Consider the following 144,179-nt stretch of genomic DNA (forward strand, 5'->3'; position numbering starts at 1 on the left):
AAAGTATACTGTACACTGTATTTTATGGGTTGTTTATGTGAGTCTATAAAGTGGATTTTATCATATTTTTTATATTATATGTTTTATGTAATTTAGTTTCATGGGTGACATCCTTAAGACATTCAGTCTTATTAGTTAGTTTGATGGGCCACTTCAGAAATTCAGCAGTTAATGATTAAGTGCTAACGATGACAATGTTTTGACGTGTACTGTATCTTCTTCAGAGTCAAACAAGAATAAAGATTTGAAAAAAGTTACATAACAGGTAGAGAAAAGTCTCTCATTGGTTACCAGGGGTGGGAGGTACTTAATCTGTGGGCCAGACAGAAGGTACTGAAGGCTGAAGCAGCAGGAGAGTCATTTCACCTGGGTACATTAAGTGTTTCATCTGACTGAAGATGACGTTTCATAAGGTACATTTGAACTTGATGTGAATCTGATGAGATCAGTTATTGGAAAATAGAAAAAAAAAATTATTATGGACAATAATGCCAACACTAGTGTGCCAAGTTTGGAAATTGAATCTTAGACACAAAACGGCCATAAAGAGACACATTACAATCAAAAAGACGTAAGGGACATTTTACTTGGACTTGTGAAGATTTGTACGGAATTTGTGAGAGGAATCAGCCTGCACACCTCAAAGTTATGAGCCAAAACATAAACTGCTTCATAAATGACCACATGCTGGTGCTTTTGGGTCCAGATCCTCAACACAAAGTCAAAAAGTATTGCAAACAAAAACAAACAATCTGGCAAAATGATGTCTGATTGTCAAATACACATCACGTGGCCACAGCTGCATCCACTTAAACATTTCCTTTTACTTTATTCAGTCGACTGTATGTGATCCAGTTTCATATATATCAACTTCAGCTAATATTACAAGCTTTCTCCTCATATATGTGATATTTACCAAATGTGGACATGTATGCAATTAGCTACTAAGATTATTTTAACACTAAGATATAAAGTGTACCTCCAATTAGCGACTTTGTACCGTGTATCCAGGAGCCTGCTGCGGTCAGGTAGCCGGTGTAGGTGGCCGTGCATAGCAAAGATCCTTTCTACAGTTGTTCTTGTTATTACAGCCTGTTGCTGCACAAAGCTCGGGCATTTTAACACTAACTGATGGATTGCTTGTCCTTGTCGGAGCAGAGAGGAGGAGCCTCCGACTCCAGGGCTTCTCCTATTGGTGCAGCAATGACCCTGTCAGCCCTCACCACAGCTGTTGCTGTTTAAGCATCAGAGGAAGAGAGTTTAAGAGCCCGGCCAGCACATCATTAGTGGCGGCTGACATGATAGGCAGCTCGCCTCTGTACTATCTTTGTGAACATTTGTGTGTAATTTGTGATTTGGTTTGAGATGCTGGTAGTGATTGTTGGGGACTGGGCTAGGTTTAAAATTCTGCTTGTGCATCACACCCTTAGAAAAAGACTGTTGGACACATTAGGAACAGGGGTGCTGCTTCTTGTGTTTTTGGGTTTGTTAGAATCGCATAGTTAGGCTCTTTGTTGGCTCCTGTTCCCCTACTTCAGTTGTCCTCTTGCCTTGTTTGTATTTTTGTTTTACTTATTTACCCTCCTGGTTACGCAATAAATTAAATCAGTAAATTTGATTTAACAATAACACCTGGTTTTATGTTGCTTCCCTTTTCCCATAGCTGGGTCGTAACATAAAGACATTCGGTGACTGGAAAGACAGCCCCATGGCCGCGATATTCTGAGAAACCAACATGGCTGAAGTGAACTGAAACCTGGCTCTGTGAGCAGTCCAGTCAGTAAGTGAAATACTTTGAGTAAAATTTCCCAGGCTGCTATCTTCTTTGCTTGCAGAAATCAACTGCCTGGTACTGGATGTGAGTCCCACAGCGTCAGAGGTTTTACTTTCTCAGCAAAGTGGTTCCACAAAGGGTTTATATCTTGATGCTTCATGTCAACAGTGCAACATCTACTGGCCTGAATGCAAAATGGGCAAATACAAACGTTTGTACGTCACAAACTGAATGTAAGTATAAGGGAAAGCATGATTGTATCTTATAATCCAAGCATAGATTTATGTACTGTCAAAGCAAATAAAAATGTTTTGTATGCATCAAATGTGTCAATATCAGTCAAGTTAAGCTCAATGTCTTTGTTTTAATCTAAGTGTCAAAACTGCAAGTTAATTTGCAATGTGGGCAAAGAACATGTAGCTTTACTTTTAAATGTCAGCTTTGGAGGTTTGGCTGAAAAGGTGCAATATAAGATGTGGCCAGAACTTTAGTTTAAAATGTTAAAAAATAATAATGAATTAACACTATCAACGGTGTGTGAAGCAGCCACAGTGATGTCATGATTAAGACCTCCATCTGTTGTATTTCAGAGTTATCTACTGAAATGCGCATGCGCACCAGCCAGCCCCGACCTGTCCCCGTGTTGTAATACCACTTTGTGACGCTAGACGCTGTGTGAGTCAGTGGCGCGTCAAGTCTGCGCTCAGTCCCACGAAGAAGAACAACTTCTGGCAGCGCTTGAAGTTAGCATCACAGCCGCCAGGCGCCGATTTCGCCGATAGCTTTTTTTTTTTTTTTTTTTTATTGGTGAAACAGGGACAAACAGAACACGGGGGGGGGGGGTAGCTTACTAGCATTAGTGGCTAGCTTGTTTTTTTTTTTCATTGTATGTATTTAACGATTTAAACGAGGTATATGAAAAATGCCATTCAATTCTCATTAGCAGGCTGTGCCCTTTGCAAAAAGGATACTTACTTGATTTCATTAAATTTTGACAGCCAGGTTTATTCCTCTGCAGACATAATGCCATTTTCATTTAGAAGTAGAAGAGTAACAGCAGAGCCACAGGACAGAGAAAGGAAGCAGTGACATTTCTGATTTCTTCTTTAATCTCTGCATTCTGCCCCTTGAGAACCTGTCACTTTTTCCTCAGTGTGATATTTGAAAACAAACCACAGTGAAATTTTGGTTTACCCACTGCCAGGTTTAGGACTTTCATTGACCCAGAAGCTTAAAGTAACAAACCTGCCTCTCATGTCTTATTAATTCTGGACACAGTGGGTGTTTTCCTCTGCAGGGAGAAATCAGCACTGGCGCCCCACTGCACTGGATTTTCCCTTTGAGTCTTATCAGCTCTCCAGTGTTAGGCTTGTGTGGGTTTTAATGTTGTATAAGCTTTTTTTTACTCCACTGAATGGAGTGGAAACACCTCTGCTCTCTGACATCATTCTTTCGCTCCATTCTCCTCAGCCACAAAAGACATATATTACATAATCTGTCCTTTCAGCAGAGGAAGCCCGTGGCTGTTTTTTTTTTCTTCTTACGCCTCCTCTCAGAAGTGAATCAGGAAAATGGGATTGATAATGATTTTCAGAATAAATACTGACTAGAAGGAACGTAGGGAGCCGCTTGTATCAACAGCTTTTGCAGCGCTCTTTATTTTCAGTGACTGGCTAAAGGCAAAGACCGTCAGGGTTTCATTCCCTGTGAGTGATGATCTGCAACGGTTTCATATCAACAAATGTCTGTTACATATAGTAGGCTAGTTGTTGTACTTGCATTTAACTGCTATACATTTTATATTTGTATGGCAGTCTGAGTCTCATGCTCATCTGGTTCAGCTTTAGTGAGCATGCTCTGTTGGCCCAAAAGCACGTGAGCAGCTTTCATGACAATGAATGGGGCAGCATCAACTCACCAGGAACTCCAGTTCTTTCTTATATTTCCTTCCAGCCTTTCTCCTTTTGCCTCTCTCATCTTTGCAGGTCTATATAGTAACCCTGGGATGTAAGCGCATACTTCATCCGTGTCTTTCCATTTTTCTTTGTATGCAATCACACAGCCTCTAAAATACACATTGGATTCAATCTGAACACATCTTAGAGGTCAACGGTTGGTTGTAGGTTGATAACTTCACCTAAAGTGGCAGCTGAAGGTGGGGGCTGAAAAATGGGTCCATCTTTATTTATAGTTTGTGCTTCACCTGTGTTCACCAAAGCCTGACATGAAATCTCCATGAGGGTTTACTTGGCTGATGTGAGCAAATGCTTTGATTGTGATATTGTGATTGCAATTCAGATACAATGATTCAAAATGATTAAATTTAAATAAAAATTCATTATAGTGCAGTCCCCAAAGCTATTTTCTAATGTTGCAAAAACCAATCAAGGGTGGATTGGTTAAAGAACTAGTGTGAATTGGACAATAAAAGAAAAAAAAAAACATCCACTTAATAACTTTGTGAATCAAAACAATAATTTAAACTTTTTAGATATTTTTCGAAGCTTCAGGCCATGTCTGTCTCTCAATCAGCAATTAACATTCAGGCTTTTGAAACAAACAGAGCACAGTCTCTTCCAACCGATCAGTTAGCCGGGAGCCAAATGTTTATGCATCAGAAACTTTTTGAAATGACACTCATGCTTCTCATGACTTGGCCCCTAATTCACCTCTCACAGATCACACAGCACAAAGTGAACGCTCCATCCACCTGAGTTACAGTATTTGCTCTTGGGGGGGGGGGTTAAATAAATAAAAAGCAGATAAAGAAAACTATAATGCAGATAGCAAAATCTCTACAACTAAATCTTCTACAAACCAGAGTCAAAAATCTCTCCTTCGAGTCTGCCAGGAAGACAGCTGTTAGATTTACAGTAATGTGATGCTATAGTGTGAGATCACATCGAACCGATCAATGTCTGCAGCCTCCCTGACTGCATCAGACAGCTGTGGAAGATAACACCACATGATGCAGCAGCCGGCGTGTTGTCTTTCTCGTCACGTCCTGCTGATCGGGGACCCCTTTGAAGCTCAGCGATGGGCTGTGGAGAGAGACTGACGGGTGCTCGCTCTCTGCTTCGTCTGCTGCACACCCCAGTCTACCTGAGTTTGTGTGTATGTGCACGCATGCTGTGGAAACACTTGCATCCGTCTGAGTGTTTCTGTTCACAGGTGTATTCTCTGCATCGCTGAGCATTCATCCTCATACAGAAAACAGTGTCCTTCAGTCTGCAGCTCACTTTTGCATTTGTGTTTTTGACCAAAATGAAGTCATCTGCTGAGAATGAAGGGAAATTTGAAAATGGACATGAGACAACCTTCATGCACGTCCATCAATGATCAGCTGAGTGCACAAAATCATCAGGCTGACAGGCAGTCATGGTCTGATGGAGCGTGAATAGACACTGCATTTGATAGTTACTCTCATTAAACTACTGGTGGTATGATAAAATGTGGATGAAACAGGTATTTGGATTTTAATGTTATTTAATGCAATGCCATTTGGTGTAATCAGTGGGGTCGGGACCCCTGTAATAGGTCACAAGATAAACCTGAGGTGTCATGAGATGATTAAAGGAAAAGATTTTTCCCAACTTCTCTCGAACATTTGTTTTAGTTTTACCTCAATCAAGAAAATTTGTCTCACAAGCAGATACTGGTTCATTTTGACAAGACAAAATGTAACATGTTATTAGTGAGGTTATAGAGGCGCTGGTAGATGGATGTTTTACCATAGGGCAGTGTCAGGCTAGCTGTTTCCCCTACTTCTGGAGTCTTTATGCTAAGCTAAGCTAACTGGCTGTTGGCTATAGCTTTACATATTTAATGGACCGATATGACAGTGGTATTAATCTCAACTAATTCTCTGCAGGAAAGTGAATGATATAATGTCAAATTATTCCTTTAAGAAGGCCATATAAGGAGACAAGCTTAACTTTCTATGTCTAAGTTATGTGAATTGCATGTGCATACAGAATACATCCAGCATCACAGTAAATCCATGATAAATCATATATGTTACGAAGCAGGGATATTATTAATCCAGGCAGGTTTTGCCTGACCTTTTCATTGTGCACTGAAATGTAAATGAGCTAACACAGGGAACAAGAAGTGGATCACAAAAGTCAAATTTGTAGTCACGTATTATGAGCAATATCAATGTTTTTTGGTCACAAGGTGTATTCTGGGTAATAACACTCGGTTATATGGACAAAAAAATGTGTGTGGTCTTAGTGTAGTTCTTCAGTGCTAAAAAATAAGACTGCAAGTCATTTCACCTTGACGGACAGCAATTATATCTTTTCATTATCATGCAGCATGAATTTAAAATGCAGATATGACAAAATGCCATATCTGGCTGTGACCTTTGCAGCTTGGTTATTCCCTTACGTTCATTCAGTTGTGACAATCAGGTCCATCCCTATGGAGACAAATGCCACCGAAAAAGTAACATAACACAGGGTGGTGCTACGGGACAGATGGGGAGAGGCAATGACATTTCAGTTTTCTTGTTCCATTTCTGCAGTCGCCCCCCTGAAGAGCCCACTAGTGATTTCCAGCCCGATCCGATGTTGGAAAAGGAACCTTGCACACCAGTCCTGTCTCTATAGATGACAACTGCCATCGGCCACACTGACAGTCCACGGCCCATTATTTCAGCTTGAGACCAGCTGCATGCTGGGATGTGCTACTGTGGAACAGTGAAAAATAGCCTCAATCAGCAAAGAATGAAATGTCAAGGACTTCCTTTCAAAACCTTCAAAAGCTTTGAAGGCCAAGTGGAAAGTTGACATGTATGCTAATATGCTACATAAAAGCCCGGTATACTTCAGAAAGGAGGCAAGGGATATGAAAAATAAGGCTAAATTTCTACTGGAACACATTAAATACATCAACATGTCTGTATTCTGCTCATTTTCAAGGTTTGCCTATGTTTAAGAGGGACGAAACTATCTCCCTTGTACATTACTTTGGGTGAATCTGTCTTATGAAGTGCACTTACGTCTTTGTTTGAGTGTTTATATCCCATCAACTAGCTTTGTTCCACACCAGCGGCACACGTTAATTAAACCACCACGGATGAATTTATTCTATTATTGGATTCTCTGTGCCGGTGAATATCCCAAATGTGTCTGAGTCCCCCTGCGCTTCATGCGTTGGTGCGGCTCAGTTTGGCGTGTTAGGACTTTACAGGAGAAAACAATGTGACGGTAATCCTTAACAAAAGACGATGTAAGAAAATTGGACCTGAATATGTTGCCCTCTTCCCCCTTAGGACTGCATTCCCTTCAGCAGGGGCTGACAGAAGATGGATTTACTTATTATCGTGCCTGTGCATGCCAATGAGCGAGACACAGGGAATCAATAACTCCCTGGGAAGGGTGTGAGGGGCATACAAATGCACGGTCAAGCCAGGTTACAGACGAGGCAGTGACTCCTGTAAAAGTAAACAGAGAGAGTTCCGCATCCCTTCTGCTATAAAAATTATTATTTACTAAGAAAATGATCACGTTAATTAACTACAAATCACAAAGCCTCCCTTTGTCTTCTGTGTTTTGCATGATAACCTCATTTCAACCTGCGGGATCTGCCTCCTGTGAGCTGTGTTGAACGGGTTTCTGAACACAGTTTTATTGTGAGTCTTTTTGTGGTTCTGCACCTTGACGGGTTTTACAGTATCATAAGAGGAATGAGCTTCTCTAAATGTAAAGAAGGTCGTCAAGTTAATTCTTGAAACTGGAGTATTTGAGCAAAGAAAGACAAACATGTCGACCAGCGGAGCTTTTTACTGAGTGCTCACTATGTTTTCATGAGCAGTAAGGAAACCTCTTACCTGTCAAACATTTTGCACATATTTTGTGTGAGGTAGAGCATAAAATGAAGACTTACTGTAAAACGAGCCGTCAGGACTTCTGTAACTTTGTGATGTCACAACAAAGCTGTCCCCAACCCACCTGGACCCACCGTCCAACCTTGCAGAATTTTTTTTCTCTGTGTGTTTAATCTGTTATTTTTATTCTATCACTCAGAAAACAGTCAGCTTATCAGAAGAGAGACTCAGATCCCCTCTTCTGATTGGCTCGCCGACCTGTTGTTGAGAGAGGAGATGTAAAACTGCATGTTTTTTGGTTCTTAAAATCACAATTATATCTTCTTATGAATAATAACACTTATGGGACCTTAAAGCTCTCAATTTCATCCCTCCCTTTTTTCACTTTTTGTGTACGATTGAGCACAACACAATAAATGCCTTCAAGCAGAGACTGTCCTAACATTTGTGCCGTCTTTCCATTTGTACAGTTCAGCTCACTGAGAAAACATGGACACAGGGTTGTTGTTATCACAGCCAGAGGAGCCTAATGGCAGGTTTGGAACAGGTTTAAAGACCTTTTGCCTTCAGACATATTCAAATAACATGTCATATGGCCTAGTTCGTTTGAAGTATACTGAGGCCTTCAAAATTTCATCAAAGTAATGGTAGGATTTTTTTTTACAGCTTCCAATAGCACAGCCTCAAAAGGAGTCAGAACCCCTTTGAAACTATTTCTGTTTCTCTAGCTTTAAGTCCCTATACTAGTTTTTCCTTCTGACTCATAATACCTTCAACTGCAGACTGTCATGCAAGCTTTTATTGCTTAGTCTTCAACCTCAAAGCTCATCATGGCCATTGCGGCCCTCCGAAAAGCCTCAGAAAGCATGCCTTTCATCCCTGCTGCAGCTGAAAAGATGCTGGTATGTTGCCTGAATGTCCATAAAGCCCTCCAGCGAATTCTGACAAAAAAGACGACTCAAGTTGTAGATGCCAGACTTACATGAGTGCAGGCGCTGGAACAAGCTGAGATAGACCAGTAAGTGAAAAGAGAGAGCTTACCCCACTCGAAACCATTCACTTGTGTCAGCACTTTGTGGGTGTTTTTTTTTTTCTTTTTTTTCTGTAAATACAACCCTGCCTGAGGAGAGGCAGGAGCATTCACCCGGGAAGTGGATATCTTCTATTTGCATTGTCACAGGTGGAAACGTGCCCCGCTGCGAATCTCTCTTATCCAGACTGCTTAGAGACCAACATATATCCGTGTGCATGTGTGCCGCCTGGTATGCCGTCTTATGGGGACAATCCCATTTCCAGCTCAGCGCTTTATCACCTCTATGACCCGTAATTCATCGAGCCCCAATGCGAGCTGCTGCGGCGTGACAGAACCCGATTCTGCGTCTTTGTATGGGGTTTGTGTGCCTCCTCTTCAGCAAACCGAGTTCCTCAGATACAGTGTTGCTCCTTATTCCTGTTTTTTGTGTCAAGAAGATTGAGGATATCAATAAGGGTTTCTCAATGAGTCCCTTTTGGCCTTCTAATGCATCCATTGAGAATAATGGACGTGCCAATTGGACTGACGCTCAGACCCGAGCAGCAAACAGCCTTCAGGGGCAGATCCATCAAGATTTACCGCCTAGACGATAGCCTCCGCCTTACTACCACCACCAGCAGCCCCCATCACCAATACCTCTCACATACACACACACCTTCCGCCCACTGCCCACTCGTTACTCGAGGGCTGATTGACTGTTGGAGAAATCAGCCATTAGCAAGGGGCTGTGTGTAGCTTCTCTGCAGTAAATTAATGGCCCCTTGTTCATTGTTTTTCAGCCGCCAGATACACTGCAGGGCAAAGCTCTTACAGAGACATAAACAAAACCAAACAAAGCAATGAGGCTTTTTCATTTCATTAAGCTGTTTTTATTTAGAGTTTTAGTTTGTGATGTAATCTGCATCAGCTGGTGACTTGAGCAGTGTGTGAAAATGCAAATAACCATTTTTCCTTTCATGCTCTGTGTGAGTTCAGGTGGTGCAGTGGATGGGTGAGTTTGTTTGACTTCAAGTCCAACAAATCAGACTTCCGTTTTTAGCTCATGCTCACACTACATTGGTGAGACCAGAAAAACAAAGTGGCAAAGGCAGAAGTAGCATCATCACAAAAAGTGTTATAGGTCCCATATTTTACTTTTTTGAAGTGTTGATCCATCTGAAGGTATATTTGTAGTTTTAAGAACCAAAAAACATCTCAATGTAGTTTTAGATCTCCGTTCACAGGCTTCTCTCTGGAGCTGTAGCAACAACAGGTCGATGAGCTGATGGGTTTTTGAGTGATCAGATAAAAAATAAAGCAGATTTTCAGGAAAACACTCAGAGAAACTAAATCCTGGATGGTGGGTCCGGGTGGGCGGGGCCATATTGACTTTTTGAATACAGGCTGTGTGCATTTCTCGGTGGACTGAGCGCTTTAATAGTTCATATGAATAATTTTTTGCATATGTAGTTGCTTTGTGAAATCTATTTTGTCATTTAAGTGTGAGAATTTGTTGCTAGAAAGACCACCTCAATGGATAGTTCAGCTACTTGCATTTTAGAGAAGGGTTGCAGAGCTTTTAGTCCAGAATCAAGGTCAGTTTATAACCTGATTTAAAGTATGTGCTAAAATTTGGTACTAAGTTTTCTATTGACTTGGTTTTGTTTTGTTTGCAAGGTCACTTTACATTACTAAATCATGAACAAATCTGATCTGAAAGTTTTTTTTTAAGTGTTTAACAGATGAAAATTTCACATAATCCCACTACCATAGTGGAAGTATGGAAACATAAGACAATGTGTGCACAGGTTAGTAAAAACAGGCTGCATATTTGAAGCTCTGAAGAATGCAACTGATAAATTCCCTCCTGTCTTTGATGCGTGAACGGGGCACATAACCCTCCGCTCACTGTTCACATCGCAGGGCACAGTTCACACTGCATGTGAACAGAGAAATGCCACATCAATTAGTAGCTTCCTTTTCTAATTTGTATCATGAGTCTGTGGTACAACATCTTATCCCGAGTAAAAGCCCTGAAATATGCTTTTTGTCTTTCTGGATCTGCATCTCCCTGTTTATGAATGTGCAGAGCTTAGCTGAAAAACTGTATGCATTCGAAACATCTTTGCTGTTCCAATCTCAGAAAAGCCAGTATATCCGACAGCACATCTGTAATCCCCTCTTTAGCTGACAAGACATCGCAAAGATTCACTATTATGTGTAATACATTCTTATCAGGATGTATCCTTATTAAAAAGTAATGGCACTGAATCTCAGCTATGATATACAGCAGGTATTTATCACATCCCATGTGACTTTGAAAGTTGGCCTTCTGTCTGATGCCAGAGCAAAAACCGTAACAGATGCAGCCTTGGACGGATCCCCAAGTTGCTCATCCTCCTCTTCCTCCTTACCCTATTCTCATCTATTGATTCATTCATCCATTCATCTCCTAACCAACTCTCGCTTGGCCCTGTCCTTTGATTTGTTATTATTGTCAGAGCTGTGAGTGCTCGGTGTGGCCAAATGGTCATTTCAGCTCAGCATTTTAAATGGTTTCCATGAGAACACAAGAGATTGGTGTTGTGATGATTGTGCCAGGAATGCAGAATTGTCTGTTGTGCTTTCCAAAAATGTGATTTTGAGGCAGTGAATAGCCGATTCATTTTTTTTTTTTTTTTTTTTTTTTTTGACAGTTCAGTTCGTGAATGTCACTTTTTGAAAAAATTGTCGGAATCACAAATGAGAAGGGATGTGATTCCATGTGAATCCTAGTTTTCCATCACTGAGCAGGTGTGTGTCTGTTTCCTCAAAGAAATGCTGAATTTCTTTGCTGTGGTAATATGTTCTAATTATAATGGAAGGGGTAATTTTACTGCACATCATGACTGGCACCTCACATAAATTTAGAACTTTCTTTGTTTTTCTCAGAAAGGATGAAGTGATTACATTACAGCCTTTTGTGACGCTGTCATTCTTCCAGCGCAGCGGTGTCTCCCTCATTGGTAACCAAGGAGCCTCTGCTTTGTCATGCCAGAGGACAGCGAAATTATATTGACATCTTTCTTCTGCTATGTTAATATATTCAGAATGACTGCGGTGTTATGGTATTGTGTGAAAACACCACTCCTCCCTTCCCCGTCCTCTCAGCTTCTCCTCATTGCTTCCCATTATATTTCCTCATCTGCAAAGGCAAATGAAACCAAACGATGTCTGCTGTGTTCTTGGTGCCAAATTCATTTCCAATGTGGATGGGGCTCACAGTGGGATTATGTCATGATTGCCCAAAACAATCAAACCCAGGCCCTGGGAATGCAGACTGAAGTGGTGCTGCACTGAGCATCATTATCATCATAACCTTGAAAGACCTTCACTGGCAGAGAGAAGAGAGTCAAGAGGGCCTCTGAGCCACAGCTGTGCAGATAGCACCCCCTGTTGATTGGCTTGGGGAAAACAAGGAATAACAGCAAAGCAAATGTGGATGGCTGTGCACTTACAAATGCTTATGAAGATGAAAGCAATTACATTATAGATCCGCTACTCCCAGGGGGCACAAACATGTCTGTGCTTTGACTTCCTAAAAGGAGGCGGAAAAGAAAAACCTATATTGGCAAAGTGGTGCTGATGTATTTCCTTGGCGGACTAAATAATTCTGCTGGTTTCCATTAGAGTCTCCTCCTGATCTTCCCTAGACTCAGTTTTAAGAATAACGGATGTCCATGTGAGTGACCATAAGATAACCACCACAAAGGCTCATCATTGTTAATGGAAAAAATGAATGGAATGGATGAGCTCCATTTACTTTTTTGACCATGCAAACAAAACATTTAAAAATGGCAAAATGAAACAACATGCACATATTACAAGCTAGTGCACTTTACTTAATCTCATTGTATAGGTGTTGCCTCTATGAAATCTATTCTGTGTAGGCCTAAATAATAGGCTACTTTTGTATATATAGTAATATTGCCTCTAATTTCTTGAGGCATTTTCAGAGCTAAGATCTGCTGCAAGATATGTTCAGATTTAATTATTTAAAATATGGTAATTCAGATGGTTCAGAGGTCTGAACTTGAACCTAAACCACGCCAAAAATAATATCCCATCTCCACAAAGTGATCGTCAACTGAGACTTTTATTTTGAAGACCCCCGCGTCCTCCCATTACTTCCGTGTTTGCGTCTGTCCTGCGCGTTGCTTTTGCTGCAGACTCAAGAGTGTCTTCTGCCTGCTATTTTAAGATAAATAGTCATGTCTCTGGAGGTGGAATCCGCAGAGTAAGTAGTCCAGTTAAGTACTCGTAATGTAGAGTACATTTTATAATCAACTGCCTTCATATAACTCCGCTTTTGATCACATTTTCTGTCAATGAGGCCTGCCTCATCCTCTGCTGGCGTTAGCGTCCCAAGCTAGGCTAAGCTAAGATAAGCTAACTTACACTTATCCCCGTGTAGATGTTGTTTGCTCCTTTTTTGTAGCGAAGTGAAAGTAATTCAGTTCGAAGTGTCGCTGTGTTATTTAAAGTATTAATTTATCCGTATTTTGCGTTTTCAGTACTACACTGTGGACTAAACAGAACTGAAAGATAGAAAAGTTAGAATAAGTTAGCATTAGCTAAGGCTGCACTGCCAGTTGCTACAGAGACTGCTCTGACCGGGGAAGTACATTAATCAAACGAGCAAATTATTAGTCACATAATTTGTTGTCATACTAAATGTGTCTCATGTAAAGTCAGTATCCCATTTTTTTCCCTGCACATAACTAGAGCTTAACGTACAACATACATAGGTTATTTCAATAGGCCAGATTTCTCAACTGAAATGTTCCAGTTTTTAAATGTTTGTTGGCATATATTCTCTCTGATGTGCCCTTGAGCAAGACACTTGATTAACCCTAAAGCTCGACTGAAGATGTTTGAAGTTGATATCAATATTTAAGAGTTCAAAACTACATTCTTAAACTTTTATATAAGTGTGTACTACACCTTTTTCATAAGAGTCCCTTAAATTATGAAATAAGAATTGTGTCGTGACATTCTACATTTGAAAAATAAACTTTTTATGTACATAGTTATGACACTGTTTGTAAATCACAAACTTTTTATGTACATAGTAATGACGCTGTTTGTTAATCACAAACTTTTTATGTAGCATTTCTGTACTGTCTGCAGTTTCTTGTTACTGAGATTGACATGCAGCACTGTGCAAAAGTTTTAGGCACTAAAATTAAAGTGAAGATGGTTTATAAAATCAGCATTTGAGGTCACCACGTTTTGCCTTTAAAACAGCACCAGACCTGTCTCTGTCTACTCTCTCTTCATATGATCCCGGACTGACTCCATGATATTGAGATCAGAGCTCTGTGGGGGCTAGACCCACTATTGCAGGACCCCTTGTTCTTATTGTCTCTGAAGATATTTCCTTATAACTATGGCTATATGTTTTGAGTCGCTGTCATGTTGCAGAATTAAAATGTTCATAATCACTTTCTTCAGTTCAGAGGTGGCAATAGGAAAACAGATTTCCCAAAAATATATTGGTTGTTGTTTTGTTACTATTGATAAATGGTCTACTTACTTCTATGACTCATTAGTTAAATCAGCTGAGGTATCCTGCTGTCCTGCAATATTAGCTAATCCAAATGATTTACATGAGTTTTGTTTTCCACAGCGTGATCCGTCTGATTATGCAGTACTTAAAAGAAAACAATCTGCACCGGACTCTAGCCACCCTGCAGGAGGAGACCACAGTGTCTCTGAATACTGTGGACAGTATAGAGAGCTTTGTGGCTGACATAAACAGTGGCCACTGGGATACTGTCCTGCAAGCCATCCAGTCCCTCAAGCTGCCAGATAAGACCCTGATAGACCTCTATGAACAGGTGAGCTTTGGATAAATTGTGGTCTACAGCAAATCTTCTTTTCAATATGCTTATTATGCCCATGCTGGATTTTGGTATGCTCCTATATTACCAATGCATTCATTAGTTGTTTGAGGAAACATCTTTTATTTTCTACATAGTCCATCATTTCTTGCACCTCATAAACTGAATTCACCAGGTGTTTGATATGTTAATATTTCAGTATTCTTTGGTCATTGCACTCACTAGTTTTGTCTTTGTGTCATATTGTTAGTTGACACATGATTGTTGTCTCATTTCATTCTGTACAGAAATCTGTAATCTTTGTTCTGAAGTCTTACAATTTTTATTCATGTTGGTTTCCACTCAAGGAAGCATTTTTTTTAATTTACTGTTCTTGCTAATCCTTTCTCAGTGCAAGTGTTTTAGTTTAGTGTTATCATCCCAGTATTTGTTCCTCTGTTGTCAACAGTGATCTGTCAGCAGATCTTCCAATTAAAACAACTTGGTAGATTGTGACTGATGTCTCATTTCCTCAGAATCAAAAATGTCTGTGTTGTTTCCTGACCAGGTTGTGTTGGAGTTGATTGAGCTGAGAGAGCTGGGTGCAGCTCGTTCACTTCTCAGACAGACCGACCCCATGATCATGCTTAAACAAACTCAACCCGAGAGATACATCCACCTGGAGAACCTGCTGGCTCGCTCCTACTTTGATCCCAGAGAGGTGAGTCCAAACAAACCACGCAACAAGATGCACTCTTTGTTCATCCATGTTGGATCATTTTAGGATTAGTAGGTCGAACCAGTCATTTTACTGTTGGCTCCTAAACACCAAACACCCTGCACATTGGTTCAATTACTATTGTTCTATAAAGAGAACATTTGAAAAATTGCATTTGTCTGGAGTGGAGTTTTTGATGTTTGTGTTTCTTGTTATCCAGGCGTACCCAGACGGCAGCAGTAAGGAGAAGCGGCGAGTGGCCATCGCCCAGGCCCTGGCAGGGGAGGTCAGTGTGGTGCCACCCTCTCGTCTCATGGCTCTGCTGGGACAGGTAAGCGCTCTAGAAACCTGCAGGTGTGATGAGTGTCATTCCTCAAGAAGAGCCTCACCATGAAATAACTATTCCGCATCTTAAGTCTGACATATTCACAAGATATTTGTGTAGTCGTGCCTCTTGATTAATATTCCCCATACATACCAGTTATGCCACAATCAAAGTAAAGTGCTAATGATAATTTATCCACTTCTACTTTCTTCTCCTTCAGTCACTGAAGTGGCAGCAGCATCAGGGACTCCTGCCTCCTGGTATGACCATTGACTTATTCAGGGGTAAAGCTGCCGTCAAAGATGTGGAGGAGGAGCGCTTCCCCACCCAGCTCAGCAGACACATCAAGGTACCAACACTGTCCCAAAGTATGGATGGTAGAGAGTAACATTAATGGGTTGCTTCACCGATTCAAACTATGCATTCAGCCAAGCATGTTGTCATTTTAATTTCACAATTCAGTGAGTTATGTTCAGTTTCATGCCTCAAACATGTTGTGATGTGTTTTTCTCCCCTCCACAGTTTGGACAGAAATCTCACGTGGAGTGTTCCCGATTCTCCCCTGATGGTCAGTACCTGGTCACCGGCTCCGTGGACGGCTTCATTGAGGTCTGGAACTTCACCACCGGCAAAATCAGAAAGGTAGGTGACGCACAAGAGAGACACATAAAACAGATTTACTGTCTGGTTGAATACGATGCTACATGTACACATTTCTGCGTCACTGAAATAACAGTATGTACCGTGGCCTACAGGATCTGAAGTACCAGGCTCAGGATAACTTCATGATGATGGACGATGCAGTGTTGTGTATGTGCTTCAGTCGGGACACAGAGATGTTGGCCACTGGAGCACAAGACGGAAAGATCAAGGTAGGAGAGAAACTTTAGTTTTCTTATTGCTCTTAGGTGCTTTATTTTCTTACAACCTGAAATTATCTTGATGAAAACCCTAAAAAAGTATTTTGCTAATTTGTGTTGCACCTAATTTCAGTGTATTATTTGGTTTTCTATTCTACAAAAACATCAATTTTATTTCAGTATTGAACATTAAAACAAGGAAGTAGAATTTCAGACTGCTGAGAGGATTCACCTACTTGGTGCATGCTAATATCAGCAAGAAAAAATAAGTTAAAACGCCATTTGAACATTATTTTTGTCTGTGTGTATGTGTTTAGGTGTGGAAGATCCAGAGTGGTCAGTGTCTGAGGAGATTTGAACGTGCTCACAGTAAAGGAGTAACATGTGTCAGCTTCTGTAAAGACAGCAGCCAGCTCCTCAGCGCCTCCTTCGACCAGACAATTAGGTAAGTACCTTCAACCTTCTTGGTTCCTCCAAACTTTATATAAGTCAGCTGTGGAAGTAACTATTATGTCGTCTAGTTGATGGGGCTGTTGTGCCCTTAACTGAGCAACTTTTATGGGTAATGCTTGTGATGTTAATCCTTTGTGTATTGCGTAAGAATCCACGGACTGAAGTCAGGTAAAACTCTGAAGGAGTTCCGCGGTCACTCCTCATTCGTCAACGAGGCCACTTTCACTCCAGATGGACACCACATCATCAGCGCTTCCTCCGACGGTACAGTGAAGGTAAGAGAAGCAGCTTCTGAATGAAATTTCCATGTTCTAACAGCATCGTGTGTGTGCTTCATAATGACCCATGTCTTTTCTGCTTCAGGTGTGGAACATGAAGACCACCGAGTGCACAAACACCTTCAAACCTCTGGGCACGTCGGCAGGCACAGACATCACTGTCAACAACGTCGCCCTGCTGCCCAAGAACCCAGAGCACTTTGTAGTGTGTAACCGCTCCAACACGGTGGTCATCATGAACATGCAGGGACAGGTCAGTTCAAATCACCACCACAATAAACATCACAACACTTCATTCATGCAACTACATACATTATTTAAACAAGAGTTTAAATTGTTATGTGGAGAGGAAGTTTTTTTTCTGTGTTTTCTACCTTTTTTTTCATGTCATGAACTTTTGGTTGTATGTGTAATTTAGCTGTCTATTCGATACATTTGTTTTGATAGTATAATGCAGTATTTATTGAAGTCACAGACTTCCCTTTTTAAGTATGTGAATTATGATTGTTTGCTTGAAACACCTTCGCTTGTGCCATATAGAAATTAAAAGCTGTTTTGAGCTTATAAATCGAATATTCTCCTTGAAATCCTGTACAGTAAACACCAAGCTGTTGTAATTACCAAAAGTGTTTTCATCACGTAACCGGGGTAATAAAACTGCCCTCTCACATTTCTGCTTTCTGTGTGTGTAAATGTGTCTCCCTGTGCAGATTGTGAGGAGTTTCAGCTCTGGTAAGAGGGAAGGTGGTGACTTTGTGTGCTGCACACTGTCGCCACGCGGCGAGTGGATCTACTGCGTGGGTGAAGACTTTGTGCTCTACTGCTTCAGTACAGTCACAGGCAAACTGGAGAGAACGCTGACGGTACGTTACTGCGCCCAGAAGCTTAGATCAAAGTGTGCAGGAGGGTGGCAGCTCATTCGCTCCCCTGCTACAGAAAGTTCTGCCTGTGAAGTTTAGATCCAAGTGTTGAAGGTGGAATGTAGAGCTGCTTTATAACTTATTAATCAACAAAGAGAGAAACGACAAGCTTTTCATAATAATATTGATAACAGACGAGAAAAAGCTGCACATGTTTTTAATGTATAGAATGTAATATAACAATTTTTTCCTGTATTTTGACCTAATTGTCTCTCAACTTCTATAAATACTTAATAACAGTTACCAACAGTGTTAAAGTCTATGTTTTTGCACTATATTTGGAAAAAAAGTTAACATGTTAATATATTGTTAATTCACATTTTATCAGGATATGTGATTTGTGTGTATTAAAACCTGCGTATTAAAACTTGTTTATTTGAACAATTAGAATAGCTAGACATGCAGTGTTTTGAGTAAATGTAGTTTATACAAGAATTTAATATTAACATATAAATTGTTTTGTTTTCATGCAGGAGTAATTTCAGCACAGTTTAATTTTTATTGCACTGATTTGGTTTAATCCTCACAAGTCTTGTGGTTTACTGGTTACAGCTTGTGCTAGAACACATTACAGCTGGTAACTTCATTCACTGTTAAATACAATACTTTAGAGCTCAGATCCGCCTTTTACTAACTTACCAACAGCTGTATAACAAGCTTTTTCTTATATTGAGCTTAACCTACACACCATCCCTCATTTTAAACCACAGTATCGTGCTCACATCTCACTCCTGCCCCCTTCCAGGTCCACGAGAAGGACGTGATCGGCATCGCCCACCACCCCCACCAGAACCTCATCGGCACCTACAGTGAGGACGGCCTGCTGAAGCTCTGGAAGCCTTGAGTTTTAGCCCAAACTGAGACTGAACGTTCTCACTCAGCAGCTGCTCTCCTCACTCTGGACACTGCTCTGCCCTTTGTGTTTTGTTTGTGTCATTTTGCAGACTCAAAGGTTTGGATGTACATGTTGACGATCTCTGTTGCAGTGTCAGTTTTACACATTAAGCTGCATGTTTCCATTTGAAATTGGTAGTGTGTGTAATTAATAAAAAAGCAGACTGTACAGGTGTTTTAGGATGTTTTTTGTATTATTGAAAACATGCAGCTGAATGTTGACACTTTATGGTGTTAAGAGTTTTCACAGCAGAGCCTTATTTACCTCAACCCATGAGAGTAAAAGTTCATTTTTAGATTAATGGTCACTTCTTAAAATATAATACGAAAGTTTTTTTTGTTTGTTTTTTTTTATCGGAAAAGTGTCGTTCAATTTCTAAAATATTTCATTTTCAGTCCTTCAGTGCTTAACTTTTACACAGCTTATGAATTTGTAAGAGTGGGTATCATGTTATTCAAGTAGGGGATGTGAAGCAGAAACACTTGATCATTGCAAATACTATTTAACTACTCAAGAAAGGTGCCTATATATTTGTCCAAATAGTGAAAAAAAGGTCAATTGCAGTGATTATTACACATTTTCAGTTGCTTTTCAGATAGATATGGTTCTGCTGTTCAACAACCCACTGACATTTTTCAGAGCCCTCCTACATCAGACAGGGCAGTTGTCAGATGTTTGGGGTGAGGAGTGTAGATACTAGACTTATTTCTTGTTTTTGAAAATTCCATTTTTTGTAAATATATTTTTTAATAGCATTTTTTTTTTTTTTTTTTCAAAAAGACCTGGTTAAATAGTGTGTAGTTGTGTGTTGGTGTGTCTTTGTTTAAGTGAAGGTTCTCACTGCAAAAAATATATTGTTTCCCTGAGTTATTCCGTTCAAACATGGATGATCTTATTGTCATAAACATCTGTTTTTCCAGCAGAGATCTCAATGTGAATTCCAGAATACAAAATAATGCATTTCAGTTTTATAAGTCGTCCTGTTGTCCATGTGGAATACATGTCAGAGACTTTATTTATAAATCTTTTTTTTTTTTTCATCCCCAAGACATCTTTTGTTTTCTTGTTCCTGAAGCTAATTTTGGAAACTTCTCAAATCTTAAGTGCATGAATTACCAATAATTCGTACAAATCAAAGGATCTATAAACTTTTTGGATCAACAAATATCCCATGTAACACCTTTTGTCTGTGCCATTAAAGCTGTTTGACCAGATAAGCATCTTAAAGTCTTGTTGGTGGAGAAGCAGAATATTGGTAAAAATTTAAATTAATCTGATCATGTAAGAAATTCTGAACTTTTTAATGTTTAAAGAAATAAGGACACCAGATGTCACTGTGCAACCATCACTGAATGTCTTTGTAAGAGTTTCAAGAAGATCTATGTATCTGTCCAGATCTTCCAGCCTTGCATGCTGCCTTTGTGTAACAGAGAGGTTTGCAAACTCTGCTCCTCGATGAAGAGGAGGTTTGACTGAGTTTGATCCCTGGGTAAACCCTGTTCAGGGTCTGTTGGTGCAGTAACTGTGCAGAGAGGAGAGTCAAGTCAGCCAGAGAGAGAAATCCCAGGGCTTTCATTACTCCTTCAAAATAAAAGCATGCATTTGTCACTTTCACCTGGGATGTTTTCGAGTTTGAAAGTATTAGTTACTCAATTTATATCTCTGCATTGGTTGTCACCAAGATTTTCAAACCCAGTCTTTTTAAGTAGACAGGACATCTAATTAGAGGCAAAGATAGGCTATTTTAAGGTTAATATTTTCAATTTTAAACATGAATCTGCCTGGATGGTTAACCTCAGGTATTTCCCTGAGGGCTGGTCTTTGTGACTAACATTGCGAGCGCTAAGTTTTGAAATTGAAAGTTGTCACTAAGGTTCTTTGATGGCTGGCCTTACATATGGATTTTTATATTGTTCTTTGTGGGTGAAAACCAATTTTTTACTTTTTACTTGATTTGCAACCGTTTATTTTCATCATTGAATAATCTGATTATTATCTTGAGCATTTGTTTTGTCTGTAAAATATCAGAAAGTAGTAATAAATGCCCATTATAATTCCCCAGTTTAGAAGGTGACATTTTCAGATTCCTTGATTTTGTCCAATCATCTCTCTAAAACCTTAATATAATCAGTTTTTATCAAATGTGACAAAGAAAAGCAACAAATGTTCACATTTGAGAAGAAGCTGTAACCAGAGAAGTTTTAATGACTCAAGTGATTAATCTCTTATCAGAACATTTGCTGATTAATAATCAATTTTTCCGTTTGTATTTTCAGCTGCTGCTGCTCACAGACAAGCCTGTCAACCCAGCTTTTATTTTTGTAGACCTGTGACGGGAAGTTGTTTTTGCATGGCGGGCGCCTTGACAGCGCAGGTCAGTGAGGTTGAATGAGTGTTTAGTGTTAGTGGTGTTTCTGCAGGGAAGAGTTACTATGGCAGGAGTTCTGCACCTCACTCTGCTTTTGTTTCTGCATTATGGATCATTTGCGGTCGTTTCAAGCCGACCTGCTGATGACGACACGACTGCAGTGGCGTCCACTGATGCAGCTTTTACTACTTTTACTACAACTGTGAGCCTTTCTTCTGCAGGAAAAACTGCAAACACCACTGATGTTCCCACCACAGGATTCACAACCAGTTGTAATGAGAAAACAACTAAACCTCCCACAACCAGCACAACTACTGAAGGCACCGGTAAAACAGCAGAGAGAGCAGCTCCAAGAAAAGAAGCTGAAGAAGAAGGAGAAGAAGAAGGTCCTCTGGAGTTAGGTGAATGGATATCAAAGTTATATTTTTATTATTTATCATTTGTATTCTACATTTTTTATTTGATTCAACTAATTGAAAAAAAACCTTTGTGGGCAGTTAATGACAGTTAATGATCAGTTAAACATTTAACATTCCCTTAAGGGTTTATAGTTTTCAATGTGGAATTTGCTGCATTACTCCTCATGGAAACATTTTCAGTGGTGCAGTTGTGCTAATCTGCATCAATACTATTTGTTTTTACAACTTAACTAATTGTTTGTTGGTTTCATGGGTCTCTTTGATTTTCCCATAAAGAAAAAAACAAAACATTCATTTGAAGAGAAAATGTGTTGTTTCATTTTTAAGTTAGATGTAACAAACTATCTACAAACTCAGGGGTGGTTGGGTTCTGCGAAGAAATAGTCCTCCTGAGGCTGTCAATGACCCCTCAAAAATTGCCATCATGGTCTATGTCCTGTTGATGAATTAACCACTGATGAAGCCTCTGGGTTTCTAGACAAACTACCCCTCAGGGTTCCTCAAAGCCTCCTAGATTCTAGTGTTAAAAGAGCTCTGTTGGTCTTTGCATATCTGCGGTCAGAGAGTCAGTGTCCGAGGGTTGGGGGAGGATGTTCTACATTTCAGCCATGTGTTTTCTACTGATGAAAACCAGATGCTGAAAACCAGTGTGATGCCTTAGACCAAAAAAAAAAAAAAGACCCCTCGCGCTCTTTAAAAGCAGTTGTCCATGCAGCCATTAATTCAACTGTATACTCACTGTGGCTGCAGCCAAAGGACTTAAATGTAAATAGATGCAAACACATACAGCCAAAAAAACTCCAGCACAGCAGTATTTACATGAATGCAGACTCAGATTTTAAAGTTGGTTTGTGCTGTTTGCTGTAGCTCTAAACTGAATCCTCTGGTGGTTTTAGATGGAGCAACAACTTTCCAACCAACGCTAAAGAATAGTTTCCTCCAAAAAAAAAGACACTTATCTGAAGTCAACTTGTACATGCATGTTTCCTACTGCATAAAATGGTTTGCCTTTTTATAGCAAGGAGGTCCACCAGGAGCGTTAACGTAGGGAAGAAGCCCAAAACGGTCGTGGCGAAACCCAAAGTCATCAGCAAGGAGCCAAAGGTTGTTAAGAAAACCAAAGCACAGGTCAAAAAAAGCAAAAGCCAATCAGTGGCTGGCACGGAAACAGTCCCACGTATGTATTGGGATTAGCCCTAAAGTATACAGTATGTGAATCAGACGGGGGTCAGATATTAGTAGCAAATAGTTTTTAGTGCTTTCACCACTTTGGAATAAAAGTGGGGTTTACTGCAACGGGACAATTCAAGTGTCCTCAGGGAATGTGAAGCTCGCTGAGACACTGGATTACCGGTTGAGTGCAAACTGACTCAGGAAAGCAACAGACACATTATAAAACTATTTGCTAATCTAAGTTCAGACCCGGATCTGATTCATGCTGCACCCATGCTGAGGCAGCACATACTGTATATCTAAACTTGTAGAAGACATTAATCCAATCTGAAGCGCTTCCCTCCAGCCAGTCCATCTCTCTCTCTCTCTCTCTCTCTCTCTGTCTCTTTCTAAAGCTCACTCTCCCACTCACACACACAAACTTGAACCACTAAAGTTTTTCAGTTTGGTTCGCATGTCTCAGTTTCAGCCTTCACAGAGCTGCAGTTGGTCTACCAGCTGTTTTGTCTATAAGTTCTTGCAGATGTATGTGTGTATATCTTTGTGTTTTCACGCTCTTGTGTATTCATGTATATCTGTGTGTGTGCTGCACAGGAAAACTGAGCCCGCTGTGGAAGTGTGTGTGTGTGCGTGTGTGTGTGTACATAGAGCGTCTGTATATACAGTATAATGTGTGCATGTAGAGGGAAAGGTCGAGGCAGAGATTAGCTCGTGGAGGTCGGCTGGAAATAAATGCTTCGTAAGCAACTTGTCATGTCATGTGAAATCAGAGCTGATCCTCATTAAAAATCCATTCAGGCCTGTCAGACAGAGCCGGAGTGAGATTAGCTGTCAGTGATGAGGCCAGAAAAGATGGAAAAGTAACCGCAAGTGTGAAAGTACCAACTGCTAATAACACATCTTCTACTTGGCTTCGTGAAGAGAATCAATTATTGGTGGTCATGGCTCTGTCCACGACATGGAGTGTGAAGTGTTGCAAGCAATTCACATGACGATGAGCTTTAATCAGACAAATTGGTTCAGCTCTTGATATCAAGTAGTAACCTGAAGAGGTTTGAACTGCCAACAAATTAAAGAGATCGTCGTCTCAGCTGCAGCTTCCCTCCATGTTTTTTTTTTTTTTTTTTTAAATAATCATGACTTCTGCTTCAGTCTCATTTGTGAAACTGTCTCAACAACTTGTCAACAGTTTTTACTAATTTTGGTGGACAGTGGTTTGAGCCAATAGCAGGTGATCATTTTTTGTTATAAATTTATAAAACACTTTCTGTTCTTAATCTATTAGTGCAGCCCCCAGTTTTGTCAGTGTGTTTGGATGAGCCCAAACTAATGAAGAAAAAACAAAACAACTTGCGACACTAACTTTCTTTATTTCACAAACGCACTTAATCAACTGCTGAAAGCCGAAACACATTCATGAAATACAGAAGATTCTTCCAGCTAATCAAAAAGGAAATGGAGAGCGGTTCTGGGAAACACATTAAATAGCAGAGTTAGATAGTGAGCATAGGTTGGAGTGTGAGTCATGGTGCTTGTTCATTTAAACTTCATAGGAAAAGACACGGTTTTCAGACTAAGTCAAAGAACAATAGTGAGATGAAATAATGCTCCACTCCCCACAAAACAACATTTCTGTTTGCATTTCAGCACCACCGAGTACTTACAGGTTTTACACTCAAACCAACCGACAACCTGGATTCAGTTTTTCACCCAGTGGAGTTTATTTACCCACATAATCAGCTGGGCTGTTGGGCTGCTTTAATGTATTTATCTCCTGGGCATCATTGTCAGCTCCCCAAGTCTCTGTGGCTCAGACAGAAATTTGTGGTTTGGCAGGAGTCCAGTGGCCGACGGCAACAAAGAGACATCACTTTTTAAAGCTGAGCAACATCTTGAGTCACAAGCAGCTCAACACAGATCCAGAAGGACTACAAGGAAAAAGGGGGGAAAGGGTGTTTAAAAGAAATGCCACCTACGTTTAAGCAGCTTCTATACCTCGGCCTGACACTTTTTCAGCAGCCAGTGAAGCTTCCTGGCAGGAAGAGGCCGTTTGAACCGAGCTGAACCCTCTGGACAATGAGAGTCTGTCTGAGGCTCTAATACAGCAGCAGAGGCTGTGGATAGGTTTAAAGAAACGTCACCAGCTACAAGAGAGCGCCGCTTTTCTCTGTTTCCTGCCCTCCTCTTCACTTCTTTTCACTTCTCTTGGCTTGATTTATAAATATATCAGAAATCTGAAAGCAAAAAACAAACAGTTTTTGATGATGGCGGTGGTGGAGAGCGCTATCAGCTGATATCAGCTGATTTTCATAATCATTAAACCATTCAGTGACTCTTTGTGACCTCTATAGAGAGATCTGCATTTATTACGTTTCCACACTCAGTTTGTTTCACTTCAGTCCGTCTGTAATTTGTCACATTGATAAAATGTGATAAATCCCTTTGATGTTATATATTCCATATGCAATATATAACATTCAACTCTTAAAGACACAAACTGACAAACCATTTCCCCCTTTTCTCTTACATACTTTTGAGAATTGATCTTGTGATGTCTTAACTCTCAGCTACTCACTCATAATGTCAAGTGTGTGTACATACTGTCTGTACAGTATTATATATGTACATATAAGTGTGTGTGTTTGTATAGTTACAGTACATGTGGTATGCAAACCTGCTCAGAGTTCACTGCAGTACAGAGCAGCAAAGTCTGTGGAAATGAAACTGGTCCCATTAACAATACACAGAGAGACACAGCTCTTCCAGGTTAATGTTGGTTCTAATTAGTTTAACTTGCTCTCTTAATTTTCCCCTCATCGGTTTTGTATGTCGAATGGCACCAAACACTTTCAGTGGCTCTTGCAGCCAGAGGAGCAACAAAAGCTGTAATCGGCAACAAAGCGCTGAACCAAAGTTGAGAAATTCATCCAGGATTGGGCAAAAATTAAAAAGTGAAAACAAGAAGCATTCAACCAAGTCTACAGAGCTTAAAGTTTTAATTCACACCACCATTGAAATGCCACAGTGCTCTCTGGAAGATGTTTTACAAAGTCTTACAACGTTCTTGTTACTAAAAACATTGTGCCGAGGATTGAATCGATTCAATCTAAAAGCTGATGCTCAGCCAATTATCGACCGTCGATCAGACTTCAGCTCCCACTTACTTTGCTCCTCTATTGTCATTGAACAATAATATTGAAATGGTGACTAAATGTCTGTCGATGGTGTCAGAATGTCCTCCACTGGGTCTGGAGTCGCTGAAGGTCAAAGACAATCAGCTGAAAGCGTCGTCCTACAAACGCAGAGGCCTCGGCCCTCACCGCGGACGCCTCAACATCCAGGTAACCACAGAGACCAACAGCAGTCCAAAACTTCATCTAGTACAGCACATGCTATCTACAGAGCAGCACTGTCACTGTGTGTTTCGTGTGTGTGTGTGTGTGTGTGTGTGTGTGTGTGTTACAGTCTGGGATAGAGGACGGAGACATCTACGACGGAGCCTGGTGTGCTCAGTACAGAGACCAGAACCAGTGGCTGGAGGTCGACGCTCGGCAACAGACTCGCTTCACCGGGGTCATCCTGCAGGGTCGCAGCTCCATCTGGAGGTCAGTGCTGAGGGTCAAAGGTTTTACAGCACCAGGGAGATTGATGGGAAATGTAGTTTTGTACAGCAAAATGAATCTATGTTTTCCTCCCATTTTAAATCTTAAACACTCAAAGTGAAGGCTTCTGTTGCTGCCCTGCTCATGTGATGCAGATGTAAACGCTCCTCTACAAGCTGCTCCTGTGTATCACATGTAATATAATATTCACTATAGAACTACATGTGTCTTGCTCACACACAGTTGGAACGTGGTTCACACCTACAAGGTGCAGTTCAGTAACGACTCCCTGGTCTGGAAGCCATGTATGAACGGGACTGAAGAGGCTGTGAGTAAACATATTGTTCTTTTCCATCTTTCAAACTGAATTCTTATCTCTCTCTTCCTTTGTACATTTCACTGTTCAAGCTGCTCTGGTTTTCAAACCAGCGACCTTGACGAGGGTTTTGTTATAATGGTGGTAACAGCCAGTGGGAGAATTACAGTGTAATGATTTTCCTTCTCTCAATATCTTAGCTACTTAACTTATGCATGAAGGGATTTCTTTCAGTCAGAACGTGTTACATTTTATTTTGGTCTGGCTGGTAAATTGTTCACTTGGTTCCAGAGGCAGCTGTTGCCAGGTGTTTTCAAGCCGAATTAAAACAAGTGGCATCACTGAAGCAAAAATGTGCAGATACCAGCTTCTCAAGTGTGAACATTTACTAGTTTTCCAGTTTTTGAATCTCGGCCGTTGGTCAGACAAAAAAAAAAAAAAAAGAACAATAAATTGATTATTAAAGAAATTGATCATCAGACCTGTTGATAATATTAGTGATTGCTAAGTGCAGCCTCAATATAAACTAAAACAGTAAGGTGTTAAAACCAGATTTTGACACAGGGATCCTCTACAACACCTGGGCCACATGGACTCTGGGAACTCATGCTTTCCATTTGGACTATTTTCTGACGAGGTAAAAGTTGTCTGTTGTCTTCCTTACAGAGTAGTGAACTATGATGAACTAACTATAGGTTAACATTTAAACATTCTATATTTTCCTCTAAATGTATTAAGAAACAACAAACCTCTTTCTAGGAAATATACTAAGGACCAGCATCTACATATCGGCAAGTTACTGGGAAAATTTCCAGGAAAGTAGAATTAGACGAAGCATTAGTGAGAGATGGTATAAACTCTGGACCGTGACTGAACGAGTTGCTGAGTTGGTACTTGGAGCAATGTTTTTATTGAGTTTTCATTATACAGGCATTGTTGAAACTCGTGCAGCAGATGCTAAATGTCAGTTTATGGAAGAAAGTAAGAAAGGGAAAGTCATCACAGTGTAATTCTCCCACAAGCTGTTACCAGCTTTCCAACAGAGGCCTTTAAAGGAAAGTTTGGTAAACGAGGGACGTGCTGCAGTGTTGAGGGACTCCTTTAGTTTAATAATGCAACATTCATTATCTTCCACAGTGACAGGATTGTACGATACACGTGGTTGTTCAGGATGATAAAACAGGTTTGGAAGTGGTTCGGCTTTGGTTGGGTTTGTTTATTTCACCGGCCTTTCTGGCATGTGTGCCACAGCTTTTTTCAATTTAATTTTTCTGTTCCATTTTTCCGCCTGTCCCATCACCACACTGTAACTCTTGTGGTGTCACTTTTTATAGAAGCAAATGAGTACAAGAAAAAAAGCTTTTGTTCTGTTTTGTCAAGTATAATTCAGGTTGTCAAAAGAACAGAAAAGAAGTAATAAAATTCTCCATCTCAGACAGAAACGTTAACGAGAGAATAAAAGCTGACGAGCATGCACAAGTGGAAGTTAACATTCACGATCTGCAGTGACACACTAGTAAGCATGGAGTCCTGTTTTTGAGACTCTTAATCAAATGTATTTTCTCAGGAAGGTTGCACATGGGTAGATAGTGTACTTGGAATTTTGAAAATAAAGTTAATGCAATTTTGTTTTCGTTACATGATCCACGGTGGAAATAAAAAGAGGGATAGCTTTGTAACAAAGGTCCATAGCTATAGATTCAAACTTTATGGTCTCTTGTCTTTATTTTAAACCACTTGTCCATTAGATTAGCTCATATTTCACCACGTCTCCCTGCGTTAAAGGTATTTGAAGGGAACCAGGATACAGAGACGCCTGTCCTCGCCCTTTTCAACACTTCCACAGTGGCCCGTTACATCCGGATCAACCCGCAGACCTGGTACGAGAATGGGACGCTGGGGGACATCTGCCTGAGAGCCGAGGTGTTGGGCTGCACGGTCCCAGGTACGGGCTGCCAACCGCTGGAAACAGCTGTTATGTATTAGTATTTACACCACGTTTGGCCACTGTAACACACATCTTTCTCCTTTTTAAAGATCCAAATAATATCTACCCATGGCAGACAGAGCTGGCAGAGTCCAGAGACAAACTGGACTTCAGACACCACAACTACAAGGAGATGAGAAAGGTAGGACAGAGTATGACAATGATTTTTTATGATGGTCAGTCATGATGATCACAACATCTTAATGGTATTAAAGAAGAAGATAATGTTCTTTTCAACTAAAATTTAACACAACCAAAAAGAAGAGGTTATATTTTTGTTTATTTTAAAGAAGCTGTGTTGTCAGATATAAATAAAACTCCAGCACCATGTTGACAAAAGTACCAGGTTTTAGTTTCTACAGTGACTCTAGAAAGCTCCCACAGTGTGTGTGTGTCTGTGTGTGTGGTCCGGTCTCAGTTTTACCAAAAAGCAAATATTATGGGAGGTTTCACTCCATCATGGCAGGGTCCTCACTGTGCTGCCACTACCTGCGGTCTGTGTGAAGACACCGTCGTGGATCTGATGGTCAGAAAACAGCCCACAGAAACAAACACACCAATCCACAGTCCACATGTGGAAAGACATTCAGCATTTTGACACAGACTAGACAGATCAGTGAGTGTGATTTTACACATCACACTCAACAAACATATAAATCAATCAACTGAACTCTATAAAGTGTCCATGACAATCTCAACCTCTCCTCAGATGTATTATACAGACAGACAGACAGACAGACAGACAGACAGACAGACAGACAGACAGACAGACAGACAGACAGACAGACAGACAGACAGGGAGACTGTGGTTCACACATCTCTTTTCTCCAGCTTTTCTCTGCAGCTCTAGCAAAAACAGGACATTTTGTGTTGGTCTCTGAGCCTCTCTTCTGATTGGCTGACTGTTTCTTTTAATGACACAAGGCAAGGCTTGGTAAAACTCACCGGTAAATGCAAATGATGATGGTCAATCAGTGCTGAAACGAGCTGGACAAACGGTCAAATTCAGACTAAAATGCTCCAGTATTACAGAAAAAACAGACTTTAGCCACTGGTCTCTAATGTTATTTAGCATTAAACGCGTTATTGAGCATTTTGATACTTGACAGTATCTGTATAGCACCTAGACCTGCTTTATAATCAAAAATTTACTTTTTTTTCCTCCCAGCTGATGAAGTCGGTGAATGAGGCGTGTCCTGACATCACCCGCATCTACAGCATCGGAAAGAGCTACACGGGTCTGAAGCTCTACGTCATGGAGATCTCTGACAACCCTGGAAAACACGAGCTGGGTGAGACTGATGTGAAAGTAAACACTCAAAATATACCACATCTGGTTTAAAAAGAAAACTCTTTTTTCTCTGTCTCATCATGGATTATCTCTAAGAAAAGATGTTAAAGATCTAACTGATAAAGTTTCACAATTTAAAACAAAGTTAAAAAAAAAAGTTAAAAATTGTCGCTGACCTTTCACTGGTGCCATTCACTCTGTTCATAGGTCAAAGTTTATGAATTAGAAAAGCTGGTGAGATTATTTCTGCCTTTAGAGCAGCTCAACCTTAAAGAAGTTCTTCCTTCACTACAATTGCAGTCGTCCACATGCTGCACTGCTGCCACGCTGCTTCTCCTCCACTGAGAGAAATCATTTCACCTGACGAGGGCCAGATCCTGCTTTGCATTCACAGAGTGATCAGAGGGGTCAGGGGGTCAGGGGGGCAGGTGGGGGGGGGGCATCTACAGTGGCTGCCCCTGTATCCCAAAAACTAAACCAGACAGTCCAGCACTGTGTGAAACGTAAACGGCTCTGAGGTGTACAAATGTTTTCTTTGGCCTCCTCAGCTCAGCCCACATGGCAGCAGAGGGGAGAGGTTTTCCCGCCAAAATATATGGCAGTGAAGGCAGCACGGGGGAGCAGAAGAGTGGGAGATCATGCCTGTCCATTCAATCTTTAAAATTTGGGTAGGTAGGTTGGTTGGTGGGTGGGTTGAAAGGTAGGTGGTAGATATGGACCTTGACCTCGACCTTTGACCACCCAATTCTAATCAGTTCATCCTTGAGTCCAGATGTGATGAAATACAAAAATCACCATAGCCGGCTTTGTTAGGACTTCCTGTCGTATATCAACAAATAACTGGCAGCTTTTACAAAGGAGGGTTCAGTTTTTCCCTCCGCTCGGTTCAGTCTATGACCTGATTCTTTGTCTTTCTTTCCAAAGAAAAGTGTGGGTTCGGTCTGGTCGATCTCATGTTCCACTGACTGAGCTCTGAGTCTTCTCATGTTATCTTCCATCTCAGTGGTTACAGTAGGAACACGCAAACTGGATTCTCCCTCCGCCCCTTCATCTTCCACACATTATGTAACAACTGTCTATGTAGCTTCTTGTAGAAAGTTTGTCTCCAAGTTTGTTCTTATGCTGCTGTCTCAGCTGGGCCACTGGAGAGGTTCAGGCTTATTTGACTTTCTGATTGGTTAAATAAAGAAAATTCCACTTTTTGTTTCTTGGGATAATTTCCTTATAATCTTCCATCAACAAACAGCATCAGTTCGATCACATCCCTCATAATCTTACGAGATCGAGATTCATTTTAATGAACTGACCCAGTCCCAGTGTTAGTCTGCGATGACTCCAGACTGTGTTTCCATCATTCATTTCTGGCCACTGCAAAACCACTAAACATGCTCTTACCGAAGCCCACAAGTATTTAAAGGTTACAGTTTTCCCACAAAATCTAAAAGACAGACCATAAACAACTGACCAAAACTAAAGCACATTCTTTCATTTAGTTTTGATACACGATGACAAAGGATCAGAACCCTGATGAAGAGTTTCCAGCTCCAGTTATTGAAGTAAAGCTTATCTATATTAGGATCCCATCCTGATAATCAGACTAAATTAACATTTTGTTTCCACTTCATTTATTTGAATTGCTCAAACATGGGCAGTGATTCCAGGCCCTGGAGCCAGGCTTAGAAGCTCCTTTAATATTGGAAAGGCCTTCAAACCATTTTCCAAACTCAAAACTTCAAAATAAACATGAATCGCTCACACCTCATGAATTCAGGCATGCTGATTGTTGTATACAAACCCGGATCGGCCACCTCTCAGAGCCACAGTGTCAGAAACTCATCTGTGCTCAGTGTGAGTTGAAACTCCTGCTCATAAACAGTTTTGTGGAGGACGTGTGAGATTTCAGAGCCACTTGTAAGTGTAATGTATGTGGCGGAAACAGGAAACGGATCCTTTCATGGCGCTCAGTGAAAGAGGTTGATCTGTGCAAACACAGATACTGTAGGTAAATTAAGTTTCGAGGAAGGGCTCCTCATCCTTGCGGCATATGATGATATCTGGACAGTTTAAGACACAGAACATGAGCAACAACAAAAGTAAAAGCATTCAAATGTCAGATCATACAGCATTTTAGAACCTGCCCCTTTGTTGTGGCTCCCCCTGCAGGAGAACCAGAGTTCAGATACGTCGCAGGGATGCATGGGAACGAGGTGCTGGGCCGGGAGCTTCTGCTCAACCTGATGGAGTACATGTGCCAAGAATACAAACGGGGCGACCAGCGCATCGTCCGTCTGATCAAAGAGACTCGCATCCACCTTCTGCCCTCCATGAACCCTGATGGCTACGAGATGGCCTTTAAAAAGGTGCACGGAGATACCTTTAGTCAAAGATTGTGTTTGGTAGATGATGATTAGACACCTCTTTACATTTTTAATCCACAGGGCTCAGAGCTGGCGGGTTGGGCCCTGGGTCGTTACAGCTACGAGGGCATAGACATGAACCACAACTTTGCTGACCTTAACTCAGGGATGTGGACGGCCATCGAGCTGGAGACGGACCAATCCAAACTCATCAACCACTACTTCCCCATCCCCGAGCAGTACACCTCTGAAGACGCCTTTGTAAGTTTAAAGACGCACATGACACTTTGAAAAGAAGTAAAATATTAAGATATTAATGTTTGTTACTCTTTTAGTTTGACATTACATCTTACTGCAACATGGAGCAACAGGCATGCTCAAGAAATTGGTCTTAAATGATTGATTTCAGTACTTGTGCTGTAGAAATGAATGCATCAATCATCTCATTATCAATAAAATCCTACAGTAAATAAAAAATGAACATGTGATTCATGATAAAAACAAAACAAAATAGCAAAAAATACCATTCAGTGTAGTTTATACTGAAAGGAATTAATTCTCAACTCTTTAATACAGCTCATTAGTTTGGAGCACATTTCTTACTGTGTTGTCTCTGAATGACCATTGGAAAAAAAATCGTTTTATCTTTCTTGAATTGAAACTGTAAAGTTCAATAGCAGATACTCATTTATCTAACAACATGGATATAAAACCCTCAAACATGTTTTAGATTTTCAGAAACACCAGTTAAAGACACCTTCTATGGCAAAATCCCTTGTCTGGCTAATTTAAAATAAGTAGGACTTTGGATCTTAGTTGCTATGGTGTTAGTGAAATGTCTGTATAAAAATCTGTTTAAACCCAGTTTATCCTCTGTGACTAAATCTCCACCTCCAACATCAGGTGGCATCAGAGACCCGAGCTGTCATCAACTGGATGCAGAACATCCCATTTGTTCTCAGTGCCAACCTCCACGGTGGAGAGCTGGTGGTCACCTACCCATACGACATGACCCGGGACTGGGCACCTCGCGAGCACACGCCAACCGCTGATGAAAGTTTCTTCCGTTGGTTGGCCACAGTTTACGCCAGCACCAATCAGGTTACTCCTCCTCCTCCTCCTCCTCCTCCTGGCACGTATCGCTCTCAGTTTGAAAAAACATCTCCTTTACCAAGTTGTTGTTTCTCACATTAACAGGTGATGTCCAACCCAGACCGGCGGCCCTGCCACAACAAGGACTTCCTCAGATATAACAACATCATCAATGGAGCTGACTGGCACAACGTACCAGGAAGTAAGAATGTGTGTGTTTCCTAAAGTTAGTTTAATCCAGTGTGATTCAGCTGAACTCCATAAAGCTTTTAGAGTATTACATCATTTTTATATTTGTGTGTATTGTCAAGTTTATTTTGCTGTGTGACAGAGCCCTCTAACCTCATCTCTTTATTAACCTCATCAAGAACAGATGTGGTAAGAATGAAACCCTCCGACTGCAGCAGATTTAATTTAATTTCTCATGTATTTTGTCTACCTTGCAAGGTATGAATGACTTCAGCTACCTCCACACCAACTGCTTCGAGGTGACGGTGGAGTTGTCCTGTGATAAATTTCCTCATGTCAGCGAACTTCCCATCGAGTGGAACAATAACAGAGAGTCTCTGCTGGTTTACATGGAGCAGGTCCGGCTCCTTTTTTATCATCTTTCTTCACTTAATCTTTTTTTTTTTTTCTGTGAGCAAAACAGCTGAAGTTTAAATCTCTCTCATTTATTGCTTCTTACCGTGTGTTGCTGTTTCATATCGACAGCCCCAATAAAAATGATCTCATTTTCCTTTCTTTGATTTTTTTTTTTTTTTAGGTTCACCGTGGAATTAAAGGTGTGGTTCGGGACAAAGACACAGAGGCTGGTATAGCTGATGCCATAATAAAAGTCGATGTCATTGATCATCATATCAGATCAGGTAAAGTTTTACATCTCACATCAGATATTAATTAAGTTTCCTGCTTTCCATGCTCTGTACATAACTAGTGCTTTATTTTGCTCATCTTAAATAAACTCATAATAGAAGCACTTTACTTTTTATTTGGTCACTCTCCAGCCATTCTGTCATTACTATTTTTTTAAGTGTATCGTTGTAATAATTGGAATTGAGAGCTTCTGCAGTAAGGCCTCTGGATTTTTGGGATGATAAACTTTGCACTGAAGGGCAGAAATTTACTGTAATATTCCACCATGACAGTATTTTATTAAATGCATTTATCCACATATCCTGAGTGTTACTCCATCTCCTGCTGTGTCTTACTCTGCAGTTGCTGACGGCGACTACTGGCGGCTGCTGAACCCCGGTGAGTACAAAGTGACGGCCAGCGCACAGGGATACTTCCCTTCCACCCGCACCTGCCAGGTCATGTATGACCACTACCCCACGATCTGCGACTTCCGCCTCACCAAGATGCCCAAACAGAGGCTAAAGGAGATTTTAGCGAAGGGCGGGAAACTCCCCAAGGACCTGCAGCTCAGGCTGCGCCAGCTACGTCTACGTAAGCTCCGCGTCACCACCAAGGCTATCAACCAGAGGCGTGCTGCTGCCGCCGCCAAACGGGTTAGGAGGATGTAAAGATGAGGATGACGGGAACAAAGCAGGCCTTGTTCATTTTCACTATGACACAATGTCTTCACTGGAGTCATGTCACTATTCCTTTGTTTGAATGCTGTTATTTATCCACAACAACTGTACAAATACACACCTGATATATAAAGAATTTAATCCTCTGCTGTGGAGCAGCAGAACAATTCACTACTTAAAGACTTGTTTATGGCTGCTGTTGATGCTGTTAAAAGTCACAGCAAACTCCAGAACTGCTGAAATGTTTGGTTTGGACTTCAAAGTATAAATATGTTTTGATTGCGTGGCAAGAAAACATCAGGGACTACGTTGGGACAAGACCTTTCCTCACGAGAAGGTGAGGCAGATAAGCTGCCAGTAAACACAAGGAGAGACTGTACTGTACAGAAAGTCAGGCGTTCAGTCCTCACAAAAAAACAAAAATCTTAACCCTACCTTGACTTCAGACTCTCTACCCGGAGGAGGACGCACAGTTGCAGATGAGCAAGAGCGATGGAGGCGCCGAGGACATCGGCTCCATTCAAACATTCTGTCTTTTCACTTGTTATATTTTCTTTTAGTTTCCGTCATTTTCTGAGTTTTTGTCAAACTGTAACTTTGTATCCACCTCCTCGTCTTTAACAGGTGGTTGAACTGATAGAAGTTCAAGATGAAACGGCACGACTCCTTCAAAATAAAAGCGTCATGTTCACAAATCTAATAAGATTATAAGATCTTTACGAAAACAGCACTGAAACTGGAAAGAAATGAGCATAAGTACATGATTAAGTGCGAGTTTGAGGCGTGAAAGAAAGACACTAACTTTCTACTTTCCATTGTTACATTTGTCTTCATGTTGTCATGTTTCTAAACTGAATGAACAAATTCGGTTAGAGGGGACAACTGAATCTTTATTTATTACATAATTAACATTTGACTTTACAGGTAAAAACATTAAAAATAAAACTAATTTACTTCAGGATAGTGAGCTTCCACTTGACACCGTTTCTCATCTTTGGTGGCACCAGGACCTCAGCATCTACAAAGAAAAAAATATGTTGTTATACCTGTTACAACCGACTTATTTCAACCTAGTGTTTGTTCACATATGGCACGGATCAGATACGCATTAAAAAGTTGTGCAAACAATGACCTGCAAGTGTTTTTGTGAGATAATCTATAGAAATGCTGCTGACCTTGTGAAGCTGCAGGTTTCTGCTGCTGCTGCTGGAAAGACGCCATGATGCTGTTTGCAGTCGAGTTTGGACCAGTGAGCTGAAGAGCAGGAACGAGGTGAGAGATTATAAGACAATGTTTAAATCCTAATAATGCACAAACGCAATGCTGCGTTCTTGTGTCTCATACATTCACAGTATGTTTGGTTGCATCTTAACTCTTATTCTTTGGGATATCTTGGGTTTTTAGTGTCATTTCATTTTCATGTACAGGATATTATTCCCTGTTAGTTCATAGAAACAGAAAACAGTTGAATTCCTGATACAAGAAGATAATACATTTTTATCTCATCTTTTAAGTCACCTGTTACAGTTTGTCCAATCACAAAGTGAAAAGTTCATAAAAACAAGTGTGAAGAAAGCTCATTACTGATTTTAATGATGTCTGTTATCAAAGTTACCGGAGCTTGGTTGTTTTGGAGGCTTTCCAGCCACACTTCAGGCACTGCTGTCTCCATCATCTGCAGAGCCTCCTCGTAGGCCAGCTGCAGCTTCTCTGCCTGTTTGTCGAACTGGAACAGCACCAGGGCTTTCAGCAGGCTGTGCACTTCCTCTGCAAGAGGGGAGGGGCGAATGAGCCGTCAGTCAAACTGGTTGAACTATACATACCACTCAAACTATATAAACTTCTCTACGAAGTACAACTGAATAGTTTAGAATTTATGAGGGCAGGTATTTAAATGCAGACTGAATGCTTCTCCAGTATTAACGCATTTCCCATCATCCTTCGCTGCATCATCCTTTTACTGCTACCGCTGTGTTGTTCACTTTAGAATTGCAGACACATTTCAACAAGCAGATACAACTTAATCTTAGTTTCTGCAGCAGGAAATGAATCAAATCAAACACAGATTGTCTCCACATTATTTGAGTTATTGAAAATATAAAGCAAAGGAAATAGAAACAAGTAGGAGCCTTTGGGTGTTCAGGTCTGTACCTCTCATCTTGTCCACAGTGGTGATGATCTCACCCAGGGCGTACATCAGCGCCCGGTCCTCCATCGGGCTTCCTTCCTTCAGACTGAGCTTCTTCCGCTCGGCCTTCCTCCGGTTCTTTGATGATCTCCTGTAGGCCAGGAAAATAATCAAGTAATCACTTATCACCCGGGTGACACATTTAAAGTGTAAAAAAATTTGATCAGGAAGTTTTGTCTTACGAGGAGATGCGGGAGTTGCTGTGGGAGTATTTGGAGCCAGTCATCACACTGCTGGCCTCAGAGTAAAGCTCAGCATCAGGACAGTCTGGACCGTCCTCATCTGATAAGAGACGACGCAGGGTTAACGAAAATTATATATTATAATTTCTTTTTTTTCTTCCTTCTTGTCCTGTACGCTTTAATTCATACTCTTTAGTCTATTTAGCCATATCATGGTGATTGAAACATCCTGAGCATAGAGATGGAGATTATACTGCAAGACTTCTACTGGGTGTTTTGAGATTAAGCTTTTTACAACTTTTTAGGCCTGAAAAAGGGGTGAACATATGTTATACTCTAAATAAGAATGTTTGGGTTAAGTTTGACTTTAAGATACGGATCTGACATAAAATCATGACACTTGTTCTCACCCAGCATGTCCTGTCTGGCCTTCTCTTTCTGTTCTCGGACCAGAGCCAGCCGGGTCCTGTGGCGCGTGAACGTCGCCACCTGAGCCTCCAGGAAAACAGTCTGGGTGCCGGCAGCTGACACAAGACAACATGACAACATCAAAACAACACAAGACCACAAGACAAAAGTTCTTTGTTTAGCTTCCTCTTACTTTTGTCCGTCAAAATCTTTTAAACCCGTTTGGCTTCTCTCCTCCATTTTCATGAAATTTGAACACACTTGGAGCAGCGTGCTCACACTGCTCATGTGTCTGAACTGTTCTTACCTTCTAATAGAGCAGGTTTCAGGTTGGTTTCAGTGATGTCTTGTCTGTTGTGAATGTAAATCTGAAGCAGACAAAGAAATATTGTGGGTCATTATAAGAATTTTCTCAACATAGCCAGGCTTTTTAAATTTAAGTAAAGGTTTTTCCATTTTACAAAAAGGTAATGACAAATAAAAAAAAGTGAAAAGAAGAATTTTGCACACTGACCAATCGCAGCGACTCCTCCCAGACTGCACCGTTGATCAGAGCCAAGATGGCTTCCTCACAGTCCTGTAGGGAACAAGAGTACAGACCGTCAGAGCTCAGCTAGTTTGCAGCAGAATTTAAATATAAAAATCAACTTCAGAGAGTCTGTTTTTTACATTTATCTGTTTGGTTTTGCTCAGTCAAAATAGCTGCTTCATTAGAAGCCATTTTGTCCAGCTGTTCAGAGGATCTTACTTTGGCGTACTGGTCCAACAGCAAAGCAGCTTCTGAGAACCGCCGCTGTTCGGTCAGCTTCTCTGTGAGGGGAGGAGGCGGAAACTATTTTAGGCTTTACATATAAAGAACTGTACCATGTCTCAGCAGCTAACCAGCTACCTGTTTGACTGACAACCTGTTGTCATGGTTACCTGCCAGGTCCCTGGCCAGTAGAGCCAACTGGTCGGGCGGTAGTGGGATCTGCTGCGCCACACAGATGGCGTTTCTCCAACTGGAGCTGCTGGCGAACGCCTGCAGGGCGCCGACCGACTCTCCACATCGCCACAGCAACAGGCCGGCCTGCTCGGCCTGCTGCTGCTCCACTAGGTGCTCAGCATAGGCGCAGCTCAGAGCCTGGAGGTCAAAGGTGAAAGTCAGTTTGATCTTCTGTAATGACTTTTCAACGAGCAGTACCAACTTTGACTGTTGGTCATGTGTTTTGTTGTAACTTAATCTAATTGTTTCATGCTACAAACTCAAAGCGTGACTAAATGATGAATGGAAAACAGCTGTGAGGGACGTTTGTTTTCTGTACCTTGTAGTGAGCGCTGTTTGCTGTGAACAGCCTCAGAGCTTCACTGTAGAGTTTCTGCTCCTTGACCAGCTGCAGAGCTTCAGGGAAATGTTCCTCTCCTGAACACAGAACACAACAACATCATGTCATGATCACTTTGGATTTTAGAGAAAAAAAATCTGCAAAACACCAACACACTTTTACTTCTCCCTTCTGTTTTGAAATTTGTGTGTTTTTTTTTACATGTTGATGATATATGGCAAGCTTTGTGCATACATCACTGAAGCTGTGAGTCCTGTAACTGGAAAACCTTCATATTCAACAGGTGGCTTCCAGAGAAAAACAGACAGAAGTAAAAGGGGCCGAGACGACAGATACAGTGTCACTGACCACACTTGCTGAGGTGAAGCAGGGCTTTCCTGTAGCGTTTCAGGTGTTTGTCGATGGTGTAGCGTTGGTAGTTTGGCTCCAGACTCTTCAGCATGTTCAGGAAGGGAAGGTACTCTTTGGGGTCCTGGAGAGACAGAAATGAAGGAACATTAGCAGACGACATGATGCCAAACTCATCCACCAGTTACACATTAGTCATATAGTAGAGTGTAACAAACTCCAAACTCCCTTCAGAGCTGATTATCTAATTAGATTTTGATGCACCTCGCAGTGTAAGTTAACATATGTTGCAGCTTAAATGCCTCTTGTTTCATTTTTACTCCCCTCTGGTGCAAAATCCGCATGAAATAAAAAGAAGTTTCATCTTCTTACTGTGATAAGGAGGTCAAATGTAATGAAGTAAAACATGCAGTCAGGCGTTTCCTCCTCCGGCATCTCCTACCTTCTGGGATTTCTCGGCCACCATGAGCACGAGGTCGAAGTCGTACGTTCCCAGAGAGTGTTCGTACAGGTCGTTGACATTGACGAGGAAGAGGAGGTACTTCAGCGCCTCTTCAGCTTTCACAGCGCCCGGAGAGTTTGGAGGGTTCTCTGGACAGATACACGCACAGCACTTCATGACATGATGACTGAGCATTAAGGAAGAGAAATGAAACATCCTCTCCTCATATCCATCCATATCTGTGTCTGTGTGTGTGTGTGTCTGTGTGTGTGTGTGCGTGTGTGTGTGTGTGTGTGTGTGTGTGAGGGAGAGAGTGTGTAGAGGCGTTCAGCTGCTGTATACTGCTTCTCGTGTGTCTGAAGTGTGCTCACCTCGAAGCTCGTGGACTTTCTGCAGAGCGGTTTCCAGCTCCGGAACCGTCTTCTTCACATGAGTTGTCAATATCGAAAGACAGAACCTGGATGGAGAACATGATCATTAATGTCTTGCCACTGAGAAATTCACAGCACATCTCTGACCTAATCACCATCTCTCCTGGTTACATCCCCCACAAAAACTAGAGATGTGGATAAATTCTGTTGGATGCACAACCTTTGTTTACTCAGACAATTGAAATAAAGTGACCCTGACTTTACATTGTGTTATTATGTGTAAAAAAAAAGTCCGTCTGTGACCTTAAATAAAAATATCACTGACTTGTTTTGATCCATTGATTCCATGGTGCTCCGTAAAGCATCACAAACCACATCCACCTTCTTCTGGCCGGAGGCAGGCTGGGGCTGGACTGGGCTGCTCTCAGGGCGGGGGTACATGCTGCTGGTTGTGTCCTCCTCCCTGGGAACCAAAGAAAAAAAAATGCATGTAATAAAAGATTTATTTATTTATTTTAATGTGAAAATCAACTCTTTCAGCTCCGACTAAGTCTTACTTGAGCTCAGTAAGGAAGAGGTTGATGTGGTTGATGGAGTTGAGTTGTGTAATGAAGGTTTCTATGTTCTCCAGGAAAACCTGCAGGAGGAAAATAAAACCCTTATTTTTTTTTATTAATGAACTAATGCTTTGTCATAACTTAGTGTTCAATAAAAAAGTCTGTTCAACAGCCTGAGAGAAAAATCAAGTCTGACAAAATGATTACGCTGTTATCACTCAAAGCATTTTAAATCATTTAAATTTACTGCTGTCAGTTCCTTTGTTTGTGTCTTGTTTGTAAATCACCTTGTATTATACAGGCCTTCATTCTTCAAACGCATCTTTTAGAACATATCAGAACCGTCCCAAGCGTTTATGGGGCCCTAAGCAGAATTTGATTTGGCCAAGGGCGTAGGTTTGGTGTCAACATTGGTAGGGAAACAACAACCCGCCACCCCTCCAAAACAAAGACATTGACTTTTTAATGCCGTCAACCAAACGGTTTATTAACATATAAGATCTGAATTTATATGGAAATGTGTTGAATTTCCATATATGACATACATGTACATATGAAGTTAAAATATATATGTATATACAGTATCACCAATATGTGTAAAAATAACATGTGAAACCTGTCAAACTGTCATAGTATGGTAAGGCATAATGTCATCGTATTGTCACGAATGTTAAAACCCAGTACAAACCTTTGGGTTGTGGTCGTAAATGAGGTTCAGGTTGATCCTCAGCTTCCTCATACACTCAAAGGCTTCTCTGAACCTCAGACTGAGAAAAGAAAGAACAGCAAACAACATGTAGGACTGAGCTTAACACTCCAGATACAGTTTGGCAAAATGTTCACTTTTGTTCACCTTCTGCTTCCAGTATTTGTGCTCAGCTCGGCTAAGATAGGAATTTGGGTAAAATGCAGTACATGTACTAAAAATACTGGACAGTTCATTTGAGTATCAGGCTAAAAAACAGAATTTTTTTTTTCTAACCCCTAACCCAGTGTCGACCTGGAAGAACTGTTTCTCACTATAATTTTGGCAACATTCAATAGTGAACATCTCATTTAGAAATCAAGCATGTGATATGATGGAAGGATTTCAAACTCACCTGTTCAACCACTTCCTGAGCTGAGCCAACACCAGCGCTCTGTGATGTACGGTCTCCAGGTTCCCACGAGGCATCTGGACACAAACCCGAAAGAATCAGATAGTTTGTCATTTTAAAAACTGAAAATGTTTGTTAAAGGTTTCTTAATGTGTGTGTGTGTGTGTGTTACTGACCTGTAGAATCACTCTGGTGTCTTGAGGCACCACAGTGACGATCCTGGATCCTCTCTCCACCCGACGCAGCGTCTCGTCGTTCTGACCTCCATCTGAGGCCAAGGCCGCCTGCAGCCCTGCAGGATCAAAGGTCATTTGATTCTGTTGTACCGTAAAATACATGAGCCAAAACCAGCCATTTCAGAGGGAAAGAGGAACACAACACGGATGTTAACATTACCTATCGGAGCAGCTGGAGACTGAGCTAACAACACGACAAACTAGCTCCTTACTGAAAACCTCCAGGTCCAAATGAAGCAATAACTGAAGCAATAAAGTGTTTTTTTTTACATCAATATGGACTCAGGGGGCATCTAAATTCTTCTGACTCCGGACGCTTCACCTTACCTTTGACACTCAGAGTGCTCAGCTGGAGGCAGCGGCAGGTGTGGGAGTGTGTGGTGATGAGGAGGAAGTCATTGCAAATTGCAAAAGAAGAAACGTTGGAGGCGAGCTGAGAAAGAAACAGACATAAATGAACATGTTTTTTTTTTTTTCATCTTCAGATGAACTTACTGCGAGAGCTGGAAAAACAAAGTTCATACCTCTGTGTCTCCAGAGTACAGGTGGGATCTGTCTGTCAGGCCCAGGAGATGTTCCTAAAGACATAAAGGCAAAGCAAACAACAAACATATGCATTTTGGCCTGTATACAAGAACTCACTTATGATTAATCATGTAAGTATAAGTCAGTATGTTTGTACCTCTCCACTGATGCTGCAGAGCGCCGTCTGAACACAGGGAACAGGGAAGTTGATTTTACATCCACTGGAGACACGCCAATCCTCCACTGATGGCTCAGGACAATCTTCACAGGAGTTTTAAAAATTCAGTTTTGATTTTCCATTTTCCAATCAAATATCTCTTAGCATTAAAAAAAAAAGCAGAAGAAAAGTGTTGGTTTCTGACCCCAGAGCAATTTCCTGATCTGTCCATCCTCCAGCTGTAGGGCCACAGTGCCAGACTGAGAAGACTGAACCATACTGACCACAACACCATCCACTTCAATCTCCGACCTGAGGCATAAAAAAAGCTGGGGTATAATTCACTTAAATGACCATAAATTATTTCAGTGTCACTGTTTTCATTTACAGGCCTTGCAGGACAAAGACGTGGCCACAGGAGATGCTCAGTTTGCTGACCTGACGGTGAGGGTTTCCTTAGTGTCCTGAGCAGGACGGAGCATCTTCAGGGTGGAGGAGGTTGGCAGCAGACCAGAGGTGACACCCACAAACAGCTCATTCTCCAGCCACAGCAGCTGCCGCAGAGCTAGAGGCTCGTCCTGGAGAGCTGCTACACTGCAGGAAGACGAGGAAGGAGAATGATTTGGGTAAATGTAGTAAGAACACGGGTAAACCATGAAAAAGGAGCAAACAGTATCCTGCACCGGCATTGACGGTCATTGTGTCACCTGAAGGTTTTCTGGAGGATTAGGGGACGAGACATAATCCTGAACCCCTCAGCTGTTTTGTCAACCTGTTCTCCTGAATCTGGATCAACAAGAAAACATGCAAGCGGGTAAAATAAAAAGAACACAAAGTTAACAATAACATACAAACAGCCTGTTTATGTGACTTTAAAAACACAAAGAAAAAGGCTAAATGTGAGAATCAGCCCAGACACTATTTCTCCTGCTCAAGTACCATGTCTGTCTTCTTCAACCTCTGATCTCTCAGGTACTGAGGGTGTTTTCTGCAGTTACTTTGGATTATGTTCACACTCTAAAATCAGACTTCAGCTGACGGCTAAAAAAAAAAGTTTCAGGCGTTAGAAAAATAGACACGAGACAGGAGAATTACAATATTCTTCGTTTTTCTTCGATTATTCGTTTAATACCAAATTTAATTTTACTCACATTCCTTCTGATTATTGACACTTTATGGAAAACAGTGCATAACCCACCTTGGCTGTAGACTGAGATCTGACCATCAGCGGTGAACGCTGCCAGCTGATTGCTCCTTTGAGGTTGGCAGAGAAAGGTGACCTGGTTGACTGGTGATTTCAGCTGGAGCTCGAAAGAGCACATGGGTGGAGGGACCACACACTTCCTGAACGTTGTCACCAGGATTTTATCTGAGGGGTTTTAGACAAATATTAACATCATACTGATTCATCCTGCAGCTCCACCTCCTCTCATCTCATCGGTCCTCACCTCCATCGATCACGGCCACATTGGCGTCGTCAGTGGCGTCCAGCCCGGGGCTCCGCTCTGTCGTCCAGCCCCAGTCGTAAGTGATGCTGGCCCAGCTGCGTGTCACCAGGTGGAGCTTCAGGGGACGCTCGGGGTCCCAGCAGACATCGACCGGAGCCTTCTGAGGGTCTCTGCCAAAGTCCAGGCTCTGCTTCAGATACCAGTGGTAGTTTCCTACCGTCCACAGCTGGACTGCAGGGGAAGCATCGACAGCTTTAACGTTGATTCACCATGGACTGATGAAAGAAAATCTGACTGTGATAAACATTTTGTTTATTTCTTTATTCATTCAATAATTAATTTGTGCATTTATCAAAGGCAATTAGGGAAACTGTCCCTCATAATAATGTTTTATGACTAAGCCTGAAATTTTCAGCATAATAATTTTTTTTTTTTTCTTGATGTTTGCATCTCTCGTTCACTATATTTACATGAAATACAATGTTCTGACAGTAACCCGATAAGACTTTAGTGACTGAAGTGGCAGTATTAAAAAAGATACTGTGGCAGACAGCAAGTTCAACTTTGGCTGAACTTACTGTAAGTTTTGACCCGTCCATCCTCTCCGGCGGTCATGTCCTCCAACCAGACAGCTAAAACAGTGGAGTCACTGTTCCACAGCAGCTCCTTCACCTACCCCACACACACACACGCACACACACACACCAGTCTAATAATCTGCTAACACTGTCCTCTGGATCAGAAACTTAACCACTGATCCTGGTCATGCTGATCATTTTATATCAGTTCAATCAATACGTCAGAAGTTTTATGTAAGGTCAGATTTAACTGAACAAACCCTGGCCTGGTCCTTGTTGAAGGGCAGGGTGAAGTCTCCGTGCATCAGTCCGTTCTTCTCCATGAACACCACGCTGTGTTTGTTGGGGTGACGCTGGGTGCTAGCTATCAGGCTGCCGGAGGGTCTGAAACCCAAGGAGAACGTTTTAAATGTAAATTAGTATTTATTCGTGAAAGGTTCTTCTCACATTTATGCAGTTCTCCACAAGGAAAATATCTCAAACAAAAGTTTACAATACTTTTTTAATAAGCCAGAAGAAAATTGTCTTAGCAGGTCTCTTACTTCCAGCACAGCGCCTGCTCCAGACCACTGACGGGCTCACTGGTGGCCTGCAGGACGCCCTCTCTGTTCCACACCCGCACCTTCCTGGCGCCGGTCTGAGGACAGACGGCGCTGACGGCAAACAGTTGACCGTCACCGCGCCACGTGACCCGCGGCCTGCGGTCGTCCCACACAGCAGCTGGCTGCACCTCCTTTGTTGCATCATTGACAATATTTTCATATTTATATTTAATATTTTTTTCATTCATTTCAGCAATTTAATTCAAACTCTGCTGTTTCTGTGGTTGAATACTGACCTGGTTCTTCCTCTGTGCTGCCTGTTTCCCCTCTGAGCCGTGGAACTGAGTCTCCTTCTTCCCCCAACCCACTGTGATGAACTTTCCTGCAAAACCGTTATAATTCAGTCATATTACAAATATTTATACTTCCCATGAATCATCTTGTGACCCTTAAGGCAGCAACCTCTGATCTGGAGCCACTGTACCTTCGCCGAAGTCGTCCTGGTGGATCCCGACCTCGGTGATCGGCTCAAAGTCTTTGGTCATCATGATGATTGTTTCCTGACCTGTGAACACAAAATATAATTGATTTAATCAATCTTAATATGTTTTGTTGGAATTAAGACTTGACTTACTAAGCGCTGACGTCTTACTAAGGTAAGGACACTGTATGCATGTCTTGGAAAGCAGAACAGTGTAACAGTAGTCTTCTGCAGGAAACTCAAATGTTTATTCATGCGTTCAATGTCATTTTTGTTCTGTGTGTTTTGTTTGTGTTCAGTGTTGTAAAGTTACTCTGATAACATAAGCTTATCAGGCGATATAAGCTGGAAGCTTCTGATTTAAAACAATGCATTAACAATTTTATAAATGACATTTTTTTATTTATTTATTTTTTTTATAAAAGACTGACCAGTAGTAAGAATGACGAGCTCTTCATCAGGACTCCAACTCATCGACGTCAGACCGCTGTCCACACTGCCAACACACTCCAACTGTGGAACATGATAAGAGACATTTAATGAGAACCCTCATTCACATAATGTATGTGGCCTGTCACCCTGTAACTGTAACTCAGAGCAAACTTTCATTTTAAAGCTAAGGCCGACTCTAAACCCTCAAACAGCAGCTGACCTGGCACGTGTTGAAGTTGAAGAGAACGACATCGCCACCAGCTGTGGCCAAACACGCCGACTCCAGTTCAGCCAGGTCCTGCAGTCCGATCACCACGCCACTGCCGTCCTCTGGGAGGAAACCATCAGCCGTCAATGAGGCTTCACTGACCACCTGCAGCAGAGAATGGTGGGAAGTTAAAGACGAGTGAACCAACTTTCACCTCCACTCGTAGTTTATATTAAAGATTCCCAATTAAAAAATTCAGGTCCTTTACCTTTTTAGTTGACACAAAATACCAGTGTAGACACATCTCAACACATTACTATCCTCCATGAGATAAAGCTAAAATAAATGAGTGAACAGAGCTATGGTGCTTTTAAGTGTAATAAAAGCCTGCAAAGTCTTGAGCATCAACAACTAAACACATTTTTCCCTGTCACCAGTGAGAGCTGTAAACTCCCATCTCTTCCAGAGACAAAGCAACAAGTACAGTGTAGCTCACCTGGCCAGTTCGGGGGTCATACTCCGTGATGGAGTACTGAGAGGCAACCAGCAGCGAGCCGGTGTCGGCCCGCACTGAGAAAAACTGCGGAGAGCCTGGTCCCTGCAGCTCCGAGCTGCACAGGCTCTTTAGCAGCTTCAGGTTCCTCATTTCACCTCAGGACAGAAGGAGAACGCACTGAACCTGAGTCCTGGATCCAAAGGCTGCAAAAGACCTGAAACAACAACAATTAAACACGTTCAGTGCTGAAACTGAACAGACATATCTAGGCAATCTATCAATGTAAGATTAGTAAGGTCAGCAGGGATATTATTTTGCATTAAGTAATGAGCTGGCTTCAGTGTTGTACTATCTAACATTACATTACACATACAATTACAGTTTAGTGTGACTATTGTTACTGAACAGAGAATGCCAATATTGACCATCATGCCAACACAACAGCAGATTGCTTTTCAGTTTTCCATGTATAAAATGTCTTCTAAAAGCACGGACAGCCATGCCTGTTATATCATCAGCAATATAGACACATTCAGTCAAATATATTTGGATATAGGAAACATTTGCAGATATGGATGATTTGGGATGGATTGGCTGTTTTCCCAATAAATTAAGTAAATTATTAGTTCAGTAATTGATCAAGTAAACAAACAGTCCTGTGAGTGTCAGACTTAATAGCTGGAAGATGTCTGTGTGCTCTTGTGAGGTGTTAACACAACTGCTACATTAGATTAATCCATCATCTGACACACCCTCTACCTGACCACTTATTTACCCTCTTTCAATCAAAGTCTAGATGACAATGCCTCTATGCAACGAGTCAACGAAATTTATCAACATGTGTTGAATTACACAGCTAATTTAATAGTTCTTTAAGACGTCACATTACGTTGTTATCCACTTTCCTTAACCTTGTTTCACTGCGTCATTCAAGGCATCAGTAACAAGAATCAATCGCCCATAATCATAACGGTGTAATGTTAGTTTAAAGGTCCTTTCACGATGTAAAACACAGGTTATTTTCGACTTACTGTCTAAGCTGGTGGAGGTCTATAGTAAAAGTGTGCAGGCTGTCCGAAAATGGAACTGTAAGTACTAGCTTACCATTAAACTATAAGAAGCAACATGTTTTTGGCGACGATAATACAACAGCTAAACAAAAAAATGACAACTATGAAACGTATTAATATTTTAAGATAACAATGAAACCCACCGAGAACAAACTGCTTGAAGAAATAAACCCTTTTAAACGTCCAGCATCAACAACACAACAACACGCATGTGGCACTGTCAGACTCATAACCTTTCACCTCTAACGCAGTTACGTGATGTCTCGGCGGTATCGCCCCCTGGCGCCGTGGAGCAAATATACATCACAATACATGGACTTTATCATGGAAAGTTGGTTGATGATTATTAAATGTTTTTTTTTAACAAAACAATGATAACAAATGTTATTTAATTAAACTGCTTTTGGATAGACATATACACAAGTCCAAATGGGTCAGAAAGAAAATCCAACTTTACCTTCTTTCTCTTGTTTCATATTTTAGATTCTTCAAAGTGGACACCATTTACCTTGATGACAGATTTGTGGAATTGCTTGCTTTCTTAATCAGTTTGAGGCCATCAGTTGTGTTGCGTCATTGTGCCATTGGTACACAGTAAATAGCCCTATTGGACAACTGTACCAAGCCATATCATGTCAAGCACTGCTCAACTAAGTAAAGACAAACGACAGTCTAGCATTACTTTAAGACATTAAGTTCAGTCAATCCGGAAAAAGTATCTTCAAGTGCGGTTGTAAAAACGACAAAGAAACCACTACTGAGGGATCCGTGCATGAATATAATTCTCCTGCAGTTGTTCACGTTGTATATGAAAAATGCCAGCTTGGGGGGTACTGCCAAATTTGATTGTCCTACCTATGCTAAGTGCAAATGTATGTTGACGTTTGTGAGCTCTTTCTTCATTAGCCGATGCTGCCTAAACGCTGTAAACGCGTTGCGTGTATTTTTGTCCCACTGGATGAAGACGTGCAATTCAATTCAGCGCATCAATGCGTCAGTTTGTTCCATTATCCAACTTGTACAATAAACTTGGTGCTCAAAGTTCCCACACAGTGTGTGACACTGAAGTTACAAGTAGAATTCTGGCCCCTTTTTTACACCTGAATCTAACTGGACAATGACAGTCCAGTCAGAGGGCAGGTGGTTCTGTTGCCTTCATATCGATGGCATATCCTAAAAAGTGAAGTAGATTTTGAAGCCTACGCCGTCGTCCATCTTGAAAATCTCGTTGCCACATGCACAAACTTAAATTTGTCATGCAGATTTGTTTTACAGGTTTACAAAGGTTGGTTTACAACTACAAACATTGGAATTATTTGTAAACATTACTTTACAAGCTCAAAATCATTTTGATCTTAATTTGAGCCTATATAGGCGCCGGGGGCTAAATCGTTCCGGCATGGCCCACTGAAGGGCAAGCTAGCCGCCTCCGCGCCAGCTAGCTTGCTGGCTGGGCGCACGGCCCACTGAGGGGCATAAGCATTAGCATTAGCTAGCAGCATGCTCGCATTATATATTGATGAATAGATTAAACGATATCAGCAAAATAATAAAATGTATCTGAATGGACTGTATGTCTATATGATTGATCTGGATGTGGTAGCCATTATTGAATTGACAAGCATCATCATCATCTGTCTCTAGCCTTTTACTTTGAAAATGTGGATATTCCGCTTCCGTGTGGCTTTTATTTTGTGAAGTACTGAGCGGACGCTGTGTTCGTTTGTGCTCGTCGTGACTTTGACGAGTTTCTGGTTGACAACAGGTGAACGGGAGTTTAAATGTCAGAAACACGGAGAGCTGAGGACGTCACAGCGGGTGTAAATACGCGATGAGCGGACGATAACTGAAAGGTAAGCTTTTTATCACATTTTTCTGTCATTCTGTCCTGTGTTTATCCAAACACAAAGCAGCAGACAGACTGCATCATCATCTAACCTTAAACCAAACGAAGGGTTTGCCTTTTTATCAGCCCGCTCTGCGGCAGTTTGCTAACGACAATCAGTTGGTTTATAAACCTCCAGCACACATGTCTGCCGAGTGATAAAGCAGAACGAGTGAATGTCAACATGTTTGAAAAAGCATAAAAATAAATCAAAATATCGACTTAAATGGGTTCAGCCCACATCTCCTCTCACTCACAATGAAATTAAAACAGGGAGATTTTGTCTGTCTGATGTTATTACCCTAAAAGATAACGACATGATAATATGTCGGATTTAAAACGGGCAGTATAATGTTATAACTAATTCGCTGTTTACATAAAAAGACATTTGGGAAGGACACCCTTCACTTTTATGGTTTGAGGGAAATAAATGCATTGTAATATGTGGAAGACTGTTAAAAGAGGAATATGTGTGTGTCTCAAATTTATACCTGTAAATGACATCATTTCTGAAACAGAGTTAAATACAAATGTGTGCAGTCAACCACAAACATGTATTTCCAGTTTCCAAAATCTATTTTAATGTACATATTGCCATATTCATGCCTAGTTACCTGAGAAATCTGTGTCATGAGAAGCTACTCAATGAATGTACATTGTTTCACTGAGTCAGATGTTCTTGTCTGATTTAAAGTAAATGGGGCAGACAGGCAGGTCAGCTGTATGCCAACTGCATGAAAGATATCTAGTTGTTCATTCCAGACTCAGACAGACAGAGAGATAAACACACTAATGATGTAAAACAATGTTTAGTCTATCTGAATATGTTTATTTCAGTTCCTCTGTGATAAGGAATCCAAGGTTACCAGGATGTTTCCTTTTCCGTCCGCCTCTTCTGGAGTCCTAAGTGGAACTACACTGGAAGACAAAACCTAAGACGTGGGTAATACAACTTTTGAGCACAATTCTGGGCACCATCCTAGTTGATTTAGCTATACTTTCTTTATTATCTGCCGTTCACAGGTTGCATGGATGGGGACTCTAATTTGAAAAAAAACCCCTCAAAAATCATTCTTTTTGTCCTTCTGCACTTTATTTTTGTTAGGATAAGATGCCTGTAAGTACTTTTTTAAGTACTTATTCTCCAGCACACAGTAGAATAAACTCACTATAATCAGGTTGCTACATTTTACATATTTCCTCAGCACTCCCCATTGTCAATATTTGTTCCAGAGTGTGATATCATTTCACCCAAATCCGATAACCAAGCACCTTGTGGGTCAATGGCATACAATGTGAAACCTAAACAAACCAAATAAGATGATGTAAAGGTGTGATCAAATCCATAATCTGCTGTCACACACGGTCAACGTAAAATAATTATTCTCTCATTGTCAGTGATCCCGTGGCAACATGAAGATGTGAGGTGGAGGGTATTTAATGCTGATTAAGCAGACAGGATGCAATCATCACTGCTTTCATTTTCAGCTTTGTTATGTTCCCTCAACTGTGTGTGTCTGTTAGCCTGCAGCAGGAAGACCTTAATATGGGTTGTTGACAGACATGGTAACCTGCAGTTCAGCAAATGACAGCACTGTAATGATGCAGGAGCAAAGTATTGCCCAAGAGGAGCTTGTTACAGAAGTAATGTGAGTCAATCTGTGGCAGGTCATATTCATCTTGACCATTTTGCATCCCGCATTTCTCAAGGTGTGTCATTTCAAACACTGTCATTTAATAGTCTATTTTTAGCATACTGTACCTCCAAGTTTGAGCCATGTCTTAACGTCCCATGTGCCATAGACAGGAACTAGTCCAACTCTGCAATTATAGTAAACATGCTTCTGCATTTAGACTTCTTACCGAGTCATCAACTCTTTTTTCCAAGAAGTGGAAAGCGTGTCTTAAGCAAGATTTGTACAACTACACTCATTTATGGAGAAGTGCACCCATCTTGTCAGACTAAATGACAAATTATGTTATCATGTGTTCCACCCAGAGGAAGGTGTGAATCAAAATCGGTGAGATCCTTGTTTTTTAAGGATTTCTGCAGTCAGACTGCAGCCTAAGGACATAAACAAAATCTAAGTCTAAACAAAAAGCAGGCAAGGTTGAGTTGCTCTCAACATTTCTTTATCATTTTCTCAATCGAGGACATTTTTTGCTTTTATTGATAGTTGACAGTGTAAAGACGACAGGAAATGAGGTGAGAGAGAGATACGGGAACAACATCCAGCAAAGGTCCTTGGATGGACTCCAACATGCTGAGTATGTTGTGGATGAACTATGTAAGGATGACACTGTTTCTGAAGTATCACAAATCTACTTTCACAGTTCTGTACTACAATTTATTTTTACCTGTCAGCCAGCATATACTCTAATACCAATATATCTGCAATAAGATAATATGGGCTTGTTAATTGGCCTGAGTGATTTATCAGTCTGTCATCAAAAACAAAAAGTGTAACAGCTTCAGAAGTTTGAGTTCTGCTTTCGCTTTTGGAAAGGCAGGGGTTAGCTCTGAGGAAAATGTTTGCTCTGTCCTTCATACAAGTCAAGTCAAGTTTGTAAACCCTTATTCTGCTGCAAGACACCTTATGTTGTCATGAAAAGAACATAAGTCAGCTGATAAAAGAATCCAGTCCTGCAGCATTCCTCCCTGGCATACCGATCTGATGAACTAGATTAGCCGCTGCCTCCCTGCCTCCCTGCCTCCCTCATTCCAGAATCTGACCACAATGAATTCCTTCATTATCTTAGGCTGGGTTCATGCTAACATCATATTCTAATTATTCTCATAGGCACATACTAGGATGGCCATTTGAGTCTGTATGTTTGGTTCACTATTGTTTTTGAGAAAGTCATATTATCATCTGAAGGTTAAGTAAAAATTGTATAGGAAAATAATAAAATACCAGTGGTGGTACAAATGATACACTTTCATAAAACAGAGTATTCATTCATCACTTATTTTGTAGTGTTAATTGTATAGGGCCAAGAATATACATGAACCAATGCCACATACCATAACATTAGTAGCCAAAGCTTATTTGCATTTCCTGTCCCTAGATGGGCCTTTAAAATGCAGAAAACTCAACAATAAAATACATACAGACCAGAACAAAGCAGAAAACTCAACAGTGTTATCCTACATACATGCTAGGAAAGTACCAAAGGCCAGCGTTGATGTCTATAATAAAACATATAAAGTACAGTGAAAGAACAAAAGTACAAAAATGAAAGAAGTTGTGGTTGCATCATCCCTGGTCTGTTGGTATTAAATCTCCATCCTGTTATTTTTTTGGATTTACATTAACATCAACTGTTTGTACTATATGAAACAACAGATTTTCTGTGTTGAGGGAATCTTTACTTAAAGACTGTGAGAGATGACAACTTGATCTTTTGGTGTTGAGCCAAAATATGAAGGAAAAAAAAAAAACCCTGACGTCCTCTTAGCACACCTTGAAAGTAAAACTGGCTTGAGAGATGGCAGTTTCAGTCTGTTGGTCCTTCGCATTCGTCAACTGAAATTTTCTCAACAACTATTGGATGCCATGAAATTTTTTTTTTTTACAGACATTCATAGTCCCCTGAGGTTGAAGTCTACTGACTGTAGTGATCCCCTGGCTTTTCCTCTAGTGGCACCAGCAGGTTGACATTTGACAGAGAATGAACCCTATAGACTTTACTGATGTCTAATTGACAAGTTGATAAAAAAAAAAAAAAAAATTAAAAAAACACATTAGGTGCAGATATTCTGACTGAGTGCTACTATGAGTTTGACATTTTTCTTTTTCAGTGAATTATCCCAACAGCTGATGGATGGATTTCCAACAAATTTGCTCAGGATGAGTTGTAATAACTTTGACGATCCCTCAGGTTTCCATGTAGCACCATAATCACATAAACACTTCATTTAGGTGTTTGTTTAATCTTTTAAAATAAACTTTGGACGCAACTTGCATGAACCTTTTTATTTCCAGATAAAAAATATCCAAAGGACTGAGCCATGAATCTCTTTTTGTTACCTTCTACCAGAAAATCCAGACAATCCCTTTTTCAATTGGAAGAGGATGGTACGTCCTGCTGGGCTTTTGTTTCCTGTGAGAGGAAAACTTCAATCACTTCAACTCTCTGTCTTCATTGGTCCTTTTACCGTTTCATGAGGTCTCTCAAGGTGTCAACTGATTGGTCCTTCTTTCCACTTGGAAGACTTGTCAGCCAATCAGCCTCTGCCTGGGTGAGTGCCGCTTCCTTTTCCCACCAGCTGCTGCAGTCAATCAGCTTATTCAGCAGCATGAGTGTGTGTGTGTGTGTGTGTGTGTGTGTGTGTGTGTGTGTGTGTATGTGTGTGTGTGTGTGTGGCCACCCTTTTCTCCCCCCTCCCCTGTTTTTCCTCTACAAAACAGCCAGCCCTCCCTCCTTTCCACTCCCATCCCCCCTTTTCCTCACACACTCATACACTGTGTTTTCGTCTCTCACACACACACTTGTGAATACACACTGGAACACTCCTGCCACATGAGGCCCGGCAGCAGCCTGCTGTGTGTGAGTCACTGGAGAAAGTTACACCAGCGTGTGTGTGTGTGTCTGTGTTTTCTATGCAGCAGTGTCTCCTCTGCAGCAGATTTCTGCTTCAGTCGGGACAGAGCACAACAAGACAGCGAGAGAGGGGAGAGATCGAGCTGCACTGCAGCTGAATCAGGGATTCTGCACAAGGTAATAACAGCCGGATCTCATGCAAATGTTTTTCAATGATGCTTTTCAGTGTCATTCTCACAAACATTGTTATTGTTTGGATGGTTTGCTGCGGTTTTGGTTTGGCTTGTTGGCAGCAGATGTCATTACCTGGAGCGGTGACAAACTTGTTTTGCGACGTAAAGAAACTTTTTGTGTCTCTTCCATCATCCTGTGTCTTGCGGTGTGTTTGTGTGCCATAACTGATGTAATGTAGTGGATAAGAAAGAGCTTATAGGTAGCCCTGATTTGATACCGTACCAAAAAAACTCTTATGAATACTTTACATTTAGAGTTCTAAATGTTTTTCTGCAGGCTACTTTTTCTATGCAAAAATAAGCTTTCAGATGCTGAATTCTGTCTAAATGCACACAGCTTATCAAGACCTTTGCATAAACAAAGCAGTTTAGAACAGGCAAAATATTTTTTATTTAACTAAGGAACTATCGGATCAAGCAGGTATTTGATGCCAGCTTATTGTACTGTTTTTGATTGTTAAATCTCAGTTATCCTCAAGTCTGGGTCACCATATGCTGTTAACTCCCTAAACCTTGAGTTGGAGGGAAAAGATAAATCTGTGAGGTAGGATTAGATCAAAATGAATGACAACAGTCACAGTAGCCTACTTTGACTGTAGTGTACGTACAGGTTGTTGTACACCTGTAAAAATACAATGCAATCCAGTGTAGCAATGTAGATGATAATAAGAAGAAGAATGAAGAAGACATTAAAACATTTTAAAAGGTTTCATATATATATATATATATATATATATTCTCATTTGCCAGTTCATTAGACAGTCTAGCACAATAGTCTACCCTCTGCCCTTGTGTACCCTCACTGATATAAATCTGGTGGAAAATATTAGAAACACCTCTCAGTATAAACTGATACAATTTAACAGAACTGCAAACCTTCAATAAAGTTGAATCAGCTCCTGTCTAAAATGAAAACTGAACATTTAAACCTTAATGACAATAGGGAATAATGCAGGACTGTTGTGTTAGTTTTTGCTTGGTGTCCCTAAAAAACTGGCAACTGAGTGTAAATTTAATGAAACTGAATAAAATCAAATCAAATGTAAAAACATGATAAGAATTCAATAGGAATACAAATATTTGGAAAACTAATCGACACAGTCGTTCCTCTGAGACACAGTCTGAACAAAAATCCAAATCTGCTCATTTATCAGCTACAGTTAGGGTTAGGTAAAGGAATTTGTTTGTGTGACTCTGTTGCAGGAAGGTATCAGTTCATCATGTGTAGTGACATAATGACTCAGTGACACAGTTTAGGAAGAGCAGGAGCTTCCATTCAATTCAAACAGACAGTGAAAGACATAAAACACATGTGAAACTAAACTGTTCTATAAGTTGGTGCAACATATTATCAGATAGTTACAGGATCAGACCGTTAGGGCCGGACTATGGTGCATGGAGCTCTGCCTTGTTGTTGACGTTAACAGTGCTCCTGCACAGCTCCTCACACAGAGTTTATAATTTAATCAGAGTCAAAAATAAAACTGTCATTAGAGTCTGCCCTTTAAAGCCACAGACGGCTGCTCAGCTGAACCATGTAATGGTTAATTTTCACAGCGGTGGCAGCATTAGTGGCTCTATAAGCAGCTTGCCAACCTCCTGGTGGGTCGACCGTGTGGTGTTCCAGCTCAGAGGGTCCATGACAATGCATCTCCCCTCGCTGCATGTTTGCGTGCAGTAAACAATGTAAACAAAGCCATTGCCTCTGCAGCTGGTCGATGCAGTCATAAAGGCCAAATTTATACGGGTAACATCAGTGGTAATGTTTGCTTTCTTGTTTTTTCCGTTTCCTGTTTTTTGTTGTTGTTTTGAATTTTTCAGTGGAAGATTTATCCAACACCAGATGTTTAGAAAAACTCTTTTCTCAATTTTGTTAAAGGATAGATGATGAAAATAGAATGACAATAAGTCTCTTCATACATAAATGCTGTAAATCGTCCCTTAAACAGAATTGTGAAAAGGTACTTTATGTAATACTGGATGTTTCCAACAGCACAGCAATTGTCATGAACTACTTTAACATGTATCACGCTCCTACTCTCTGTATATTTGTTTCAGGGCCGTGCAGAACACGTATACAGATGTAGCAGATGTAGCACATACATGTTAAATGTGCTACGTTTGACATGTTTCTGTTGCTGCTTGGACAACACAGCTGTGCTAATACAGGATACATACAAGCAGAGGAAAAAGTTTATCTCTGCTGCAGTTCAGCTCTGCTAACTGTTGCAGGTCGTCTTCTCGTGTTGTTTTCTACTGTATTTAAGTTTACAGTTTAACACATTGTGAAAACTGTAGCTGAAAAAAATAAAAGTTTGATTATGAAAATCACATATGTCGTCCCTCTGATCCTGTTATATTATCGGTTCACTGCGGTCAATCTGGTCCAGATTCAAATAAGAAAATGTGACTCCAGGCATCTGTTGTCTTTCACACTGATACAGTCAACCACTAACGGAGGAATTGAAGACTTAAGGGCTTAGTGGATATACTACAGCTGCTTTAACTATAAAGAAGACAGATCCTGTTTCTTATGATGAGATATTTGTACTAGTATAAAATGTAAACATATCAACACAGTGTCAAAACAATGTTTCTCTTCGACAGTGATCTCTCATCATGGAGGTGCCGAGGAGGCCTCAGCCCTCCTCCTTCACACTGGCTCTCCCTAAACCAGCCTCGCCTGCGCTGTCTCCGCTTGGAGCTGTAAAGAAAGTCGCCAAGAAAGATCCGATGAAAGAGAATCTCCAGGAGAAGGATGGAACCACAGAGAGAAATCAATTTGGAGAGGAGACATGCAGTACAGAGGAGTCAGACGTGTCCGTGTTTGTTGAAGAAGCAGCAGCCGAGACCTCTGAACTTGTAGATTCAAATGCTTCCGCTGTAAACTCGAGACTTTCCTCGCAGGATAGTTTCTCAGAGGAAAGCTCAATATCAGAGGAGAGGTTAGCACAGGAGGCTGAAGAGGCCAAAAAGAAGTCGGAAGAGGATGAAGCGGCAGCTAAAGAGAGAGAGGCCCAGAGACAGCTGCTGTCCATAGAGGAGCTGGTTCAGTCTGAGAGGAATTATCTCCGACTGCTGCAAGTTAGCACTGTGACCATCCGGAGCAACCTGCAGAAACTACAGGTGTGAATTCACTGTTAGCAGCATTCTCAGGGCAAAATTTGTAGTAGTCCTGGTTTGTTTCAGGCTGCTGGAAATTATAACGGCATTTTATAGACAAAACAATTAATCAATTTCATCAAGAAAATAATTGACAGATTAATCGATTATGAAAATAATGATTAGTTATCAGCCTACTCAGACTCGCATCACCCCTTAGCAACCACCATCACATTGCCTTGAACAAGGGGTGTTACTGCAGATTGCTGCAGTTGACGCCAGTGACAACAGCAGTGTGGTTGTACAGACTGTCCAGCTCCAAGGTGCTAATACATGGAACTGTACTGCAAAAAATGTTTACAGTATAGTTTTGCTAAGAAAGAGGCTGCAGGTCAAGTTTAGCTGACACAAGAACAAGCTCCCTCTCATGTAGCCTTAAGTTTAAAACCCTCAAATAACATTGATAACTGTGTTAGTCCCTGTGTCATGTGTATTTCTTTGTTATGCTTGTTTATGATGGGACAACCTGTGTAATAGTGCCTTTAAACAAAAAGTCACCACATGTTGAATTGGCACTGCAGCATCCAGAAAAGGCTGTTATGCAGAGGCCGCTTGATGGTTTATTATTGTTAGCTTTTCATTACATCGGAGGTATTGCTTATTACTGCTAAAAATCATTTATTATCGCTGTGGTGATGAAATGAGGCCTCGTAAAACATAATGGAATCAGGCTTTATGGGCTGCAAGGACTGAGCTGTGGATGAGCATGCAAATGGTGACACACGGAGGGAATGGTAGATGAGGGAAAAGAAGATGAAATAAAAATAGAAAGGAGGAATAGACAGGCTAAATTATAGGGCGATGAAGGAGAGAAACTGGTGGGTTAAATAGATGTTGAGAAAGAGATCTGTCTGTGTTTTTCCGATTTTCAAAATCAAAAGATAAAGTGCAAATGTGGGGAAACAAAATGAGAGATAAAGGTGAAGAGGGCACCAAAAATATGGGTAAAGGAATATGATAGATGGGGGATGGACAGAAGCAGCAGAGTGGAGGAGGGCTGGACAGAGACATAGAATACATTTGGATAAATGAAGCCATTGTGAGACAGGAAAGTGTCTGGTTTGTTTTCTGTTGCAATGTGCAGATTGTTCAGTCTCTCTGTCTCTCTGCAGTTAGTGTTCCCACTGTTCGCTCATTAGAATAGAATGGAGCAAAACAAAATGGATCTTTATCAGCTGTGCATTAGCATTTTTCTTGCACAAAAAGGGAGCAGACACACACATATGTACTGTGGGTATGTGCTACATATAATTTAAAGCAATACATTTCTGTTGTATTTTTGAAATCGTTTTTTTCTATGGTTTGTAATTTGACTTGTCTTTTTGTCTGCTTGTCCACCTTAGCCTCCTCTAGCCAACCTGGACAGCATGTTTCTCTACATCGAGGAGGTGATCGACGTGTCCGGTCGACTCCTCAGCTTGTTGGACCAGAAGCAGGTTCGGCCTGGAGACCCTCTCTTCCTGGAGACACTCTGTAAGGGCTATAACTTAAAATCACTTAAGCATCTCCTGTAAGTGCAATCATCCCCAAAATTCTAACATTTATGACAGGGGTTGTCTTTGTTGGCTTCCAACAGGAAGTGGTGAGGATGTGGCTGGTTTCTAGATCAATTGCTCTGATCACACTTGCTGACAGGAAATAAATAAAGTCTTGACACATCTTGTTGCCCCATGTGGTTTTCACATGCATATGAGATTGTAAATGAGTACACTCGGGGTGTTTATGGTCTCAGCAAGGTTTCTGGAGTTGCTACAAGAGTTTATTCTTGAGGCCTTATACCTAGAAATGCCTGCTATATATTTTACTGTATTTATGTGCTAAAAGTGTGAGAGGTGACAGTTCTTGAGAAGCTCTCTGACCTCCTTACAAAAAAGAAAACTGAATCACACGTTACCCCTGTGTTTCACTCTGAGCATGATTTCTACATGAAAATAAGTAAATATATGTTTTTAATTCCTTACAGGTGATTCCTTCCTCAGCCTGTCCTCAGAGATTGAAGCAGCCTATAAGGAATACTTGGCCAACTACAACCACATTACAGTGGTGGAGAACAGCTACAAACAGAAGGAGGGGCTCTGGAACGAGATTGTCAGCGTCATCAAGGCCTCAGCGTAGGTTTATATTGTTTTCTCTTCTTTCACACTGGGACCAAACTTATTTAAAAATTCCTGACAAACAGAAAATGTAAAAAATAACAGCTGGATACACAACAGAACGAACATGTAACAGTTCTGATGTTATCTGAGTGCTGACTGTGTCCTGTTCATCTTTCCAGGCCTGAAGTAAATGCCACCTCTCTGAGTTTCTTCCTGGTGATGCCAGTGCAGCGTATCGCCCGTTACCCCCTCCTCCTGCAGACCATACAGAAACACACCGACCGAGCTCACCCAGCTTATGCACTCCTGGAGCAGACTGCTCACACCTCTATTGCCTTAAACTGTCGGATCAATGAGTACAAACGCTTCAGAGAAGTTGGTAAGATGGGGTTCTGCCACGACTGTCTGCTACTAACACATGAACAGATAAAAGCAATATCACACTGCATATGTTTTTTTTCAGTCTTGTTTCCTGTGATAAAATCAGCTGTGCTCGTTCAAAAATTAGGCCCAATTAAGTCGCCATCTGTGTTTCTAGCCTGTCTCTAGAGTAATTGTTGTGTGTTATAGCTGACAAATACAAGAAGACAGAAACCCTAACCATCAAGGACAAGATCAACCGCCTCAACTCCCACAGCATTGCCAAGAAGACAGCGAGGCTCAGCCAACAGATCAAACACGAGACTGGAATAGCACCTAAGGTAGGATGGAAGTTTAAATAACACACTCTCTGTTGAAGTGCCCTTGCACAACACAGGATCCCTGCCAACTTCAGGACGCCGATCTGTGACTGACTCTCACTAATCACCAGCCCATGTTAGGAGTCAGGCATCAGAGAGACAAGCCTAACCCATAAGAATAAATGAAGCAACACATTACAGTCATACTTCAGGATCTTTACAGTAACCCACTGAGCCACAAATAATCTTCCAGTGAACACCTTCCCTGTGGCCGCAATGCAGCAGTTAATTATTAACCTGCAGAGAAAACATACACCTGTTATTAATCCTGCTGGTAACTCTGGTCTGCTTCAATATGGCTACACTTGTCAGTCGCATAAGGTTTTTATGGTCTGATCAAAGAGTTCATCCATGAGCGTCCTCACACGTCACCTGCAGCTTCATTTTGAGTGTTGATTTTCCCACTTCATCCTTTGATCTTTTTTTTTTACATTTCTTACATTTAGGTTGCAGCCTGATAATGTATATGCAGGGATCTGACTTTTAAGTGCTGGAAAGTTTTTCATTCACCTGACATTTAAAGCCATCAGTTCTCACCCAGGGTTCAGGTTGCAGTGCAAAACAAACCACTGCTATGGTATTTGATACAATGCTCAAGAGCCACCTTCACCATGTGTGTATTACAAATAATGAATCATGATTGTTGTGTTGAAAAGCAGTGAAGCTTGAAGGAGAATGGGGAAAGAACCCGGTATCTAAAAATATGTTGAGAAACGCACTGTAATGCTGAGTGTGTACAGGGAGTCTGAGGTCTGGTACAGGTAACTGTGAACAATAACAACAATTTTAAATCATAGGTTCCTAAACAATGTATGACATTATCCCACAGGTGCTGATCCAGCTGACCTAACAACTACTGAACATAAAGAAAGCTGTTATCATTGCAGCTCAAGCAAATGAAACCAGTATTTTCTTTGTACGGCAGTATGTTTTAAGTAAGACACTACCTTTTATCAGCATATTACATCAGGATATGTCTCCCTGTGCTTTCTGTTTGCAGCTGGTTGATGAAGAGTTTGACGCCCTGGAGGGCTTCTTTTACGTTCTGGAGCATGGGATCCTGGAGCTCCTTGAGAATGTGGAGACATACCTGCACCACCTACAGGTAAGCTTCAAATACCCTCGGTTCTGTTAACTCATGGGTAATGTGTTTAATTTAACATTATGATGTTTATTGTTAAATCCTAATAACTGTATTCCTATGTCTATGGTTTAAATTACATTAAAATATTCGATTGGCCTCTGAATGAAGAGAATACTCTACAGGCTAAAAGGTTAAAAGAGGAGCCAGGTTGTTAATGAATCATATGATGAACTTTGTGTTGTTGGTAAGAACAAGGCTGTATCACAATGAAATCTTATGGTTAGAATACAAGGTTATGTGCGCAATTGCTGTTTTGAGTCCAAAATAAATATCCTCTTATCTGTCAGGTGCCCTTGAGCAAAGCACTAAACAGCAGATTGCCACGAGGAAACTGTGAATGCAAACATGTCTTTCTTTGCTCACATTCACACTACAGACGAACACACTGTCTGTAAAGTGTTTCTCACTTCCCATATATTCTTGGGAGTGACCTGTATGTGACAGTATGATCTCACAAAGTCACAACTGAAGACATCGTCGTGTCTTTGTGCTCGTGCTTCTCCCGTTTGTTTCTGACACATCTTAGTTACAGTTTGTAAATTAGATTTTTGATTAATTGAGGCTTCTCGTCAGATACTGAACACACCATCTGCTTTTGTTGTCTTGATTTTCATGCTGACACGTTTTAGGCAAACAGTGCAGTCATTTTGAGACCTGTCTCATGTATAAAAAGAAATAGCAAAAAACTGACATGTGCATCACATTTATTGGGATTTTGCTGTCAGTGATGTTTTACAAAATGTATTTTGCAAATGAGAAAAATCTGTATCACATTCAAGGGGAGCATCTTATCCTGGATGCTTAAGAATTCATTTTACATGTACACTCTATTTCTCACATTCACTGTGATAACAACAAACAACGTGTTTTGATGTTTAGTGTCTTCTTTTTGATTATCTGCTGATATCTAGAATAAAGAGTGAAGGGTTAAATTTCAGAAGCCGTTTCAGAGACTTTAAGTTGTGACCTGGTCTCTTGTGGCAAATGGAGAACTGAAACATAACTGAATTGACAATTTCACATTGTGTTTATGAGTCACACTGTGTAAAGTCAACCTTCTTCAAGTCCCTGAGGTCAAACACATGATTTTCTGTGTACCTTTCCACTCTAAAATTATCCTCTGTGGAAACAGTTTTTTTCTCCTATTTACTCCAAGAGCAGGAATCAGCACTGTATCCCTCTTCTTCTTCTTCTTCACATTTTCTTACTAATAGACAGCCAGTTATTTTTGCCAGGCCCACCCAGTTATCCACTTCGTGGGAAAACTGACAGTCGGTTTTCTTGTATATTCACAAAGCAGCATGTTTAAAAGACCTATAATTATGACGAGGCAACTAGTTTGTCCCTTTGAAAACTACAATAATGAAACAGTGGTGAAATCAGCAATCCCGTCATCTTTTCATGAATGAAAATTAGCCTCACAGAAGTCAAACACCACAGGTTTGACAGCTGCTTTCTTCTTTGTTGGTCTGCAGGGGTTCCTGGCCTGCAAAACAGAGGAGTTTGACTTTGATATGGATGGAGAGAAGGCTCCTATTAGTTACAAGGAGATCACTACAGCGCTCAGACAGTGGATTCTTCCTACATTTGTGAGTCTGACATCTTTATCCAGAGACCAGCGATGCCAGTAGCAGTCAAATACTTCATTTAAAAATGTAATATTACCTTTAATCACTAAACCTAAATTATGAAGCAAGAACTGTACTTTTAGTCCAACCTTCCTGTCCAGGTATTGCACGACACACACACTTGTCACTTAAGCAGCATCTAGCCTCAGGCTGATGTGACAAGGATCTTTAAAACCACCACTGGCAGTTTCTTGAAATGTTAATTTTGCTGTCCTTTATTTTCTTACCGCTTTCCTCCAGTGTTGTTTTGACTGTCATACTGTCAGGCCCAAATGTCCAAGGATCTTCAGGGCAAACAAGTGTTAGACATGAATACAAAGCTTCTAGTCAACAGTTGAGAATATATATTTAGTCATCTTGATTGTAATGTGTAAAATTGTGTAAATCCTGACTTCAATGATAGCAACACAGCATTTTTCTAATGTTGTTCTAATACGTCCAGGAGAAGAGGATGAGGACGTTGATGCACAAGCCGCTGTGTGCACTCCGTGACCTCCTGGTGGGCCCGAGGAACCTGATCAGGAAGAGGCTGGACAAGCTGCTCGACTATGAAATGATAGAAGCCAAATCTAATCTGAGCTACGAGGAGCAGGCTGTGGCCAACACCTACAGGTAGCGAGAGACAGATTGTTTTAAATTACAGGCTGAACTCTGAGCTCTGAACTCTGAACTCTGAAGCCTGTCACATTATTGAGGGTCACAGGGTCAATCCACAGAGGGAGTGAGTACATCTGTCCATGTTGGAGTCTTGACCCAGAACCCGAACTTCACTTAGTGATCTCCTGACCCTGAACACTCATCAGGGTGCTCCAAAGAAAAGGTTATTTCAAGTTCTACAGGGATGTAAGAAACGTGACAAAAGTAGAAAGGACTAAACTTTGTTCCATGTGTACATACGCTACAGTAAATGTAATGAACTGTGTAACAGAAGTACTTTCTAGTATAACAAACTGCTTCTTTTCTGGATGTGAGCTTAACAAATTCAAAGTGTCTGAAATAACTGTGGTAATTATCCAGAGCCAGTTTATTAGTACTGATGAGTCAGGTGCCGTTCAGAGCCACTAGTTTTGTCACAATACCATACTTTACATAACATTGTGATATTGGTGTTTTTGTTCATTTGTCTCATTTGTCAGTGGCAGTTGTTTTAGTTTGAACTTTTCACCAGTTTATTGTACCAGTTTAATTAGAGTGGGATAATGACGTGTTTAATGCTGTTGAATATTTTCAGCATTTTATTTCCACTTGAATAAAAAAAAAAAAGTTTATTTCAATTCTAGTCTTTAGGGTTATAACTAAATAAAAGCAGCCACAAAATTAGGAGTAAATATCAAAAACGGGTAGTAATTCATAAATTTGTTATAGCAGCTTATAAACATGAAGTTGTTGGCTGAAGCCAGAACTTACTGCACCTTCCCGTCTCACAACACAACATTTACACAATTATTAACAAGCCACACACTCTAAACCACACTCCTCCACGAAGTCCAGCCAGTCGTAGTCAGTGTAAAACCACACTCTATTTTTACAGCCTCCTCCTATGAATCATCACCGTCTACACAATTACACCCTTTGGACATGATGTTAAAATTGAATTTGAACTTGCAGAGCACATCTAATGAAAGGGTGCAGTGCTTTCGCTGTGATGGTAAAGTTGTTTCACATTTTTGTTTTTCACTGGCTTCAGTAAACCTCTCCTCTCCTCTCTCTTCTTCTCTTCTCCTCTCCTCTCAGGACAATCAATACTTTGCTCCTTAACGAGCTTCCTCGGTTCAACGGTTTAGCTCTGCAGATGATCTGGAGCATGTTGGGGACGTTCAGCTGTCTGCATAAAGACCTGGCCTCAGACATGGAACAGCTTTTCCAGAGCTTTGCACAACAGGTAGACAAGCCTGTAATTTCGTCCAGAAAAACATTCATAAACATTAGACTTTAAAAGGTTGAATAGACTTTTCATTCTTATTTTGTTTCTTTCTCTCTGTTTCATCTCTCTCCTCTCTTTTTCCAGCTGCCTCACAGCTCTTTCAGCCCCGGTGCATTCTGGGAGTGGGCGGAGTCTGCAGTGCTGGAAGGGGCGAGGAAGCTGGACACTCTGTGTCGAAGTGTGGAGGACACACTCAATGCGCCTGTCGTTCAGGTTGGGAGTTGAAATAGTGCTGTTGTGTTACCTTGTGCTTTTGTGGGTTGTTGACCAAGAATATTAGGGAATAACTTGTGTGTCTATGAATAATTTACTTCATTATCACTGTAAAACTCTGCCACTGGCTGGTTCCACAAAACACTCTAAGATAATATTTTCCTTTAAGTCTGAGTTAAATTAAAAACAGCTGCACAAAACACCCTCAAGTCTTCTCGTAATGGTTTCCCTAAAATATTAATTTAAGTATTTTAGGTTTTCTCCTTACCTTAGTTTTATAGTTATGGAATCACTTAAAGTCAGTTCAACCGTTGCACAAAAAAAACTTTAGTGACCAAAGTAAGGGAAAAAAAGCTGAAGGTGCCTCTGACTCTGTCTTAACTGCAACATGGACGAGTTTATAGCAATAAATGAAGAAAATGAACGAATCCCAAGAAGAGTGTTCCACGACTGCGAGACACCCTTAACGATGACGAATAGATATTAAATTACAGATTTGACTGGCAGTCAGTTTATGATTTGTCCGACCCTCTGGAGTTGGGTCCCTTTTACTTTCCGCAGCTTAATGACTGTTCTACTGTTTAATGGCACATGATCTTTCCAGTCAGTTACAGTCGAGGTATTTCATGTCCACTGATCAGCAGTGGTTTAAACGCTCTGACTGTCTGCTTGAACGCCTGGTGAAGTTCCCATCAAAACAACAGCTTCTTAAGTGCTACTGGCTTCCTAGAAGTGATTCAAGGTATCACAAGTGTTAATGACAGCAAACGGTCTCCATGGAAACAGTAGAATTTTACCACTGTAAAATCTCTTTCGCTGCCTTAAAAAAAGGACCTTTTAAGAGATTCTATGCAACACCCTTAAGTAACTCCCTCAGCTAAGGAGAAATTAAGCCTTAAGCATCATAGAAAACTTAAGGTGTTTTGTGCAACTGGCCTCTGGTCTAGATCCACAAATCCAAGATACAGATAAAATGATAATAGACACACTTGGTTATCAACAGACAGTAAACAACCAGACACGCTAAAACAACAGCCAGTAAAACAAAGCTGTCGTTGGCCGCCTGATCTCAGTCAAGTTGCTTTTTTCACACAACAGGTTCATAAGAAATTTGAGCTGTTTGATTAGAGTTGACACAGGACAATACCTTTACATAACACTGTAAGTTACATAATAAAAACAGGAGACACCTACTTCCCCTATGACCAATAGACTCAAATAAAAAAATTAAAAAAACCCAATAAAGCATAGGGTGTTTTAAACATCCTGTCTCTTTAGATGCCACTTACCGTTTCCCTGTCAGCCCATATCTGTGTATTAACTTTGTGTATTAACTCCTCTGACCACAGCAACTCTCCTCTAAATCTCCTCGGTTTAGCCGTGCTAGCAAGCAACAGTTCACGAAAAAAAAGCAGCTCAAAGACTAATCTCCAAATTGCCCCCAGGCCTGTCAATCACTGTTAGTTTTTCTTGAATTAATTTGGATAAACAAACAACATTTCTGTAATGTGTGTCACGGCTGCCTGTTTCCCACTCAGCGACCTGTCAGCTTTCTCAGAACAGGGTCACATTCCTCAAACCTGCCAGGCAACCTACATAAATAATCTACTGAAAGAGCAGGCTGCACGACACGTCAGGTTTTGTTTGAGTGTATAAAAATAAACTTACGACAAATTAAGTTGATAATGTGCCAAGTCATCACAGTGATTCGCATATGCGGCTTTACGTCATTCATGTGTAATCATGAGTCATCGTCAGGGACAACAGGATTCTGAATGTTCTTCCTCTTGTTCTGCAACATTTTCTATCACTTTACGGTCACATATTCAGTGACAGGAAATGTTTGAAATATTTAAGATGATAGTAAGATGATTTTGTTTTCAGATGTGTTTTATGACTCAGGACAACAGCTCATTAAAAAGAGTGTGCACGGTACAAATGTGAAGGCTTTGCTTACAGTTTAAACTGTAAGCAGCCAGACACACTTGAATTCAGAGTTTGGTAATGATGCGTTTATTACTTCTTTGTTTCCACATTGACCATTTTCTATTCTGCTCAGGTGCTTCTTGTCCTTTTTTGCCTTTGTCAGGTTTCATTACATTTCACTCTCCATTCTCCTCTGCCTTGTCAGCCTCTGAGCCCATCCTCGCAGCGCCGTCTGAAGCAGCTAACAGATAAGCACGGCTCTGGAAAGATCTATCAAGTGATAGGGACGGTGGTGGGCAGCCGAGACCTGGACCTAAACCTGGCCAAAGGGGAGCTGGTGGCCATTATCAGCGAGGCCGACAGCCGTGGAGACAAGCGGAGATGGCTGATTGATGCAGGAGGTATAAACCAATATCTTAGAGTGAAAATGTTTATCGACGAGATGCACTCTTACCAAGATTTTACCACACATGCAACAAAGTGGTACACATAGTTCACTCTGTACAGATAACCTCTGCTGTGGCTCAGACTCAACTGTATCAAACACAAGCTGCACTTCTGGTTTGTGATCAAACTAATGGAAATGGCCAAATGAAATGTGGAGGAGCATTTACAGTGTGATCCCAACCACTGAGTGGAGTTAAAAGAGCAGTGATCTGGTGGAAATGACTCATGATTATGTACAATTACATACAGGACAGAAGAAATATGTCTTGTGGTGGTTGCTACTGCACATGTGGGGAACAAAGACACCAGAAGTGAAGAGAAAAAAAAACAGGAATGGTGTTGATCCCTGGATGACAAAACTTTTATGCAGCTTTTCCTAAATTCAGCTCATGGCTGCCCTCTTGTGGTTGTTAACTGTCATGGCAATGAACCTTTGATATAGGTTACTCTAGCAGGCAATGACTGAAAGATTATGATGTTTAGATGTGATGTACACCCTCTACATGCAACACGTCATCATCTGTGTATGTTGCACGCAGGTAGAAGAGGCTACGCTCCTTCCTCAAAGCTGATTCGCTATCATCAGCCAGCAGAGGACCCGCCTCCTTCGCCACACCTGACCCTGCCAGAAGACATGACGGGAATCAGGAGACACTCCTACACGCCAGAGAACCGGCCACTGACGGTCATGAGCCAGCCTTGCTTCCAGGTGATTAACTGACTGACTGTCTGACTGATTATACACTAACTACACAGGCTCCTCCTGACAAGGTTGGAGCACCTGCTGCACAAATTTGCATATTAATGACAGAGTGTTTCAAAACCACCATAACTCCTTAATGTTTGAAGATGCACAGTATACTGACAGATAAAAATAAAATATGACTGAACATAAAGCATGACAGAAATGTTAAGTTAAGGCATCAGTCATCTTATTTTAGGGCCTCATTCTGTTTAATACATCACCAGGCAGCTCAAGTGCTCCTCGTCCAAACAAAAATGTTAGACTCATAAATTGAAAGGGGCAATATTAGGCTGACTGTGACGTGGACGTCAGCTTCCTGTTATGGGTTAAAATGATCTGAGATCAGACTTCAAAATGTGTGCGTGTGTTGATTTCCTTAATTAAAAGTTACAGATTCTGTGTCTGAAGAGCTGACTGATCTGACAGTTGTGTAACCTTGTGTGTGTGTGTGCATGTGCATGTGTATGTAAATTTGTGCGCAAGAGAGGAGAGAGAGAATGCTGAGTGTATCTCGCCACATGCAAGTGCATTCATGTGTGCCCATATCTGTAGTGTGTGTTTCATAAATGGCAAGGTCCATAAGTAGCTGTTTAACCTTGTAAGTGGGTTACTATGTGAAAGGTTGAGAGTTAATTTATGCAACTGCAGGCTGAGATAGAGCGTGTGTGTGTGACTGATTTACATGGGCAACACATGGGAGTGTGAGGGGTGGTGTCGTGGCTTGTAAATTTGTGATGGTTTATGTGGGTGTGTACATGAGAGAGGAAGATTTAGGTGAGTGGGCATCAGGAGAGTGTGTGTGTGTGTATGTGTGTGTGTGTGTGTGTGTGTGTGTGTGTGTGTGTGTGTGTGAGAGAAAGACATGTCTCCACATTGCCTGTTAAAGTGAGTGATTGCTCCAGTGACCTTTTTATAGAGGCGGTTTCTCACATCCCCGCCTCCCCACGTCCGTGCCTCATGACCCTGAGTCTGCTCATATACAAAACATACACACCATCAGGCCACGTCCTCACTGTAGCAGATACATTTGATAAATTCTGTACCCACCTCTCAGCCAGTGTAAGCTAGGATGGGTTTCAAAAAAAATATTAATATTTCAATGATATTAAATCATTTTTCAAAGCACTACCATCCTGAACTGTTCCAAGACTGTATTTAAATTCCAATTATTATTGTAGTTACAAATGTCATTGTGATTTAGAAATTAGGTTTTTTACTTGTGGAACAGACCCCAGTTTCACTTTGGCTCTCTGTAATGAGGGATTCTTGATTTAATTAGATAAATCATTTTCATGTGTTGTTACAATAATTAAGATTTGTTTTTTAAGAAAAGATCACCTTCTTATAATGTGAAAATGTTCTTCTTAAAACAAGGAACCCGGCTTGTTATTGCAAAGAAACTGAGCAACAAAACATATTTGTCATGGTGGCAGCAATAAAAAACCTGATGTGTGCAATGACAAACCTGCACTGTGGGTTTTGAAAAACAAAATAACTGGTCACATAAAATTGGAGGTGACAAAATTGTGGTTTGACCTGCTTCAAGCCTGATGTAGCCTTGTCTGTTAGAAATATCTATCTATTCCATCCATAGACTGTAGAAAAAAGATGGACGTAGCCACTGTGACATCGCCCACAGGTTTGTAAAGAGCGGTTTTGAAGCTCAGAGTGGGCTACACTGTCTTCATCTTAGCAAGTTAGGCATTTTAACATGGGAGTCTATGGGGATTGATTCACTTCTACAGCCTTTTTAGAAGTGCAGTTTTTGGCACTTCTGATTTGGCTTCATTTTTCAGCCCTGGCGGTTGATGCTCGATTCCATCCCATTTTTTTTCATCATCATTTCCTCAAGAGTCGTTTAAACTTTTGTCTCTAGTACACATTTAGTTATGAAGAGCTCCCTTGCCTTTAAGCAGACAGTTGTTTTCCCTCTGGAGGTAATAAAATGTAGATCTCTCTAATTTCCTCCCATTTCTGTTCACTGGAAACAGCAGTGTTGTTACTTACTGCTTGCAGACATCCTGAAAAACAATATTAGTGTTAATAAATTATAGTCTGGTTTCTATAGATACATAGGCAATCTCAGTTATGGCCTCAGCATGCTGTCATGACCATATACCATCACAAAGAGGTGCTGATTAGCTGTTCATTTCCAGCAGACACTTAACTGCAGCAAATATCCGCCTGGCTCCAGTTACATGAATCACTCTGCGGCTGACAGTCATGGTCACTTTACAGTTTTTTAAAAAATTTTCTCTCCTCCCTGTCTCTGCGCGGCAAAATGCTAATTAAATGCTAATTGGTGTAGACCGTCAGGCCACAGCGAATGTCGTAGCTGAGAGGTGAGCTGAGGTGAAGGGTTTGATAATGACACTGAGCAGCCGGCTAAACTCAGCTATTAGCGCTGCAGGAGCACTCTGTCATACCAACACAGGCCTCATTAGGAAGCCTTCATTCTGTGTGTGTGTGTGTGTGTGACGATGAGAGGAGATTTGTTAAGACATAACTAGTGGGCTTAACCTTTTCAGGGAATATTACAATGATTTGTGGTTGTGTTAATGTGTCTGTGTGCGTTTGAACTTATACCTGCGTGTATGCATCCTTTCCTGCTCACCCATTTCCTTGAAGTCACGTGTGATGAATTTTGCACTCAACTTTACTCTGAAAATTAGCTACTAAAGCATGCTAGATGTTTGCTTGTTACCACGACAACTAGGCTGGACAGAGCTGAGCCTAAGTACAGTTCCAGTTTGAAAGTGTAGAGCTAAGCCTGACAAAGACTGAGATGTTTTAAAATCGCCACTTTACAGAGGAGAAATCCTTTTGTGTTAGCTAACAACATGATCTTTCTTTAGGTTCTTCCTCTCCTCAAGCCAAAATTTTTTTTTTTTTTCCTACCAGTAGTAAGCATGTAGGCAGAGGCATAGACATCCTTTTGTTTTCTGGCTCACAGGGTAGCTGGCACGGCTGGAGACTTTTACTTTTGTTTTTGACTCAGTGTCCTCTCTTACAGGTGTTGGCAGCCTATGACTTCATAGCAAGAGGAAACCATGAAGTTTCTATGCGGGCCGGGGAGCCAGTCCGGGTCCTGGAGCACCACGACAAACGAGGGAACCCTGAATGGAGCCTGGTGGAGGTGAAAGGTGGGCAGAGGGGTTACGTGCCCTCCAACTACCTCGCCATCATGCCTATGGGGATGGGACCGCCTGGCTGTCACCAGCCCTACTGATAAGAAGAAAGGGTAGAGGGGAAACCAGCAGCATCTACAGCATCAGTGTGTACAGTACAGAAAGGCTTTCACCCATACTGTCTTTAGAAGGCTTAAAGTGGCAGGTTTGTGATGAAGCTGCACCTGCTTCTCAAAGCTGATGGAAGCATGTAAGCTATCCACATCATGACCATCATTTATTTAGCTTTTCAGTGTCAAAATCAGTTTTCAAACAGTCACAAAACCACTGATCTATAATCTACTAATCTATAATTATGCAATGCTACTGTGTGAGCACTAAAAAGGCCAAAGTCTGTTAGTGGACTGCTTTCAATTTACAATGGGAATATTTAAATTTCTCTCCATGCCTTTTCCTACAACTGTGCAAACTAGTGTGTTGAGAAAGGAAATGAAAGTAAAAGAAAAATGAAGTTTACTTAATCTGACCTTTTATACAAGTATGGGATTATTGGCCTTCTTCTTCTGCACTAACTAACTTTTTTAAACATCTCACTGCTATATGCCATTTATGCTCTAGCCAAACTTCTAAAATTACTTAACGGAGCAACAGTGTGAAAATGGCAGAAAGTTGCTTAGCAAAATAAGCAGAAACAGGTGCTGGATCGAAGCAGCTGGAGCATGTGCAATAGAAAACATTTATATATTTGTACTTGTTGTAAGGTTTCAGAGTTGACAGTAAAACCTGTGGAACAATCTCGACTGTTAGCATAGGTAGAAAAACTGTTCAATATATGAACAGTGTTTTAGGTTATTTCTGGCTTCGGCTCCTTAGAATCCTCTGGCCTGTACAAGTGTTAATGTGTGTCACACTGGGGAAAAAAACTGGAGAAAGCAGCAGCCCCAGAGCTGCTAGTTATATGCTCATGCTCATGGACACTTGGGCAGCGTGTATGCCTGTGAAGACAGAATTTAACCCTGTATCTAAAGGCTAAAGAACAATCATTATGTTGCACTGCAATTTTTTTATGAGCAGTGTTATAAAAAACAAAAAAACAGAAGTGCCACAAAAAATGGGAAAATATTTTTGAAGGTGAGCGGGGTTCATTTGACATGAACTTGAAGAGAGGTCTCTGGATATAAAGACCCTTGGGCTCATTTCCCACGAGCCTCAGTGGCAGACTGCGTGTTCTTGCTTGAGTGTCCATGTGTTAGCAAGCTAACCAGAACACTTAGACACACATAGAGAGAAAAAAAAAGTGTGTGCATCTGTGTGTGTGTGTGTGTGTGTGCATCTGTTCGATGTGAAATTGGGCTGACAGGTGAGTGTGTGTGATACTATGTGTGTATGTGTGTGTGTGTGTTAAGTCTCCGCCTCCTCACCTGGAGGCAGGATCAGCACTGTATCAAGACTGACAGGTACACAGCGCTCTCATCATCTCAGACTGTGTAATGTGATGTAAATGTAAAAATGTCTCCAGGCCCCGGTAGAAGAGAGAGTGGAGCGAGAGAGGAGGAGGTGGAGATGTAAAAAGAGAGGAAGGAATTCATACTGGGAGAGGAGGTGAAGGAGTTGCGGGAAAAAATGGAAGAAAGACATGTGGAGGAATAGCAGGCTGGGGGGATTTTTTTTAATCTCTATTTTCCTGTTCAGCCTCCTTCCTTTTCCCTTTTTTCCCATAAACTGATGTAAATTCACTCTTCTCTTCCTACATTCACTCCTGCTTTTATTCTCTCAGCTTTTATAACAGTAAGAACTCTGTTCCTCCATTCTGTATACGTAGACACCTGATAATGCTTGTTGCTATGGATACGGTTCAATCAATGCAGGTCGCATCTCTCTGGCATTTCTTCAAGTTGGCTGGACTGTGAGAGCATTTAGCTGCAGCAGAAATTTTGAAGTTGTTTTTGTCGGTTAAGTGGAAATATGCCGCTTTTTCTCCCAGTGCTCTGTACATTCAGCGGCTCGTCATGAGATTCACAGAAGCTGCGTTCCTAAAAAAGGTGCAGGGTCTGAGTACCTCCTCCTCTATCTTTGACATGCATTTTATTTCTATGGGTCAAAGGTTTTAAATCATGGTACATTAAGTGGTGTGTTTATGGAAGAAAACTCTCCAGGTTGGTGCAACATCTGAAGATATCATTAATATCTTTTTAAGTTAGATAATGTCCTGACATACTATTTGGATTTGGAGTCTTCATCTCCATTAGCTCATGTTTGCTATTTGTATTATGGTGAAAGGTGGTGAAATAGATTCAGATCAACGTCAAAATATCCAAGTGGTCAGTGGTTGGCCCCGGGTTTTCAGCTAGCTCATATCTGACAAATTAATAGGTTAAAGAAAAGAACATTAATCAAAAGTACTTGTATGTAGAAAGACTTTTTAAAATGTTTTAAATTTTTTTCTTTTGGTTTTTTAGTAGTTAACCCTGCAGCAGGAAATGTGTCCCAGTATAGACAAACTCATTCCCTGCACTTTTGAAAAGCAATAATAATGCCGTAAAATTTTAAGGCTGGACTGGTCGATATTTTTATATGATTCACTACATTTAATGTGGAATTGGTTGCTTGTAGTGATAAATCCACATGACTGCACTTCATCTCAGCTCTGTAGAGCTTTAACGCATCTCTCATCTCACTGTTTTGCTTTTAAAGACCTCAACTTTACTGGTACACAACTTTACTTTATCATCCTTCTATCCAGCAGCAGCAGGCAGCTTTTTTTCAGTAAAAAAAAAGCTTGAATAAACCCCCTGTACACTCCTGTCCAGCACCTAATAGCAGACAGACAAAGCTGGTGATCACAGTGGAGCAATTAGCAGCTGAAGAGCTAAACATTTTCCTCAGGAGTTGGTGGAGACCACACCAGAGAAAAAAGGAGCGTGAATATTGGACTTTTATTCTTTGGGTGGTCAAAACCCAACTTCAGGTAAATTATAATGTTACTGTGTGTTGGCTGTGTAAACCAGGAATAGTTTACCATATCAAATTTACAAGCCCATAATATGTCAGGTGTTCTGTGATAAATGCTGCCCCTGAGTGGCCAAAAAAACTGAGTAATGCAGTTTTCACCTTTGACCACAAAACACAGAAAAAAACCCCATTGAAACCTTTGCTTTCATTCTTCCATCATGACAACAGCATTTTTACAATGGCTACCGATGACATTCATGTAACTAGCCGTCTTGTTGCACAAGCGTGTTTTGCAAAAAGTGGAGTCTTTCCCTGTCGGATTGTGCTGCATCAGCTGCTGTGGATGTGAAGCAGGGGGAGGGCGACTGGGATCTAGAGCTGCTCAGCTGGAGCTTAGCTTTCCCCATCTGCCTGAATGTCAGGACAGAGCAGAGCAGCGGGAGGGACGGAGAGGGAGAGTGTGTGTGTAATGATACTTATATACCCAAATACCAAATGTCCTCAAGGTTAGCAAGATGAAAGGAAATGAAGAAAATCCCCCAACCTGAGAACAGTTTACCTGCTTTCACCTCTTCAAAGGCCAGTTTAGGGTGAAAGGAACAATTCAGCCATGAAATGTTGTTAAAAACAGGTAATGACTTTCAACATTTCATTTTGGAATATATTATTTTTACTAGCCTATATTTTTTAATTCCCACTGGTGACAAACAAAGAATGTGCAAGTTTGAATCCCTTTTTTAATTCCCCCAAAAAACTTGACCAAAAATGTAGATAGTGTAAAAACTAAACCGTGTTATTTCACCACACACTCCTGCTAAAGATTGAGAACCACACGATGACTGATGAATATATGACCGCGTATAGGTAGTAAAGGGTGGATTTCTCTAGGCCACATTTAGTGGTTGAGGCAGAAACATAGCTCCAACGTGTGTGGTGATATCCTTACAGGTGTGTGTGTGTGTGTGTGTGTGTGTGTATGATTGTGCCTTCATGACCAAGGAACGCTGTTTTTTTTTTTTTTTTTTGGTTTTCTTTTTTTACTTATCCACCACTAGAGGGAGTAGAAGACCTCGGTTGTGTTTGAAGTGAGCAGTGTGTAACTGGAAAGTGTGTGTGTGTGTGTGTATTACCACCATCTTTACTTTTGTCAGTATTAGTGTTTGCCTGAGATCACAGTCAAGTCATATCTTGTACAGTCTGTTCATATTGTTCAGCGTACCTGTTTCTTTTTTTTGTTGTTTTTTTTAACCTGCTGTCAAATCAATATGTGAAGTTTAACATGTTTAACGTGCTGATGATCCAGTTTTACAGTCTGTACAGAATTCCTGTTTATAATTTATTTTGTAACTTGAGTTAAATTGTTGTTTTAAGTTATTTGACGCTGCAGGACTAAATGACCTGAGATGAAGCGTGAAGCCTTTGAAGTGTTGCCAAAGTTGTGATGTTGAACTCACACACACATGTATTCACAGATGAGAGTGTACAGTGCAGCAGTCAGGGTAGCTGTGAACTTAATAAAACTAAACTGAAACCTGTCAAGTGTCCTCGAGTCATTTCACACAAATACATAATCCAGAAAAGACATTTAGTTGTTTAATTATCAGACTGTAGCCACGAGTTAAAACTGATGAAAGGTGTGCAGTTGTCAGCAGGTGAAACTGACTTAAATGATGAATCAATTAGTAAAATAGTTGTTGATAATATAAGTTCTAGAAACTTATCCAGCAAACATTGATTTGGTTAAAACCAGGCTCAATTTGGTTGAAAAGTAGCCTAAATGTTCTTAAATGTGAAGGTTACAGAGTTTTTCTGACTGTATTTCACTGTGCAGAAGATCTTATCATAACTACTTATGAAATGCTGTTAAAAGAATGGCTATATGTAGCCTTAAGAACAACAACAATACAACTTTTCAAACAAGTTCGACCTGCAAATCACAACATCATACAGGATACCATCATGGACAGATTACTGAATGGACACAGAGCATTTCTATGAAGTGACTTGTTAACATATCATGTTTGAATGTCATGGAGCTCCGTTAAAAGACACAAAATGATCACAAAGAGACACAGAACGTCTGCAGAGAGACTAAAAACAACAACAAAAGGTGCGAAACATCTACAGAGATGCAAAACAACCGTTAAGAGACAAAAACGTATCCTCCCAGATAGAGCAGTGGTCCCCAGCCTGTGGGCCACAAAAATGTTATGATATTTAAAAACTCCTACACACTGGAGTATCAACATGGATAGCTGGTTAGCAACAGGAAGAATTAAAAGGAAAGAGAGTCAAGAGACAGATGGTGCATCGACAAATGATCTCTCCCCCCATCAAACAAAAAAGGAAACCTGAGCTTCCCCTGTTTAAAGTTCAATCCTGAGTGTTATCGTTATCCTTAACAGATAAAGTGCTCTGAGAAGGCATTATTGGCCTCCGTATCGTTATGTGGTCGGATGGGGGGGGGCCGCCAACATTGTTGAGATTTTCAAATGAGTTGGAAAAGGTTGGGGAGCGTGCTAAGGATAACAAACTGGCAAGCTCGCATCTCGCACGTTGCCAGTTTGAATCCCAGACTAGTTAAGACAATTTGAACCCTGAAGTTGACGACCGTATCGTCTTGCTTCTCCAACAACCACCACTGTGGTGCCCTTAAGCAAGGCACAGTAAACCCACGGAGCGTGCAGGCTGAGCAGTTTAGTCTCTGTAGAAACTAGCTCTGACAGATTCTTACAGACTGAACGTGTTTGTAGAGTAAACCGAGTTCCCCACAGGCTCAGGACTCTGCAGTGTGAACAGGCCTGTTGCCCAAACTGGTCGGATTCTTTGCACAGCAGCTGTCACTACATCATCTGCAATTCATCTCAAATATTGTGTTTACTTGTGTTCCTGCTCTCTTCTTGTTTATTGGCTTTAATCATATCCCTTCTTGAAGTAGACGACAGGATTAGGACAACTCTTGTTCCTTGGATTGATTCCAACATCAGCCATTTTATTCCATTTCTTATTTTTCAGCGCAAACAATTCATTTTCTCTGAGCCGCCTGAGTCATTTTTTTTTTTTCCCAGAGCTGCAGGTGGGAGTTTTTACTGCTCACAGGTAACTCTTTCATCTTCATACATCTTCAGTGCAGCGGAGAGCAGAATAAACGCATAACAGAAAGCTAGCAGAGAGTATATATATACACACACACACACACACATTTATATGCTGTGCTGTGTTCAGCAGTGTTTCTGTTCTGGGTGAGTTCAGCGTTGCCTTCAGTGTACTGTTTACCTGCTGTGTGAATGTAAAGCAGCTCAGAGGTAAATATCTCCCAGAGAAATAAAAGTGGGAAAATGTTGTGAAAGCATTCTTGTATTCCAAACATACTATGTATTTTTTTGTGAGCCAAGCCTAAACACCTAATTTGTGTTTTTCTCTGGCTGTCAGATTTTATTTTATTTTTTACCTGTTTTTTACTTGCATTCATCAAACCTCCAGCCACAGGTGCATCATCTTCATTTATTTTTAAACTGACTCTATTCATGTTATTGATGAAGAGGCGAGTAAAGACATGGTAAATGGAGAAAAATGAGACAAACAAGTCCCAGTATTGATTTACACTGAAAAAGAGAAAAGCACAAGGTGACAAATATTAATGAAATGAAAATACGAATGAGGAGGAAAAAGAAACAGAGGCAGCAGTTTTGCCTTGGTGACTTGTTACAGTGAGATAATTGAAACACCACGACTTTGAAGTTTTGACTGACAAATACACTGGTGGACACTCTCTGGGTATTAAAGAAAAAAAGAAAAAAAATTCAGCAAATTACAAACAGCATTTCAATCAGTGAGTTTTAGATGTGCTAGCATATTTAGGGAGAGCTAGTTGATAGATAGAGCAAGGCTTTGCCCCTTGCTTCTAGTCTTTATGTTAAGCTAGACTGGATAAATATCAATACTTAAAAGTACTCCGTATGATTTAGCATTGCACATTTATGAATATATGAATTCACGATGGTGAGTTCAAAAAAAAAAAGGAAAAAGAAAGATGAAAAGCGATGCAGCAGAATTAGAGATATTGTGGAACATAAAACATAAAAGTTCCTCATCATTGGCTTATCACGGTGATAGGCATTAATATGAGGAAAAAAATGAGTTTTTAAACTTTTTATTTTATTTTATGTTTTTAAAGATCATTTCATTTTAAAACATTTAAAAACATGTTTTATATTTATATTTTTTTATTTTATTTTAATAATAACATTTTATCACCAAAACGGAACTATTTTGCAAATGATTTTCAGCCCACTTGAAACACCTCGGGAACCACCTGACCTAGACCTTCCCCGAGGCTGAAGGCCAGAGCTATCGCACGCGGGTAATCGTCATAGGGTTCTGGCATAGGTGCGCTCGCTGATTTCACTCGAACCTCCAGGGGTGAAAGTTCAACAGAACATAATGTGGGCACTTCCAATTTGTAAGCAGAAAAATATTGAAGAACTAGCATGTCCAAAACCGCCCAGCCTGGAACTTGTCCGAAGAAGTTTTCCGACTGCACTGAATTTCACACAGACAATGTTCACAATTTGGAATACTTGGAAAAACCCTTTTGAAGCTTTTGATCAGTGGACGTGGACCCTTAAAGAACATACAGAAAATCGGACTTCATGGCCATTTTAAAGGTATGGAATTCATGAGCTATGTTTCTGTATTCATGGTTTCTGTAAAATTAACTGAACAGTTGAATTTTGGAGAATCTAACCGAGCTAACCGAGCTATGTGTAGCTTGTCAATTTTGACAAAAGTTAAAGCATTTACGTCTATATGCCTGTTGCTACGCTGCTTAGCGCGAGCTTGAACTGGTCACTGGTCACTGGTCAACATGACCACGTGGGTTTAGCCAGTTGTGTAGCCTCCATCGTTAACCTGTGACTGAATGTCCGTGTTTACATCAGCTAACAGTCTTCTTCCTCTCCACCTTTTGCTCTTGTATTTGCTGCATTTCTTGGCACCTACTGCCTCCAACATTCAAATGTGCAAGTTAAACATTTTGCAGAGTGGGGTAATTATCATCCTCAGGGGCAGCCACTGTTCTCTCTTACCATACACTCCCCTGATTTTCCACCAAAGTTTTGTGACCCAAGGTTGTGACCTGACATTAACAGGAGATGGAACTAAAACAGCATCGATTTCACTTTAAAGAGGAACATAGGAAAAGTTAATGTTGTGCATCTCTGAGTTCATGGATTTATGTAACTTAATCCTACCAGATTAAAATCTCAAGCATTGCAGAAAATATCAGAAAAAAACAGGATTACCAGATTAGAAAACTGTCATTTTGATTGTTTACATTCCAGTGTAGTCTAGCATTTCAGTAACATGCTCTTTAGATGTGAGTAATGATTGGTAACACTTACTCTATTATTCTATGATGTACTGTTTGTGGTGAAATTGCCCTCCTCAGTAGAAATGTACTGCATCAGCCATGTGCTCCTGTGTACATGTGCACCCTGATGCCAGATGCTAGTTGAGCACAATATACAAACAAAACAGGGTCTGACTCATAACAACATTGTTCATAGAGACGCTAGTGATCAAAAACAGAGGACATCACTTTTTATTTTTGTTGTGTTTTGTTTTTGTTATGTCTTTATCAGAGTGTTAGATTTCACATGCAACACAAGTCAGCCACATTCAAATTGGGGATATTTGATCAAATGATCAGCACCTTAAACCCTGAGGTCACCTTTCTCAGTGATCAGTTTGATTAATTATCTCCACCAGAAACCAACTTTTCCATCATCAGAGCTTTCGTCATGGAAACACAACACCAGTTATCATGCATTTTCTGCTTGCACCTTTTTTAGGCCCACCTGACACCCAGACACTCTCTTTTGTCATGTGTACTTGACTCAGTAGCTTGCTGTATCATGTGCAGCAGTGAACCAGATATTTTGCCTTGACCTGAGTCTTGCAGGCAGTGAAGGGACTTCTCAAAAAGCAGCTTTAGCCAGTGAGGAAAAAACTTCTCTTCTTCTACAGTAGTTGTACTTTAGTGATCTGAAAATGGTGGTAAACATGAAAGCTTCCTCATCTTATACCTACAATGATCAGAGTCCATTGAAATATATTCAATGAATAAATATCTATTAATCTTTTGGTCTAACAAATGTCTCTGGGGTCTTTTAATGTCTGTAAGCTCCATGTGTGCACCTACTACCCACCGCTGCATACTAACCACAGCTGTATCATCATGTCTGCTGAGTGTATTTTGTCCGCCGTGTTTAAGGCTGGAGCTGCCTGTGGAATCTGAGAAGACGATGTGTGTGTGTGTGTGTGTGTGTGTGTGTGTGTGTGTGTGTGTGTGTGTGTGTGTGTGTGTGTGTGTGTGTGTGTGCATGCCGGGCTTCTCTACAGGGAACATTAGCCGGCTTCAGTAGGCACTGGAGTGTGAACTGGAGAGCTGGTTTGGGGGCTTTTAGAGTGGCACTTAGTGAACAAACGCTGCCTCTGTTTTTGTGTGGAAGCACAGCAAGGCGCCCTGCCTGCATGGCTGCAGACGCTCAGATGTTTTGTGTGTGTCAGTGTAGAAAAATGGACATCTGTGCAGGCATGAATATCTTATGGTTTTGTATGTATATTTGTGGATAGGGAACATTTTACGTGTGGCTTTCTGTCAGCATCTTCACGCAACATATGTGTCCATTCAAGCATGTGTGTTTAGGGTTAACTGTGGCATGAACTTGTGTTTGTGTGTGTGTGAGTGTGTTTGTCTTGCCCATTAATTCTTACGTCAGCAAAACCTTTTTTCTGTCAGTAGTGGTTTGATGCAGAGGAACTCCTTCAGGCGCCCAATCGCCTCTGAATGAATGCATGTATGAGTGTGTGTGTGTGCGTGTTTAGAAATTAGTCTTGGTATCAGTGTGTGCGGGAGGATGTGCATGCCTGTGTGCGCGTGTTTGTGTTTGTGTTTGTGTTTGTTTTGTGTGTGTGTGTGTGTGTGTGTGTGTGTGTGTGTGTGTGTGTGTGGCTGAGCCTCAGCAGTGTAACACTGAACAGATCGCAGGCTATAAATATCTTGTCCTCTAGCTGAAGCTGAGCTAAAAATAGACACACAGTTCACACTGCCGCCTAGGGGGCAACAGAGGAAACGCACCCATGCTGAGAACCTGAGAACCTAAGAACTAGTGCTACTAAATCGGAGCCCAAATCCACACCCCACAGCACAGCCGACTGTGCCATCACTTAGCCGCAATCTTGCTGCTTCAGATGACTCTGTGGAATAGTCAGGTTGTTGTAAACACATGAATATTTTGTTGATTAGTGTTTGTTTTGTGGGCAACAAGCTGTTACTCAACTGTCATTACTGCTACAGAAATATGACACATGCATCACAATAATGCTGGAAATATGCTTTGCTATTTAATATGCACCGGAGTATAAGAGAATTTTTGAATGATTGAATTCATTTACAGGGGAATCTGGAGAAATATTTTCAATCAAATCGATAAGTTAGGAATGCCATGGCTATTTTTTTTTTCATTCTTCTTCATTTCTTCACTCAGGGACCTTGGAAGACCTCTATATCTTTTATATTGAATGCAGAGACTTGTTGCCAGGAGAAACAATTTTGAAATCTATAAACTGCAATAGAAGAATATGTTGCGGCAGGTCAGCAGAGCAACATGGCTGCGTTTCTGTTGCAGAGCGAAGTGGAGAAAACAGATTAACCGAGGAGATACAGTGGAAATCACTCAGAAAACACAGCTATACTTCCCCTTTCCGTTGCAATGTGGTTGTTCTCAACCTCTCTCTCTCTCTCTCTCTCTCTCCGTGTACATTTGTCTAAATCTGGCCTTGATGTGTGTTTTATTGTGCAGAGTGTGTCTGACGTGAATAATGGTGAAACAACAGTGTCAGTGTTTGTGTGTGTTTAAGGACTATAGTTTGTAATCTTCATTCCACCAGCATGTTGTGTCTTCATTCTGGTTGGGCAGCTGCCTGTGTGTGTGTGTGTGTGTGCGTGTGTGTGTGTGTGTGCGTGTGTGCTAAGAGCAACAACGGTCTACCAAACTGTTCATGTTGCTAATGGCAGCCTCAGGGTGAGAGCAAGCCATCTGCGCCTCTGCGTGCAAGAAGTGTGTGTGTGTGTGTGCGTGTGTGTGTGTGTGTGTGTGATGGCTGGCTTATTTACAGCTGATCCTGAAAGTCCTGATTTATAGTCAAAGAGGAGGAAAGAAAAAGAGAGAAACACACGCGCGCGCACACGCACACACACACACACACACACGCACGCACACGCACACGCACACACACACACACACACACACACACGTAGTCTGATGCTGTGACCAACTCTGTCACAACATCAAAGCACACTTGTGAGAGCAAAGTGTAAAGTATGTATGTGTGCACGTGAGTGTGTATGTGTGTGTTTGGGGTGACAGCTGATGTCTGAAATTAGGAGCAGCCAAAGTCAAACCCCCTGAGGAGATGGAGAGGTGCTGGGCTGAGCTGACATGACACAAATGCACGCATACACACACACACACACACACACACACAGTATTAATATCCTTTCCACATCTGTGTCATCAGGAATTAAGGGCGCTTTATGCAGTATTCTATCATTAACAGATCATCAGTATATCACATTTTGGTCCTCTTCTGCTTATTTTTTAAAGGCCTCATTCGTATAAAGTGAGATTTCAATGTCTTTTTTGATTATAATATAAGTCTAGGTTCTATATCAATACTGTGAAAGTATCAAAGTGCTCAGTCCACAGAGAAATGCACTAGAGATCGACCGATATGGTTTTTTCAGGGCCGATACCGATACCGATTATTAGTAGTCAAGGAGGCCGATAACCGATATTTGGAGCCGATATTTATTTGCAATAAAAGGGAAAATATTGGCGTGAAAATTTTGAATAATGGAAAAATTCCACTTAACTTTGTTCAAATGCCTTTAATCATATGTTTATTTAACAGCTTTTCAGATTTGCAACATGTTAAAGTTTTTTTTTTCTTAGACAATAGATATCTTTGTTTTAAAATTCTAACAAAAAATGCAGGGAGCTCCCAGGCTCAGCAGCATGTCTTATAAAGTTAAATGAAAACTTAAACAAATAAATAGCTCACTAAAGTTTTCTACAGTAAATAAAGTTTTCCAAAATTTCAATATAACTGAAATGTTAATCTTTCACTTATCTTTGTTTTAAGTTCAAACAAAAACAAAAAGTGCAAGGAGTTCCAGGGTCAGCAGCATCTCTTATAAAGTTAACTGAAAATTTAAATAAATAAATAAATAGTTCCCTGAAGTTTGCAGTTTGAAGAATGCAGTTCATGTAGGCTTTATGATGCAGTTACATTATGTCTTAAGTCTTGAACAGCAATATCCTGCTCCTCTCTACAAGAAACTATCAAAGACAGCTTCAGGACACACTTCATCTAACAATATGTCATTTTCTGCTGCTTGGGATCTCTCAATCAACACAGAAAAAGGTAAAGTACTTGGTAGTTAAACAGCCATTATTGCCCTACAGTTTTCTCTCAGACAGACGGTACTTGCTGTCAGTTTCTGCAGCTTCTCACGTGGCTTACACAAACACACACACACTATTCACTAGCCATCCCCTCAACGTGCTTCCCTGCAATCTCTCTCTCTCTCTGTGTCTCTCTTTCTCACACACTTCTTACTTTTATAACTATTTCAGTATCAATGTTATCAGTAACCTTGTTTCAAGGGATTAAACACTAAATAGCCCAAAGCATCTTCACTTTAATAATCAGTGTTTATCGTAGGAACAGACAGCTGCCGCCAACGTCTTGGGCCTCACAGTAACGTTAGTAGTCGTGAGTTGTAGAGTTTCTCATGTGACTTCCACACAAACACACACTTTTCTCTACCATAACAGACAGTCTCCCCATTGCTACAGTCTGCTGAGCATCTAGAGCCGCGGACCGATGGGTTAACGTTACGCTAAAAGCTAACCAGCCTTCACCTCGACGGGCTTCCCTGCAATAAAACCGGACATATCGATATTATCAGCAACCTTGTTTCAAGTGATTAACAGGCACGTCTGGAGGGACTGCGAGCAGCAGAGCTGCCGCTTATGTTTATATAACGTTAATGGGCTCACAGTAATCTTACTAGTAGTTGTCAGTTGTAGAGGACTGGGATTTTTATTACAATTTCGGGAAACTCTGCTGCCTTAACTTACCTTCAAAACAAGTATTTGCTCTCCGGACCTTCTCCACCGTGTGTGTAAGGGCTGTTCATGCACCGCTTACACTGCTGATTGGCTGTTACCGTGGCTCTGCTTGTAACCAATCAGATGGTGCTGTGGGTGGGACAATGCTGGCGACAGAGTAGTGACAGCAGACAGAGAGGCGCGGCTGCATCAGAGCCAAAATAACCCAGTTTTAAATTGATCTCTTATCGGCTGTCGAATTTTAAAAAAGGCCGGTGCCGATATGCGTCAAAATGCTGAATATCGGCGGCGATAATCGGCCCGGCCGATAATCGGTCGATCCCTAAAATGCACACAGTCTGTATTCAGAAACTTAAAACGAGCCATCAGGACTTACTAACGTAACTTTGTGATGTCACCACAAAGCAGTCACTACTCTCAGCCATGCCCTAAGCCCTGCCCACCTGGACCCACCATTGCAGGGTTTGGTTTCTCTGATTGTTTACCTAAAATCTGCTGTATTTTTATTCAATCACTCAGAAAACAGTCAGCCAATCAGAAGAGAAACTCAGATCCTCTCTTCTGATTAGTTCACTGACCTGTTGTTGTTAGAGCTCCAGATAGACGCCTGAGAGAGGAGATGTAAAACTACATTGAGATGGTTTTTTTGGTTCTTAAAACCACAAATATAGCTTCTTATTAATCACTTCAAATACAACACAGGAGAAGTGTAAAATATGGGACCTCTAAGATAAATCATTTGAGGTTACACTTGTCTGAGTTGAGGGCTTTTGTTTATGTGACTGTGCAGGAATTAGACAGATTTCAGGGGGCTGCATCCTTCAAAACCCGAATACTTCATAATGGGATGACGACGCCTGCTCCTCAAAATGTCTGTGCACATCTCTGTCACCCAGTGGTGACTCTGTTTAAAATAACTGGACACACACAAACACACACACGCATGCACACGCTCACACACACACACACGCACACAGTGAATTGTCTGGTTAAACTTATTTTCAAGGCTGTGACTGACAGCTCTGTGAGCCTCCTTTCTGCCTCACTGTGTTTCTTTCTTTTGTACACTATACACAGACACTTTGACATATGTCTATAAAGGCCTTTACAGTTTACAGTTCCCTCCTGTTTCAGCTCTTCATGTAGCTGCCACATGGAGTTTGTTTAGCCACTTAGCAGAGGTCCGGGTGGGGAGCAAAATGAGGTCAATTGCTGTGACCTACAGTATATTCCTGTATTGTGTGTGTGTGTGTGTGTGTGTGTGTGTGTGTGTGTGTGTGTGTTGTGTGTGTGTGTGTGTGTGTGTGTGTGTGTGTGTGTTTACAGCATAATGTCTCACAAACACGTGCAGAGAGCCATAAACAGACGCAGACATAAACACACTCAGGCACATTTATTCCTGAAGCTCTGTTCTGCTATGCCGTCAATTTTTTTCCCCCCTGTAAGTGTAAGTAAATGTCTCTCTACCTTCATCTTCCTCTCTCTCTCACCATCTCTGGCATGTGGCACCGAGATGCCAGCCCATTTTAAGTGTGACTCTTTGTGTGTGTGTATGTGTGTGTGTGTGTGTGTGCGTTTTCATTCCCTTGATAGATAAATGCGACATGTTTTGTCTTCTATCTCTGCTCTCTCTCTCTCTCTCTCTCTCTCTCTCTCTCTCTCTCTCTCTCTCTCTCTCTCTCCCTCTATCTCTCATGGCTAACTGTCTGTATTATTATTTTTGCTGTTTCTGAGAATATTTGATGTAATTTCTCTTTGTCTTCGGTCAAGTTTAGAGTGCATCACTGCAGCTGAGGAAGAAGACTGCATTGTTATCATTGTCAATTGTTATTGATCCCTCGCCTATGAAATATCGTGCTTTCTAAAAAGTCCCAGTAGTGATACTACTGGTATTGATTCACCCATCACTTCCTTGGATCAGCTCCAAGGCTTGCATGAGCATGAAACTGATCAGTGCTGTGCAAGTTCACACTTCACAAGAGCTCAAAGTTCAGTTCACACAGATTCAAATCAACTAGTTCATGTTCATTTCTTCTGTTTAATGATTAATATTTTGGCCGGATACACAGAACAATACGGCATCCGGCATGCTACAAATCGAGCCTTTACAATCTGTAACTGCTTCTTGGATGTTCAGAACAAATTTCAACCCAGCCCAGGGAAAAATAAGCAGTTCGTTAAATGATGAAATTTAGCTCCGAGGGCTGAACTTCAAAAATTGATGACTAAAAAAGTATTTCAAGTAGAGCTATAGGACAACTTTGACCTGGTGTGCTCCAGCAGCGCTACATCTACGCTTCTAACAAACCAAAATACACACACACACACACACACACACACACACACACACACACACACTCTCTCTCTCTCTGTAGAGACTCTCATGCGCTCAAATATCAAATGATTGGTGTCATTAAATTTCCTGATGATGCACAGACACACTCGGATGCTCAAGTCCATACACACACACACACACACACACACACACACACACACACACACACACACACAAATGCAAATACACACAATTATAAAGTGTCTACCTCCTCCTCTGCCTCTCTGCTAGGCATAAACACACACACACACACACACACACCCTTATCGTTCTCATATTACAGCCTGAACTGTCACTCTTCATTGCAGTTGAGTTACGTTACACAGATTGAGCGCAGCTGAGTGGCATCTCACTTAAGATATGGGCAAAACTAAAAACAGTCTGAGCTTGATGCTGTTATGTTATTCGATATTGGTGAATGAATATTCAAAATAGCTGCAGTGAGTCACTTTGTCTGCAGTCTCACTTTAGTTGTACTGTGATGCATTCTTTACTTTTACCTCAGTGCAGAAAAATCTCCGCTGTCACTGACCTGAATCAACCTTCAAACTTAACTTCATAAATACTTTTAATATAAGATGTTATCACAAGCGACTTCACTTTGGTTTAAACCACATGTTTACATTGTTTCATAACTTCTAATTTGTCTCTTTTTGTTTTTATCGTGCAGCAGTTTTCTACAGTTTTCACAGCAGTATTTTAAGGAGCTACAGTACGTCCGCTGACACCATGATCAGCTCTGTGTCTCAGGGGTGTATTTTCACCTCTGATGTACTGTTTTCCTCGCTCTGACTCTATAGTATCTTTGTGGGTTTCGTCCATTTAGCTACAGCATGTGTTGGGTTCAGTTCCACAAATGCCTGTTTGTTACAAAGAGCAAAAGTCTGCAAATATGACTAGAGGGTGGAAATATTAAGCTAAATACAAAAGCACAGTAATGTAAGAAGCCATTTACTGATTTATTATTTATACTTAAAATACAGTTATATTTGATTTTAAGTCTTTTTTTATCAGTCTCTATGCTCTCCGTGAATAAGGGAAGCAGCTGAACACTTTTAAAAGATTGTGTTTGACCCATTTCTGTCTCTGTGTCCTCCAGCAGAAAATTTTAACATGAAACTTGCAGAATGGTTGGTCATGGGGTGACAAAGACCTGATTAACTTCTAGGGAAAATCTGAAATGTGGAACTGACATGTTCTGACACTTTCATAGTATATCAGTACAGCGAGTGTCATCGAGTTCAACTTGCATCTATTTCATGTCACTCCTAAAGTCTCTTTTTACTGTAAATCACCCCCTTCTCCGTCTCTACAGGTCTTTTAGTTAAGTATTAATTCTTTGTACATCTGAATGACTTTCTGTCATTTTTGAGTCACAGGAATTTTTGCCAAGCCATTGTAATTATATTGTAATACCACTGTGCCCATTGTAAGTGAACATCAATAAAATGCCTGATATATGAATATGAAATCAATAAATATGTCACATTTCTAAGAACAATAAAGATAAACATTCTTCCAAACTGTATCTCTGCATTCTCAGGAGATCTAACCTTTGACCTTGTTTACCGCCCCCTCACTCTGGATACGAGTGCGAGGTATAATAAACAAAATAGAAACATCCATTCACCCCAACTTCGTTTTATATTCGTTTGTTACACAATATAACAACATCACGCAACTTCAGCCTTTTGCTCCACTAAGATGGCAATTAATATTCCGAGTGTGACTTTGCAGCTGGTTGAAAAAAGTCACATTGCAGCTTTTTGTCTGTTTAGACCCGTATGGAACGCCTATGGCTCCCAAAACGCCTTTTGTATCGTTGAAAAAAAAAAAGCCTCGATAGCAGAAGGGCTTTGACTCCAGTGTTACATCGGAAGTTCATACTTATTATCTTGTTTCAGTTGCAGTTTAGGTTTAGGCAACAAAACTACTTGGCTAGGTTTAGGGAAAGAACAGGGTTTGGGTTAAAGTAGACCCTATCACAACGCACCAGAAGCTTTTCTGCCAGAACTTCTCCCATGTGACTCATTGAAATGGTCCAGGAGAGCCTAAAACCTCGGTGTAAATAGCCACATTTGCTATCCACCCTGGGTGCAATTAGCATCGTTAACTACAGACACCTGGGTGTAAATAGCATCTGCCTTTTAACATTTGCACGTCCACAAAAGGTTGCTTTCCAGGAGAACAGGTTTAGACAAACAGCCACTGCTTGTTTTTCTGCTGGGAACAGTCTCAGATGATTTGTTACCTGTAATCTGTGACATGTGAGGCTGCAAATAGACAACAAGGCAATAACTAGAGGTCAAGACCTCCCTCGGCTTCTCCCTCTTGTCCTCTGTCTCTTTTCCCTTATTTCCTAGAAGGAGCTAAATCCCACTGTGACCTTGCTCTGCTCGACTCAACTTGGCTCCACCTCACTGAGCTGTAAAAAAATGGAAATAAAAAAGGATAAGTGGCTATCTGTCTTAGAAAAAGAAGAGGGAGATGGGAGGATACAGTAAGGGAGGTGGAGTAAAGGGGAGAATTGGGTGGAGAAGAAAAGATGTTGAGATGTAGAGGAGATGAAAAGGTGGCAAAAGAAGAGGGTTCTGGAGGAGAAGCAGGAACAAGGGGAGGGGGTTGTAAAGGAAAGGAAGGAATGGAGAAGAGGACGTGAGAGGAGGTGAAGGACTTTGCGGTCAATTGAGGGGAAAAGAGAAAGGGGGAAAAATGACAGAGGGACAGAAGATGAAGAAGACCAAGGAGGTAAAAGAAGAGGGGAAAGAGGAGGTCACGTCTATCACTAAACCCATAAAGACCCTGTCACCGTAAAGACGGGTGGGCAGAGGGCAGGAGAGGAAGAGAAAAAAAGCGAGGTAATAGGCAGGAAGGCGAGAAGAAAGGGCAGAGGAGCTCACTAAAGGATTCCAGTATATCAATATGACAGAGAGAGAGGGAGGGAGCGTAAGTGATTTTGTCAATAAGATGTTCTTCTGCTGGCCTTGACTCACAGCTGCCCCCCCCCCCGGACATCGTTTTTTATCCCTTAACCAGCGGCACATAAATGACACGCTCCACCAGGGAAAGGGGGGGGGGGCTCAAACCGCCTCACTGTATATAGAGTACATATAAAACCAGTAACTGCTATTCCACTTTAATGTCCACATCTCTGCAGTGGACACATGTTAAGGTCTCTTCTCCCAAACGTTTAGAGATAATTAGCTAAAAACGATTATTGTCAATATTGATATTCAGAAAAATAGATGTTCTCCTCAAAAACGGCTCTTACAGGACAATTTCACTTTCTTAGTTTTGTAGCTTTGGTTGTTGTGTTTATCGGTTATCATCAATGACTGTATATGAAGATGGACGACATGACGGATCTCCAAAAGTAAAGACAAAACATCTCAATCACCCCCTGCTGGCTAGCTGCGGTATAGATCATAAACCTGCACCTTCCATTTTAGCGGATTGTACAAACTAAAGAATGAAAGTACACGTGAAATAGATTTTTCCCAAAGATGTTTTTTGTCATTTTAGGTAGCTTTTAATTAGATGCAATAAGAAGGGGGTGTGACATCATGATTGACAGCTGTGATTGACCTGCTATTGAGTTAGAGGGGTGTATGGGCGGGACCCACGATTCCACAGCTCCACACCTTGATCACTACCGACTCTGCCTCCGAATGACTTCCCTTGCGCAAGATGGCAGCGCCCGTATCTGAGTCATTTTGGCTTCATTTTTGTACAGTGGGAGGAGGTAGAAATCATCTGTATATATGTATATGTCATCGGTTATGATCATTGTCAGCTCTCTGGATCAGGTTACGTTTCATCACTGTGTCATCATGGGTTTAAATCCCTGATTATAGACATGCAAATAAAAGCAGCAATTATTTCAGATGTCACAAGAAACTATCAAATGAAATACAAAACTCTGATCTACAGTGTGTATGACTCATGTAATTGGTGCATTAAACATAGACGGGGACAATGACAATGAAAAGCATACAGCGTACTCAGGAACTGTAGTTGAACTGATTTGACTGCATTTGCACATAAGCACACACAAATGCGTGTGCAAATTTTCACTGGCATTTTTGTGCGCACACCCACACATACAAACAGAAAACAGCCCACACTTGTACAAAAGCACTTTTTACACATGCACTCACACACACACACACATATACACGCACACACAGCTAGTGTCAGCAGAGTGGACAGATGCATGGTGACAGGGCTGCAGTGCACTGGATTAATACACTTAGTGTTCCACATGTCAAACTGCATCACTGCAATCATGAACATATCTCTCTCTCTCCCTCTTGCTCTCTCTCTGCCCCCCTTTATCTCTCTCAAACAGTCTCTCTCTCTGATTACTTCTACCCACCACGGCCAGCTGTCGAATCATCCACCCATCTAGTCAACCAGTCGGTCAATAAGCAAGCCAGCAAACATCAGGCTGACACCCACCCACCAGTGTACTTACGTAGGATGCCACCCAACCCGTTAGCCACCCACATAGTGACCCAATATGCCGAGGAGCCATGACATCAGCCGGCACGCAACCGGTCGGCAAGCGAGCCAGCCTCATTTTCAGTCAGATTATTAAACATAAAGCTAAACATTCAGCCAGCTCAGTAATACAACAAACAGCCAGCCCTCTTCTCAGTGTGCCTCTCAGCTGGATTAGCAGGGAGCCAAAAAGCCAAATCATGAGCCAGCTAGCCATGGTGATCGCACTGATAAAGACCATAATGGATGCAGAAAGCAGTGCATGCAGAGTGTTGAAGAAGGCAAAAAGAAAAGAGTGTTTCAGCTCTCCCCACCATCCCAACCAATCCCTATCATTGCTTTATTGATGGTGGAGTTTGGATAGTTTAATCACCTATGTGCTTTTACTTCTTTTTAAGATACTATATATATATATATATATATATATACACACACATATAGTTTTACATTTTACTCTCTACATTGTCATGTTATTCTTGGTAGGCTTTCTGTAAATCTTGAAATTATTGTGCAGAGGGAAGTGTATTTTGCTCAGGGAATCTTCCTGTAAGAAGGTAGCAGCTTGTTACCATGGTGATTTGTGTAGACGTATGTTTTTCCGTATAGTATTGGCTGTAGCCTTTTACCACATAAGTACATGCCTGTGCATTCTGTAGTCTTCACATGATGATGAATAACATGATTTAGTTAGTTCCTCTAATTTGTGTGTTCAAAGGCAGGCAGAATCTAAGACGTGGTTCTTCTTTTTCATTTTCCTTACGGCTCTGTTCCTTTTGGTTTCTTTATTTTTAATATTAGATTTTAGTAACTGTACCACTCAGAGACTGCTCTTTGTTAACCTTCAATAAAGACTTTGTTGAGAGAAAACCTCCACATGATGGCTAGAGGTTAACTCCAATTAGGTCTAACTATCAGGCTGCCCCTGACAGCAAGGCTGTTCCCTGGCGTATCTAGAAAAGGGTTACAAGAGTATTGTCAGTCGTTCAGTTAAGTGCCTACTTGATGTTCAGGCAATGGAGGGAGCTAGTAGCTTTAGCTTTAGTGCTGCTCACACTTAGAGGGGATTATCAACCTTTGGGATCAGGCCCGCTGCGCTGTCGAGGCACAAGACACTCCTGGTGTGGAAAGAGATGTAGTGTATTTTCCTGATTGATGTGAATGGGTTTTAAGTGTTATTTCTCTGGGTACCTTGTGCCGTATCCACCCAATCATCTTGTGGATCCGGTGTCCAATCTAAAGTACACAAGTCAGCCACAAGACAGTCATCATCAATAAAGATGGAAGACCGGCAGTTAGTTCCTGTTGCTTGTTTTTTTTTTTCTTTTTGACCTACGTATGTAAAAATTTACCAGCCTGTCAGTCATCAGGCAGCAAGCCTAGCAGATAGACAACTAACTGACATATAGGACAACCACCTGTCAGCCAACCAAGCCAACCAGCCATCTGTATATTTTCTGTTGGGGACAGAAAATATGGGAACTAACAACCCATAACCTGGGGCTTGCTGTAACCTGAACTTGTACAATCCTGTAGTACACTTTGAGTTGAGGCTCCTGTGAGTGTCGTAGCTTCTATGGGAGAAACTTCAGTTGGTGATTGTGTGTTTGTGAAACTTATTTCGGGGCTGCAGCTCGCTCTTTCATCTCCGAGCACATAGCCGCGGTGTTTCTGGTTTAACAGCACTGTGCTGGGCAGGTGACAGGTCTGTTTACAGTGTTTGTGCTCTGAAAGACGGAGAAGGGGCAAAAATGAGTTTCACCCGGGTGTTGTGTTTACATCACTGCTGATCGGAGCTGGAGCTGATAAATAACTGCAACTACAGCAGAGTCATTTGACCTGGGAGTGAATGCTGATTGTACCTTTTCACATTACCGACAAAATCTAGATGTTAGCGAGTCTTAGCAGGTTTTTTGACCAGTGTAAAAGGGGCTTAAGTGTTTGGTTCATGGTTCTGTCTTGCATGAAAAAATGACATTGCTCGGGACATGTTTCTGCGTACAGTATATAATGTGTTGCTTGGTTGGTGAAAGCAGTTGTAGCACAGACAACAGTTGAATAAGTGGGGCTCATATTGATTTTCTTTTATGTTTATACATAATGACTTTTAAATGTGACTCCGGTTACCAGGGTGGAAAAGGTCTACTCACTTTATCTGCTGGTAAACCAGTCAACCAACCCGCAACTCATATATCACCCAGACAGTCTGACAAAGAAGACCATACCAGTCAGCAGGCCCACTGGTGAGCTGGTCATTCAAGGTCGATAAACCATTTAAGGTCAACTCCATAAGAGGCCTGACACATGGGGAATTCTGCCGCCATGAAAAATATGTCATGTGTAAAGATCACTGGGGATAACACAGCACTTTGTGTACATGTGTGTTGGTGCATTTATCTATCTGCTGGTATGGTTACAGGCATGCTTATGTGTGCATGTAGAGGTGCTGATAAGAGGTGTTGAGGAAGCTGAGGGTCAAGAGGCGAGCGAACACTCACAGTAGCTGCATTTGCGCTATTTTAGGACCCCCTTGCTGCTGTTTATGGCCACCAGTCACCTCATACCTTATGAGGGGTTTATTTTAGTTCTGAAGTCCACTGACACCCTGATACTATACTCACATACTGGACCTCCAGTGATCTTTGCTGAGACACCTTGTTGTTCGTGTCAAACTGACTGGTATACAACGTAGGAAATCTTTGTTTTAGCAGTAAACACCAGCAGGCTTGTGTTTGAGGAAATACTTTTATGACTGTAAGGTTGCTTGGTTGAATACCAAGGTCAGTACGGAGTAACACTTCCTTCCTCCCTTAGCGTCTGCTGTAGAGTTATCCTTGAACAATACACAGTATCCCAGACTGCTAAACGCATAGCTGTTCGGTGTCCAGTGAACTGGTAATAATAAAACTTTATTTTTATCACTGAGAAAGCAGCGGAAGATTCTTTACAAGCACCAAAACTTCTGCAAAGCTTAGAAGGGTGAAGATAAAGCAGAGAGAACAGCCAAAGGAGAAGTATTAAGACCAATGATCGTCAAAAGAAACAAAACAAGTCAAGATTGTCATGCTTTCCAGCTTTGTAAGTTCCCAGAAATGTATTGCAGTGTCACCCAGATTAAAAAAAAATGATCAAAAATCTATTTCTTTCTGGTTAATGCACTAGATGGGGGCCCTTATTACTGGTGTTATTGCGTCATGGTCTACCTATTTAAATTCAAACAAAGCAGTCTGTGGAATTAGTGTACAGGTCTCATCATAAAACTTGCATAAAAGCCTTGTTATGTTGTGGCTTTGGTCTATGTTAAAAATGCATTTTCATTCTTCCATCATGTGATGTATGTCCAAGTTAACAATTACACACAAACTCATAGCTCTGACAGATATCGCTCCACTAGTTACTACAACAACTACTACTGGCTTTATATGATGGGAGGGTGTGGACTGATTGCCCCAAATCTCATTTGATTATATAGATTGATAATAATGAGTCATAAAAATTATTTAAATCTACAGATGGCACAGTTGTTTGTAAAGGGGTTTCTTAATGAGACAGGTGTATTTTCAGGGCCTCGTGCAGCTTTAACCAAACTGTTTAAACTCACTGCACCCTTTTACAGGATGTTATCAGATTGACGCCAGTGAACACAGACTGTGTGTCAGCATATTCTGTCTGCTTATACCTGAATTCACCACCATAATGCTGCACTTTCCCAGGCAGAGTATTACTCAGCAAAACACTTGCTAAAAATATTGTTGTGTTTTCCTTTTCTTTATTTGAGAAGAAAAGAGTGTCTCATTTTTTTTCTTCTAGATAGTTACAAAGATTCATTTATAACCACCCAATGAGCAGTTAATCCCTAGAAGCTCATCGCTCTCTCTCACCGTGGAGTGTCTTAGTTTCCAGTGAGGAATTTGTTTATTGGCTGCGATGGTGATGGAGGTGTAAACTCCTGTTAGAGCGTGACTGTAATCCCTGAGCTGGATCTCCAAGTGTTTAAAGCTAAGCCCGTTCCTTACAGTGGGCTTTTTGGAACAAGCCTGCGCCACATGCTTCAGCTGGCTGCCAGCCAGACTGGACACACACACACTCACACACACAATTAATGTAGGTATGCAACCCCACACAGATGGAAATAGATATAAGCACCTTAGCAAGCACGCTAACAGATACACAGGTTTATTGCATCACTCACATGCTCACATCTTTCAATGCATTTTATTACTTCCGCCAAAATGAAAAACATCTGTCATAAATGTAATAACAAAGCAAGGCAAGTTTATTTAAATACAATGCAAGGTATAAAATATACAAACTAAAATGATAGATTTCCAAAAAGGAGTTTTTAAAAAAGGAGGACACTGCTTGATCAGCAGTATGTAGGTGTTGGTAGGTGCTAAATCCTGATTGGTGCATGGAAGTAGGCTACATGACATCACCTTTGTTTTTAACTAAATCCCACCCACCTGAAACCGGTGAGAGGAGCTCAGAGAAAATAAAAAAATACACAAAACTGTTCTAACAATGGCAGATTATTGTGTGTACACGTAGGATCCCATCACTCATAGTAAGAGCAGGTTTCAAGGGCCTTGTAAAGATATCACATGCCTGCACATAGACATATATAAACATAAACACTTGTGTATTTTTAACACTGGAAAAAACTAATGCTGAAACTGCTGCTTTCTGCAGAACATATTCCCTCTAAATCTATTTAACTACTGTACATGTAGATGTTATGACACACAAACACACACACACACACACACACACACACACACACACACACATAGTTGCAGTTCAGAGTCTGTTATAATAAGGCTTACATGTCAACAGCGATGCAGACTTACACTGTCACTAAACAACAAAACTGTTTGCAGTGTAAGCAGCCATCATAAAGGATTTCAACCAAAAGCCAAACAGTGCTGAGCCGGATAGGGGAGGTGGTGATCTAATCAGAGTCTATGGGAAGCATCGCACTGCAATATTGACTCAACAATTTACCTCAGAGTTTTTTTTTTCTTTTACTCACTTTAATCCACGGCAAAACCAGACAATATCACATGATGACACCTGCTGCCCTCAGGTTGTGTTTTCGTACCAGTGTGTAACTTCATTGCTCTACTACTATTTTCTCTCTGAGTACTCACTTCGGTGAAACTACCATTTTGTTTTCACAGCCTGCCAAGATGCTGCAACCTTAAACCTACAGTATGAATTCCACATCACTGGTTTGCTATCTAGGTTATGAAGCTTATTTTAAGTCACGCTGTATATTGGTGTCAGCAAAACAAAATTGTAAACATGACATTGGCAGTTAGCCGTGTTTTGCCGTTGCTCTGCCAAAATCTGCTGAAAATACTACACTGACACCCAGATGCCTCCATGGCCTTGGATGGAGCAAAGATTATTTTGTGTAATTAGATTATGTGACTTTACGTTGCGGCACTAATACTTGATGCGCAGGTCTTCTTCTGCAGCATACCTGCGCCTGTAGCCTGTTCGAGCGGATTCTTTTACATGTTCTACACCTGCTGATTATGTGTCTGGCCAACAGTACAAACAGGCTGGAACAGAGCGGGCTGATGGGTACATACCTATTTAACTTTTACTGTTGTCATGGTTGTTTTTTTGGGACAGAGGTTTTGCATGTTGTGTAAGGGAAATATGTAACCCTCCCTATGGTGGATCAACCTGCGTCTGAGACTGTGAGATGCAGCTGTCTTGTGTCATAAAAATATGCTTAGGAACAATGTACACTAAGCACATTTCCATCTGTGTTTTGACATGATGAGTACACTTTTTAGTGTAATATACATTATTTACATTTACATTTACATCTCTTTTTCTTTAAGCAGCCAGGACACAGCAAGCCTGGCTACTGTTCGAGTGTTTCGATATTATAATTGAAGATTTGTTGTTAATGTGGGGAATGTGTTGGCTAACATGTTGGCTAATAATTCTAGTTGGCCAGCCAACATAGCCAGACTGTTTTTATTAGCTTGTGTCTGCTGATGCTGCAGGATAAACTCATTTGTTTTGGAAAAGAATGAGATAATGAACATATTTTATTTGGATTTATTCTATTGTTACATTTGCTTTAAAATGCAATCCAGGCTAAAAGAGAGCTTAACTCAAAGGTTTGCTTACTGCCTTTTTTCGGAGCCTTCAACTGCATCTCATGGACATTTATCAGTGGATGGAGTTTTGCTCAGTTTGCTGGAATTCATCAAAACACAACAGGAAATCTAATAAATATAAATGCAATGTTTCATTATCTGTAGCCTCTATTTTTTAGTTAACTTTTTTCTGTACAAATATAGTTTCATTTGAATTTGTGTGGAACCAGGCTACATAATTAGGAACATGACACCTCAAAGTCCCAACCCCCAATATAACCAATTTCTTTCACTAGTTTCAAAGTGGGCTGACAATGTGTGTCAGTGCTACAGCAATTATTATTATACCCAGTAGTTGGTGGCCCAACTGCACATTATCATAAAGAGTAGTGTGGTGTTAGGCCATAACATGTGTGCAAAGGAGTGCACTGCTGTAAAGGTTAATATAAGGATCATTAATGTGACATGTGACCATGATGTAAAGGCAGAGTTTCTATTTATTTCGTCACAGATACACAGGATGTATTTGTCCAAAGTTAATGTCAGGTAATTGTGGTATCTAATATGTGGTGTTGTTATCCAGCAGGGAGACAGTTGCTGTGGAAACATCATACCGGGAATATTTTGGATCCTGTGCTTCCAATCCCGTGTTTTTCCACATAACCTGAGCAGATACCAGACAAGACAAACATTTCCTTGCTTGGTAGGCTTTCAACGCAGGCACATGATGCTGGAGTTTCTGTTTCTCTGTTCTCTGTCTCTGGGTGTGAGAATGTGTTGTGTTTACAGTGCATCGACACTGACAGATGAGCTTATTCGGGACCAGACCAACTCGGAGGGTTGGTAAAACGAGATAGCCTGACGTGCTATTTATCTGTCTGTCAATCCATCAATCTATTTATCTGTCTGCTTTCACCTGAGTTAGAGTCACTGTCCTCCCTCTGGCTCCTCCTCTGTCGTCTTGCTGTGCCCAGCTGTCACCACTAAGGGGCTGTGGGGAGTTGTAAATTCCTGTCCTCGAGAGATTGATACATGCCAGTAAACAGTGTACTTTCTGTCTGTCTGTCTCTCCCTGATGCACCGAGGCATCATTTGATGTTTCAATCTCCGACACAGGCTTCCTATTAGCACCCTGTGACGGGCTATTACCACACACACACACACACACTCTCAATGTATAGCTGGAAAATAAGGACGCTGCGCCAGTGAAGTGAAGCGAAGGAGGAGAATCAGGTTTGAACATTTCATCTCAAAAAGGTGAAAAGATCCTGATGAAGCCACAGGTCGCTGAGTGTGTGTTTGGAGGGAGAAACAAAACATTCACACAAGCTGATGACTCGCTCATATTGTGTATCATGATTCGAGTCATGGGTCTGTCAGTGAGTCAGTGCAGGCAATTACACAGTGGATGTAGTTAGATTGATTACACTGTACATTTACAGTAGAACTGATCAATACCTTTGCCGGTCTGATGCACACACTGGATAGTTGTCTAATTAAGTATATTATATTCAGCCAGTTGTTTAGTTGACAGTAGTTTCTATGTGAGCAGTGATACTGGAGACAGGTGACCAGTTGTTCTTGGTCAAAGTAATCTCTAACATGTTGCTGCTCCTGCGATCACAACATGTCAGTTTACACAATTTTTGAAACTTTTTGTTGTTGTTGTTGTTGTTGTGCTAGTTAGCATGACTCTGTCACTCTGTTGGTTGGTCCACCATTTTGGACCTGACTGAAATATCTACTATTGAATGGATTGCTATTGTGTTTCTGTGAATTTTCTCCTGGTGCTGCCGTGAGGATGAAGGTTTTTGTTTCTTTAAGTAAAATGTCTCGACATCTATTGACATCTAATTTGGTACGTGGGTAATTCATGTCCTCCTCCTCAGGATGAACTGAGCTCATCCTGTTTCATCTAGTGCTACCAGCAGGTCGTCCATGTTGGTTGTCCATTACTTTGGTTTATGACCAAACAGACGACATCCCTATCAGCTTCAGCTGTAAAATTTGTAGTAAGTGCAACTTTGCTAATATTAGCATGCTAACATGCTAAACTAAGATTGGGTGAACATGGTAAACTTGGCCTGCTAAACATTAGCATGCTGGCATTGTCATTGAGAGCATGTTAGCATTTAGCTCAGAGAACCACGGTGCAACCTCACAGTCACTGTCATGGCTGTAAGCTCTTCACTTTTAACCGAGTTAAGCTCATAGTTTTATTTCCGAATCTGAATGTTTGGGTTAGACTGAGTTGAACAAGAGAAGATAAAAAATATGGAAACTAAATATTTATCCTTTAAAAGCATTAATAATACATTTTGACGATTGGATGCCTCAGTCTAAAACTGTTTGTTGTAAACAACAATAACTCTGTCAGTCAAACCCTGGTCTGTTTTTGTTCCACAAGGACATTTGCCCAGATTACTTTCATAGCTGAGCGCGTGCACACACACACACACACACACACACACACACACACGGCTTTGGTAGAGACAGGTACAGCAAGTCCATAAGATAAACCTTTCATTAAGAAGCTCAGTCTAGATTGGATAACGTCAGGTCTGTACTGGTTACACTGGTCACCTGTTTGTGTCAGTCAGTGTGTCTGTCTGTGTTTCTCTTCGATATGAAATCAAGCCAAATAAAATACAGTATTAGTTAATTACTGGAACAAACACAAAATGTACCGCAATTTACAGTTTTCAATAGCAGGTAGAAGGATGTTATCCATATTGTCATATTGGTGGCCTGTATTACATTCAGTAAACGATGTTAATCTTACAGGTACAGTTATGACACAAATACATATTTTTAGGAATTTCTTGCAGTCTTTTTCCTTTTTTCTTTCACCTCTCTTCTCATATTTCCACTTCTCCTATCTGCCTTTCCTTCCCAGTGCCCTCGTGGTTTCCTGTCTCCTTATCCTAATCATCACCTTGTTGTCTAACTCCCACCGTGTACACATACTTTCTCATTGTTTCAGATATCTCTTGAATGCCAAGGAAGTTTTATCAGTGAGCATGCATCCCATCAATCACATGTTTGGGTATTTATGAGCTTCTGAATGTGTGTGTTTATGTGTGTTAATGTGTACGTGTGTGCATGTCCACCCATACATTATGCCTGTACATGTGGACAGCCTGTGATTTCCCAAGATTTATATCTTAGTCGATACACTGCAATCCGAGAATACATTTTATCTTTGTGTTTGTATGTGTCTGTGTGTTTGTCTTTGTGTGCCTGTGTGTGTGTGTGTGTGTGTGTGTGTGTGTGTGTGTGTGTGTGTTTGTTTGTGCGTGCGTGTGTGCGTGCATGCCTGTGTGTGTGTATGTGTATTTGTGTGTTTACGTGCTAACAGCTCTCTCAGACTGAATTCCTGCTGCTCCTCTCTGGTCGTCTATTAAACATGAACATCTGTATCTGACTGGCAAGCTGCTGCCAACTGCAGCCACGCAGTGTTTGGTGATGAGGTGATTCAGAGTTCAGAGGAGTGAAAAGTTATTTTCGTGGTGTGGTTTATCTAAACAGCGAGAGCAAACAACATGAAAGGACTTTACCTTCTTAAATGAGAAGCGTCTCTCTTGCTAATGCTGCGTTCTGTTTTCTGTTTGCAGCACAATTCACCTTTAATTTCCCATAGAATAGAGCCAGGCAGCAAATGTGTCAGACGATCACCAGGGTTAAAACAAATCAATCAGCAGATATATAGAGTAGATTTATATTATATTACTGCCTATTTGGCCTTATTGCAAGCTGCACTACTACTTAAAGGATAATTCCAATTTATTACAACTTGAGTCAGACAGGTCAGAGAGGTCAGACGGGTTTTGCCATCTGGAATAATGACATAATACTTGCTGAGATTTGGGAACATTGCCACATCAAAATGAAGCCAAAAGACACGAGCAGTCAGATTATCATCCAGGTTGTAAAAAAATAAACAAAAAAAAAAACTGGTTAGCGAAACTTATTTGGAGAAAGAAAACAAAGGCAAACAGTCCATTTAAAACATCCATTACAACTTACAGCACAACTTTGCGGTTCAGCTTTGAACTGCTGCAGTTGCCGTGTCAATGAGGGATTATTACGGACGTTTCGGATGTGAACACTTGGTACAATATTATAACTAATATTGTCCTTTTACATCTTACAGCCACAAATATGAAAAGAAAATCCAGGTTGTAATAAACCTGAAAGGTGCTTTAAAAAAGCACTTGTTTTGGTTATTGCTCATCAAAATAACAAGTACAAATACTTAGATGAATAACAACAATGTAAAATACTCCAGTGCAAGTATAGTACTGTAAACTACATGTATATACTGTATATAAGTTGAATTTTTGAAATTCCTGAATTTGTTCTGCTGCATGACATCTGTTTATGGCATTACATATAACTGTATTCTGCAATTGTTGTTTTACTAAATGTTGGATAATTTCACCTCTTTGTGCCTTTAACTCTTATTTAAGTAAAATCGTCTGAGAAGTTTAGAGAGGAAATGTCTCTCTGGTGAACTTGCTAACGACTCACGGGCATCTAGCACATGAGCTGCTGCTGCTGTGTGTATGAGCCGGTTGTGTGGTTGTAAACAGGCTTATGATGACTGAATCGACAGAACGAGGGGGTGTGGTTTCTATACTACTATACTATACTATGTCACACACCCAGACACATACAAACACAGGCATGAACATAAACATCCACATGTTTTCCAGTGACATCATGTATGTTAGTGTATGAATGAACGGATGAATGTGATGCTGTTTGTGTGTGTGTGTCTGTGTGTGTGTGTGTGTGTGTGTGTGTGTGTGTCTGTGTGTGTGTGCTGCCCTACATCCCGAGGGATCAATACTGTTGTAAATTAGACTTGAGGGCTTTCCTATTGCACTTCAGTGGTGAAACAGGGTGGTGACCTCTGGTTCAATATGCATGTCCAGTATACATACATACACACTGCAATGTAACTAAGCATCTTGATGTACAGTTAAATAAATGTACATGTTGTTATTCCGCCGTAGGTGTGTGTAGGTGTAGATTCGAAATGTGTGTGTACTGGAGTTGTGTATATGTGTGTGTTGTTGTCTGATCAGGTTAAACTCTGAGCTGATGCAGAGAGATGATCATGGCCTCAATCTGAATATTAACCAAAGAACTGTAGCAAATTATTATTAAATGAATTTCTGCAGTTATAGAAAAGTCATTACACAGTTATATTTTATCCATTTAGCTGCAGCCTCCCCGAGTTTTGCCAAGTCACTGTCCTCTTTCAAAGTAATAATCTTCAGGAGCTCAGTCTGAGTTGATTTGGTAGTTAGCAGTGGCAGCAGCAAATGTGGTTTAACACTACAACAGCTACTGTCAGAAATAAGAGATGCAAAACAAGAGCAGCCGGTGTATCTGTTTACAGCGCTCCCAAACAAACGCACTGTGTTTTTATGAAGAAGTCAGCCAATAATAATTTCAACTGTGAACTGATTTCATGCTTCGCGAGGGGTTTTAAGCACGACAGCAGGGCACAGTGTTGGCTCGTTCTGAGTGGTTACCTTGCTGAGGAGTTGGAGGTGTGCAGCCTGTTGCCTGCAGTTCCTCATCTAACAGCTCACTGTGGCTGCTTCTTTTTAAACCTGACATCCCACATACCTGTGTGACCTAGATGAAATGAATCTATGCTGACTATGGAAACAAAGTCATGTTTTTCTTCTACTTGTTCTTCTGCATGATGAATGCATGCTGACTGTATTGCTCATTGTCTTAAGTTTGTATTTCTGTCATTTCATTGGTTTTGGAACATCTTTCCAAAGAACTTCAATTGAAAATTAGCATGCTAATGCTAGCACAGTCATAGAAATTTTGATTAATGTGCCATGAGTGTATAAATAAATACATTTCATGAATGTAAAAGGATTTAAAAGAATTATACAAAATAAATAGGAAAATCAAATACTGAGAAGGCAAATAACCTTGTAATTTAGACAAATAAGAAGCTAATTAGCCCAGGCTAAAGGAAATGCCCTGAACGAGCAGAGTTTTAACACACTGACGACAGCACAGAGTGAAATGTTGTAATGCCGAAAAAGTCATGGAACGACAGAAGAGAGGAAACAAACGCAGAGAGGAAAAGGTGTTAAAGCTCGTGTCTTATTGTGTTTCTTGTTGACAAGACGACCGCGGTGCTGATGATGGTCGACACATTCAGGGTCAAAGGTCACAGTGACTGACAGCTCAGGTCAGGCGTGTGCACAGCCTCCAGCCTGACAGCCTTGACAGACAGGCGATCGGCAGGCGAGTCGCTGGGACATGTTGGTCTGCCGTGTGAACCAGTTCTGCTGGTGTGATGATGTAGTACATCTTGAAGAGAATAGCTCCCAATTTGGCCATTTAGTATATTAAAACTAGAGAGTGCATATTAATAGATGCAATATTCATAGTAACAGTAGGATCCCAGTACTTATACAATTACTGCTACTACAGTTTATAATTTCATCTGCATTTTACTTTGATTTGTTTTGATGTTTGTATTTGACTCATGTAAAGCACTTTGTCATTTGTATGTGTTATACAGAAAGTGCTATACAAATAAATTATTATTATTATTATTATTATTATTTTTACTGCAGTATTAAGTGGAACAAATGACAGCAGTAGTAGCACTAGTAGTTGTTGCAGTACACGTAAGAGTAGTAGCAATAGTTTGGCTGTAGGAATAGTAGTTCCTATACTAATTGTATTAATAAAAGTTGAGGCAGCTGTAGAAGCATTACAACTGACTGCAGTGGAAGTAGCTGTAGGCTACCAATAGCATGGGTACCAGCAGCGGCTGCTAATTGCTAGCTAGGTACTAAAAGCAGTGGTAGTATAAGTCACATCAACAGAAGTATCAATGTTCATGTAGAATGGATAGGAGCTGCCCTGACAGGATTATATGGGTGGCTGCGGCTCAGATGGTAGAGCGGGTTGTCCGCTTATTACAGGGTTAGCGATTCAAGCCCCAGCTCCTCCTGCCCGTGTGCCAAAGACGCTGGACCCCAAGTTGCTCCCGGTGGCAGGCAAGGGCCTTGTTGCTGTGTGAATGGGTGAATATCACTTGTAGTGTGACGCGCTTTATATAAATACAGTCCATTTTACCATTCCATTGAATTAATGATACTAGGAGGAATAGAACTAGCCATAGTACTAGTGGCAGTAGTAATAGTACACTACAGTACTGGTCATACTTCTAGTAGTAGGAGTGGTGGTAGTAGCGCATTAGCAATACTAGTCAAAGTAGTAGAAGTTGCGGTAGGAGTAGTAGCAATAGTATTAGTCGTTGGAATAATTTTTGATGTATTAGCTGCAGTAGTGATAGCAGTTGTACAGCAGTACTAGTACTACTGCTACTACTGATATTGGTAGTATAGTGTTGGTCATAGTAGTAATTGCAGTTGGAGTAAAACAGCAGTGGTCAGATGTTGAACCATCTGCCCTTTTTAGCTTTTTAGATGATAATGCTGTAATCCCACATCTGAAATCTGAGCACGCACACACACACACACACACACACACACACACACACACACACACACGCAGAGTGAGAGAGAGAGAGAGAGAGAGAGAGGGAGGGAGTAGTCAGAACTCATTTCATGAATCCAGATAGCCTCTGACATGTAGTCATTATAGTCAGTTTTACATGCATCTACTGTCTCCTTCTGCCTCTCTCTGTCTCAGTTTAATAACCACACACTCACAAAAACTTTTAAAAAACCAGCAAACAAGTTTGTACATTTAAACTGTGTGGAGATGACAGACGATGTGGCTTAAATAAACAACGTACCTTTACAATAAAGCATAGAAACTTACTGCTGTCTGAAACAAGCACAATATATACATGACATTTTCATTTTCATATTCTTCGATATCTGTAATATCTTTAAAGTGTTTAAAAACACATACTACTCATTTCTGAAAACATGCAGGTCAATGAGGAGACATCAGACACTGTAATATCTATTGTACAGTCTGGTTGTGTGTGTGCATGTTTGCCTGCATTAGAGTTAATATATAAACCACATCTCTCCCTCTCATACGCACACACATAGACACCATAGACCTCTGTGACTCCCGCTCTCCTGCTCGCCCTTCATGCCTTTGCTGCTGTGTCGCTCGCCCATCCTGCTGCTGATATGCTTACTGCAGCACTCTGTTTCCTCAAAGGCAAACCATTAACAGCGACGCAGCAGCATGACACGGTGTTCGCCTGATAACCGAGCTGCTACTCCCAACACACACACACACGCGCACGCACGCACGCACGCACGCACAAGAATGACTTTGTCAAAAGATCAAGTGGTTCATGATAAGGCGCTGTGATCGACCTGGGTCGTCCAGGATCAAAGTCACACGGAAACAGCCTTGATTTTGTGGCTCAGTTGCTCGCCACAAGATTGTGCTACACCTGTTTTCCTCCATTCGCATATATTACTTATTTTACACAAAAATCATGGGCGTTAATCAGCTGCTGTAGGAGTCTTCGCTCTTCTGGGAGGGATTTTCACAAGATTTGGAACCTGGCTGCAGCTATAAGAGCATTACTAGGTAGTTGAACCTGAGTGGAATTATGAAAATCCGAAATAAAAAAGTTTTTACATTTGGCTCAGGTGGAAAACTTGGTGCATCATCAACAGCAATGTGCTGCGAAGTGCAATGGAAACAGACTTAAACAGAGTAAATCATAACGTACTTGAAGCATGTGACTTAAATGTCCACTGAAACCAGATAGCGAAATAAATCTGGATCACAGGAAATCCTCCGGCTGTCAGACAATACCAGAGGATAACAACCGAACTCTGCCCACATGTGGAAGTATATGGGCCAGACTCGGCCTGAGGACACAGGCAAGTTTCATTTTGCTATATGTGTAGAGACAAGCAGATGAAAACATCAACATTCCTTTAATCTATATTTGAAACAAACATAAATGCCGTGTCTCCATCACGTTTTCGATATTTTTATGCATCGTTTAAGTTTTGACTAGTGCTCTTTCTGCAATGGTTTAAAGGAGCTATAAGTTTTGCTATTGCTACATAGCTAACAGTAGCATTAACAGCTGTTTTCCCACCAGTAAATGTTGCGAGTTCAGCATCGACTTTATTCCTCTACTTACCAAGAGCTGTCTCCAGTGGTGGAAAGCAAACCTCACTTCTTTTCTACTACTGAAGTTAGCATGCTAACCAGCCAGCACCGGCCTTGTCCCTCTCTGATAGAGGCTGACTGTAGCCTTCAATCTGCCCTGAAGATGTAGCGCTGCTCAGAGGGCGTATTATAATAATGTCCAAAGCGACAATCACCACCACCCGCAAGAAACCACGTTCGGCGGCAGATAAAACTTACATATAACCCCATTAATTGCACCCAAGAGGAGAAATAGTGCCACCAGCTGCTTATCTTGATGAACCAAGTCCTAACATTCACACTATGGTAGTGGATGGAATCGCACATTAAATCTCATTTGCTTTTGCAGAATTTCTGGAAATGTGGTTAAATGTTGTGGAACGTCTGACTGGAAACCTGACAAGTGAGACCCAACACTGATGTTAGGGGGATAAGGCCTCGCTTCATCCCAAAGGTGCTGGATGAGGGTGAGATTCAGGGCTCTGTGCAGGTCAGTCACGTTCTTCCACACCAAACTCAGGAAAACCATTTCTTTATGGACCTGGTTTTGTGCACAGAGCATTATCATATTGAAACAGGAAAGGGTCAAGCAAGCAGATTCCTGCTGTTGCATTGGGTTTTCGTTGAATCTGGATTTGCTGGCAATGAGAGTTTCCATCATGTGACCAGCTGTGTGTGAGAACGTGTGTGTGGAGTGTGGGGTTGTCTAGTGGCTACCAGCAGAGTTATTGATGCCGGTGACCTTCAGGCCCTGAAATGACGGCAGTCTGCTCAATAATAGATTGGACTGCTCTTATGGGGAAAACCGTGTGTGTGTGTGTGTGTGAGTTTGTGTGTGTGCACGCGTGTGTGTTTTCCCATGTGTGTATGAGAGAGAGCGTGAAAGAAAATGACAGATATATAGCTCTTTATAAGCACATTGGTGAGTGTATGTTTGTGAAAATGACTTTGAATCTGCCCGTGTGGATGTGTGTCTACCTGTCCTGTATGTTTTTTGCCGTATCTGCAGTATGAGTGCGGAGGTGCAGAGGAAATGAGGAGGAGCTGGCGTGAGCTGATTGGCTGCTGGTGTGCTTCATCACTTGGGTGCAACAAATCCCCAACCAGTCAGCTCAGCATTTCATTTGCCAAAAATAATATCTATTAGTCATCTTATTTTGGTGGATATATGCATCTTTAATACATGTATGGAAAAAGCTGAATCTAAATCAAACGTATTGACATTTCTGTTTATATTCTATTGATAATTCAAAGGGCTTCTTCAGTTCTAACTGCTATGTTCAAGCATCTGTTGTTCGCTACTTCTTCTCTTTTGCTGACACAAACTAAATTAACCGACAGTCTCACAATAAAACCGACATGTGCAGATGAATAGGCAGCCAGCTTGGTTATCTGGCAAGCTGCCCTAAAAGGAGATCCATATGCAGTAAGCTACAGTAGCTAATCCGTTAATTTATGTGTTCTCTTCAGTTATTCTTGTTCAATGATTTGAGTGTAGTCTGTCATGTTATATTCCACATATATATATATATATATATATATATATATATATATATATATATATACAAGGAAGAGGGGGAAATGTGTCTATATATGTGTACACACAAACAACTGTATATATATATGTATATATATTCTGCATAAAATTAGTTAGTGTGTAAAGCACCAGGAGGTATCCACGGCTTTCTCTGAATCTCTATACCTCAGATATGGTGAGTACCGTGTTAGCATGACCAGTAGTCACAAATACAACAAGTATGAGAATTCAGCTTTAGAATAACATGTCCTTGCGGTTTTACTGTGATGATTCGACTGGGAAATAACAGCTTCCAACAAACTAACAAAATCCGATTCCTGCATAGAGTATCTGGGCTAACTCCTGAGGGACAGGGAACCATCGGTCTTTCACACTGAAAGAAGCCAGTTAAGGTGGTCCAGAAATGTAGCAAGGATTATCTACCCCAGGAAGCAAGAAACATTCAATTACATAGTACTTATCACAGACACCAGTCACAAAGTGCTTCACAATCAAATGAATAAAATCAAATGAAAGAAATAAAATCAAAATACATCAAACATAAGCAATAACGAAACAGCAGATAAAATATACAAGGGGAAACCAGATATAGGTCACCAGTTGAAAACATAAAATACCACATGCTGCCTAAAAGCCGGTCTGAACAGATGGGTTTTACTTGCTTTTTAAAAGAATCCACAGCCTCAGAGGATCTCAAACTATTCCACAGCTTAGGAGCTGGGGACTGGTATTGGAAGCTTTTGGACACTCTAAGAGAGGAAGTAGCGAGGGAAAATGTGATTGGAAAATGCTTTTTTTATTATTTTATCCCTCCACTTTAGTCAAGGGTCTCTGAAAGTCACTGCCATCATTTATAACAATGCTGCTCCTTTTCCTTCTTTTTATACATACTGAACTTGAGATCCTCACCTCTCTGTGTGATGTAAAATATTTGCTGAAAGTCAACTTTTTAGAGGAAGAGCTTTCTCAGTACTTGACACCACAGGACAGGCATTGTATTTCGTGCTACTGTTCATCTCTGTTTGTCGCTGTCAGTCTGAATCGGGCGTAGGAGGAGCAGAAAGGTAAAAGCAGGTGACGAGGAGCTGAGGTGAGGAAAAAAGAGGAGGAGGAGGTGAAGAGGAAAAGCAGGGATGTGGTGCATGCATTAGTCATGTGAGATTTACAGTGAAGTTGTGCTTTACTGTGTGAGTCACTGCTCCACTGGAGAGAAGATGGAGAGAGGGAGAGTTGAGCGGCGCCAGCTTCTAAACGGGGGTTTAGATGTTGAGGGTCTCTAGAGCTGAAACTCCAGAGTAAGTGAAAGACAGATGAGACAGATGAAATATTTATTGTAATACAGTTCAGTTCTCATGGAAAAGAACTTACAAAGAGGAAGACAGAGAGACATGAAGAGACAGAAGCAGGAAATGCTGGGTGGCCACATGAATTCAAAAGCAAGTATGTCACGACCTTAAAGGTCTGTAACACATCATTGTGTCCATTAACATTTCATGTGTGTAGAAGCATTTTCAAACCGAAAGAGATATATTCTAAATTTTCCTGGAAATGAAAAAATATTACCAGAAAAATTTGGACAGAATGAAGCATAAGACTCCTCTAATCAATCAGGAAATATTTTTAATTTAGTCATCATTTAGTCTATAAAATGTCAAAGATAATGAGAGATTACCATCCCAACTCAGCACACCATAGCCCAACGATGTGTCTGAAACAGTGAAAACCAGCAAGTTTCTGTTTAGACACTTGAACGATTATTTAATTATCGACGTCGTTATCTGTTGGTCTTATTTTGCTCTACTGTGGGATTACGCTGTTCTTTAAGTAAAAACAGACTTCAGAGATTATCAGGGTTCGAGTGATGAACTGTACTATTCTGTATCAACATGCAGACTATTGACGCCATTGACTATTGACGGTACACTTTACAGATGTACCTTAAACCCCTCACGTGCAGACTATTGGAAGGCGTTACAATTGACAGATGTTCCCTGACGTATAGAGTCTGTATAGAGTCGTTATGGGAAGTTTAGGGGGTTTATAGTTATCATTACAAAATGTGCCAATGTAAGGGGCAATCGGGGGGCCCTTTTCCCCTTGGGGGCCCAAGCATTTGCCTGATTTACTTCTCTTGACACTGCACCTCTTTTACTGTAGCAACAGAGTGAGAGAGAAAGTTAGAGAAACAAATGACTAATTGAAAAACCGTAAAGATTGTGGGAGGAAAGGTGGAGACTGTGTGTGTGTGTGTGTGTGTGTGTGTGTGTGTGTGTGTGTGTGTGTGTGTGTGTGTGCGTGCATGCGTGCATGCTTGCGTGTGTGCAGTACTACTGCAGCAAACTCCGGTGAGTAATACTATAACACAAGTCTCCACTGTCTCTCATTAGTGATGCAGGATTGTCATACACACAAACAAGTGTTCATTCAGATGATTTTATTTTGGGCTCAGATTTCCATCATTAAATATTAAACAGTTTATTTTTGCAATAGCTCAAGGGATGATCATAACCAACTGTAAAAGTATTATTTGTGGGTTTTTTTTTTACTCAAATTGTCTGCTTTCACTTTGAAGTTTTTTATTTCATCTTAACTTTAAAAATTAATTAATTTCACCTTCGTGTTATCATTTAACTTTTTGCTTTTAAATTTGTTTGTGTTGTAAAACATATAAAAAATCATATAAGTAAATTAGGTAAGCAAGTGAATTAGGTGTAATTTAATTGAAGTACAGTCTGTCAGTTGGAATGTGCGTAAAAACCACTGGTGTGCAGAGCACGAGGCACGGCTCATCCTGATTGGCTGATGCCGTGGCCCAGGAACCAAAAAAGAAGTGCACCCTGTTGAGATTGACAGGTGTGTTTGCTAAGGTCAGATGGTCAGATGGACGGATGTGTGTGATGTGGGAAGCAGGATTTGTAGGTTGTTGACTATGTGGGGAAATGCGTGTGTACGTGTGTATGTGTGTCTATGTGTGTGTGGCGAGGTGATAAGAGTGCTGTCACAACTACAGAAGCATGTGTTTCAGTTTCATTTTAAGATCGCTGGAGTGTCCGGCCTCTCGCACTGATCCACCTGCCAATGTGGTTCAAAAGCAATTTAAAACATCTTTAGCAGAGATTCAGAGGAGGCCCTTAGAGAATGTTACAGATCTGGGGAGGCCTCCGGCTCTCTGTGTCCAGCCTGGCTCTGTGGACAGTCAGCAACAACTGGTCAGAGTGTGAACAGGCATGTGTGGGAAGAAAAGGTCAGCAGTGTAAGAAGATGTCAGGCCTGCCCATGCCCTAAAAACAGGCAGTAAAACTTCAGCATTGGTTCTAAAGATGGGAGACCAAAATGTGGGAAATGTGCTGGGAATGTCATTTCCTGTTTTGTATGTACCAACAGCCATTTTGGGTTTCCCATAAAGCCAGTATGTCAAGGGAATAATTATGTGAATGGGATGTGTGCAAGGCAGGAGTTGTATTTATGACCCTAAAGTCAATATGCAGTATTACTCTCTATCATGAACTCAAACTTGTAGTAAGTCAATAGACATAGTGTAAATGTAAGCTTTGAAAAAAAAATGGCAATACCTTCGTAGAAACATAAGCATTTGTCATTAAACATTCACGTAAAATGCCAAACAACAATTAAGGAAAAATTTACATACCATTCAAAGAAATGTATTCACTGTGCAAACCCTGCTCACAGGTAGATCCAGGAGCCAGGTGAGAGCAGAACTTTGCAGGTAACAAGTGCCAAAACATTGCAAAATGTTACAAGCAAATCTGTTGTATCCATCTATCCAATGGATAGACCTGCTTATCATTCAGAGGGTTGCCTGGGGCTGTAGCTGATGCCAGCTCACACTGGGTGAGAGGTAGGATACTCCCTGGACTGGTCATCAGTCAATCACAGCAATGACACATAGAGAGAGACAACTATTCACGCTCACATTCCCTCCTATGAACTTGGTGAAGCAATAAAAACCTGACAGCAAACTTACAGCTGAGGAAATAGCTAGCGTGTTGGCGGCCTCATATCTGCTGATACAAGCAGAAACAAACACTGACTAAACTGAACCAGAAATAAACTGAGAATATGTCTGTGTTCACCAGGATTCATAACAGTGCAAACTCTCACCGAAATCTGTTGTTTTTCATTGAATCACCACGTTCAGTTGATGAGCTCGTGCATGTAGGTTCATGTTGTGTGGCGCTTTCAACTTTGGGGAACTTTGGTGTGCAGGATCACACCTCCGACCAGATGTGAACCGTGTCGACAGTGCCGACCTCTGACGGGATGGAGGCAACGTTTTAAGAAGCTGTCATATCGGCTGTATTTGCACCATCCACTTTTATATATATATATATAACCCCGCTCTGCCTTTATTTAACTTTATTAACCTACTGTCCAGCTCGCAACCAAGAGTAGAAGTCACTGCATCACCAAGCTGCCAGCACCACCCACTGTGCCACAAGAGGCGGAGGGGTAGATGAGTTTCACTGTGCTTCTTTGTGTTGTGACTGGGCTCTGCACCTTTTGCTTTGGACCCACAGACAGTAGCAAAGAGGAACTACAAAAAAGATGCGCTGTACAGATAAAAAAAAAAACTAAAACTAAAACTTGAAGAGGCATGTACATTATGAGCATCTACTACATACAAAATGGAGCGTGCAAATGAAACCTGTAGAAGTACTATACACACCATACACAATGGTAGCAATATCTTTATTTCTCTTTTGATGAAAGAGACCCAGTAGTTGAATCAAGTGAAGAGGGAATTAATTTGAAATAAAAATAGAAACTTGTACCTGAGGAATTGAATCATAAAGTTGGTAAAGCGTCTCAGTGTGAAACAATGGAGATTCATTATATAAAGGAGGACTTGATCATTTAATCATCTCATATCAGTTTCTCAAATTCAACACAGATTCACAGCAGATTTTCTGGCTCAACTGTCAAATATATTATTCAGTAATTATTAATATCATTCTGGTGACATTCTGTCCCCTGTGATTTTCTCTCTTTCTGTATTCTTCTCTCACCACATAACACTAACACTTGTGCTGTCTCATCTGTCACGGCACACACACACACACACACACACACACACACACACACACACTTATCCTAGAGTGAATATGTAACTTCCTACCGTCCAGGCTGAAAGTGATTTAACCTCTGAGTGAAATGCAGCCAAAGGTCTTAAAACTGAGACCTCCATAACCACGCAGGACAGGAGGTTCACTCCTAAAAAAAGACATGTTAGTTTCACTTCATCTGCGCGTCTGAATGGGAACACTCACTGTCCAAAATTAACAGCAACACAGAAACAGCATCAAGAGTACCGAAAAACACAGCCCACCTTTCTTTAATTAGATATTCAACATTTTCACTCACACTGTCATGATAAAACCAAAATGATCCTGGAGAGAAGATGTTAAAAATAGTAACAGAATAAACCCTGAAGAGGCCAAAGTTATAAGTTTCAAATCACAGTATGCTAAGCTATCACATTATATCACATTTCAGTTTGTCCGTTCTTTGGTTGATCACCAAATACCTGCAAAGCTAATGATATTCCCATATGACGCAGCTGTACTTTATGTAAGCGCTACTTGGCGAATGTTAGCATGGTAACAGGCTAAACTGAGATGATGACCTGCAAAACATCAGAATGTTAGCATTTTCATAGACCGCGTGTTAGCATTTTGACATTAGCATTTAGCTCAAAGCATCATAGAATAGTTCATAGAAAAACAAGTAAAGTTATGGTGATTTCAAACTGGGTGTCCGGAGTCCCGACAATTAATATAATAATTGTGATATTCTGCTTGTGTTCAGTGCTGACGTAGACGTTTATCATGTTCTGTCCTGCTCATTATTACCGAACCCAATATAAAAACAAACAGTGCACCATGCGTCTGAGTTCAACACTGATTGGTCTGTATGTGCGTACACGGCAACGGAAATTCTGTTTCATGGCATCCATGGTGTAGAAAGGTGTGCTAGGTGTGCTAAGCACTGAAATTATTGCCCCCCATCCTGATTAAAAACGCCTTACGGTGCTACTTCATGGGCGCGCGGTAAACTTAATGGTCCTGGTTTGTGGGTTTGAAAATATGGTCACTTTAAGTAAAGTTTAACAATGTAAAGAACCTTATCTGATGAATGTCTTATTGAAGATAATATCCTTCAACAATTTGTTTAAATGCACCTTTATGCTGCTTTTGTGTTCAGGATATTAAAATGTTTTGTTTACTAAATCTAGGTCAGTATATAGTATACTCCATCGTCACTCGTGGATTCTACCATTAATACATCTAATAATAGGAAAGATTACACATACACAACACAGATGTGGTTATAAAACAAAAGTCATAAGGTTACCTAACACCACTAGGTTCTTATTTGGAACATTAATCATCTCATAAACAGTCAGTCCTTCATGTTGCTGCTAAAACGGGCAAAACCTGGCGGCAGGTTTCCTGTGATGGGCAGAGTTAGTGGTTAGCATTAGCATGGCTGATAAATGATTTAGGGAGCAGGTCTATTCTGGTCTTCAACCTTGCTCCAGCCAGGGGATGTGTTCCCTTTCATGGCCCTTCACCATCTTTCTATTCTTCACTTTCTCACTTTCTTTTTCTTTGTTCTTTTTTTTGTTTGTTTGTCTCTCTTTTTCAGTTTTCCTGCACCACCTCTATCTTCACATATATGTCCCCTCCTTCTTCTGACCGTTGCATTATCATTCTCAGTGTGTGTGTGTGTGTGTGTGTGTGTGTGTGTGTGTGTGTGTGTGTGTGTGTGTTGTATTTCTATCATACCACAGGGAGCAGCCACTGGTGTCCGCTCTCTTTGTTTGCAGAGTGTGTCACATGAGCAGTGAAACGCGCACACACACACTTATCACACACACATGGTGACCTTCACACACACACACATACACACATACACACATACACACACACACACACACACACACACACACACACACACACACACACACACACACACACACAGACACAGAAATTTGCTCACACTTATGCAGACAAATACACAGCACATGCACACCAGCTACATACAAAAGACACAACATGTCTAGAGAGATATTCAGGACACAAACACACACACACACACACACACACACACACACACACCACTGTTTAAACCATAAACAAAAGCCAACTAGCATACATAACAGCATCTCCTCCTGTGGGAGCCACTACTCCTACTCTGGCACATTCTGCCCAATTTTGTACTTATCCAGTTTTATTCTATTTCTACTTCACTTGGTGTGAGAGACAACAGGGAATAATCACGTTGGTGTAAAAGTAATGATGGTTATATGACAGCATTGTAAACTTGTCGTTGACTCTTACATTTACGCACCCAGCACAGTTCTGTGCAGGAGTTTTGGTCATAGTTAAATTGCTAAGAAGGTGTGAAACTGGAAGGTAAACCTCTGAGACCAAATGTGTCAACTTTTCTTTTTTTTGCATCTATTCTGCTCAGTCTGATTTTGGTCAGTAGCCTACTACACAGACATAATTGTGTGTGTGTGTGTGAGAAGGAGGTGCATGCATTCAAGTGATATGATGATGTCTGCATATTTGTTTGCACGTAATACAGTATCTATGCATTACAGTGCGGTGCCAATGCATGTTTAAGTGCTTACTCACTCTAGGCTCCATCATGACTGCAGCCACTATGTCTATGTCTGTAGGTGTGTGCGTGTGTGTGTGTGTGTGTGTGTGTGTGTGTGTGTGTGTGCGTGTGTGTGTGCCCGTGCACGTGTGCGTGTGGTGTTACCTGGGAGCTGTCTTCAGGCTGCTCTCTGAAGCGACTCCAGCTGTCCTCGACACATGCTGTGAGAGACAGAAACATGGAAAGGAGGCAATGACAAAAAAAAAAAGAAGTTTAACTCAAAAACAAGGGAACAAAATACAGACTGAAAAACTGAGTCAATGAAGGAAAGATAGTTTTTATAAAGTCAGAAACAAAGACCTCACAGTCATTATTTCTCATTTGGAACTGTGTTATTATTCAAAAGGAAAACTGCTGCACAGAAAACTGCAGATCATCCTGAGTAACCAGGACATGTTTTCTACACAAACACATTGCTGTTGAGTTTTTCAGATGTAATATTTAATTGCTTTAAGCACCACAAACAAAATCCATTAAGCTCCATTGTTTTGCTGTCGCTGCACAAGTCTCAGTGGTGGATGATCTCCACACCGCAGCCACAAACCATTGAAGTGGCTATAGACCACTAAAGATGTAGGAAAATATGTTTGTTTTGTTTTTTTTGTTTTTTTTTGGGGGGGGGGTATTTTTGAGTGAACTGACCAGTTCGCTTTCATACCCTGAATTTTGCCCCCTCCTCTCTTACTGTTGTGCCCCTTGCCTGAGGGCCCTAGCCTCCTGTGCAGCCTATCGGCCCCTTCATCCATACATCCACCCACAGCCCCTCCCCTACACCTGCCAGGGGTTAAAGGGAGCGTTAGGACTTTTTGTTTTTCTCCACTTCAGCAGCGTGTGTGTGTGTGTGTGTGAGTGTGTGTGCACGTTAAACAAGCAGAGCCAGATTTAACCTTTACACTGCGTTATGAAAACATGAGAGGTGGGGGCTGCAGTGTGTGCGTCTGTTATTTTGCACGTCTGTGTGACCGTTATATGCATGTCTGAGTGAGTGGGACTGTCTGTCTATACAAGACCCCGTGCAGGCATAGGTCCGAGTGTGTGTGTGTGTGTGTGTGTGTGTGTGTGTGTGTGTGTGTGTGTGTGTGTGTGTGTGTGTGTGTGTGTGTGTGTGTGTGTGTGTGTGTGTGTGTGTGTGTGTGTGTGTGTGTGTGTGTGTGTGTGTGTGTGTGTGTGTTATGGAGGTTGGTTGCCCATGGGGAAGACTGGAGGCGTTCTTGTTTTGAATTCCTCCAAGCCAACTGTCATAATAGAGTTGTATATGGGAGTAATACACTGAGTGTGAGAGGGGAGGAGGACAAGAGGAAAACTACCGGGCTGACATGACAACTTCCTCTCGTCAGTTGATTTGGAAATGATTTATGTTCATGCCGACACGCTGCATCTGGGCTGCAAGTCATATCACCAGAATATCACAATGTCAATTTGAAACACAGATCAATTTTGCCTTAAACACAAAGATAATCCAAGATATTTTAGACAGGTTCTCAGCTCATTTTTTTCTTTATTTACTTCAAATGATATCTTCAATATCCTGTTGGATTTATCTATTCTATCCAGTTTTGGAGATATGAGAGATTGTCACTGCAGCTGTGATGCTCACAGGATTGAAAAATAACATTTACAAACTTCAACAACATCCACAGAGCAAGCTGTCAACAGTTTTCATAGGGACTATTTCTTTGGTAGAAATTAGTCACAATTAATACAGTTCATAGTGATATTTTACAGATTATCCTGACAAGTGGGGACATGTGCTGTTTCTCAATTTGCATACCTCCATACTCCATAATGACTGAAGTATCTGATTTGAGACGCAGCAATCACATTTTTTTTTAAAGAGCAACTTAACTGAGTTCAGGCATGTTTGACCAAACAGACACTCCCCAATGTTAATCAAAGCTGTCTGTTCCAGCAGGTAATAGCTCGCCATTGATTGCAAGTTCTTGAAGTCTTTACTCCAAGCAAACGTTACATATGTAATTAAGGTTCCATGACTCTAATGTTAAGTTACTCTTAAAATGTATTGTTTCAATGCTGTGAGCACCACAGATCAAGTTCCATTCACCTCCATTTTATTTGTGTGGTGGCAGAGAGCTGAAGGACTCTGTATATTAGTTTCACTGTGCTGAATAAAAATGACTTTCTAAGGAGAGAAATCTAAGACGGTTTCATCCACGGCTTCAAACGTTAATCTACAGTTTACCTGCTTTAATATCTGACAGAGAAGACTGTGAAAAATACATTAAGAATGCTTTATGCACTTCTAAATTTGTTTTCACACTTTTTTCTCCTCTGCATAATAAAAAAGGAAGTCTAGTTGATAATTTGCGGTCATCTTCCTGCCCTTTAAAATCACCTCTGTGCAGATAAGAGTCAATGTTTTATTAGATGGTACGGACCACTCGATGGAGCAGTTATTAAAAGGAAGGGGATGGGGAATGGGACCTGCACTCTCTGTCCTGCCCTGCAAAATTACACTAGGAATATCCTCATCATTATTTTCCCCATCAGTAAATGCCCTCCTGGCTGTGGGTATGCATATTAACTCATCAGAGGAAGGCTTGGAGGGCGGTGACGGCCTCCCACTGACCCTCGTTAGGCACGATGTGGTAAAAACAAGAACCCCCGAATCGGTTCAGATGAAATTACACGGCATGCAGCTGCACTGCGAGCAGTGGAAGGTCAACGGGAAGTCAACAGAGGTGTTTCAACTGTTTGGAGGGGCGGTCAGTGGTGCTCGCGTGAGATAGGCCGTCAACATGAGGATTTACAAAACAGACACAATCTGTTCAACATGATGCAATAATTAATCCCTAAATTAGGATTATTATATTCATCACAAATTGCTGCACACAAAATATGACTTTTCATTTTGATCTGAGCAAGACTATCATGTATATTTCAACAAATCTCAAACAAGAACTGAAAAATAGAGCCAAATTAAAAACATAAGAATCAACACCCCCTGCTAGCAGCCCCTAAAAGCTTCAATGCTCCTCACACTCTTTGCATGTCCATCATTGCGGTTAGCAGCTACCCTTGACTACACTGTGTGTTCATGACAGAAAAGTCCATCTTTTTCTTTCTGCCTGCATTAAAAGAGTACTCCTGTGACACCGCCCTGAACTTAGGAGTTAGGAGATTTGTGAGAGACAGATTAAAAATGGTCTAAATTGAAGCAGCAGAGCCTGAGAGCCTGAGACTTATAGTCCTTGTAGAGGTCATGCTCCAAAAAATTCTGGATCCTACAGTTCCCATAATGCAACTTGAGTGCTTTTTTTTTTTTCATTAGACCCTTACTGCTTGTTAAAGACCACGTCTCTCAAACTCCACTCACCAGTTTGTAATGTTTCAGTCCCAAAGCCGAAGCTGAGATAACCCGATGACATCACAACAACGTAATCTGGGTTATTCAGTAATTTATTAGGTGTGTTGAAAAAGCTCCTCCAGAGCCAGAGACGTTAAATAACTGTTTCTGCATAACTATAACGAGTAAACTGACCTTGATGTGTAAAATCAGTGGGGTGCCCCTTTAAGAAATGACATATAGATTTCTTTACAGTCTATAAACTTATTTAAATATCGAAGAACATAAGAATCTTGATTTTTATTCAGCAATTGATCTTCCAACCTTTTTAAAGTGATGTCACTGAACTACATCAAATGTGGGCTAAGCTAACACTGAGCTCTCCTCTGTCCCTGTGACCACAGCTCTCCTCCTCCTCCTCCTCCTCCTCCTCCTCCTCTGTGTGGGAGCATCGATCCAGAAGAAAACACTCCAGAGGAAGGTGATGTGTCCTTGAGATGGCCTTGGTACCAGCAGAATTAGATGGAGGCTTATTATCATCACCTTTCACACGCGCACACACACACACTCACACGGGCACATACACTTGGCCCGTCAAACATGCATACCAATGGACAATGAAACCTAAGCAGGCCCTCAATCAGCTATATCTACACACACACAGACACACATACACACAGAAACGAACAACTATGAACTAACACACACTGTCAGGTACACTCACACACAGAGACACACACACACGGTCACGTGTAATACCAGCCACTGATCAATAGCAGTGCTAATGGGGACTTGGGACAAGCCACAGGCCCAGGCCGACACTCACACCACACACACACACACACACGCACACACACACACTGTAACTAATGACGGACAACGAGAGAGAGAGAGAGTCCCCTTCAAAGTCATAATCATGCTCCTGCTGTGTTAAAATGCAAACCAACCAACACTGACACCAACGCACACACACACGAACACACACACACACACACCCACACACACACACACACACACACACACAGCTGAGAGTGACACTACTGGAATGCCGGCCGCTCATGTGGAACCAGTTGACCTTCGGCCACTGATACTTGTCCTTGAGTCACATGAGAGGGTGACACACTTCACTGAATGTGTGTATATGTGTTTGTGTGTGTGTAAGAGAGAGAGAGAGACAGAGAGAGAGAGAAAGAGAGAGTATGAAATCAAAACTGCATGCATTGAATTTGAATACTGTAAATTTGGGTGTTATAGCTAATGTGCTTCTAGTGTACTGTGTGTTCATTTGTACGTCATGTAGTGTATATTACCTGTATATATTGTACATGTGCTTTTTTAGTTTTAGTTTTTAGTTACCAGCTCTTTTCCAGATCACTTTAGAATATTATAGAATAGAACAGAATATAATTGAATTGAATAGATCTTTAGGAGAAACAAACACAAGTTCTACATCCTCACACAACAAATTAAACGAATTTACTGTAGTTTGTACTAATCAGGCTTAATTAAGCTTAAATGATGCTTCCATTTATGAAAAGTTTCTCGTTGTGTCCCTTGAGGTAAAAAAAAACCCAATAAAAAATACTTCTTATACTTTATATAGATACTTTATTATCCAAATTTCAACCGGTAATTTTACATTGTTTCATTCATTTGTCGTGATTAAATACCAATGGAGTCAGGTGTTCCTTTTCAGAATCAAACTGAAAATAATGACAATAACACAGTTATGATATGTTTCATTACATTTTAAATTGTGTTATTACTCAAATTGTACAAAATGAAGGGTGTGTGTGTGTGTGTGTGTGTGTGTGTGTGTGTGTGTGTGTGTGTGTCCGTGTGTGTGTGTCCGTGTGTGTGTGTCCGTGTGTGTGTGTGTGCTGACAGATCCTTTTCCCACCGTACACTAAGAGTCCTCTGGTTGACCTCTGATTCTTACAACCCAGAGAGATTAAAGTCTGATGGAGGGATGGAAGCGAGACAGAGGGGGAGAGATATTCTTTCTCCTCCCCCCTTGACATCACCCCTCACTTGTCCTTCCTCCACCTCTATTTATCTCCATTTTACCTCTTTTCACTGCTTCTTTGCCTCTTTTCCTTGAACATCTCTCTCTACATCTGCTTCTCCTCTTCAGCACCCCTCCTCCAATCTGTCCTCCTTTCTACCTTCTTCATCCCCTTCATCTTCCTTTCTCCTCTCCTTCCTCTTTCTTCTCTTACCCTTCCTCCCTATCCTATGGTAATTTCCCCAACAAATCTCTTCATACGCTGCACCTCGGTTCTTCGTCATCTCTCCTGTGTTGCTCTGCTCCTGCTATTCATTGACTACTCCCCTCATTTCCTTCCTCTTATCTTCTGTTCTTCACATGAATGGAATAAAATGTATTGAAATAAAATTGAAATGAGCAGGTCTAGTTAAACTGGACCAGACCCAATATCTGATTGAGCTGAAGAGATCCAAACCAAATGTATTCAAACAGAATGAACTTGAACTTTACCATTCATGTTGTGCGTCTTGTTGATTTATGAGCTCTAAACCCTGTGTACTTTCAGTTTTAGTTAACAATGTTTTTAGAGAGCTTAATTGGCTTCATCAAAATTCACAAGAGGCTCACAAATCAATACAACACATGACCTCTCTCTCTCACTCTCTCTCTTTTGACACATGCACTCAAACACACATCCACACAGCAGTGTAATTCACCCACTAACATTCAGAGGACCTTTGGCCTGCAGTTGTATTTTGTTAATAGACATAAATAAATAACAATTTTTTATAGCTTTACAAGCTTTCTCTACAACAGCCATGTTTTCTCCGTGTGTGTTTGTGTTTAAGAGGGTAACCCCTTTTGAGAGTCACTGAATGATTGGTGGAATACAATTAGGGTTCTGTCACAAATTTCAGAGGCAGCATGATTGAAGCTTTGTCTGCACAGGTTTAAAATGTTCCAAAGCCCATATTGCTTGTTTGTGGTGAATAAACAAAGGCTGCATCAGTAGTTCAGCAGTCAAAACCTGCTTGAATAAAGCAACACAAAAATACACCATTACCAAACCAGAAATGCATATCACTCAACAAACAAACTGCCCTCTTAATTAGTGCTGCAATTTGTGTATAAAAAGAGAAGGAATGTTGAAAAATACTTTAAATAATGGATGAAATAACGCTGTAAACTCTGCATGTTGCCTTGACTCGCTACTGTAAGATTTCTTTAAAAAGGTTTTTAGTTGTTAAGCAACACATGTTTTACAGAGAGTCAAGGAGTCTGCTTTCAGGAGTCTTCCCTAAAACCCTCAGAACTGCAGTAATTAAGCAATCTGAATCAATACTAAACAACCACAGGCCCACATCAAACCTGCCATTTATCAGTAAAATTATTGAGAAAGTTCTTTTTAGACAAGCAGCCACTTTCTGGGAAAATAAATACCCAGATATTTTCCAGTCCGGATTTAGGTCCCACCACAGCACTGAGACTGCTCTTATCAAGGTTATAAATGACACCCATCTCTGTTCTTGTGCCATTTGATCATACTGATGCAATGCTTTTTATACAGTAGATCACAATATACCAATAGACAGACTTATCCTACCTTCTAGACAGAGACCATTTTGTATCTGCTGGTAGCTACACATCAAAGCATCTACCAACAATATGTGGGACTCCGCAAGAGTCTGTCCTCAGACCTCTGTTATTTAATGTGTATGCTCCCGTTAGCTGAAATTATTCAAATTTTATGGTTTCATGTCACATGTATGCAGATGACATGCAAATTTATATCATCAAATGAGTACAGCTCAATAGACACTGGGACAATGCATTAAACAACTTAGTAACTCAATGTTGCAAAAGTTTCTTCATTTAAATGAGGACAAAACCAAAATCATTGTTTTTGGGACCAATGAACCAGAGACTTTTAGCCAAACTAGAAACTTTGGTGTTATACTACACTCAGACCTAAATTTCAGTCATCTCATTAAATCAATAACAAAATCATCATCCTACCACCTTATAAATATCACTTGGATCAAAGACTCAGTGTCAAAGCAAGACGTAGAAAAAGTGGGATATGCTTTTGTTTCTAGCAGGGTGGACTAATGTAATGGACTTTTCACAGGTCTGTCTATTAAAAAAAAAAACAATGAGACCACTTTAGCTGATCCAAAAAGCAGCTGCCAGGGTTGAAACTAAGGCCAAATAAATCCTCAGCATATAACTCCAGCCCTCAAATCACTACATTTGATAGCAGTTTTTCCCAGGATCAAAATTCTACTACATGTCCATAAATCATTGAATGGCCAAGATACTTATCAGATCTCATGACCCAGTATGGACCCTTCAGACCACTCAGGTACAATAACTCATTTCAAGTCCAAGCTAAAAACCTACTTGTTTACCAATGTTTTTTAATTACTTTTAATTCTGTAAAGCACTTTGAGTTGCCTTTGAGTATGAAAGGTGCTTTATAAATAAATTTTCTTTGCCTTGCCAGAGGGAGATGCAGGAGAACAAACTGTAAGGGTAAGGTGAACTTCAGCCAAGTTGTTTCTACAAAGCTATTAAAGTGAATTATTAATTAATGCACTCCCACGCACAGTAAACCACATTATTTTTCCATTTGGCCAATTAACAAAAAAAAAAAATGATTTGTTCGCCGCACAGACTCAAGACCTCCATAGTCCTGTTGTAAAAACACATTTTTCAAGTCATGTTAATTCTAATGTCTGGACCAGAAGGCAAACAAGTAATCCCTAAACAGCATAACTGGTATGACTATATCTCCAGTCTTACTTGATCCAATTGGGCATGTCATTGTGTATCCACACTCTTAGCTGATTCAGCTCCAGATCTAGATAAGAAAATGAAACTAGAGTAAACAAACACTAATCCAGTATGGGCTCATTCATCGCTGTTATCAAAATGCTACTCCAACATTTTTTTATTACCTTTTACAGCCTACAAACTGCTCACCTCTCAGCCAGTGGGAGGTGTCAGCTTCACTAGGAGTTTTCAGTTTGAATGCCTTGCTCAAGGGTGCTGCATTGCCTGCTGTATTCACCTTCCAGTGAAAGGAGAGGGCCGATATCTTATCAAAAGGCCAAGGTCTTTCATGTCAGCTGAAGGTGCTCTAAAACGCTTGATAATGTAATCAGGGGATATGATGACAAAAACTAACTTTACTTACCATTTGTGAGGTGACAGCGTGGCCTTTTCAAGGGCTAAGTCACATACTAAATGTCATTACCAGCACTGAAATTAGGATGGAGACCAGGAAGATTAATCATGTTATTGTCAGGTTTTTGCTGGAAAAAAAACAAAACACACCTGACCTGAAAAAACACCTGAACTTTAACACAGGGAGTGATCTTAGACCTCAAATACCAACTTTTCCATTGCACAGACTCACAATATGTATTGTTGACAGGGTAACTGTTTGTGATTTCTTCAAGTCTAGTCATGTCAATCTCATTTTTTCATCATGATAACAGTCTCCACTGGTTTCGCAATCACACGTTAGGGTTCATTGAGACTGATAATAGCCTTCTAGAAAAACAACTCATGAGGCTGTCTTTGTGTGGGCGTGTTGCTACAGTACAACGTATTGACAAGACGATAAAATGCAAATCAGGAAGTTCATGTTTTACTTGAGGCAGAATTTTACAGCTTTGCGAAGTTATTACAGGGGTAATCATTTTCTCCTAATTGTTCACACCCTTCAGGTAAACAAAAGAAGTAGCACGGATCTAGAAGCCACTTTTTATAAGATATTCTACCTCATGGTTCGAGCACTTCTATGGCTTTTGATGAAAAATTGATTGGAGGTATCACCCTGTTTACATAAAAAATTGAGGGGAAAAGTTAACTACTACTCCCAATGTGTAATTTGGCGAGGAACACCCAATCCTCATGCTTGAAATTCTGTTACTTGTGCCATTAAAGAAATTAAAATGTAAGAAATCTGGGGAAACATCACAAAAGAGGGCCCCATTTCAGGACTTGTAGGTGCCAGTTGGTGAAGAAGGAGGAGATAGAGAGACAATAGCTGTGTTCAGGTGATAGTGTTACATGGCTGTCCCATTTCAAAGACTCCTTCAAAAGTGCCTGAGGAATTAGGCCTTCTTTTCCTGGGCAATGAAGGCTCCAACAGGTGGATCCTTCATATCCCAAGATTCATTGCATGCCAGTAATGAAAGCAAACAACACCAACAGAGAGCCCAGGGATAACACTTGTAAATGTAATGTATTGGGTTTCAGCTCAGTTAAAAAGCTAGTGGTACAACTATTAAACCAAGAGCCTAAAACCTCAAGTTTTGTTGAGGAAGAAAAGTTGCGTGTGTTGCTAGGGAACATGAACCGCACTTTTTGACGCAACTAAAATCCTCCGTAGGCTGGACTGTCTCATTACGGCTTGGTCATCATGGTATACGGCGGCTACGAAGGGTCACACCTTTGTAGATCGTGTCCTCTGAAGGATGCGGCCCCTGAAATGGGACACAGCTTATGTCACAATTAGACAGTGTAGGTTAAGATGTAATGTACTTTGCTCTTATGCAGCAATAGTACAATCACCTCCAGGGGAGGGAGGGCAGCATGAGACCCCCATAGTCAAATAGAAGATAGGACTGTGGTAACATCAGTGGTTGCATTCACAGGAAGAAACACTATCAGTGTCACCAACTCGGTGGTTATTTCATCAGATTTCTGGATTTTGAAATTCACTTTCTGTCCCATTTAGAACAAAAATGTACTCAATTTTTAAACCCTCTACATGGACTAAAAGTAGATGTACAGGCAGTTTTATTACACTTGTAGATAGCATGGTGAAATATTAACTCATTAGATGTGGCTTGCGGTTCTTTGCTGTAATTATCGTCCACACTTGTCATTAGGAACGTATTGCCTCCTTCTGTATGTCAATCACGGGCTATTGTAAGCCCGTTGATGCTACACTAGGTTAATAAAAGTCATAAATGATTTAGTAGCCCTCCATAAACAAATCAGATAGCAGCGTGTTTGCTGTAACAGACTTTCCTCTTTGATCTCCCAGCTATCCAGAGCACTGTGGTGTGGGAAGATTTAACTCCACAGCTTCAGGGGGAGTCACTTTGTAAAACCTGTGATGAAACTGCCTCGCCCCGCTGCAAGGAGCCGCCAACCACCTATAAGTATTTCATCACTCTGGGATTGAGATGAGAGTTGTACTGTGGAGGACTAAGTGCCGCTTCACAGGCTTTTCCACCTTAACGAGAAGAAAATTAATCTGAGTATTTTATTTTCTGGTATCAGAGAGATGACAGTGTCCTGACCTCGCCTTCTAAATCTCCTTCAGTTATGAGGGCGAGATGAAAGTGAATTGAAAAGACCAACTTTTTTAACCTCAACAAAAATGGGCCACAGAGAGGTCAAGAGTTCACGTTCCAGTCCGTCATGTGTGTTGTTTTTTTTGTTTCTTTTTGCTACCCACAAAGCACCTGGACTTCATGATTTCACACTGACAGTCAAACCTCATGCTGTCATCCCGATTTGCAACAAGTGCAACTGCTTCAGTATCTTTATTGCCACCAACCTACAGTAATGAGGTCAAAGGCCAGGACCACAGGGAACGTACATATTCCACCTTCTGCCAAATGTCAATGTCATGGTACTGTACATGGGTTGCTGTGGCTGTCATCCTTGACCCTTTTCCGCTTGGATGTGCGGGATGTGAGTGATCTAGTGCAGTGTTCAAGAGCAGCTTTGAAATGAAGCCCTAGATAGTGTTGCATTTATATTCTATATCAGTGTAAAATCAAACAAACAATTCAATAGACTCTTTCTTCCATTTTGTTCCTTTGAAATTCTCCTATTGGCTTCACATGGATGTATTCCACATTTCTGTTTGCAGAATAACCAGGACTATTTGGAAATGAAGGATACAATCTTTATTGCATTTAGGATCTCTGGTGGACTATATACATAGAATTTAGTTCTCCAAGAGGAAACATGCATTTTATTAGAATTATGAAGATGTCAAGGAAACATACTCCAACTATGGGCTCACAACAGTCTCATTGCCAACAGCAGTGCAACAATAAGCGCTTGCTCAAAGTAATTTTCCCTCAAGTTTTATTCAAGTCAAACCATTTCACTAACCTCCCTGATTTGAAAGGCAACAAGGGTGAATACCTAGAATGTGAACTGTGTACAAAAGCCTTAACTTACTAATTACTTACTAATTAACATATTTGGGCCATATGGTGGTTTTCTTCTGGCCCAGTATATGACCAGTCCCACAGCCTGAATCTGGCCCATATACTGTATGACTGTCAGATGGTACTTCCACATCTGGACCAATTCTGGCGTGCACACAGAAAATCTTCTAGATGTAAGCTAGAAGAATACCGGAGGACATCAGCGGGATGTATATGGGCCAGACTCGAACGTGGACCCAGGCGTATGTTGTGCCATAAGTTTCATTTTGCAATCTGGGGGAACTCTTCACAGCCTTTTCCAGCACTGTGGGAGAGAGGGATACAACAAAAAGTGATGTGCACATGTTGCTTCAGTCGTAATAACAACGCACAAGGAGGAAAGTACAACCAAGACAACAAAAACAACAACAGCCTGAATCTTATTTTTGTAGTTTTGGCCACCATTCCTCTGACAATGCAAGATTGTACAATAGTTATAACCTGAAATGTGTCTTATTTTGTACGAATTAATTTACACACGTGACTATACAGTATAAGCAAATTATTTTATTTATAGTGGCATGTGAGTCACTTTGAGATAAAGTGCATATCTCCATAATATTTTGATGAACAGTGAGCTATTGGATTTTTTTTTTTTTTTTGTGGCTGACCCACATTAGCCTAACAAAAACCATCACACAATTTTCACTGTCTGGCAAGGCCATGGATGAATCAGCTTCAGACAATAGATCATTTCAATAAGCTGTGCAGTAGATGAAACACTGTTCTCTACTTACTGTAGGCATCGAAATGAACCCCTGCTATACCCGATTAGAGGTATTCACTCGGCTGTCATCGGTCTTTGGTTCCAGCTTTACCACAATCAGTTTCTGAATACAGGAATTGAGGCAGGAATCAAGGCCATGTGTGTATGAATCAGGCTCAGTTTTATATCTATAGTACAATTCCCAGTGAAAATGTGGGGCTACACTCACACATTCTTCCAATAAAAGCTGTGCATTAGTACAGGAGGTCAAAGCTGAACCAGCAAATAGCACTGCTCTGCAAAAAACAAATATTTACTACTAAATTAGTTCATTCCATTGATAATTGGGTCATAACTTATCTGCTGTTTGTTTTTCTTTGGCTGCGGGAGATGCCATCATAAAGCTGCATCAGCTTTATGATGGCATGATGCAGTGTTTAAGGCAAACTCAACAGTTTGTAGACAAGTAATATACAAGTAATATACAACATCTTAAATTCTACTTCTCTTGTAATTACACTTTCAAAGAGAATCTTCAATTTTGCCGACACGAAGTCTGAGTCATTTATAACTTCCTGCTCTCTTTAATCATTAAAAGCGATGACCTACAGGCAGAACCATTAAAGTATATGTAAAAGAATAAGAGGAGATGTTGAAGGGTCATGGTTTCTTTGACAAAGGAGGTATTGGATTTTCATTTACATTTATAGTCTGTTCACCAAGGTTTAACTGTCCATCCTGTGTTGAGACAAGTGTTTTACTCTTCTGCTGGATTGTTGTTATATAATTTTCTCTTACCACAGGGAAATGGAGAGTTGCGTTATAATTGTTAGTCCTGTTTTAAATGTATTTGTCGTATCATCCATGATTGGGTTTGTTTCAGGTTTGAGAGTTAAAGCTGACAAACTGTTGCAATGCAAACTGACTTAGTGATGTGGTGAGGAGACTCCTTGCCAGGATTGTGGTTTTGTAGTGTGTGCCCAATGTTTTCCCCAATGCTGTCTGATATAAATTATTTTTAAACAAGCTGTTTGTACGTTTTGCTATTGCTACATAGCCTGCATTAGCATACTTACCAGTCTTACCAAGAGCTTCAGCCATCATTGCGTTTACAGTACAAGAGGTTATAATAAACCCTCTGAGCAGCGCTACTTCTTCAGGGCGGGCTGGACACTAAAGTGCCTCGGTATTGGAAAGCAACTGTGACAGTCTAAACCATAAAAGGTTTAATGATGCTGAATTTTAAAATCAAATATTTTGCTGGAAAATAAATTTTTGACCATTTTTGCGACTCACCAAATACATTGATTTATAACACGTCCTCATGATGTCAATGGAAAATGTTTCCCTCAAAACATATTTGCTGTTGCAAGAAGTAACTGAAGCCATGTTATAGCTCAGAAGTGTGATGCTTTATGCAACTATGTCGATAAAGAAGACGATTTATACAAGTCAGCCAACATGCTTCAAAAACTTGATATGTTCGAGGGCTTCTTTCCTGTGGGAAATCTGTAAAGAACCAGTGGAAGTAGTCATCATATGGCCATAAATCCAGAAATTGTGGTACAAGACTAGCAGTCGGTAACCTAACGTCTCCAAGCAACAGGGTCTGTCAGCGTTCTGACAGGTTGATAAAAAGGACATAGGAACAGCAGCCATAGAGTCAAGAGCCAAGTGAATTGAACTTGACAGGCAGCAAAGACTGTGAAGCATTACAGACATTTTATGCACTTTTCATCCAAAGTGCCTTTTAGCACAGTTGGTCCCAGTGGGAATCAAACTCCCAGACTCCCACTGCTGACACTGTTGGTGCTTTTCACAGACTGTGCTTATGGGAGCTGAGAAAGGAGTGAATAAGACAATCCATTGGTTAACAAGTGTCTGAATAGTCACACAATAAGTGGTTTTATTTTGAAAGTTTGGAGACGTGACTTTATGTTTCTTGTGTATGTGTAAAAGAAATGCATTGCATTACTATTTTGAAACACACACGCACACACGCACACACATTACTGTCACTGTGTGTAAACCAGCTTCTATTTAATCTGTCCAGATTTGCACGGGAGGAAAAATCCCTCTTCTATTCTTTTGATTTATTTTCTTTTCTTCTGTGTGTGTGTGTGTGTGTGTGTGTGTGTGTGTGTGTTTAATTTCAGTGTCAGCTCTCCCTCTCTCTTTTTTACTCTCTCTTTTCAATCTGAGCACTCTTTTCTGTCTCTCTCTTTCTCCTGATTGTGCTTTGCACCCCCTCCTCTCTCTCTAACCCAGTTTAGTTTTTTTTTTTTCCCTCTCTCAGCATCTTGTGGTCGTTCCCACGTGTGTGTATTTGCTTGTGTATTTATGTGTGTGTGTGTATGTGTATTTGTTTGTTTGCGTGAGTGAGCGAGGGCCTGAGCTGTCGGCTTGCAGCATTTTGGATGGATTTACTGAGGTTATATGAGGATTTCCCCCTCTCCTCTCTCTCTCTCTCTCTCTCTCTCTCTCTCTCTCTCTCTCTCTCTCTCTCTTTCTCTCTCTCCATCCTTGTGTGTGTGTGTGTGGTCTTGTGGGCTCTGAGGTAATTATGGGAGATTTCTCCCTCAATGGAGCGAGCAAGGGGCAGGTGCCTGAGGAATAGTCTCTCTCCCTCAATCTTTCTCTCTCCTCTCTCTCTCTTTTTGCCCCTTCTTTCTTACACCCCCCCTTTTACTCTTCCTCCTCCTCCTCCTCCTTTCTCTCTGTTTATCTCCCTCTTAGTGCCTATTCTGCCCTCTCTCCATCTCTTTCTCTCCCTCTTCACTCATCATGGCAGTGTTCAGGTCATTACATCATGTCACTTCATTTGTGTTGCCTGCAAATGCCAAACACACACTCACACTTTCACACATGCACACACGCAAACATATGTGCACACGTGCGTATAACCCAAATGCTCAGAGAGTAAACCAGTGTTCATTCACTCTTAAATAGTAACTGAACACTGAGTCGACTTATTTCTAAGTTTGTAAATAATCAGTTGACTCTGGTCTCACTCTGTTCCTTGCAACGGCATTTCTATGTCAGAGAACACTGAAAAAGGAAATAAAATGTGTTATAAAATGCGTAAAATCTGTGGCATTACCTTGCACTCCGTTCCTTCAAAGGATAAGCCAATGTCTTTTTCACTCAGCTCTCAGTGTGGAAAGTTTGCAGTTTTAATTTGAAGAGTCGTTTAGAGTATAAAACTTTAAGTGTTAAGTCTTCATCCTCCCTACCACTCTTTTATAACTTAAAGGTCCCATATTGTATAAAGTGACATTTCCATGTCTTTTTTTTTTATTATAAAGCAGGTCTAGGTTCTATATTAATACTGTGAAAGTATCAAAAGTGCTCAATCCACAGAGAAATGCAGACAGCCCGTATTCAGAAACTGAGCCTTCAAAATGAGCTGTCAGGATTCTGTAACTTTGTGATGTCACAACAAAGCAGTCATCGCTCTCAGCTGTGCCCCAAGAGAGCTCCAGAGAGGAGATGTAAAACTACATTGAGATGGTTTATGGTTTTTTAAAACCACGAATATATCTTCTTATAGATCAACACTTCAAAAAAAAAAAAACACTGGGAAAGTGTAAAATATGGGACCTTTAACATTAGTTAGCGGTTGTTATGGTGATAACAGTCATGGCTCTCAACCACTGTGTTGGCCTTTTGGCTGTAAATATCTGGTCACGCAAGGCTTTTCCTGCTTTGTGATTAGATCAACTACCAGCGATTGAAGAATCAGCCTGTGATTGCTTTTTCCTCTGCTGATATTTAGGAACAAAGATAATGAATCAGAAGAAAGCACATGTGACTCCTTCATTTAAAGCAATCCCTTTTTTCATCTGCCTGTCCGCAGTCAGACAAAACTCTGCATCCATGTCCAAAGCATTTGGCTACGTCACGCTACATCTCCGTCACGGCTCTGTGTGTGTGTGTGTGTGTGTGTGTGTGTGTGTGTGTGTGTGTGTGTGTTTGTGTGTGTGTGTGTTGTGTGTGTGTGTGTTCCTGGGTGACCCCGTCTCTTTACGCACAAGGTCTATTTTTTGCTGAGCCGGCTTGCAGTTCTGAAGCGTGAAATTCACTCGTGAATGTATATAAATGACAGTTTAGGTATCATTCATTTTTAATGCTCCATTTAATTTGTTACTGACTTTGTCTTCACACATTTACAGCAAATCTAATTTTTGTAATTAGAGAGCAAGAGAGAGAGAGAGAGACCAAGAGGAGGATGGTGTTTTAATGCAGCCAAATTCACAATATTGCTGGTCACAGTTACATATTTATGTTTGGTTTGTTAGACATCAGGATTAAAGTGAAATATGATATCGTAAGCACTGCCTCAACGAGGAGTCATTACCAAGCTGTTGTGCTGCATATTGTCATTGTTTTATGATCTCCTCGCTGTCTGACAAATATACAGGTTAGTGACAACTGCTGGCTTTGCTGACGTTTAAAATGAGTGATGACAGAGAAAGTTACAGGCTCTTTAGCCCTTCAGCTGGACGAGATAGTTTGTTTATTTTTGGGGATGGTAATATTGGTTATATAATAATAATGGTTGAGTGTGTATTTTGGACCTATAGACGCTGAACTCAGAGTGAGATTTGGTAAGTGATTTAATTAGAAAACAGCACGCAGTGGTTGAGGGGTTTGAGAGGAGGGCTGAGGCAGAGCCCTGCCCCCGGAGTGGTGGGCAGCGGCTGAAGGCAGAATGGTGTGGGATGGCTGGAGAGCAGGTGAAGCGGACAGGTTTGTCCGGTCAGGGTGGAGGCTGACTGAAGGCCGCGGGTGGATGGCGTGGTGCAGCAGGTAGGGAGGTTGGCAGCTGAGTGAATGGAGAGGACGGTCTGGCGCCGGGTTCCACGCGAGCTGGCTGAACAATGTGGCGATGACTGGAAGGAGAGATGGAGTACTTGAGCTGAGGGTGATGAATTGACTGTAGACAGGTATGGAGAGATGCCAGGAGCCAGGAGAGGTAAGCCACGCCCACTACACTACACACACATTCACACAAACAAATGGGAGGCGGAGACACAGGGAAACACAAGGGGGAAAAAAAAGAAAAAGAAAAACTAACTACCAGCCAGAGGCGTAACGAATAAGACCATATGGAAATACAGACCCAGGTCACACGCAGCACTACACTGCTTCTCATAAAAAAGAGATGAGCAAAAGCAGGTGTTGTGAAGTATTTGTTTTTTTCCTTTTCCGTGTTGAACTTGTCCAATCAGCTCGTGCCACACACTGTGCCGTTGAGATTAAGGAGATGTCCGCATCAGCTCGTCTGTGACCTATAGTTACCCATAATACCCATATTTGTGTAGATCCCAAGAGATGTTTACATGTATCTTAGGAGAAGTACAATTTCAGTCTGCAGATGGACTGTCAGGCGCTGCTGAGACTCGTCTGGCGTGTAGCGACGAGATGTAACTGCAGTGGGGTGGGAGGGGGCCTGCTGCGGCTCTAAAAACCTTTTTGGAATATGTCGAGTGGTGGGTGTCTTCAAGCTAAAAATTTTGTTCTTTAATTGTCTTCTCCTTTTTTTCTCATCACTCACTCCCTCTCTCTTATCTCCTCACTCCTCCTTTTACATGACTCATCCCTCTTTTTTGTTCCCATCACTCCCACTCTTCCTCCCCTTAATCTCGTCCTCGCTCTCTGCTCCCCTCTCTGCCTCCTCTGTCTCCTCTTCCTCTTGTCTCTCCTTTACCCCCCCCCCAGCTTAATCTTGCGTTCTGGTGACTGTCCAGCAACAGCTGTTTCTATTGGCTGGCAGAGGTTTGGTGTGTTTATGTGTGTATCTGTCTTTCTCTCTCACTTGTTCTCTACCTTTCTCACCCTCTGAGCTCAGTTCAAATGGGCCTCAGTGGCATTATTATTTTATAAACACCGCAAAGTACACATACACACAGACGCATGCACACACACACACGGACACACACACACACACACGCATGCACACACACACACACGCTAGCTGTTCTCTCTTTGCACTTGCTTTTATGTGTGTGTGTGTGTTTGTGTGCCTCATGAATCCAGTGATACATTTCGGAAATACTCTCCCTCTCTCTCTCTTGCTCCACGTGACTCGGGGATTATCTCTCTCAACCAAAATAAAGCTGAGAGACGGGGAGAGAGAGAGAGGAGAGAGAGAGAGGGTGGTAAGGAAATAAGACAGAGAGAGTGAGAGAGACAGAGAGAGTGAGAGAGGCAGAGAAACAGTGAAGGAACAGAGTGAGAGAGAGTTGCATGATGTCTCAGAGAGGCAAACCTTGGGGAGAGAGGCAAGAAAGGCAAGAAAAGAGAGGGAGAGAGAGCTAGGAGTAGATTAAGAGAGCGCGAATAAGACAGATACACTGAGACATAAAAATGAACGGGGAACGGAACATCAATAATCAATGAACTGATAATTACCTGGTCACAGATGATGTCATCTGAACGCTTCAGACCGTGACTGTGAATCATTTTAATTACAAAAAGCAACATGTTAGTGTTGATGTGAGCAGCTGTGACTGATGTGGGATGCGTGTTTTCATTTGATTGTTGCTGCTTGTGCATTTAGCAGATATTTTCATGATGACTTGACACAAATCCTTTTTTTTTTTTTTTTTAACCCTCATGCAGGGAAACAAACTATAACAAGTTTTAACCAAAGGTAGAATTTCAAAAACAGCCCTAAGGCTGTGTCTGCTCTCACTTACTCCTGTCTAAACTTACTCTTAACCCCCCCTTGACTTTTACTTTGCAGGACATCCTAATTATTATTACATACAACTTTGTCTGGTGCGTCTCATTATGAACTTTATCTTGTCCTAAACATTAGGAGTCGAGAGAATCTTCCCACATCTACAGCTGGAACACAGTGCAGTGCAGTACGTACCTCGCTGCATGGATACATACAGAAAACATTCTCTTTTACAGGGAAATCCTTGAAAGTTTGTGAATTTGAGAAAAAAGGCCTTTAAAGTGTTTGGAAATAGCCATAAATGGGTCATTGAAAATCATTGAATTTATATAGGCTGTGCAAAAATATTGAAGTTTTTTTTTTCTTTTTACTTAACATGAGTAAATAGGATAGGTGCTGTTATGTGTGCAAGTGACCACATAGTCTGCTGTTACTGTAACAGTACAGGTGTGAAGTGTTCACACATTCAAGACTCCCTCTCTTTTAAAGTAGTTGTCTGTGTGCTTCTGTAAAGCCTGATAGTTCTCCTTTTAACAATCCTTAGTGTTGTAATGGTAATTCACTTTGATCTTTGTCTCAAACTATGATCTGTGGACCCTTGAATCTGAGGGACTTACGCCTGGAAAGAATTCCTTAAATTTGATATTAAAGAAGATGTGGGAATCCATGCTTTTGTACACAGTAAAAGTCAAAAGTTCGACTGGTACTTTCCAATTCACTTGAATGGGAGAGTGTGTCCAAACTTTTCACTTGTACTGTGGATATATATGCATTACCTGTCTTGCACCTTAACAAATTCCTGCACACTCCACCAAGTCCATAAATATTTTATCTTCCACATTTGTAGTCGAGGTCTGGAGCAGTATTGAGTGTTAGTAGGAGACAGTATGTCATGCTTGGTTTCCAGTAATAAAGTCAGAGGCTTTTTAATGACCATCATCCACCCTAATGCTCTCTGTAAGACTCTCATCCAAACTTCCAGTCATTGTAAAAACAATGTTTCTCTGGTGAGGACAGTCAGTGTTTGATTCTTCAAATGTAAAAAGCCGTGTGACATCACAGTGTGGGGAAATACAACACTGCAGGTTTTCAGCTTTGGGAAACAGCAGCCTGTGTGATGTTGTTTTGAGGGAACAGCATCACAACATGCAACCTCACACTGCACAGCAAGAGTCCTGCAGTCACACTGCATCACATCACTCACACGCACACAGAGGGGAAGGAGCATCTCTCTCTCTCTCTCTCACTCTGTGTGTGTGTGTGTGTGTGTGTGTGTGTGTGTGTGTGCACAGGTGTATTTGTGTCTGTGATCACAGTGTGTGTACACTATGTTTTTGTGTACAGTATATAAATTATACATGTGTATATGTATACTTTTTCTTTTCATGATTGTGAACCCGGTGATGTGTGTGTGTGTGTGTGTGCGTGTGTGTGTGTGCGTGTGCGTGTGTATATATATATAACCATGATGGTTCTCCAGGACTGCACATTCATATAGAGACAATTAAAGACAGTTATTGTGTGATTCTGTGTTTGTATTCTTTACTGTGTGATACTGTAGTTCTCTCAATATGATTTATACTTACATATACAAATACTGCTCACACAATATATAGAGATTTGTGCCCCAATGTGTTTACTTTGATATTGTATATACAAGCTTGTTTGTGTGCATACGAATATTTTAATAGGTGTGCGTGCGTGTGTGTGTGTGTGTGTGTGTGTGTGTGTGTGTGTGTGTGTGTGTGTGTGTGTGTGTGTGTGTGTGTGTGTGTGTGTGTGTGTGTGTGTGTGTGTGTGTGTGTGTGTGTGTGTGTGTGTGTGTGCATATACAGTTCTCTCATGAGTCATGTTCTATTCCTGTATCTCATGGCAGTGTTCTGCTGCTGCTGGTGTGTTGTGGTGTGTTGAACAGTGACTTTCATGTAGGAAACTAGAGTCCTTACACAACCAGCAGCTTCAGACGAGCAATCTGATTGGTCCACAGCATCTCCCAGCTACACTGAACAGGTAATGAGTTCTCTCTAAAAAAAAATTGTTATTGTCGTGCTCATGTTCCTGTGCTGTCGGGTCGTGTTACACTTAATGATTGGGTGAGTCACAAGTTACATGTAATGACATTCATTTAGTGTTGTAAGTACTTCAGTATACAATCACAGATTTAAGCAATGTTGGACTGTTGATGCATGATGAATCACATGTGCTTCAAGTTTAATCCAAAGTTTTCCTTGAATCTATAACGAGTAAAGAAAGAGCTTCAAAGTGGAAATGAAGTAGCTCGGTTCACTTTTAATGTCGTAAACAGAGGTAAATAAAATAAGTGTAAATCAGGTCACAAGTAATCACTGACATTGCTGATCTTTAGCACATGTAAACTAGATACAAGAAGTAGCTTCTTTCTTTCTTTTTCACATATATTTAATCATTCATTCGATAGGTAAATCATTTATTTAACTCTTCACAGTCACAGTCATTCAGTTTTCTTTCACCAGTCCAGAATGTCAGTGGTTAAGCAGCCTGGTTACGGCCTGATAGATCATTATCTTCATACATGTATCCATTAGGATCAGTCTTTCCCTCAATAATTACAACCTATAGAAATCTTATTATTTTGAGATAATTTGTCCTTTTACTGAGTCTTCCCCTCTGTCTCACAGTGTGTCTCTTTCCTTTCTTCTATGTTGCTCCTGCAGTAGCAACTCATCTATCTCAGCTCTATCCATGTGTGCTGTTTGTTGCTTCAGGCAGGTGGTTGTAGGTGTGACCTCAAATCAGCCTGGATCACTACCAAGGAAATGAAATGAGGAAGCTGATATAATGTTGAGAAAATATTTGCAGTTATTTGAATTACAGTTTCTTTCTCAGGAAAGGTTTGATAAGTTTACAGTGCAACTATTCTGTAACTGAGTCCACCACTGTCACCACTTTTTTTTTTTTTTTATACATTTCTATATAAAAGTAATTGACTGAAAATGATTGACTTCAATGTGAGTGTATCAGTTTGTTGCTGAATTTTGAAAATGAATTTGGATCTTAAAGTCTCACCCTCAAGCTTGTGGTCAGAAGTACATTTTGGTCAGTTTTCTTTCTGATAACATTGGAGGTTCCTCCCATATTTGATATCAAGTAGCTATTGTATGTTGCACCAGTCTGAGGAATGTCAGTCTTTTAAACCTGCACTAAAACATGTGTCACTCTTCCTTTATGAGTTTCTGACCACAAAAAGTATTTCCTCCAAAGTTTTACAAGGGATTATACAAGAAGGGCTTTGCACCCTGATAAGTAATTCTTGCACTTTTTTAAAATTTATTTTTAAATTATATTTCTCAACTTTATAGACATTGAAGAAAACTAAAGGTTGCAAAATATTCAGATACTTTCACTTGTGTCTTCCATAATCCAGGTTAACACTTTATTTGCATTGGAAACTGACTGCAACAAAGATCCTGACTGGCTCCTCCTTAAGCAGGCAGATTACTTTGCGGGGAAAAAAAACACATGAAGTGATTGAGAAAGGCAGTTGACAGCCAGCCAACACAGTCAGGTTGAAACAAATAGTCCAGGCCTCAGGCTGTACGCAGAGGTGTGAACTAACAGCAGCTGAAATGAAAGGAATCATTGTGAATGCTAATAGCTCTAAATTTCTCCAGAGAAATGTACCACATCAAGAAAAAGAGATTCAACAGTTAGAGAGGAAGAGTTTTGCTCCCAAATTAAAGTCAGTTCAAAAACTGATTTTAATCCCACAACCTGGGAAAGGCTGTTCTTTTAAATATGGTATCTAAAGAAGGTCTCCACACAGACATATAGTCATATCATATTTGAATAAAATACTTTAACTCTTTAAACTGTTCAACTTTCCTCTTTGCAAAACATATATGCATTAAATGCATTTTTAATGTTAGAGATAGAGTATTTTCCCTCAGCAGACATAAGCCTTGTTCCACGTTTGCTTTTCAAGGAGGGCATTGTGCCATCTTATTAAAGAATTCTTGTCTTCTTTTGAATCTCATATTGGTGACAAGAGTGAAAAAATATATTCAGCTAATACAACAGCACACAGATTCTATCTAAAAGTCTTACCAAGCTATTTAATAGATCAATATAAAATACTTGACAAATGATTCTCCAACCAAACAAAGCTTAAAGGACACTCTTTTGGTATTCTCCCATTTCCAATGAATGCAAAACATTTCCTTTTAAAATACATGCATTGCATATTTCTTTGTAATTCTACGGCCTGAACCAAATGTGTTTCCGCTCTGCACTCTGAAGCAGAAGCTGCCTCATGAGTATGAAAAATAAATGGCTGGTCCAACACACAGTAACAAGTGGAACACATTTTCTCTCTATGGATATCATACACAACTGGAACTGACTCATAATCAGTCAACACTTATTAAATATTCAAATTGGATCCTGCCGCTGCCAAACCTTCATAAATACACAGATCTTCAAATCTTTGGTTGGAATTAGAAGTTCAACACCAGGTGAGATTGAATAAACCTACTCTCTGATTTGATGTGCTGATATACTGTAGGTTTTATATTTTCCCTTATTACAAATATTTTACATTTCATCCATTTTTAAAGGAGCTATTTGTAAGTTTTGCTATTGCCGCATATCCAATGTTAGCATTAACATCTGTTTTCTTACCAGTCGAGAAGAAACATGAAATCAGCATCAAACTTCATTCCTTTACTCACTAAGAGCTGTTTCCAGCTGTGGAAAGCAGCTTTTTCTGTTTTGCTTCTAATTCTAGCAGTTCTTCTCTTCTTTTCAGCTAGGCCCAGCCTGGTCAGAGTGTCACCTCACTTTCCGATACCGAGTCACTGTAGCTTCCAGGTTGCCCTGAAGAGGAAGTAGCTGCTCAGAGGATGTAAACGCAACAATGGCTGAAACTCTTGCCAAGACTGGTAAGTAAACAGCTGTTAATGCTTACGTTGGCTATGTAGCAATAGCCAAACTTACAAATAGCACTTTTAAAGGGCAGAGATCCTATCAAGAATCATTTGAGCGTAGTTCTGTGGAAAAGTTTATCTAGTTTTCTTTAGGGTATAAAACCATTTTACTATATATTCACCGGTCAGTCACAACATCAAAACCAGGGACTGGTTTAAACTTGGGACTGGTTTTAATGTGTGTGTGTGTGTGTGTGTGTGTGTGTGTGTTCGTTCTCTTCAGAAGCTGAAGAGCAGAAGTTGCCTTGAACAGACACCAGCTCATTCAAACATCAATGACAAGAATGTTACACAGCCAACGCAGAGTACACACACGCTGCTTTGAGTCAGCCTCACACACTCACAGCCCACTGGACACACAAGTACACACACACACACACACACACACATATATATATATATATATATATATATATATATATATATATATATGTGTGTGTGTATGTATATATCCCATATTGTGGTTAATTTGTCTCTTTCTTGTTACGCAAACACAAGGAGTTCAAATGAGTCAATGTTTGTAAAATACTTTCTTAATGTACGAACACACATTCTTTATAAGAACTAACACACTATTTGCCAATACAGTAACGCCCAAGTCACATCCACACACTCCTACACACACACACTCAGTCTGCTCTCTGCACACTCCCACATTAGAGTCCACAGGTCAAAGCAAAAACAGGTGTACTGGTTCAAATGCTTCAAATCAATAATAATTTGTTTTCTTATAACAAGAAAGATTATGGTGATGATACAAAAATAGTTGTAATTATTTATTCAGGTCATGAAAAGTCAGTCAAATAATTCTACCTAAATGAGGTGGTACCATGTCAACAATAATGAATCACAGCCAGACTTTGTACTCGATCACAGTAAAATGAACATGTCTGTAAGTCCGTATGGGCTAACAGTTCATTCTTCATGGGTGCAGCTGATGTTTTGAAATGTGAATCATATTTTTTGCAGACTTCCCAAAAGTGATTTCATCATGTTGTTGCTTTTAAATGAAAACATAACAACAACTTTTATGATTTCACATCAGCTTAAATTGAGGAACTTCATGCTTCTTTATGAGTTAGAGTAAGTACTTCTGTACGCACCCCTTGGTTTGAGAAACCATTTTAAAGGTAACACAAACTTGCATGCATAGTTATTTATACTGATATTCTTGCTTCATGAAATGTTTGGTTTTAGAAATACAGTCTTTGTCCATCAGCAGGGACATAAGTCCAACTGTGTTTTGATTGTGCCAGTGCCTATAAACTTGTTTAATTGATCTAAGCACTTTGTCGTTTATCACACTTCAAAACTTTTCTTATAGATGTCTGAAACTATGCATCAGTCTTAGCATCAGTTAAATAAGAATTTACTGAAAGTAATTGTGCAGCAAAACTGCATGGCCTTAACAAGTCTTGTTTCACTTCAGCTAATTATGTGCATAAAGACAATTTTGCAATAAATAATCCAGTCCTTTAATGCTACAGTCACATTTGCTATCACAGCTTTGGACACTTTTTAAAATGTATTTCACATGAGAAACTTCTGTATTTGTGTTTTTGTCCTTGTTTTTCTGGCTAGTTTGAGGTGGGCTGGGTTGGAAAAGGGTTGGAAAAGGGTGATGACACGTATTCCAAACTACTTCCAAACTATGATCCTCACAGTCCTGATGAAGCAGGAAATCTCGAGTGTTAAACCTTGAATTAATAATAAACTGAGGATTTTTTTTCCCCTCTAAACTCTGATTGTTGCATGAAAACTTGAGAAAAATACTTTCAACAAATGATAATGACCTGTTGCACTTTATCACTCTGATTGAACACAGACTGAACAGAGCAGAGAAGCAGCCAGTTTCATCAGAAATTAGTCACTGATCTAAAGGAGGGAAACTGAGGGAAGCAGGTTTCACCAGAAAAGTAAATTGCAAAGCTTGTTTGATCAGAACTGTTGGTCATATATAGGAAAGTCAGAGTTTTTAAGCTCCATGTGGAGTTCAGTCTCCGCTTCTGCCAGTGTTAACGCCTTGTCAATGGAGCCTGCATCTCCTCGCTGCAGAGCCATTTCTACTATACATCTCTACTTAATGAAAGTAATAAGATGCTTTAATGAGGCTGGTTTAATGAGGAGAGTCCTAGTTTAAATTCTCCTGGAAGCACTAGATTTACAAAAAAAAAAAAATTGATTCCTGGACTTAATGGGATTTTAAAAACTTGGTAACAGCCAATGACAGTTGGTTTAAAGAGACAACTGACTCTTTTTAAAAGAGGACAGTACTTTCATGTCTCGTCCCAGTGAGTAATAAAAGTTTTTAAAAAGAAAATCAGCTGCAGTCCCTCTAAAGCTTCTGGGTTAGAAAAAATGTTCTTTTGTAAAAAATAAATAAATACTGTTTTTCTGTTTCTATATCCTCACTGGACTTCTTTAAATTTAATTGCATTCAATAAAGACTGTCTACAGCATGAGAGATGTAGAACTGATTGTTTTAAAGTGAATCACCTGCAGAAGCTACTGTCTTGTTGCAGGTAATCAGTGGCTGTGATTCGTTGAGGTGAAATGAATTGTCTGTTATCTTTTTTATTATCTTGGCAAGCAGCATTTACTGTTTCAAATGCTTTAGAGCCAAGAAAGATGTAATGTAAGCATAAACTTTGCCTCCGCAGCTCTTCTTCATTCTTCTCTTACTTGTGAGTAAAACTCCTTTTTGGGCTTGATGTGTGATTACGTGTGTGTGTGTGTGTGTGTGCATGTAGCATGTAATGCATGTGTTTGTACTTTGATCAATATTCCTCGTGGGCTCCAGGACAAGCAGCACGATTCGGCTCACGTCCGTCCCCTCTGACAGCCGTGACAAAGCAAACAGCAGAATATGGATCAGCACCGCTGCTGTCCACCTGCTGCTCGCTGGGTTGTGTTGACTTAAGAGCTAATATCTGAGCAACTGTCCTTTATTTGAATTTTTGTGTAAGACAGTGTCGTAAACACCAGCAACAAAGGCTCTGTAATACATGCTGAGGTTGCCCTTAACTGTGTCATGCATTGATTTTAACAAAGCTGAGGACCATCTTAGAGATTCTCCTCATGCATAAATACAGGACCAGAGAGACTCTAAGACCCCAACCTCGCTCCCTCCCCTTTTTATCATATGAGTTGGCACAGCAACAATTAATCCTATGATTTACAGCTTTTCTAGCCTGTGACCCTAAAAATGAAGCTGGTGACCCCTGTTGCATTCACAAAGACCCCAACAGGCTTTTTAACTGGATTAAGCAGTGGAAAAATCATAAAGGATGAAAATCACAGAGAAACAACACAGTTGTAAAATAGTTTTTTCGAGACACACTTTTTCAGGTTATGTAAGTCACTTTGCAACTCTTAAAAAAACAACAGTGATTTGAAGAGTGCTGCATTGTCCTGCATGAGTAGAGGTACTCTTTACTGGGACTTGTGACTGCAGTTTTAAAAATCAGTGCATTTTACTGGACATGGTTTGTACCTTCAAACTCCGACCAGTGCACAACATTTCACAATGCTGGATAATCATCTCCTGGAACATGGAGGCATAAAATGTGTTACAGGAAGAATATTAGCCCATCAGCTGCACCGCGTCATGTTTGCCTTAGACATGGGATGGTGGGAAATATGAAGTAAAGTTAACATTAAGCCAATAGCTATATTGCAGCAACTAGTGATTAAAACAGTTACACACCTTCCGTGCACCGGTGGCAGCGCTGAGAGACACTCTAGTCAGTGAGTGAGGAAGAAATTCTGCACCATCTTAGTTTTTATGTGGTTTGCAATGACTTTGATGGAACACACGTCTCAAAGCTTGCAAAGAAGATTAATCTTCCACCC

The 144,179-nt window shown here is 40.8% G+C and overlaps 4 protein-coding genes across 6 annotated transcripts; 3 read left to right on the forward strand and 1 right to left on the reverse strand.

The window, feature by feature from the left end:
* Positions 1-12,795: 12,795 nt before the first annotated feature.
* On the forward strand, positions 12,796-20,983 carry smu1a (SMU1 DNA replication regulator and spliceosomal factor a). The gene is made up of 12 exons (XM_056383650.1): positions 12,796-12,892; positions 14,285-14,495; positions 15,046-15,198; positions 15,416-15,526; positions 15,741-15,869; positions 16,043-16,162; positions 16,276-16,392; positions 16,698-16,825; positions 16,982-17,108; positions 17,197-17,364; positions 17,822-17,974; positions 18,777-20,983. The coding sequence occupies exons 1-12, from the start codon at positions 12,867-12,869 to the stop codon at positions 18,873-18,875; spliced, it is 1,542 nt and encodes a 513-aa protein (XP_056239625.1). The 5' UTR covers positions 12,796-12,866; the 3' UTR covers positions 18,876-20,983.
* Positions 20,984-21,342: 359 nt separating this feature from the next.
* On the forward strand, positions 21,343-35,761 carry LOC130173681 (probable carboxypeptidase X1). 2 transcript variants are annotated; one of them, XM_056383132.1, is made up of 15 exons: positions 21,343-21,695; positions 22,732-22,890; positions 26,118-26,227; positions 26,352-26,491; positions 26,732-26,816; positions 28,590-28,749; positions 28,842-28,933; positions 29,960-30,083; positions 32,246-32,442; positions 32,521-32,700; positions 33,343-33,540; positions 33,637-33,733; positions 33,979-34,118; positions 34,298-34,400; positions 34,750-35,761. In XM_056383132.1, exons 1-15 carry the CDS (start codon positions 21,359-21,361, stop codon positions 35,055-35,057), a joined length of 2,430 nt encoding a protein of 809 aa, XP_056239107.1. In that variant the 5' UTR covers positions 21,343-21,358; the 3' UTR covers positions 35,058-35,761. The 2 variants fall into 2 exon arrangements, with proteins under 2 accessions (XP_056239107.1, XP_056239106.1); XM_056383131.1 differs by lacking the exon at positions 22,732-22,890.
* Positions 35,762-35,935: 174 nt separating this feature from the next.
* elp1 (elongator acetyltransferase complex subunit 1) lies at positions 35,936-48,387 on the reverse strand. The gene is made up of 36 exons (XM_056383130.1): positions 48,301-48,387; positions 47,088-47,301; positions 46,604-46,756; positions 46,383-46,464; positions 45,955-46,035; positions 45,767-45,852; positions 45,471-45,661; positions 45,189-45,312; positions 44,929-45,022; positions 44,351-44,581; positions 44,101-44,271; positions 43,610-43,688; positions 43,341-43,496; positions 43,108-43,214; positions 42,903-43,006; positions 42,745-42,798; positions 42,548-42,653; positions 42,161-42,276; positions 41,988-42,061; positions 41,576-41,654; positions 40,888-40,967; positions 40,656-40,793; positions 40,331-40,416; positions 39,960-40,108; positions 39,518-39,641; positions 39,149-39,246; positions 38,766-38,967; positions 38,593-38,654; positions 38,359-38,421; positions 38,152-38,212; positions 37,847-37,960; positions 37,437-37,536; positions 37,218-37,345; positions 36,682-36,833; positions 36,242-36,320; positions 35,936-36,084 (listed from the first exon to the last, which is right to left on the reverse strand). The coding sequence occupies exons 2-36, from the start codon at positions 47,235-47,237 to the stop codon at positions 36,017-36,019; spliced, it is 3,942 nt and encodes a 1,313-aa protein (XP_056239105.1). The 5' UTR covers positions 47,238-47,301; positions 48,301-48,387; the 3' UTR covers positions 35,936-36,016.
* A 1,487-nt stretch (positions 48,388-49,874) lies between these two features.
* On the forward strand, positions 49,875-76,460 carry arhgef37 (Rho guanine nucleotide exchange factor (GEF) 37). Of its 2 annotated transcripts, XM_056383270.1 has the most exons (17): positions 49,875-50,010; positions 50,880-50,981; positions 54,084-54,285; positions 54,653-54,764; positions 57,428-57,946; positions 59,326-59,455; positions 59,946-60,093; positions 60,258-60,457; positions 60,649-60,779; positions 61,819-61,923; positions 63,438-63,551; positions 64,033-64,202; positions 65,325-65,472; positions 65,599-65,727; positions 67,859-68,054; positions 68,640-68,809; positions 71,859-76,460. In XM_056383270.1, the coding sequence occupies exons 5-17, from the start codon at positions 57,440-57,442 to the stop codon at positions 72,072-72,074; spliced, it is 2,364 nt and encodes a 787-aa protein (XP_056239245.1). In that variant the 5' UTR covers positions 49,875-50,010; positions 50,880-50,981; positions 54,084-54,285; positions 54,653-54,764; positions 57,428-57,439; the 3' UTR covers positions 72,075-76,460. The 2 variants fall into 2 exon arrangements, with proteins under 2 accessions (XP_056239245.1, XP_056239246.1); XM_056383271.1 differs by lacking the exons at positions 49,875-50,010; positions 50,880-50,981 and having other exon boundaries at positions 52,772-54,285.
* The last annotated feature ends 67,719 nt before the right edge of the window (positions 76,461-144,179 follow it).

This window comes from Seriola aureovittata, chromosome 8, assembly GCF_021018895.1.
Source record: "Seriola aureovittata isolate HTS-2021-v1 ecotype China chromosome 8, ASM2101889v1, whole genome shotgun sequence".
Lineage (NCBI taxonomy): Eukaryota > Metazoa > Chordata > Actinopteri > Carangiformes > Carangidae > Seriola > Seriola aureovittata.

What these genes read in the sequence shown, in the direction of transcription:
- smu1a (XM_056383650.1), top strand. Translation starts at nt 12,867, where the DNA reads ATGTCTCTGGAGGTGGAATCCGCAGA. An exon ending in TGATAGACCTCTATGAACAG is followed by an intron (nt 14,496 to 15,045) that starts GTGAGCTTTGGA and finishes TTTCCTGACCAG; the next exon opens with GTTGTGTTGGAGTTGATTGA. An exon ending in CCTACTTTGATCCCAGAGAG is followed by an intron (nt 15,199 to 15,415) that starts GTGAGTCCAAAC and finishes CTTGTTATCCAG; the next exon opens with GCGTACCCAGACGGCAGCAG.
- LOC130173681 (XM_056383132.1), top strand. Translation starts at nt 21,359, where the DNA reads ATGGCAGGAGTTCTGCACCTCACTCTGCTTTTGTTTCTGCATTATGGA. An exon ending in TGGCACGGAAACAGTCCCAC is followed by an intron (nt 22,891 to 26,117) that starts GTATGTATTGGG and finishes CGATGGTGTCAG; the next exon opens with AATGTCCTCCACTGGGTCTG. An exon ending in ACTACAAGGAGATGAGAAAG is followed by an intron (nt 28,934 to 29,959) that starts GTAGGACAGAGT and finishes TTTTCCTCCCAG; the next exon opens with CTGATGAAGTCGGTGAATGA.
- elp1 (XM_056383130.1), bottom strand. Translation starts at nt 47,237, where the DNA reads ATGAGGAACCTGAAGCTGCTAAAGAGCCTGTGCAGCTCGGAGCTGCAG. An exon ending in TCTGCAGCATCAGTGGAGAG is followed by an intron (nt 42,799 to 42,902) that starts GTACAAACATAC and finishes TTATGTCTTTAG; the next exon opens with GAACATCTCCTGGGCCTGAC. An exon ending in GAATCAATGGATCAAAACAA is followed by an intron (nt 40,417 to 40,655) that starts GTCAGTGATATT and finishes TTCTCCATCCAG; the next exon opens with GTTCTGTCTTTCGATATTGA.
- arhgef37 (XM_056383270.1), top strand. Translation starts at nt 57,440, where the DNA reads ATGGAGGTGCCGAGGAGGCCTCAGCCCTCCTCCTTCACACTGGCTCTC. An exon ending in CATACCTGCACCACCTACAG is followed by an intron (nt 61,924 to 63,437) that starts GTAAGCTTCAAA and finishes GTTGGTCTGCAG; the next exon opens with GGGTTCCTGGCCTGCAAAAC. An exon ending in TGAGCCAGCCTTGCTTCCAG is followed by an intron (nt 68,810 to 71,858) that starts GTGATTAACTGA and finishes CCTCTCTTACAG; the next exon opens with GTGTTGGCAGCCTATGACTT.